We start from the raw sequence: 144,179 nt of genomic DNA on the forward strand, positions 1-144,179 counted from the left end.
TGAAGCCACCTCGCGTCGAACAGAAGAAGCTAGGAAAAGCACATATTTCGGTATTTTAACTCTTTGCTGCTCGTGCAAACCTCCGAGTGGCCTGTATGCTGGGAGTAACATCGTCGATGCAGCACCGGTAACTTGGAGAGCCCTTTTATACCACGTCGTAACATTCGAAAGATAAGTAATCGTGCTCGCTAACTACACGCGTATTTCGCATGCTTCTCGTATGTGCATATAGTGCGCGAACGTAGGAAATACAACTTCCACGACAACAGCGAAACCAATTCTGATGGTTGCTGAGTGCTGGTTGTCAGAATTTAGTTACACAAGTTTATTGCCTCAATGTGAAATTGAAAATCTTGATAGATGGGAAATAATACGTTCGGAAATAATCGTGTTCATCATGTGCGCTTGTGCGCGAGCTTCCACTTTTCTGCTGAAGTTGCATAATCACGGCTGATATGCCTCTTCACTGATTATTACGGCAACGAAATTTCCTCGCTGATAAGTCATTCGATGCTGTAAATAATATCTGCTTACAATGTTCTCGGTTTGCGAACAGTATTATAGAAAAAAAATGTAAGCAATGAAAGCTTTGTGAGACAACATCTGTTGGCATAACTCATATGTAACTAAACATGGCACGAGAAGGTTGCTTACAAGAAGTCATGGAAAAATGAATTGTTATGTAAACAAACATTTCTTTTAATGTGCTGCTGCTGAGTGTCAAAACTTTTGCTGCGATGAAGAGGTCTCTCTGCTGCCACCCTTCACTAGTACAAACATTGTTTTCGTGACTATATTTAGATGCTCCTTGCATTAGTTCACAATATGACAACTTTAATGCGCCACTATTATAGATAAAACAGAATTTATTTTGTAGTGACGAGGCCATGACTCACAATGGTGTCGACATGACGGAGGAGTCACCAGAAGTCAGGGAACCCTTGGATGGCTGCAATAATGCAATGTGTAATCTGGATTGCTTGGTCTGATATTTAAAGTGTACGTGTTTCAAAAAGTTGGGTTTCGGTATCATTCGTGGATAAGTTTATGAACATATTACTCAACGCAACTTACAAATTAGGTTAAATATTTATGCAACTTGCTGCTTATTTGTGTTCATAGTTGTTATGAACACATTATGGTTTTCTACATAAAAGTAGACCTAACATGCCCTACTGTTGGTTATTTTTCTTGCATCAATCGCTTGGCTGCAAGTGAAAAGTTATTTTTGCTTGGTTAACAGTGTGTTTATCCGTTTTTATTATGGTTTTATTCTTTTGAAACTGTTTCCTATGCTATAGCTTCTATTTCCGAATTTTTTTCTGTTTGATGCTTGACGCTCGTGCAGTATCGCCGCATGTGAGAATTCAAAATGTAGATGGCCAAATATGTCGCAAGTCTAACCGCACGGCATGCACACTATTGATTAACATTCCTATTCACAGTTATTCATCTCTTGCTGCCAGAATGACTGCCCCTGTCAAACACACATTTCATGGGCTTGAACTTGAAATGATACATGAGGGCCATTATCCACTGTGCGTCAGTTACTACTATATAGAGGTGTTTTCTACTAAGCTTAATTTTTTCTCTCCCATTTTGTTTATATTCTTCGCAAGCTATTCCCATTCATGCAAGTAGGCATTGTAGGAGTAGGGAGTCTTTGTCCAATTATATTATTTGTCACTTTAAGTCAATAGGCATAGACCACATAGTTAGCTGATAGATAGTTCACTGTATCGATGCTCAACCATAACACAAGAACGCTATTTTGTACATAGTACTAAATTGTTTGCTTGCTCTTGCTATGGTGTTTGTTCGGTGTTGTAATGCTGCTCATCAAACGAATTTGATTTCAACAGCACAGCACAGAACATTCTGATTGGCAGTAGCGTAATTTTAATAGTGATAATCAACCAACAAGCCCTAATTTGAGAACTGTCAAGAAATATTTTTAATACTTTGTGTCCCTTTCCATGCGGTCTGTTTCATCCTACCTATTTGGTCAGCACAGTGGGAAGTCTTCTGTTCGTTCTGCTTGGTTCTGTTCAGATCAGAGAATGTTCAACTAGGAAGTCTAACTTACAATGCTATCAGTAAGACTTAGATTACTGGGCAGATGAGTTGAAAGCATTTTATCTAATTCTAAAAGTATTTTGACAAAACTACGAGTGTCTAGAACAAGCCTCATATGCACTGCAACTCATGGCTTTAAGTTAGGCAGGCAAGTATCTATAGCTAAGTGTACCTGTGCGCATGCTTTCTACATATTAGCGAGTGTTTAGCTACAACAAACAGCCTATGTTGTGACTGCTGAAATCAAATTTATGGTTGATGCACGTGCTTGTTTTTTTTGCGCACTTACACTTTTGCGGTCTCTTAAGCACTGTAATCGTGTGAAATCTGAAGTAGTGCAGCAATGTTTAAGCTAGCTTGCACCTACTAGTGCTACAGTTTGCGAACAATTTCTATCACCAAGCTTGTGCATTTTCTGAAAATCAGCCGTGTTCGCTAGGTGAAATTTGTTGTGGCCTTATAAGTTTGCCAGTCAGTTCATGCAACTATTCAGGACAACTTTACACAATGAGGGAAGGGAGACAACACAACATGACTGCTGCTAACAACTGACTCTTTATCATCATGGAAGGATTTTAAAAACAATAACACTGGATGTTTGCTTATATTGGGCACAAGTTCTTTCTCAGGAAAAACGTAAGTTGTAATATAAAGGCATAAAACCACTATAAAATGTATTTGCTTAAAAAGAAAAGTAAGCATGTGTATACTAATGTCTATCTCTTTTTATCTAGAACAGACGCTTTTTTTTCTTGCAGTAATAATGAGAGCTGGCCCATAGATGTCTTACTTATGTGGTGTGCCTCACTGATGTCTCTTGTCAATTTTTCACTGTGAGTGAAAACAGATGAACGATCTTAATTCAGCCGGAAGCCCTATCCTGGCAATGCACGGCCAAGTTGGACGAGCATACTGTATTTTTTAGTGAAATATAGTGATTTCTTTGGCATATATTTAGTTAGCACATTAAGTTAGTGCCAGTCTGCCCTGTGTACGTTTAAACACATGTGAAAGGAATACAGTAAACCACCTATCGCACACAAACAAAAACACTAGACAAATTTGGTGGTACCGTTAACCAAGAAAATCTCGATTGCCTGCTTGCCTTTCTCAATTCACTTGTGGACTGCTGTGTATATCTTGCGTACTTTACATTTCAACGGATATGTGTATGCATAGTAGTCCACAAGCGAATTGACAAGAGCACCCAGGCAAGGGAGGCTTCATTATTTAAAGATACCACCAAATTTGTTTTGTGTCTGTCAGGGGTAGTGTAGTCTACTCCTTTCATCATGTGCATATTTGGTCAAATTTACGTGTGCAGACTGGCTGGTGCCTCAACATGCACCCAGGAGAGCACTATAATTCACTCCAAGGACAAGTATGATCGTCCCACTAGGCAATGCATTGTCATGACTGGTGCTGCTCGTCACATTTACATTGTTTATATGTTTTGATCACCTACGGCAACCAATCGACCAACAAAAATAGTGAGGAAGACCGCATAAATGAGTGAAACAACGTGCGTCAGTCCGTGCTCCTTATTTTTGCATGACAAAGAAGAACACTCCCTAAATGACATGGAATAGCAATCACTCTGTTCTTTTTTACTTTTTTTTATGCTAGTACTGTTTATCATGTTTTTGTACACATGCGTTGCGACTTTTGCTCTCTTTCTGATTGAACGTTTGTGCAATACAAGTCCACAAGCAGCATAAATGTTTTGTTTATTCCTTCCGTTAAAATTAACATTGAATTGATAGCATTTCGGCCCTGTGGTCTCCCTTCTGCCCCTTATTCTGTAGCACTCAAAAGTTAAGCACGAACATGCACCAACTTTCTCAGTTACTCGTCAGTCATTGTTGATAAACTCGAAATGTTTTGAGCCAGAACGTTCTTATTATTTGTGTCACTTGCAGTCAGTATATTACTACTCTGGCTTTCCATAAAGAATGCTAATATGTGCTTCTGTATTTATGGTTTATGTAGTGATAGCATCATAGCACAACCCAAGAGTTGTAGAGATACAAGCTGTATTTTGGCTATCACTAATTACTCAGAAGATTATTAGGGGGCGGATATTAGAAGAACTGTTCTTCTGGTTGGCTGGCACAACCTGTATCAATTTCTCTTTTTTTGAGGGTCGCAAACTCATTGCCTCTCGTTGCCAATAAGATGGATTAGCGGAGGTTCTTCGCTCTTTTCGTTTTCTGATGAGCACACAACCATAGAGTTTCCTTAGTGCGCTCACCTATGCAATTTAAGTACTCTAATAATAGATTAAGATATTCTAACACAAAAGACTTGTTTCTCAATTTACGGTTGCCCTGAAAAAATTACGGTATCTTTTTAAATAGGTCGCTCTGGATAATTTACGAACACGCAACAAAAATATTTTTGGGTGTCACATTTGCCGAAAGATATCTGACATTTGCCATGAAAGAGTATCTGTCAGTTACACATGTGCCATTAGAAAAGCTCTTGAGTGTGAGCTTGAGCTCAACAACCATTCTTCCGGCATGCAAACATCAACAGAAAACATTTCTCGTAATGGTTACGTTAGATACACCGCATCATTAAACACGGTATGGACAACAGGAACCCTTGGCCAGCGCAAAAGGTTTGAATTATTGAGGTTTTACTGCATCTAGCTGTGTAAATAAAATCTATACCGGCCGTTGAACCTGGTTATATATTGTTAAGTAGGAAGACGCAGACGAAAAGCTATATAGAAGTATACTTACAAAAGAATACGCTGCACTTGGGCAAGAGGCAACACCCCGCTATAGCCTCCAATCGTCATCGTCGTCTTCTCACTGCCCGCCTCTTCGTCATTGGAAGTACTGTACCGCAGCAATATGTTTGTTATGTGTGTTCAGCGTTTAACGGCTCATTCCTTTAAATACAGGCACACATTTCCCAAGGTACGTTGCATGTCTAAAGAAACTAAGTTTTGGAGGGCATGGCAGGTATGTGCCTAGCCCAACTTGAGTGTAGAGAATCACTTTAGAAGGCATTCCAGAATCTATATCTGCTCTTTAATGAGCAGATATACATTAACAGGTTCACGTAAATCTCCTCAATAAAGAGCTCCACAATGACAAAAGTATTAGAGCCCGTCACAAGAGGGCCCCGTGGTGCACGTGCTGCATGAGATATCAAACCTGCAATTAGTTTACATTTGTTGTGCAACACACGAAGCCCAATAGTAGCGTAAGGCTGTGCATGCAAGGGATACAAGGCCATCGCATTGTACTGCAGTGCTTATGTGGGATATCAAGCTCATGTCCCACGTATGGCAGCGCATACGTGGGACATGAGGCCCTCGTATTCATACGTGGGATACGAGGTCCTCGTATGTATAGCAGCGCATACGAAGTGCTCGTATTTATACGTGGGATACGAGGCACATATTCAATAATCTCGTATATATGAGCCACGTATAACACATACATACGAGATTTTTCAATACAGGTGTGAAGAGGGGGCAGAAAAGACAAATGCTGACAGGCTCGCCAATTGTCATGAATTTCAGCACTCCATAAATGACAGAGACACAATGCGAACATGGTAAGAAAATTCATCCCAAGACAAATAGAGCGCAAACAAAAGCAATTTTATTTAGCTAAAAACAAGAAAGTCAACTTTGATTTAGCGCATTCTCTTGGTACATCAAAAATTGAGTTGGTTCGTGCTGTGAAATGTCTTGGCGTGCTCTTTAATGAAAACATGTCCTAGGATTCGCAGTCTGATTCTGTTTGTTCCAGTCTTTATCACTCGGTTGGTATACTATCGCGATCACATTTTCTTTTCCCTGAGAAAGTAAAACTGTTGTATGATTCACTTTTCCTTTCGAAACTGTCCTATTGCTACCTTGTCTGGGGAACCACGACAATTTCCAAGACTCTGAGGCTTTCTAGATTACAGAAAAAACCTGTCCGTTGGATTGCCAGTGCTCCGTAAAACGCACAAACAGGGCCCATCTCTAAAAACTTAAACGTAATACCTGATGTGGACTTGTACGATTCTTTACTAATGACACGCTAAAAACAAGGCATTAAAACAAACAATCTTTGCTTGAAAGAACTTGCTAATTTGACTGAAAGAATGCATGTTTATGACACGCGCGAAATGATTTTTGGTTTACGCCACGGACCCGTACTAACGATGGCCAACAAATGATCGCATATACACTGCCTACTCTTTTAGACAACCAGCATTGTATTCTCTGATTCTGCTGCTGTTAAGTTTTGATATTGTGCTGGAAAGTTTCTCCAACTTTTCATAGGTTTTGATGTCGTGTATATAAGTAAAGTATTTCTGTTTTAATGTTAATTTCAACACTTTTATTCTTATTTTTCAAACGTATAGTATTGTCATTGTAAGCTTGTCGCATACGAACATTTCCTGCTGCCCCTGTGAAAGTGCAACTATCGGGTACAGACCCCGTCAAGCTTCTGGCTTTTAGTCTGTACCCCCAGCATTTTTGTACATGCTGTAATGTACCGTGATGCCGAAATAAAATGAATGAATGAAAACAAAATAACAGGAAAATAAGCTCCACACAGCATAAATCCTCTACACACTAGAACCGTTCACAAAACTAGGTGTATAAATCAGAGAAAGCAACTAGTACTAGCTATACAATGTTCTTAGTCTGACTGGCCAAGTGACAGGTGCCTAAAAATTGAATGTTGTGACCGTCAGAGTAGCGGTGAACGTGGGCACGGCGTGGCGCAAGACGTCAACTTGCCGACGTGGTGTAGGCGTCGACCTCCGTTGCGACCGACGGGATTGTAGCCATTTTACGAGACTTGCTTAGCACAGGATTCAGTCTGGGTTAGTCGGGCGTTGCGTTGCTGACGTGGTCAGGTGATTGCTTCGCTAGACATCAGCTGGTTACAGCTGCGTGGGGTTGAACTAGGGCCGTGGAGTACAGTCACAGTGACGTAGTCGTGGCTCAGGAGCTGTTGCCGGCCAACTCTCGCACGTCCCCTCGGCGGTCCGCTGTCCCCGAAACTACTGCTTCCCACCTTTAGAGCACAGCTGGAGATACGACTGCATTCCTTCTCGTCCATGTCAACAATGCCCACTCCTCCGCCTTCCTCCCTCTCTTCATATTTTTCTCGCAGACTTCGCGGGCTGCACACCACACGCGTCGATTGTCCGTTTCACCGACCGGTGTCGTCATCGCCTCCACATTATTACACATGCTCTGCCGGTGACTGACGACAGTGTGTAAAAGGGAAAGTATGGCAGCGAATGCACAGAGTTGCCAGTCGGCACTGCGCTTGTGCTTTTTGTTTTGTGTAATCTGTTGATACTGTTTCTTGCCAATGTGGTTTGCATTCAGCATGTGATGACAGTGCACTGTAAACTGGCTGCACGCCTGCAGCGTCAACAAGGTGGCCGAGTACGCAAATTTTACGCTGCCGAAAGCGACATTTCGACGTGTTGAACTGAAAGCGAGCATGGCCAAAAAGATGAAGCACGGTGGACAGGGGAGTGAGATGGTTTTCAAAAGCGGTCAAGAAAACGATAACATCGTCCAGGTAGCAAAGGTATATGGGCCGCTTAATGCCCCGAAGAAGAGTCCAGCATGCACTCGAAAGTAGTAGGAGCGTTACATAGGCCAAACGACATTAGTGTAACTTGCCATCAGGAGTCACGCCATTTGCCAGTATCCTAAGCACACGTCCATGGAAGAGAAATGTGGCGCTGTGCAAGCAGTCGAGCGTGTCAGCAATGCGCAGGAGATGATACATATACTCATATACTTCTTGGTAATCTGGTTGAGGTGGCGGTAGTCAACACGGAATCTCCAGCTACGGCCTTTTTTCACAAGTAGGATGAGCGAGGCCCAAGGGGTACACGACGGATCAATTGTGCCTTTGCCAAGCATTGTATCAGCTTCCTGCTGTATGGCAGCACGCTACAGAGCTGACACACGGTAAAGCCATCGGTGAATGAGACTCGCATCGCCGGTAAGAATTCGATGGGTGACGACAGAGGTCAGGCACTGAGAACGGTCACCAAAATAAAAGATATCATGGTAAGAGAACAGCACACGGCGAAGGGCAGCAGCCTGTGCCTGAGCGAGGTCTCCAGACATATTGCGTGTGAAGTGGTCGCAGGACGACCCTGACTGCGCTGACGGCGAAAAAAATCCGATGAAAAATCCGGTGGAGATTCTTCGGTCAGGGCAGAAACCGTGTAATTGGTCAATGGTGTCAGATGCGCGAGGCATATGCCGCAAGAAAGAAGTTGGCATCGGAAAGCCAAAATTGAGGATGGGAAAACAGCTTCGGTTATTTGCAATTGTCACCACCGTGTAGGGAAGCACGAAGTTGCGTGTCATGGTGGTCTCAGAAATGGAGAGAGCAACGTACTCGCCATCGGGTGGTGGTGAAAAGGGTGAAAGCTCGACACATATTGCGGCTTGCGCTGGCAGTCGAAGAAGCCCGGCGGAGCGTAGGCGGGTTTGCCCGGCAATGTCGCTGTCTTACCAACGGAAGTTTTAGCTGGATAATTCCCGCGGAGCACGCCCTCCAGCTCCTTTTTATTCGTCTGATTATTTTAGTCTTGCTATCCAGATCTGCGGTCACAACCTGCCCTAAGTAGATGTATTCCGTTACCACTTCCAGTGCCTCGCTACCTATCGCAAGCTGCTGTTCTCTTCCCGAGACTGTTAAACATTACTTTAGTTTTCTGCAGAAGCCAGGTAAATCACCCAGCTTGGAGAACCTCCGTCCTATCTCCCTTACTTCTTGCATTAGCAAAGTAGCGGAACATGCAGTGCATAACAGGATATCGAGACATATTGAATGCAACGAACTATTCCCGTACAATATGGTTGGTTTCAGGCCCTTGCTTTCAACGCAGGATGTCATGCTCCTGCTCAAAACACAGATAATCGACTCTCAAAGCAAAGATGTAAAAGGCGTCCTCGCACTGGATCTATCCAAGGCATTCGATACAATTGCACATGACTATATCCTTCAGGAGATATCGGCCTTGAACTTAGGAGTTAAATTCTTCTCCTTCGTTGCATCCTTCCTCGAGAGCAGGACGGCGGCCATAAAGTTGAGGCAATCAGTCTCGGAATACTTCACACTCGGAAACAGGGGTACTCCCCAAGGGGCAGTTATCTCACCCCTTCTGTTTAATATAGCAATGCGCAAGTTGTCGGAAAGCCTTGCAGCAATTCCTTACGTAGGTCATGCATTATATGCTGACGATATTACAATCTGGTGTCCTGGAGGATCGGAGGCTACGGTCGAACAAGCTCTACAGGAGGCTCTGGATGTTACAGAGTCTTTCTTGAAAGGTACGGGACTGGCACTCTCGCCTGGAAAGTCGGAACTCCTGCTGTACAGACAGGCTAGACGAGGTGCTAGGGGACTCACCCCACTCGATCAGGTGCCAATTAGCGTTCGTACCAGAGATGGGCACACCATCCCGAGAGTAGACTCCATCAAAATACTAGGGCTTTCAATAAACTCAAAGGGATGCAACGCTAAGACTATAGCCCAACTCACCACGAAAACTGAAAACATTATTAGATTAATCATGAGAGTGTCCAACAAGAAAGGTGGCATAGGCGAGGATATACTCCTTAGGGCTCACCACGCTTTCCTCATCAGCCATGTCATTTACATAGTCGCAGCCCTCAATTGGACGAAAACAGAAACGGATAAATTAGACACGCTTATGCGCAAAAGTATCAAAAAGGTGATCGGCGTGCCAATCACGGCTAGCACAGAGAAACTCATGACATTGGGAGTACACAACACAACTTCGGAATTAATAGAAGCACAAAGATCAGCACAAATTATTAGATTATCAAACTCCAAAGCAGGCAGAAGACTTCTGGATGCGGCCGGCCTCCGTCCTAGCTTCAATCAGGAAAATATCACGCAACTTGATATTCAGACAAGGAACTCCTTTATTGTAGACCCTTTTCCAAGAAATGTCCACCCCCAACACAATAAAGGTCGAAGGTTAGCGAGGGCTAGAGCTTTCTTAAAGAACATATCCGGAACGGAGACCTTTGTTGACGCGGCGCGACACGCCAGTGCCAACAAGTTCTCCGTAGCCGTAGTCAATGACAGGGGAGAACTCCTCTCGGCAGCCTCGCTGAAAACCTCCTCGGTCGATGTGGCGGAACAGGCTGCTATAGCCCTCGCATTACTTGACTCAAAACGCACTACGGTGTACACGGACTCCCGAGCAGCTGTTAGAGCATTCGCATCGGGATCGATAGCCAAAGAAGCAGCCAGGATTCTAAACGGCAAACACCCCTCTGACACTGTTCACCACATAGTCTGGCTCCCAGCTCACATGGGACCAGACGTATTACCGGGTCACCTGAACCCCAATGAGATAGCCCACGACCGTGCGCGAGGTTTCGTATGCCGCGACGGGATGGTGTCTCGGGTGAGTTCGGGAGAGCTCGTCCACAGTGATCCACTGGTTACCTTTCAGGAAATCACCTCTCATTACAGAGGGAATAGGCAGAGTTTTCCTTTCCCCCATCATAAGCTCAACAGGCCACAAGCTAGCACGCTTCGCATGCTCCAGACGGGGTCCTACCCCTCTAGGGGCTTTTTGAACAAGCTCCACCCGGACATCGATCCACTCTGCCCAGATTGCGGCACTGAATTTAGCTCACTAAACCACATGCTCTGGCAGTGCCCTGTGTTACAGGATTTTAATACAGAAGAAGACTGGACGAAGGCCATCACAGACCCGAGACAGGACGTCCAGCTCCTGGCTGTCCAGAGGGCCCGTGAACGAGCGGAGAGGCATGGCCTCTCTGTTCCGACATGGGACTAGCCAGCGGCTGGGTAGGGACCTGCAGGCCCCCGCTTAGCTCCTCAGGACCACAATAAAGTCGTTTGCTGCTGCTGCTGCTGCTGCTGCTGCAGATTAATTATCAGACCCATCCTTCTGCTTTGCCTCTCCAGGTCAATGAGCATGCATTGCAATTGGTCCTCTGAATTACTAAGCAAGGCAATATCATCAGAGAATGGCAGGTTACTAAGGTATTTTCCATTACCTCTTATCCCCAATTCTTCCCAATCCAGGTCTCTGAAGGCCTCCTGTAAACACGCTGTGAATACCATTGGAGAGATCGTATCTCCCTGCCTAACGCCTTTCTTTAGTGGGATTTTGTTGCTTTCTCTATGGAGGACTATGGTGGCTGTGGAGCTGCCATAAATGTCTTTTAGTATTTTTACATACGGCCCGTCTACACCCTGATTCCGTAATGCGTCCATGATTGCTGAGGTTTCAACTTAATCAGACGCTTTCTCGTAATCAATCAAAGCTATATATAAGGGTTGGTTATATTCCGCACATTTCTCTATCACCTGGGTGATAGGCTGAATATGGTCTATTGCTGAGTAGCCTTTACGGAATCCTGCCTGGTCCTTTGGTTGACAAAAGTACAAGGTGTCGATGATTCTATTCGCGATTGCCTGAGTAAATACTTTGTAGGCAACGGGCTGTAAGCTGATCGATCTATAATTTTCAAGTCTTTGGCGTCCCCTCTCTTATGGATTAGGATTATGTTAGCGTTCTTCCAAGACTCCGGTTCGCTCGAGGTCATGACGCATTGCGTATACAGGGTGGCCAGTTTTTCTAAAACAATCTGCGCACCACACTTCAACAAATCTGCTGTTACCTGATCCTCCCCAGCTGCGTTCCACCTTTGCATAGTTCCCAAGGCTTTCTTTACTTCTTCCAGCGTTATTCGTGGGATTTCAAATTCCTCTCTACTATATATACATAGTCCTCATCATACCATCATCGTCACACTGTTGTTCTATCATCGTCAAACTTCCGTAATCTCATCCGATTGTCGTCATGCCTTCATTATCATACCTCAAACCTCATTCTATAGAAGTCAGTCGAGATGAAGAAGAAGAAGCAGAAGGGAGCGGATGCACTTCACGCCGGCTCTGTCTTTAGTAAATGATTTCGCAGTGTTTATGCAAAATATCTCTGTAATTTTGCACCATCATCTCCTGCAAGTTATCCTGACTCTACCGATATTCGTCTTCAAGGTGGGAACTGCATTTTCACCGCTTTATTGGACCATTTCTGCCGAGCCGCTGCACCGCCGAGCTAAGCTTACTGCTAAGCTTAGGGCTCCGGCCGCTACGTGAGCCGCAGTTACGGCTGCGCGTCAAATTTCTTCAAGCCGCCATGGAAATACAAGTTGCAGGAACTGACATCTCACCCACCGAGATTTCCGAAGAAGCAGGATGGTGCACCATTGGCCCGCGTGAACGACTTTCTCCTTGGGGCAAGCGCGCTAACCCTAACATTGCATCAGCCTCCCAAACCGGCGTTGGAGACACGAACAAGGCGCAGCGAGGCCCGCGCGCTCACAAGCAGCAAGTTCTGAAGGCAGGGAAGATGCCCACTCTTCCACGTGATCACCACAAAGTAGTTATCAGGCCACGGGGCGGCTTGAACGTTGCAAAAGTCGGGGTCGTCCGCCTCGCTTCGGCCCTATATAGGGCGGCAAACGTATCTCCACAAGACGCCACGGAAGACATTGTCTGCCCAAATATTCAGCAAAATATCATCGTTGTGAGTACCCCTCACTCTCCTAATGCAGAACGGTACCGCCGACTCGACAGCTTTGAGGTCGACGGACACCAGTTCGAGATACGGGCATATGAAACTGCGCCCGACTATACAGTCAAGGGAGTCGTCCGAGGCATTCCTCTCGAAGAAGACGCGAAAGACATTCACCTCAATATTGTCAACAAGAGGAACCCGAGTGCCTTAGCGGCCAAAAGACTCAGCAAGACCACGTCGGTCATCATCGCCTTCGATGGTGGCCGAGTGCCAACGTGGGTGTACTACGGGGGTGCTATGCTCAGGTGTACCTTGTACAGAAAGCAGATTGACGTGTGCCACCAGTGCGGACGCGTCGGCCATCGCATGGACGTCTGCCCGAACCCCCAAGACCGTGTGTGTACAGGCTGCGGAGCCTCGAACCCAGACCCCAATCACACATGCACGCCAAGGTGTCACCTTTGTGGGGGAGCGCATCCCACTGCGGACAAGGCCTGCAAGGCTCGATTCAAGACCCCCTATCTTGTTAAGAAACGACGCGGAGACCGACAGAGGGCAGCTGCGGAGGCCGCCCTCGAGCTACAGCAACAGACCTACGACCAACATTTCCCACCTGCCTCCCGCTCCCACTCTCGAGGCCGGGCGCGCAGCAAAACTCCCAGGGCGAGCCGTAGCCGTTCGAGCTCTCGGCGTCCGAAGCAAGCCGGTCAGCAAGATTCGGACCTACCTGACAAGGTGAGCTGGGCAGATGCGGTTAAGGGCTCGCTGAGACGCAAGGCTCAGGGAGCTACTGCCTCGACTCCAATACTGCCTACTGCCTCAGAACCCAATAATAAGAGGGACCCCAGGGATGTGTCATTAGAAGAAATGCAGCGCGAAAACGCACAATTACGTACGGTCGTGCTACAATTAACCCAAGAAATTCGAGAGATTAAACAGTCGATGGCGCAGACATCTATACCTAAACCTCCTTTAGTCCCGACTCCCGTCACGAACGGTAACGACAGTGCGGCGCCGCCCACAAAGAAACGCGCGGCGGCCAGTTCCGAGTCTCAACAGCTCGAGAACCTCGAATCAGCAGTAAGTGATTGGCGCAAAGCACATGTCACGATAAATGACTGGCGGAAAGAACAGGAAGAAATGAGGAAGCTGCTTTCAGAAATTCAAACCGGGATCCGCAACATCCGCGTTGCGGTCAATAACCTCACTGCTCGAACAGACAGGGTTAAAGTCCATATAGACAAAATCGAGACTCACATAGGCCTTCGCCCAGGCGTGGAAATGATGCCCACCATGGGCCCTACAGTCATTCACCCTAGCCCTATTTCAGGTAACGCACAAGTACAGCACCACGATGGCCAGCCCCACTAACGAGCTCGTGGTGTGGCAGTGTAACTGTCGGGGCTTCACTAAGAAGCAACCACTGCTGCAAAAATACGTCCGACACGCGCAACCCAAACCCGACATCATAATGATACAAGAAACAGTAGGTACCGTACCAAAGCTTCCAGGTTACACTGCGCATGCCTCGCCGATTCCCGTTGATCGCGGACTTGCAATTTTAATTCGGAAAGGGACAGTAGCGCAAGAACACAGCGTAAGCGGCACACATGCGGAAAACATGCATGTAGAGCTCCTTCCCAATAGAACACGCAACCACAGTGTATTTCTCCTCAACGTATATAGTAATCCGGCTCACTCACGGGCTCGTTTCCTCTCTCTGTTCCGAGGGGCGCTTGCCTTGGCGGGCGCAAACCCGTTTCTGGTCGGGGGAGATTTTAACGCCCCGAACGAGGCCTGGGGCTATGGCTACACTACCGCCAAAGGTCGACGCCTGTGGCAGGACCTACATGATGCCGAGTTAACTCTTATTAGCGATCCCACGGCGCCGACCCGCACGGGCACCTCTACGGCACGGGACACGACACCAGACCTGACGGCAGTCCGTAACATCCCTCAAGCAATGTGGCGCAATACCTTTGAAGATCTCGGTAGTGACCACATGATCATAGAAACACGAATTCCTCAAGCGGGTACACGCCCTTTTCCTAAGCCATTCAAATGGACGGACTGGGACAAATTCCGAAAGCAGCGAGCTGAACAGAGAGGTGAGGAGAACATCGATGACATCGAGGCATGGATGGAGACGCTCAACGACGACATGAACAAGGCGACGCAGACGCTCACACCCGAAGTCCAGGTTGACAAGATCGACAGCCGACTAGCCCACCTCTGGGAAGCCAAGACGTCCCTAAACGCAAGATGGAAAAAGCAAAGGCACAACCGAAAGCCTCGTAAGATCGCACATATCAATCGCCAGCTGGAAGAACATTGCCGGACCTTAAGCCGCCAACAGTGGTATGACATCTGCAACGCGGTCGATGGGCAGCTCCACAATGGCAGTACGTGGCGCCTCCTTCGTCACCTCTTGGGGGAAACGCAAAGCAAGTCTGCTCAGCAAGCAAACCTGCAACGCCTTTTGCACAAGGAACAGGCTACCACGAGTGATCACCAGCTCGTGACACGCCTGCTAGCCAAGTACTTCCCTCAACGGCCCGATGTTCAACACGGAGATTACACTGGAGAGACAAATGTGACACTCGATGAAGAATTTCACGAGTCAGAGATCCGCGCAGCTCTCCACGACTTTAATGGCAAATCAGCACCTGGTCCCGACAAGGTTACGAACAGGACTCTAAGAAACCTCGATGATGCCTCGATAACCGCTCTTGCGGCATACATCAACAAATGCTGGCGAGCAGGTTGCATCCCAGAGGCGTGGAAACGCTCTAAAGCAGTCCTGATACCGAAGCCAGGCAAGCCGTCCAGCCTCGATCACTTGCGGCCCATTTCCCTCACATCCTGCGTTGACAAGGTGATGGAGCACGCGTTCCTCTCCCGCGCCAACCACCACCTCGAGGACACTGGAGCCTACCCACCCAGTATGGTGGGCTTCCGGTCACACCTCTCCACTCAAGACGTCATGCTGCAGCTCTACCACCAGATTATCAATGACCCAACTAGTGGCAACCGGGCCGTCCTCGGTCTAGATTTGGAAAAGGCATTTGACAATGTAGCACATGCAGCAATCCTGAGCCGCATAAACAAGCTCAACTTGGGTGAGCGAAGCTACAACTACGTCAGAGACTTCCTGTCGCGCCGCACAGTCACCCTCGCGGTCGGCAGCATGACATCCGACGAACATACACTAGGCAGCACCGGCGCTCCTCAAGGATCGGTCATATCGCCTCTCCTTTTCAACCTCGTGATGCTGGGTCTCCCGGCCTACCTCGACGAGATCGATGGCCTCCATCACGCCTTGTACGCAGATGACATCACCTTGTGGGTCAACAAGGGCAGTGATGGTCAGATAGAATGCACCTTACAAGCAGTGGTCTCTGCAGTCGAAACCTACCTCCAAGACACAGGTCTCCGACTATCTCCACTGAAATCGGAGCTGCTCGTCTACCGCTCGCGCCGCCGGCCCAAGCCTACAGCCGAATCGCGCCAATGTGACGACATAATCCTCTATACGCAAGACGGCTCCTGCATTCCCCGAGTCCCGAAGATACGCATCCTAGGCATGCATATAACAGCCAACGGGTCAAACATAGAAGCTATTCGCAAAATCGAAGGCGAGGTTACAGCGGCTACCCGCCTGATCAAACGCATTACAAACAAGCACACGGGCATGAAGGAGGACAGTGTCATGCGCCTCATACACTCTTTCGCAATCAGTCACATCACTTATGTGGCTGCCTTCCACAACTAGAATGTCACTGAAAGGGAGAAAATCAACACCCTTATACGCAAGACTTACAAGATCGCCCTTGGCCTACCGGAGTCCACAAGCACTGCTCGTCTGCTACAGCTGGGGGTATACAACACGCTTGAGGAAATTGTGGATGCGCAAAGAACCTCTCAACTCGAACGCATGTCTCTGACAGCCACGGGACGCTACATCCTGCAGAAACTCGGCTTCAACTACCACGTCCAACACGGTCAGAAACAGGTCATTCCACCTGACCTCAGCGACACGCTGATTGTCGCCCCTATACCTCGAAACATGCACCCCGAATTTAATCGGGGCCGACGCCAGGCCCGTGCCAAGGCACTGCTGCACTCCTTGGGTGGAAATAGGACTACGCGCTTTGTAGACGCCGCAGAATACACACGAGAACACCGGTTCACGGCGGTAGTCGTAGACGTTAGCTCCCGGCTTACGCACGCGTGTAGTGTCGCAACAGAATACCCCGAAACAGCAGAAGAGGTAGCAATTGCGCTTGCGCTTAGCGACCCCCTCTGCGAGGTAGTTTTTAGCGACTCACAATCCGCAGTTCGCAACTACGCGCGGGGGCGCATTTCCTCCGAAGCTCTCCAGATTCTAAGGAAAGCTGGTCGACAGCACTTAGATAACACCGCCATCATATGGTTTCCAGCGCACGTCGCCACCCCCACCGCTGAGGGCCTCATTAACTTGAACGAGGTATCACACCGCTCTGCGCGAGAACTGACCCACCGCGCAGAATCGGAGACCGCCTCTTCGAGTTCAGAACTGCTGGGTCAAAACACGCGAGAACGCCTGGTCAGGTACAATGACATCACCAAGCACTACCAGCTAGGCAGGCGGTTGCTGCCCCCACCTCACCCCATGCTGAAACGTCGCCAGGCAGCCATCTGGCGACAATTGCAAACACAAACCTTCCCCAGTCCGGTGCGATTGCAGCACATTTTCCCCGCGCAATACCCGACTGCTCTTTGCAAATTATGTCAGGCAACTAGAGCGACGCTGTCACACATGTTGTGGGAGTGTCAGGTTACATCAGCTACAATGGCAGTAGCTCCGGAGGCTCTTGCGTCGAAGTGGGCCGCCACTCTGCGCAGCCCCAACCTCAAGACACAAGAGTGGGCTGTCCAGCAAGCCCGAGAGGCGGCGACGAGGCAAGGCCTCGAAGTCTCCTCATGGGAGACCTGAGCCCGGGTCGTCAAATTTGCCGGATTCAGAATAAAGTTGTTTCCATCCATCCATAGAAGTCAGTCTTCCATCGCCACTCTATTGCAATTATGATGTCGTCAGTTAATCCTGATTATACCATCTTAGTCATGTCATTGTCGTCAGACACTCGCTATCATGCACCCCTTGCCCTATTGTGGCCATAATACCGTTGTGGTCGTGCAGTCTTATTCAGTTGAACTTCGTCATTCCACTCTTGTAATGCCAACTTCGTCATGCCATCGCTGGGATACAGGCTTCGTGATACAGTAGTCCTCACGCCATCGTCGTAACACAGTCGTCTTCATCGCTTTGCCCTCATACCATTGTCATGTCATTGCCCTCATACAGTCGGCGTCATCTATTCGTTTTCATACCGACGTATTTCCACCATAGTCATTTTAACTTCAACATCTGACGCCGGTCACGCCATTATCGTCAATGCATCGTCGTCACACAGTGGTTGGAATGCCGCTTTCGTCATATCGTCGTCAAGCTGTCGCTTTACCGTCGCCATCAATTTATTAACGTCATCCCATTGTCGTCATTTCTACCCATCGTCTTCATTGCCATACCCCCATCTTTGGTTCATCGACGTCATTCCTTCTTCAGCATTCTGTCGTAATTACACTGTCGCCATGCAATCGTGACCATGACACAGTTGTCCTCCTACCGTCGCCATTGCGCCGTTATCAGACAGTCACGACGATGTAACAGTTGTCATACCTTCGTCATAATGGTCATTGTGGTCATGCGTCCGTCATTACAGCTTCGCAATCCGCATCTCGTCGTACCGCAGTCGGCGCGCTACCGTTGTCATAGACTTATCCAATTTGCCTAACGTTCTCGTTGTAACATTGCCGTCGGTACAACATTGTCATCACTTGAGAATCGCCATCTAATTGTCGTGATGTGGTCGTCGTCCTACCGCCTCGGTCATTCCATCGACATCATGCCTTCTTATTGCATCGTCGTCACCACATCAGCGTCACACAGTCATCATACATACTCATTAACGACTTTGACAAGCGAGCCCCACAGCTAAGTGGGAGGACGCCGAAACAACTCGCATATAACCAAAGCAACGGAAATCTCAGCATGATTACAACAGATGCTAAATAAATGTCACTTGAGAAATAAGGTGTGTAATTAAATTGCTCGGGTATTAATCTCATTACCATCGAGTCATGGGGCAATGATTGGGAAATTAATTATGCCTTAATTTTTTTGTTAGCCTATTTGCAACACTGTTACTTTTTTCCGGTCCAGTTAGAGTATGAACACGCCTCTCCGCCTACCTACCATTACTTTGTTTTCGTTTTCACACTCGCACTTTTGGGCCTTCTAACTTCATTTGCCCTTCAATTTTCTGGATTAAAACGAAACGGCCAAAAAGTGCCATGAGTAGCTCCTAAAATGTAACTATTTCCCACCATGTCTTCGAAAACTCAGCAACAGATATTTTAACGACAGATTGGATGGAACGTTTCAGAACTGTCGGAGTCCTACAAAAGTCATGGCATGTAGGTTTGTAACCTTATTATGAAATAGGGTATCCTCGTAGCGATAATATGGCTTCATTGTCACTATTAAATATGCTTATGATTCTATTAAAGCTAAGCTGCTGTTCTAAATAACCTTGGAGGCATACATAGTGGCATTGTTTTGATGTGAGTAGTCAAATTGGTCAGAAGACAGTTATGATAACTGGTGCCTCAACTATGTAACTGCAAGCGATTGCTGCAATTCTACGAATGGCTGCTCGTGACATCAACTTAGGAGTGTGCGAATAGGAATTTTTGGACCCAATCAAATACGACTGGAAAGTGCGAGGAGCGAATGGAATCGAAAATCGAATCTTTCTGAAGAAGTTCCAAATAGTGAAGAGCCGTCTTCACAATTGTTACAAAACAATGCTCACATCTTATTTCACAACGTTTGGAATTTTTCGTCATTACATTGCGCTTTTTGTAGCGTTCTCCATTAAAAAACACGTAAAAAGCATAACGAACAAATAATGTACTTGATCGCATACACATAAAGGTTTGAAGATTGCGAATAACTGTTTTATACGGCCAGTTAAGTCGAGCTCCCCAAGAGACGTAGTCTCCATGATTATACGTAAGTTCTCAGAAAATAACTTGTTCTTGAGTTTGTTGATTGTTACTTGATGAAGCCATTGTAGCGCAAATAAAAAAAAACGAACACAAAAAACACAAGACCAAACTTTACGGGCGGTACCAGTACTACCCTTAGTGTGCGGTCTTGTGTCGTTTGTGTTCATTTTATTATCGCCACATTGGTTTCACAAAGTAAGTTCTCAGGATTTTTTCTCTGCACTATGCCTGAGGGGACAAAATTGCCCTTCCGATAGAATTTTCTTTTTGACTGCCCGCAGTTGTTTTCAAATATTCGAAAATTATTTGGTGAATATTTGTTCACACATACCGACTATTCAACTGGAAGACGAGATCAAGGGATTTATTGTACGATACAATAAAATATTGGCTTACCCCTACCATCCAATAATACCGCAACAGGAAAGAATGGAACTCACTTAATGGTTGGCGAAGAGTCCATTGCTTGTGCTTACATGGCACTATTTTTTCTACGCGAATAGTTACATATTATTGATAGCCGAAACCTTTATTACCTCTTCTAATGAAAACTTGACATTATATTACATTCGGAATTGTGATAGAGGAACAAGCTTTAATACCATGCTGAATGTGTCAGCCTGAGAATCGTTAGACAAATCTTTGTGCTTAACTCGGGTAGCATTAAACACTTTACGTCACATCCTTATAAAGGAAAGTGAAAACATTGTGGAGCATACACCTGTCCTTTCTAAGAGGCAAGAAATTGCATCACCAATATTTTTACTAAGCTACGACTTTTACTCAAAAATACTCCATTAAAATATCAAAGAAGAAAGTAAACGAATTGTTCTGTTTCCAGTTAAGCCACATTCGACCGGTATAAAGATTGGTTCAAGAGGGACATTCACGAGACATATGCAGAATGTCCCTTCCCAATAATTCTCCTGCACTATTCGTTCCCCACGCTAACTAAATTTCACATTCCGCAATAATTATTTTCTGAGACGCCATAAATAACACCGCACACATGCTGTAGAACAGGATACAGCACAAGGGTACGCATCAGTAGAAATAACAAGCTCTAAGGAGGTGTCAAACTCGCATTATTTTTTCTTTCTTTTTGTAAAGCCTGCCGTTCGCCATTGTTTTCTTCTCCAGATGATAACACATGTTTCTTCACAAGAGAGCCAGGGACATCCTCTGGCTGCCAATGCACAATTCACTTTTCAGACATTGATGTGAATATTTTCAGCAGCTATTGGTTCACAAGGTCGACAGGTATAAGCTCTCTTGGAGTCAACATTTGGGTGTTCGCAAATAAAAAAACAAATCGCTTGTAAGCAGCACAGTTGTTTCGTTCTTATTTTAGCGTTTCTCTCAAGGTTGTAACAAACAATGGGATGCAACCAAGGATTGGTCGAAGGGCTTTGACAAACATGGGCAGAACAGCCTTTCCGCTATGATGTATAAAAGACTGCCAAACAAGGATGCCGATCAGATCGAGTAGTGCATTGGAAGGGCAGCACCATGAGGTCTCTAAGCCACATCGCTCTGTTTGTTGGCCTTCTGGGTAAGCTTCCCGATGTTTTGGAACATTCTTAGCTCGGTATATCAACGCGTCTGATGGCTGCCTAAATACCAGAGGCACGCAATTGCACTAATAGCGCTACCTTTCGTTATTTAATTATTTCAAGCAAAATCACAAAATCAAAAAAGGCTATCTTACGATTAGCAAATTCTTTATGGGCCGTAGTCATCCCCCTCAGAAGATGTTGAAAGATAATTAATACTGCATACGTTACCAATGGCCCTTCCAATCTTCCGCTTAGACTGCTTTAGACAACAAAACGTGATCTCAATATCTTTCTTGTGTTGGTGTTAATCCAAAACTCCCGATTTCGCAAAGCTATCAATTTACTCAGCAACTATGTGCAACGTCTGTAGTATGTACTTGGGGGGGAATACTTCACCTGGCTAAAACCACTGCCGAAATGATTTCGCTCCGTCATTAGTTTCACTGTATAATGTAAGAACAAAAAGCAACAAGCAACAATAGTTTCCGCACACCTAATTAGAATTTCGAAACATCCTAGTATACAAAAAAACCCTGCGATGCTATGGAAACATTTTCTCCAATGGCTATACATAAAGGAGGCTATAGAAGTTTTGTCTGAAGAATATACGCATTCGTTAGAATACAGTTTGTTGCAGAAATGGTCTAATGTGAAATATACACGAAATTGAGCTAAGTGGAATCCATCACTTTTACAGAATGATAAAGTAGATCTTTCTTTCTTCCAGCATGTTATGGAGTTGGGACCTCCCATGCTTTCAGTAAGTATACACTAATACTTATAAAAAAGTTGTAAAGGCATTCAACGTCTAGTTGATGTCTACGAACGATAATCTCTTGCTGATGGAGTTGGAGGCGAGAATATGGCTGAGTCATTGCGCACGCATTCTGTCGTTCCCCCTGTCGCGTGATGCGAGCGGGACTGCCTAAATATTCTGACTGGACTTTCGTCGGACTCGGCCAACAATTTTAGGCTGCACATACAGACACGAGGCATGTTTTCAGACTTTACTACTTGCGGAACTGAACAATATCTTTAGACTGAATATGCCCGCAAGAATGGCCAATATTTTAGGACTTCACGGCTCTCATGATTGCTATACATTTTTAGGCTGTACTGCGCCCGTAATTTGCCAGCGAAATAATCTAAAAACAGATTCCCGATACGGATTAATGGGGGTAACTCACCACCGAAGACACTGTGTTCAAAAACAAAATATACGTGCGCACTTTCTGCTGCAACGACCACAAGTTTCGCAGCGACCATTAAAAGCAAACGCCTCTTTTCACAATTGAACAGCATATATTGATATATAGTGAACCTACTTTATTTAGAGCAGGTTAGCACAGACTAAACAATAAAAATGAGGCATGTTACGATCGCAATATCCTTATGTCAATGACCATCGCAAAAAACGGGCACCCTAAGCCCGCCCTTTAATGCTGTGCTGTCTGTTTTCCGTACGGAGCCCTATAACTTACAGTCAGCAGTGTGTTATAGGCTAGGAGTTCATCCATTCTAATTTGGTTCAGGTTTGAAGAGCACCCGTAATAAAAACAAAATGTATCCTTTTAGGTATATCTGCGACCGAACCAATGCTGGCATGTTTTCAAACCGAGCGTTGTGACCACTACGTTCCACTATTTAGTCATATAATTTAAATTAAAAAGTGGCTTGTACAGTGAAGACCATAATGGGAGCTAACTAATGACATCTGCAGTTACGGGAACAATCACACAGGCACAATGACACGCGTGAAAAGTACAGCATCAAATACTGCGCTAATCCTCTCAGGAATAACTATCATGTTTATACGCTTACAGATGACTGAACGAGAGGGAAAGCTAGGAACCTCCTTATAATGCAGTAACAGTGTGGTTGGAAGTTGGTTTGGTAATATACATCCCTCAGGTGGTGAGGATTTCAGGGATTTCGATTCAAGGATATGAGAAGACGGCATTTGCATTGCTACCATTCAGCATGTGTTTAGCGCCACAGTTTACACCTCGGCTCTTATACAAAGTGATTTTTTGTTAATTTCACCTTACGGTGGCAATATTGCTTTTTCATTGCATTTCCTCTATTAAAATTTTATGTGCAGAGCATCCCACATAACTTTAACCAAGAATTTAAAAGCCAAAGCCGCGTCGGAAGCGAATTGAAACGAACGCATACTATTCGCAATAGCCTATAGTAGTCATTTAGACATTTTTTTTTGTTTTCCCCATAACTCAATAATTAAACAAGTTTAATTACCCAACTTTTAATTAGTGACTGAAGACCCGAAGTATAATATTCAAATTTGTGGAGCACCTTCAGAAACCACCGATCGAGTTGTTTGCTATACTATATGTCTCGCGTAGTCCTTTCTTCCGGGTCGCAAAGAAAGCCCGCGAAATATAAAAAAAGCCACGTGATGGAGCGTTTGCGCGGTGGTATCATGCTGCTCTCAAGCGTGCTTTTAGTGACCAAGGTCGGTTCCCGTCGGACGACGACGAAAATGCATGATGCTGGCCGAGCGCTGCCGATGAGATGAAGAACGCCCTGCCTCTTCGTCACGATGCAGCCGACGTTATTCACCCAACGCACACCTGAGAGCAGCACAATACCACCGCGCGAACGCTCCGTCACGTGGATTTTTCATATTTCACGGGCTTTCTTTGCAACCCGAAAAAAAGGACTACGTCAGACGTATCGTAAAGGAAACAACTCGATTAAAAGTTTGGTTAAAAAACTTAATAAATAGATAGGTCTTTCTTTGCAATCTTTTCTTGCAAATCTTTTCTTCGCAACTTTTCTTTGCAAATTGCTTTGCAATATGCTTGTATTTCTGTGTTCGCAGAAATACAAGCATAATGCACCTGTATATTCCTACCGTCTCATAGATACAACGACGCTAGCCTATTTTCGCTCTCTTATTCGGGAAAAAAACTGGGAATCTGAACTAAGTGAAAGTGACCCAAATAAGGCATACAATTCATTTTTCGATAATTTAATCACTTGCTTCGACATAGCCTTCCCACAACATAGTGCTACAAAACGACCCAAAAAAATTAGAAAGCCGTGGATAGATGTAGTGCTTTTTACAAAAATCAAAAACAAAAATAAAATGTACCATACATTCCTTAGAACTAGAGACATGAATGAATTAGCCAAATTTAAGGAGTACCGTAACCAAGTAAATTCAGAATTAAAAAAGGCAAAAGAAAAAATATTATGAGAAGGTGTTCTCGCGCATATATACGAATCCAAGAAAAGTTTGGCTGGAAATTAAGAAAATATCTGGAGGAAAGGCTAGCCCTCAAGACCTACAAATAGCTTCGGTTAACGGCACTCTTTCGGGTGAAGAAGCCGTCTCTATCCTAAACACTCACTTTGTTCAATGCTGCAGCAACATTTCTGCAGCAGATCCAGAAGAGATAGGGCATACTGTGAAACCGTCTCTGCAAAATTCTTTAATGCTATTTCCGGTGACACCAACCGAAGTAGAGAGCGTGATCAAAAACTTTAAGTCCAACAGTGCTGCAGGTTTCGACGGTATCATGGCATCTCCTATAAAATATTTGTCTGACATCATCTCTAATGTATTAGCTCATATTAATAATAAAATGTTTGAGTCCGGAATTTTTCCTAGCAATTTTAAAGTAGCCAGAGTCTGCCCGGTTGATAAAGGCGGTGCTGATCATAGTGTAAACAACCTTCGACCCATATCTATACTACCTCTTTTTTCAAAACTTTTTGAAACTGTTCTAAACACTCGACTAGAAGGTTTCTTAAGGAAATATTCTACTATTAGTACGGCGCAGTACGGATTTCAAAAAAATAAATCATGTGAGGATGCGCTCCTAAATATAAAACATCAAATACTGCAAAATATAGAAAACCGTTTATATACAGTAGGCTTATTTCTGGACCTACGTAAGGCTTTTGACAGCGTAAATCATGGTATACTTCTGTGAAAACTTTATGACTACGGTATACGTGGTACAGCATTAGAGTTAATGAGAAGCTACTTAACGGATCGTTACGAGTTTGTTTCATATAATCAGGCCACTTCCTCACTTCTCAATATACAGAATGGCGTGCCACAGGGATCCATACTTGGCCCTATATTATTTAATCTATATATCAATGACCTTCCTAACATTTCTTCCTCACCTAATATCATCACGTACGCAGACGATACTAATCTTTTCTTTGCAAATTCTTCCTTGCAATGCATACAAAAAGAAATAAATGATTCTTTAAATTTATTATCTGAGTGGCTGTACATCACAAACTACAATTGAATGTCAATAAAACCAAATATATAATATTTAGACCGATAAACAAGTCATTGTCTGTTAATATAACTGTTCTATTTCAAGCAAAGAGGCTAGAGCAAGTAACAACGCAAACGTTTTTGGGGGTATGGTTCCAAGAAAACCTCTCCTGGGATAATCATGTCAATAAGCTTTGCAATGATCTTAGCAAAGTAGTAGGCTGTATGTATAAAATAGGTGATTTAATACCTTTATGGCTAAAGAAATCAATATACTTCGCCCTTTTTTTCTCGAAGCTAACTTATTGTGTCTTGATCTGGGGAACAACTACAACAAAAAACTATGATAAGTTATTAAGCTTGCAAAAACGAGTAGTCCGAATTTTTGAAAACTACCATGGTAGGCCGCGTGACTTACCCACACATAATCTCTTCGACAAACATTTAATGATCCGAGCAAATCAAGTATTTTATTATAGATTACTCTTACATATAAAAAAACACAGGCTCCATGTTGTCAGCATACCCACTTCTTTTCGATACCCATTACGTTATCAAATCAAGAAAATACCATTCACGCGTACTAACTACGGACGTCAGGATATAAACTATCAAATACCTAGGCTACAAAACATTGTTGAGCAAAAAATTGATTTCTGTGCGCCTAATTTTAAGCAATGTATAAAAAACCTACTCATACAATATCAAATCAATTACACATAAATTGCTCTCGCACTACATTTTTTAATAATGCACTATATATGTATTCCTTAATCTGCGCGGTAATGTGATTGCACAAACAAAAACTGAAGCATAAATGTCTTTTACACATAGTCATTGTATAATGTACACATTATCTTGTTTATTTGTCTTTTGTACATCGTACTTGCTTGTTTTCCTGTTATATTTGCCTGTTTGTTTGTACATCGGATCATCATGTAAGCCGAGCGCACTTAGGAGCAAGAGCCCCTGTCAGGCCGAATGGCCTTTAGGTCTTGTTTTTTCTTTCTGTAATGAAGAAAGGAAATAAACTTCAAACTTCAAACTTCAAAAAAAAAAATCGCGCAGTTACTATAGGCTCTTCGAATAGTATGCGTTCGGTTCAATTCGCTTCTGATGCGTCTTTTATTTTTAAATTCTTGGCTCAAGTTATATGGGGCACCCTGTATACCCATATCTGTGTATTCATATATTTCTATCTGTTTTTTTCAGGAAAGGGTGGTTTTGGAAGCAGTACCTCTGGCTCTGACAGTGGACTGGGAGGTGGATTCTCGGGAGGATTCGGTGGACGAAGCTTGTTGGGTAGCGGAGGTACCTTCGGCAGTGGCTTTGGTGGTAGCTATGGCAGCGGCTATGATGGCGGGTACAGCGGAAGTGGCCTAGGCGGATTTGGTGGCGGCTTCGGCGCAAATGGTTTCAGCGGAGGTTACGGAAGTGGATTAGGCGGATATGGCAGTAGATACGGAGGTAGTGGCTTCGGCGGCGGCGACTACGATGAGGAAGAAGGATATAACCAAGGTATTTTTGGCGGACGCGTACGCCGCCTGTTTGGCGGTAGCTCCAGGAGACGTAGTTCCCGCGGCGGGCTTGGCCTCGGAAGTTACGGCAGCGACGAAGAGGGAGGTCTGTTTAGTGGTGGCCTCGGTGGCCTGGGCAGCTCTCTCGGGGGTATGTATGGCATAGGCAGCGGTGGTAACTCCAACAGTCTACTAAGGCGCTTGTTGCGGCGCCTGCGAAGGCGAGGAAACCGGGGCTCCTATGGCGCTAGCTTTGGCTATGGAGGCTTGGGCAGCGGCTCTTCCTTGAGTTCTGGCTTGGGAGGAGGTCTGGGTCGACTTGGTGGCAGCTACGGAAGCCGATATGGAAGCAGCGGACTCGGCGGAGGACTGGGAAGTGGGCTTTTCGGTGGTGGCGGATTATTCGGACGCTCGGGAAGTCGCTTGTCTGGACGTGGTCGATATGGTCGTGGCTGTGGTAGTAGGCTGTTAGGAGGAGGACTTGGAAGCAGCGGATACGGCGGAGGATTTGGAAGCAGCGGATACGACGGAGGATTTGGAAGCAGCGGATACGGAGGAGGCTACAGCAGCGGCAGTGGGTGGGGCGGTAGTTTCGGCGATGGCTGGCAGCAGCGGTACCAGTAATAAATGTAAACTTTGGACATGTGATTGCGAGTCATTGTCACTTGGCTTAAGCGAGCGTTTGAACATTCTGCCATCTACCAGCTGTCTCGATTGTGCATGCTCTCTTATTTCTCCAAATAATAAACACCCTAGCGTTTTCAAAGACGCAACAGCCACCTTCACATGCTGCGGCATTTTTATTGTTCGCACGTACACCTGCAGCGGGAAAGGACCAGCACAACGGACCCATTAGCGGAAAGGCGAACTCACGACACGCGGCGCTATTGAACCCGAGGACACTACTAATGCGAGTGCTGGGCACCATCCATGTTCTAAAGAGGGGCTGACAGACAGAAAGCACTCAATTCAGGATAGCATGCATAAGATAATAAACATACGGGCATCAGGATAGGCTGTACTTACTGCCGCGAATACCCGACTTTAAAACATGGATCGGGCCAGGCACTCTCGTTACTGGTTATTGGCGTGTTCGGGAAGAAGGGCACCGCGTGTGACACGTCGGAATTCGTGGTCCTTGGTAACTAGTGCTCTTACAAACAATCTGCTTTTACGAACACTTCTTACAGAAGAGCGGTTTTACTAAAGACAAGGTCTTTCTTAGCCATTGAACACCACTTTTTCCGTTTCCGGTAAGTCACTAGCCTCTTATCATGGGGCGATCTCGGCGAAGGAGCACCCTCAAAATGTGGCCTGGTATATGCCCGTGGAACAATATATATATATATATATATATATATATATATATATATATATATATATATATATATATATATATATATATATATATATATATATATATATATATATATAGAGAGAGAGAGAGAGAGAGAGAGAGAGAGAGAGAGAGAGTAGTTCCACGGGCACATACCGGCCCACATCTTTAGGCTGCTCCTCCTCCGATATCGGCCCGTGATAAGAGGCCAGTGACGTATCCGAATATACAAACAAGGTTCTCGACTATGGCAACAATGATGCCTTTACGTAGCATGCGTACATTTACTGACCTAGCTGCCGTTACCCAAAAAAGATCATGTGCACATCACAACTGCGGCAGAAGGGATGTTCCACATCCGCCGGGAAGGTTTGTGAGTGGTGGCGCTGGCTAACACTACTAGAGTTCTCGTAGTAATGCATAAATACCCCGGAAACAAGGAATCGTTCCCCACCTGCGGCACGTTGCATTTCATCCACTTTTAAGTCAATTACTTTATCATTTTTTTAATTTAAATATAAAGTACGAATAATTCCTCTGTGTTGTACTTGGTATCTTTGGACGTTATATATATATATATATATCTTATGAGGTCAACATTGTCCGACTGCAGGATTTGTACAGCGGACCTCCTGCACAGCAACCTGACTAGCTAAAAATTAACCATGGGCTCTAGCTCCAGCAGGTGCAATAGAACGTCCATAAAAATATTTCCAAGCCAGCGCGTTGAGGCGCTTGGCCATTCCTTACCAATATTCATTACATGGAAGCTCTGTCGCTTTCGTCGATAATTACAAAGAAAACTGCCGATTTCCGTAAGTTTTAATACGTTTTCTGAAGAACATGACTCACATTATCTGTAGGTTTCCCCCTTTCATCACAACATGAACATCAGGCGGTGAAATATATCCAGGCGTGTTCATGTTCCAATTGCACAGACTACTTCACAGACGCAGCTGTATTCCAAGACCTTAATTTAGAGAGCTTCGCTTGCTGGAACTAATTGTAACGCAGCTATGCAGGCCCTGCCAGCTTGAGTCATGGTTTTCATATACTTAGTAGCCATCGTAATACCTATCGGTGCAAATTTTTTTTTTTTTTTTTGCAGCGAAGCACGACGTTCCTCACAGCGCTCATATATGACTCTGCATTTTAACTGTCAGAGCGCCAGCCGAGAAGCTCCAGCAAAAACGGTATTCCCACTGAGTCAAGGTGGGCCCGCATACATATCAGCATCACTCCTAAGGTTGCGTGTATCGCACACACTGCCGCTCAACGGCACGGAAGCCCAGACGCGACGCTAAAGAAACAGGAGGTGGAGAGAGATTTACCAAGAACAAGCTTGCGTTGAATGGGAAGGGATAAGGAGCGGCCAACTCACTGGTACCAACAAGGAACTGAGACAGGCCTGCCCTCCATCCTCGCTGTTTTTTGCGATGTATACGGTAAGGATGGAAACGGCGCTAGAGGGAAGCAATATTGCGTGTCATATCTCATACAAAGAGGCGCGTGCAGCAGTAGAGCAGCAGCTTATACGCTTGTTTAATGCTCATATGACATTGTGTTGCTAGGTAACAAGCACACTATTATGCAACGGCTAGCTAGCATCTTTGGAAAGAAGGCGAGAATTTAGATCTGAAACTTAGCGTGAAAAATCAGTTGGCATGGTATTCACTAAAAACACTGAACAGACAGCATCAAATACAACGAATAAACGAATATAAATACCTAGTTATGTGGCTAACGAAGGATATATATATATATATATATATATATATAATGGCACGAGCTAGTTACGCGAGCTGTCGAGGAAGAAGAAGTGTGCGTGGTAGCTGCTGCGAAAACAAACTGTAAACGGCCGTTCGCTTAGAACTGTCTGACTGGCTTTTCCTCTCGTGACAAACTGGTGGAGGTGCTGGGTACGCATCCATCGTATGCCTACGGGTCCTCAACCAGAAGCTACCGACGCCAGTACCTCGGGGACGGCAGAAATCTATCGAAGCAGCCGTCGCCTCCAAGGTCTTCCACCGCAATACAGCCCCCTGGCAAGCTCCGTGAGGAAGATGTCAACAACTACCGCAAGCCAAACCGAGGGGATGCCAAATGCTGCCGTACCATGCATTCTCAACGCGCCTCGCACGCCTAACCCGTTCCATGGCGACGCCTTTGAGGACGTTGAAGACTGGTTGGACCATTTCAACCGGGTCGCCGCCTTTAACCACTGGGACGATCGCCGTAAGTTGAAGAACGTCTACTTTTCCCTTTTAGACGCGGCGAGAGTATGGTACGAGAACCACGAAGCCTCATTTACCAGCTGGCAGGAGTTTTACCGACTGCTTTGCGAAGCCTTCAGCACTCCCGAAAGGAAAGAAAGAGCCGAACAGGCACTGTCTTCGAGGTTCCAAATGCCAAACGAAACCGTCGCCATGTTCGTCGAAGACATGACGCGATTGTTCCGTCGGGCCGATCCACTAATGCCAGAAGACAAGAAGGTGCGTCTGTTAATGCGAGGCGTAAAAGAACAGCTTTTCGCGGGCCTCGTGCGCAATCCTCCTACAACAGTCTCTCAGTTCATTCGTGAGGCAACAGTCATGGAACGTATGCTTCGGCAGCGGCTCTCGCAGTATGAACGCCAGACCACCATGACTGCTGCATGCTCTCTCGTACCTGCAAATGATGACAGGGAGTCCCTTACCGAGCTAATACGACAAATCGTTTGAGAAGAACTGCAGAAGTCCTATGCATCAGCTCCGGCACCTCCCAGTGCCGCGGTTCTTACGGATGTCATTCGGGAAGAAATCGGCAAAGTGTTTCATCCCTCGCCGCCAACACGACCCGAACCTCCCACGTTCTCGTACGCGGATGCTCTTCGGGCTTCCGCGCCGTCGACGGGCCGTTTTTCGCAGCCGCCTGCTGGGATTTCTCGACGCTCCCCAAGTCCGATCCACCGCACGAACCCGCAAGCACCTTTTCATCCTGGTCCGCGCAAATCTACAGTATGGCGCGCCCCCGACAACAGTCCGTTGTGCTATCACTGCGGGGAGGCTGGTCACATGTATCGCGACTGCCAGTACCGACGGATTGGTCTGCGGGGATACCATCCGGACGCCCGTTGCCCGCGCTATGGCGAACGCCCGCACGACATCGAGCAATACCTAGAAAGTAACCGGCTTCCTCCTGCCCAACAGCGAAGACAGTCACGGTCGCCTTCACCTCGTCGGTACGCGTCACCAAACCGTGCTCGACCCGCCTTTGATTCCGCTGGAGTCAACGGTGGAAGCCCGCGCCGGGGAAACTGAAAACGGCGACCTCCGGGGGTGAGGCCGCTGTCATGCGAACCGTCAAATATCCTCCGCCGACGCCATCCCCTCGCGACGTACCGCTGACGCCTTCATTCGAAACTGCAAAAAGAACTTCTGCTGTTATTACTGCTTCAATCGACGGTTATCCGGTAACTGCACTTGTCGATACGGGAGCTGACTACTCGGTTATGAGTGCCTCACTGGCCACTCGGCTACGCAAGGTGCTGACAGCGTGGGACGGCCCACATCTGATTACGGCCGGAGGACACCTCGTGTCACCCATTGGACGATGCACCGCCCGACTTGCAATTTCTACTTCGACTTTCGTAGCGTCTTTCCTTGTGCTGCCCAAGTGTTCTCGACTAGTTATACTGGGCATGGATTTTCTCCAGGAGTATGGGGCGATCATTAACCTTCGTGACTTGTTCGTGACTTTTTCTAACTACGTTTCTTCGGATTCGAGTGTGGAGGATGAACATCACCGCGCGGCTTTACGCGTGGTCGATGACTGCGTGACGTTACCGCCTCGAAGTAGCATCTTCGTCCTCGTTGAATGCCCCCAAGAACAACTAGGAATAGGCATTGCCGAAGGTAACCTCGCCATATTGCTGGATCGCGAAGTCGGCGTCGCACGAGGTCTCGTAGAGCTCCAACATAGGCAAACCACGATTCTAGTTACCAACTTCAGTGGCGAATACAAGCACTTTGCGAGGCATACCACCATGGCCTACTTTGAAACGGTGGCCGATTCCAACGCCTGTGCTTCGGTAACGACAATCTCGATTCCGGAACCCAGCGATGTGGACTTGACCAGTCACATCAACGTCAACCCACAGCTAGACCAAAATGAGAAGCAGAGGCTCCTCACTCTGCTATCGTCATTTAGCGACTGTTTCGCCACCACGTCGAAGGTCAAACAGACTCCTTTAATCAAACACAGAATCATCACTGAACCGACCGTCCAACCTGTTCGCCAACACGCTTATCGCGTGTCGCAAAGAGAACAGGATGCTATTCGTCATCAAGTTAAACAAATGCTCGACGATGATGTCATTCAACCATCGACATGTCCTTGGTCTTCACCTGTTGTATTAGTTAAAAAGAAAGATGGTTCACTACGCTTCTGTGTCGATTACCGCAAACTGAACAAGGTCACGAAAAAAGACGTTTACCCACTTCCTCGAATTGACGACTCCTTGGATCGCCTGCGACATGCCCGTTACTTTTCTTCAATGGATCTGCGTAGTGGGTACTGGCAAATTGAAGTTGACGAACGGGACCAGGAAAAAACGGCGTTTATAACACCCGACGGTCTCTATCAATTTAAGGTCCTCCCTTTTGGATTGTGTTCCGCTCCGGCCACATTTCAACGCATGATGGACACAGTTTTATCTGACCTCAAGTGGAACTCGTGTTTAGTCTACTTAGACGATGTAGTTGTTTTTTCTACCACGTTTGAACAACACATCCAGCGGCTTGAGGCGGTTCTTCAAGCTATCCGCACCGCCGGCCTCTCCCTGAAGCCCGAAAAATGTCACTTTGGCTACGAGGAGCTCAAATTTCTAGGTCATATTGTCAGCAGCACCGGTGTGCGCCCTGACCCTGACAAAGCCATGGCAGTCGCTCTGTTCCCGATACCGAAGACAAAACACGATGTCCGCCGATTTTTAGAGCTTTGCGCGTATTACCGGCGTTTTGTACCCAATTTTTGTGAAATTGCCGAACCTTTGCAACGACTCATCAAGAACGACGTCACATTTGTTTGGGGCCCGGCACACTCCGACGCCTTCCACGACCTTCAGCAACGTCTCCAGACACCACCGATCCTTGGTCACTTTGACACCGAGGCTGACACAGAAGTGCATACTGATGCTAGTAACGTTGGTCTCGGAGCGACACTCGTACAGTTTCAAGCTGGTGTTGAGCGCGTTATTGCGTATGCCAGCCGAACCTTGTCTGCTGCTGAAAAAAACTACTCAGCAACTGAAAAAGAATGTCTGGCAGTCATATGGTCTCTCCAGAAGTTCCGCCCATACCTGTACGGACGCCCCTTCCGTGTCGTCAGCGACCACCACTCTCTCTGCTGGCTGGCGAATCTCAAAGATCCTTCAGGCCGTCTCGCAAGATGGAGCCTTCGGTTGCAGGAATTTGATGTGACCATCGTCTATAAGTCTGGCCAGAAACACACTGACGCCGACTGTCTCTCTCGCGCCCCCGTCGAACCCGCACCACTAGATACTGACGACGATTCGGGTTTTCTTTGTACTCTTCCGTCTTTAAACCTTGCTCAACAGCAACGCCAAGATTCCGAGCTCCAGCCCTTGATTGAATACCTTGAAGGAAGCCGCCCACAACCCCCACGGCAGTTCGCGCGTCACTTGTCATCTTTCTGCCTACGTGGCGACATCCTATACAAGCAGAACTTTCACCCTACGGCAACCGCTTTCCTGCTCGTTGTTCCCGCTACTCTCCGCGACGACGTTATGCGTGCATGCCACGGCGAACCAACGTCTGGGCATCTTGGTTTCACGCGTACTCTCGCGAGGATCAAGCAGAAGTACTATTGGCAAAAACTCACAAAAACCGTGAAGCAGTACGTCAGAAGTTGTCGAGATTGCCAGCGTCGCAAAGTTCCACCTCTGAAACCAGCCGGTCTGCTTCAGCCTGTCCGACCCCCTTGCTCACCTTTTGAACAAGTTGGGATGGATTTACTCGGCCCATTTCCCAAGTCTTCGGCTGATAACCGCTGGATCGTCGTCGCCACCGATTACCTCACTCGATACTGCGAAACACAAGCCGTTCAGCGAGCTACTGCTTCAGATGTTGCTAACTTCTTCATCAAAAATATCGTCCTTCGACATGGTGCTCCCGCTGTCGTCATCACAGACCGTGGTACGGCCTTCACTGCCCAGTTGGTCCGAAATATCCTGCAGCTGAGCGGGACAACGCACCGTACGGCAACTGCGTATCACCCGCAGACTAACGGTTTAACTGAGCGTCTCAACAAAACGATCGCGGATATGCTTTCCATGTATATTGCCACGGACCATAAAAATTGGGACGAACTGCTCCCGTATGTGACATTCGCGTACAACACTGCCCTACAAGAAACCACCGGGTTTCCTCCTTTTCGTCTGGTCTACGGACGCGACGTCACCACTATGCTCGACGTGATGCTCCTACCAACTTCGTCGCAACACACCGCACCAGATACAGACGCCTTTGTTCAGCGTGCCGAAGCAGCGCGGCACCTTGCGCGGGAACGAATTCTATCCCGACAACGTCAAGATGCTCGTCGATACAACCTATGTCATCGAGACGTCACATACAACCCGGGAGATCTTGTATGGGTTTGGACCCCTATACGTCAAAGAGGCCGGTCAGAAAAATTATTGCGCCGATACTTTGGAGCCTATATTGTTTTGCGTCGTCTAAGTCCTGTCAACTACGAAGTTATTCCAGCCGACAGTTCGCACCACTCCCGTAGACCACGTTCCTCTGACATTGTTCACGTTACCAGGATGAAGCCCTACCATTCGCGCTGACTCTCATCCACAAACTTTGTGATTCGGCCCCTGTCGTCTCGTCCGCTGTCTTTCTCATTTCTTTTATTTTTTTCCTTGTGGCATTTCACATCTCCCCAACTTTATTTATTTATTTTTTTGTTTTTTTTTGTTTTTTTTGGAGGGAGGGGTAATGGCACGAGCTAGTTACGCGAGCTGTCGAGGAAGAAGAAGTGTGCGTGGTAGCTGCTGCGAAAACAAACTGTAAACGGCCGTTCGCTTAGAACTGTCTGACTGGCTTTTCCTCTCGTGACAATATATATATATATATATATATATATATATATATATATATATATATATATATATATATATATATATATATATATATATATATATTTGTGTGTGTGTGTGAAAACGCAGGAAAAACAATAACAGCAAAGCGTAAGAGAAAAGAGAAATGCGGCAGCAATGAAACACATAGCGCTATAGGGATAAACAGGTACGAGGTGCTTTGTGGTATCTAGAAAGGTGTAATGGTTCGAGGACTATCATTTCGAAGTGCGGTTGTTTGCTTGAAGTAAGGGTACAATCAGGATTTGATGGCCACCAAAGGTCAGTGAGGCGCCTCGCAGCGGGCGTTTACGGGAAGAATACAAATTAAGCTGTGCAGGGTGATATGGGCTCAACAAGTTTTTAAGGGAGAGAAGCTCAGAGTAACACTGATTATAAAGAAAGACTGAGGCAGATGGAAGAAAGGAAATTGGCTGGGAGAGCTTTCAGGTATCGGTACAGGAAAAAGAATGATTAAAAATGCAGGGAAAGGACCAAGAAGTTTACCAGCAATTGTGCAGCCGGTATGGTGAACATGGAAAATAAGAACGTCAAGCGCAAAGTCAGAGAGGCTGATGTGATCTCATTGGTGGCGGTAATAGAGAAGACACCTACTATGACTAACTACTTAAGAGGAAAAAATAAAACCAGGGAAGAATAATTTATGGTAACTGGAAGGGAAGCTCATTACTTTTTCAAGCGAGATCAGGATGCCTTAGAACATGGACTTGCAAAACGAGATACAAGGAAGAAGAAGCATGTTCCTTCTGCAGTAAAACTAGGGAAACGATGGAGCCCGGATTATTTGAATGGCAAGATATATGCCGAGAGGCCGTGTTAGGCTCAACTTGCTTCCTAAAAGCCGTTAGTTTCAGCAAGAGCGGGGGGAAAGTAAACAGGCCACAGTAGATGTTAGTAAGGGGCGCTTGGAAGATTGGGGGTAGGAAAGTAGGGAAACGACAAATAATGGAGGCGTACACAAACAAGGTTCCCAATTTGGTCTCAGAAATGTTGGTAAAGAGAACTGATCATGTTTTTTTTCCTTCTGTTTTTTTTCTTTTCTTCAACATAGGTATGGCATTAGGCCATATAATAACAAAAGGTTGGAGGCGCAACCCACCAAAGAGGACTTCCGGCATCCATCCATCTATCCAGCTGAGGCTCAGCGACACCTTGAAAAACCCCGAAGTTCAAAAGCGCGAAGTTTACGCACCCATCGTGCCTGCCGTGAGCTTGCCGCAGTACAGCAACGCGAGGCCGACGCAAGGCGACAACGCCGGCAAGACCTTGAAGTTCGAGCGGATGCTGCTCACGGTGACCGTATGTTTCTATCCATGTGTGTCTGCGCCCGTCACCCCATGCGTGTTTACTTAGTCGGCCTATGTTTACTGCAAATCATGCTGCTGCTAAAACTACGAGCCCTACTTCGTGCATCATTCTAACTCATGGCTTTCGCATGTTAAGACGTACCACCAGATTCCTATCGAACCCACCGGCATACTCAAAACCACCATCACAACGCCCTTTGGCTTGTTTGAGTACCTGCAGATGCTTGTTGAACTCCGCAATTTTGGCTTAAAACTTCCAGCGGTTCATCACTGAGATCACGCGGGCCTTCCTACCATGTTCGCTGCCTTCATGATGCCCGCATCGCTAACCCTTTGCTTCAATATCATGAGCACCATATACGAGATTTGTTCTGACGGCTACAGCAGTACGACCTTGTGAACTCCTCCAGGTGTGTTTTCGGCACATCTGAGCTCTAGTTCTTGGGCCATCACATATCATCCCAGGGTATACGCCATCTCCCGACCCACGTCAAGACCACCCAGTATTTCTCCCAGCTTCCAACACTGCGCCAGTTACGCCAATTCTTGGGGCTTGTGAATTTTTCCAGGTGCTTTATACCAGACTATGCAGCGCTGTTTCGCCCACTCACCGACTTCCTTCGTTGAATCGCCGGCCCGTCCTCTGCCATTTCTTGATCAGGAGCCCAGGCCGCCATTACTGCTGCCAAGCAAGCAGTCGCGAACGCCATGCTTTTTTTCCATCCGCGGAGCAACGGTTGATGACGGATGCCTCAAGTGGTACTGTCAGCCTCCTTGGTGCCATCTTACAGCAGTGAAATAACTCCGAGGGGAGACCTTTGTTTTTCCACTCTCGGAAGCTGCCTCCTGCTGGGACCCGCTACAGCTTCTTCGGCCGAGAGCTGCAGCCCATCTACACTGTGCTACAGAACTTCCGGAATTTTCAGGACCGATGCCAGTTTTACATGCTTACCGATCATAAGCCACTGGCGTTTGATTATTGCACCAACTCATTGAAGTACGTGTCACGCGAACTCCACCATCTCCCTTATATTTCGAAATTTACAACCCACATCCGCCACGTGAAAGGTGCCTACAACACTGCCGCTGATGCCCTTTCTCGTGTAGCCGCGGTTGACACTCCATCTCCAACCCTCGACTGGGCCGCATTCTCCTCCGCACAGCAGAATGACCGAGAGCTCACCGCTGTCTCATCGCACCGCCATTCACTCCGACAAAGGCTTCTGCCCCATACATGCTCGCCTGAGCCCTTGTGGTGGTAATCGCACGTACAGCCTCATAACCCAATTCAAGTTTATTACTTCTGCCACAATGCGATGTTTCATGATAGGCGTTGACAAAGCTCAACCCTCTCAGAGGTTATAAAATATAGTGCACAACAACACCTCAAGCGAATACCCCTCCCTGTGTTTTCTGTGTACTACGCAGACAAAGAGCAGTGTGCACGCAAAATAACGTTCACCATCAACTCATCACTCTCGTGTTAGGCTAAACTTTGAAGAAATTAAGCTTTAGCAGTCAACATCATCGCTAATTATCGTCAATCAAAGCATCCAGGACGCAAAGCTTCGCTTACATCGATTTCCACAATGCGTGGAATCTGCATAACGTTTTGCACGAAAACTACTGTATAGACCTACACATATCTACACTGATGGATCGGTCCTGTCAAATAGCTCCGCTGCGGCAATCTTGATACCAGCGAAAGTTACAACCATAAAATTTAGGACGACTCACGCGACATCATCGACGCAAGCAGAGCTTGCAGTGCTCTTTACAGCCTTTTATTACATCTGTGATGAACCGCCACACAAGTAAATGGTCCTCTGCGATTCAAAGGCGGCACTGCAGTCCCTACTGTCACCTTTACGATGTGGACAGCACGATTAGCTAGTACTTCAGATTACAGAGAGAGAGAGAGAGAGAAAGCCAAGAAAAGGACGGGGAGGTTAACCAGAGATCTCCGGTTCACTACCCTGTACTGGGGGAGGGTTAAAGGGATGCACCATGTGAGTGATGCAGGCCAAAAAATACCTTTCCAATAGCCTCCAAGTCACTGCGGGATTATCGGCAATTAACGTGCTGATCAAGCTACCCCTTCAGCCCATACTGAGCCCACCATGTACCAATACCACTTTCTAGAACTGACGCAGCAAGAAAGCGCATGCTGCTTGCTCACCAGTGCACCACGTCTCAATGAGTCCCATTTCAGGAATTCCTGGCTATACTCCCTTAATCCCACATTAAGCCTTCGAGTCCCATCAAAGCTTCGCCGTGGAGACGCCACGCTTTTGCATCGACTGCGATTGGGCGCTGCGTTTACGAATAATAATATAAGAATGTAATAGGGAATATATTGCCCAAGTTCCTTGGTTTTTGTGCCTAAAAAGGGTTTGGTAGCAGAATTGTAGTGCAAATCTATCGAAGATATACTTATCGTGCACAAACGCTTCGAAAATAAACTGACAATATTGTTTATTCCAAGTCACAGCGTTATATGTGCACTTACATAAAACGCATTACAATATAATCTGATTGTTTGCAATATGAGCACCTAATGAGTAACCGCGTCCGGCACCGGAGAGAACAGCTACTTTTAGTGGCCTACTTAATTATCCGTTAACAATTCCCCTGAAAATTGACACGCTCAGAATACAACTAAATTATTGCACGTTAAGTGCGGCGCTCAAAGATCTAGTTTTGTGCTATGGTGTCACCTGTATTTGATAAAACATTTTCCTCACTTCGCATTAAAAAAAACACTGCCAAACTGGATTTCACGATATTGAACAGAACCTGGCAAAACATACGGAGCTTGAGCTGCGGCGTTTCGGTACCACGAGTAACATCTATGGGGAAAAAAAAAGTACTCTGTCTCGACGGTGTCACCTCGCAGTACTGGTAACCTGCAGCGCGTTTGCATAACCTGAAAGGCACGCACATATACGTACTATCCGCCGCTTAAGCCAGCTTGAAAATGTACATCATTTCAAAGGTGATGCGTCAGCAAATCCACAATGTATATAAATTAAACAATAGGACTTAAAATATGAGTTATTTACTTTATTCGCGCGCTCGTGGTGATGTACTACCTAAATCGGAAATTTATGGTTTCCGAAAATTAGTTTCACTTTTGCGTATTTGAATGGCAGCAGCTCTATTAGGTCAGGGTGAAGGGCAGCGAAATGAGCACTTACGCGCCTATAGATATGTAATGCCAGCAGCAGGATGACAGCTGTATGTATTATACAGTAAATAGGTGCAGCTGATATTTCAGTTCCGAATAACAATAAACAGATCATGCAATGCGTAAAACAGGCAACCCCCGGTATATTAGAATTAAAGTGGGTGTCATTGGAACGAAAATGCATTGAATGAAGAACGCATTGGCTACCCGTGCAGCAGTTCTATAAATTAAGCATAGGACACGGAGCATGTGTAAGCTGCACTAGAACTGCATCTTCAAACACTTCAGTAACTGCTGAGAAGCGCCCCGTGCATTGAATACAAGAATGCGCAATATGTGAACATAGCACTGAGCGTGCTCACCTGTCGGAATATGACAGCCCTTGCCAATGAGCATAGCGCGAGCCCTCATGCTTGCAGCGACCGCAGAGATCATAAGCGCTACTGCTAGCAACGGCTGCCCGCCCTGGTACCTTTATAGCTGCTGCAGTTCTAACATCGCCCAAGGTTACATATGCCTGGCTACAGAAGAACGTCCATAATAGGTCCCATCCTCCGTCGGCACTTCCTACTGTGCAAAGTGAGAACGTCAACACCTAGTTATATTAGCAGTTAAGCTGTTGAACTGATAAAGAGTATTTATTTACTGTACATAAACGCTGGACAGCTGTTCTGAAGCAATAGCATCTGCTCTGTGCCTTCGCTCGATAATATTGGCTTCTGCGCGTCAGAGGGGTTTGCTACAATCATGCGAAAAATGGGGTGTTATTATTGTCTTTTTCAAAGCGCAGAGAACGGATGCTGTCGGCTCCAGAACAGGCACAGTCGTTATACATGCTCGCTCTACCTTGTCATTACAAGTGCGGCCTCTACAAGCGACAAAATGCATAGAGCACAATTTGTACTCGAGCATCTGAGGCATTTCAATGCGCTCATGTGGTTCTGGAACCAAGCAATTCTTGAGCAGGGCGCTATTTCGGTTTAACAATAAACGACAATGGAAACTGACTCACAATTGAAACGCTGTATTTTTTATTCCAGTGCACCTGAGCGAATTGTCTTGCCTTTCTCTGGCCTCACTTTTGATAAGGTGCCCCTGAAGAATGAAAACATGTACGTGCATTTCTGAAGTCAGCGAAATTTGGAGCATGTCTTGTCGAGTTGTCCGTTTTCAGTAAGCAAAAAGACAATATCTGTCTTCGCTTTTGAAATGCCCCAACGTTGCAAAAGAGGTATGCGCGTAGTTCTGCTCCTTAACCAAGACAACAGTCGGACTCTGAAACACCGTGTCAAGGCATGGAAAAATTTGTGCCATTCTTTATTCTCTCTGTGAAATTAGTGTATGCGAAACTCGAATATATGACCCAGTAATTTTCGAGCACGCCGACATTAAGCGCTTAGGATAAAAAGAGATTCTCAAATGTGGGATAAGGTTCTTCATTCCTAATAAAGCAATTAGGCCCCCAGTAATGCTCATCCGGCCATGAGGATCCACACCAGCAATCACTCAATTTCTGCGGCACTTCGGAACACCTAGAGGATATATCGTATTGATTGTGGTTTCTCAACAGCATATCTTCAGTTTTATACGAACATCGAAGAAAAAATTGTGGAATTAGGAAACAGGAGAAAAAGCAAGATAAGAAAATACAGTGAGATCAGCCAATGCAAGTATCAGGTAATAGACCATCATTTGAAGGGGACAACATGTACTGGCTAATAGCCTGTGATGGAGTAAGGGTTAAAAAGAATAAAATTTGCTTAAAGGAAAAAAATACATGCAGAAAGAAATCACGCAATAACATCATGCTTTCAAAACATTCAAGGTTGGTCGCGCAATTTACAAGTTCTTAGGTATCTGAGTACCGAATTTAAGGTGCCGAGGATGGTCCAGACCCACGTCTTAGGACTTCTTCCTCAGTCAAGGGAGCGATCATCCGGTTTGTGAAGCATGGTTCCAAGCACTTTTTTGCAAAATTGCAACGGAGACAATCACAGAGGAGGTGCTTGATCGTTTCCTCGCCGCCGCAGTTGTCGCTAGCAGGGCTGTCGCTCTTTCTAATGTTGAAGGAATATGCTTTCATTAGTCTGACCCCAAGCGAGAGGCGGCGCAGAAGTTTTTCTTCCGCTCGTGGTATTCCTGGTGTAAGTGGATATTGCAGACGTGGGTCCAATCTGCAGAGATCTGCGTCAGTAAATTCTCTTATGTTTCGCAGTACCAGTGTAAGCTCAACCGTATTGCCGGCAGTGGCATTGGCATACAGAGCACACCGTCGTGGGTGGATCAGGGAGCGTCATCCACACTGTCGTTAGCAGAAATATTGCAGTGACCCTGTATCCACTGATAGTTGAATAGATTATATTCTGCCCCTTGTACATTGCGTCGTGGTGAAATAACCAGACTTGCTGCTCGTTCTGTCCATGAATGAACGGGGAAAGTAGACATTTTAGAGCTGCCTTCGAGAAACAAACAGCGGCCCATGACTGTGATGATTCGGGACCAATAAACCCCAGAGGACAACGAGCTCTACAGTCGTCGATGATGTGATGTGAAACGCCTTGAATTGGATGATAGATTACGCGACAAGTACCCCTGCTCCCGCTCAGCTTATGGAGGAAGCGGTATATACCCTTCGTTCAAACGTAAACGTTTTCATTTCTGATTTTTACTGCAGGAATAGAAAGATGGTTTGTTTGAGGGCGGAAGTCTTCATTTTCCTTTTCCCGCCGGGAATATCAAGTAGGAATGAAAGCGGGTGCAGGAGCGCAATCAGTGCAGATAGTCGTGCGTCAAGCGTGAAATTCGATGCACAAAGTTCCATGGCTGGCGGAAATAACCATGCCAAGCGCTGAACTAGGTCTAAAAGCAAGGATCGAGACTGGGTGATGCAATGGAAGCTGGCGAAGCTTTTGATGTGCATTTTTGTGTAAGAATTGATGGAGGAGTCAGGCGCAATGGCGAATTTAGCTGCCATGGATGCGCGCCCGGGGAGTCCAAGACATTTTCGCAGACGTTGGGCTTGCACAGACAGGAAGGTACGGACGTTAGTGCTACAGGTGACAACTACAACAGGCAAGCTATAGCGTAGGATACGCAGGGTAAGTGCGTTATAGATGAGAGCACCGCTCTCAAAGACGCACCCCACGACATACTCGCGTGAAATCTGAGGACATGGGTGATTATGGTTAGCTTCTTTCTCAAGTACGGGACATCAGAGCTCCAGAAGAAGTCACAGTTTGTTATCACTCTTAGAAAGCGCTGCGTCTTCTTGGAGCTGAGTGGCTGTAATTAGTCCTGACGACGGATGGTGTCATTGCTTTGCGCGTGAAAGCAACCAAAAAGCACTTTTCGGAGGATACGTCCAGACCTCATCCTTAAAAATAGTCTCTTGCAAATGTTGCTGATTTTGGGGCTCTGAACCCTACTAGAAAATCCTATTTGTTTTCAAACGGGTTTCATCAAATAGGGTTATGGAACGGGACCCCGTTTGATCCTGTTCAGTCCTGACCTGTTTAAATCCCGTTTGTTCCTGTTTAAACCTGACCCGTTTAAATCCTGTTTAAACCTGACCCGTTTAAATCCTGTTTAATCCTGACCCGTTTAAATCCTGTTTAATCCTGACCCGTTTAATCCCGTCCTATCTAACCCAGACCTGTTTGCCCCTGTTCAGACCTATTTTTTGCTACATTCATACCAGGTCCTTTCAGAATGGATTGATGTTGCTTAATATAATTTACTCTTTACACATATTTTGTGCACTGTATTTGCGATCAGCATTGAAGAGAAGTAGATCTGCATTAGGTTCGCAACAAGAAGCCACTTTCATATGTAGGTTTGCCTGGTGCTTGATACGAAGATGAACACAATTTTCGGCATAAATTGATTAGCACTACCAACACTGATGTGATACATTATGAACAAGTTTTGTATGACCCACGAGTACGTTCTCTATGTATGACCTACAAGAAAATGCACGCTGAAGAAGATTGTACCTCCTTTTCATATTTATACTACAAGTATGCAAATGTAATTCTTGCTAGTTTAGTATATGTTCGATTACTTGTACTCTTCTTAATGCAGTGCTTCTTGCTGTAATGGTTTGTACACAAATCCACAGTAAAGTGTAATTTTGGGGTGAAAAATGTCAGGCAAAGTATTGGCATGTACTTGTAAGTGAAAAAGACAAGTATACTTTACGTAGGTATTTCTGTACACCCACTTGAGCTTTCATTAAGCCTGAAGTCCTCCGGCCTAAATAAAAGCATGTCATAAATGTCTCAAGCACTGTTTATTGGACCTTCTAACGGTATTTCGATGCATCCAGTCTGCTGAGAGAAGACCGCTGGAGTGGGTTGCTTGGGTGCGAGCGAGCAGGGCACCTGAAAAAGTAAAGCCAATAATTTATCTTGACTCATGCAACAGGTTAGCACATAGGCAAATTTGCCTATGTTCTCACAAATAAGAAAGGTTCAGCATTCCGGTCATAGAAGATAACGAATACATCTTATTGAAAAATATGTGGTTTCATGCACTGCCTATGTTTCAAGGGAACATGGATTACTGTGGGAGAATAAGCTGTCATAATTAGCAGGAGATTGAAGCAAGTCTTATAGGAAAAAGATGGACACATCGTTTGATTAACAATAATTACTAGTATTGAAGCAACAGAATACAAACATGAAATACCTTTAAAAACAACACCGACAGGTTGAGATAATAAATTATTCAGAAACTAAACCCGTCTGCCAGCAAAATACCGTAGTGTACTGGCTTTGACATTGCGCTGCTCAGGCAGAGGGCATGGGATTGAATCCCAGCCACAATGGCTGCATTTAGATGGCAGAGAAATGCCAAAACCCCTATGTAAGGTCTATTGGGTACATGTTAAAGGAGACTAGGGATCCCGCCAACTTGAAGTTATAAAAACCGGGGTAAATTTCGAGATAAGTAAACTCACAAAAGTAGAAGGCCCTGGCCATGCGAAGACCATATAAAGCCTTTTAAGGTAGGTGCCAGCAGCCGCTAAATATCTTGCAAAAGCGAAATATAGCAGAAGCGGTATTTTTCCGTAGATCACTTTTGCAAGCTATTTTACAATTTGACACCCGACATGTTGGGCATCTACGGGCAACAGCAATTCTGGCACAGATCATAGCAAACACTGTTGCACCTAGGTATACATAGACACATAGGTATAGGTACAGTCGCCGACTGATTTTCCGGACATGATTACTCGGTCTGCTTCACGGCACCGCCATTCTCCCCATGGACCATAATATATAACAACTTCCGAAAATTAGGACGCCTTGCAACCTCTCGTCTGATGTTTCGGACACTCCTTGAGCCAACTTGATCGAGAGCACCATGCACCGACTCTCACCGTGGCATGGTTCTACTTGCTGAACGCCATTTTTGTTTTGAACGAAGCCTCCTTGGTGCCCCACGAAGTGGCGCTACTACAAATCCCTGCGCATCATCATCGTTTCTGCCTGGTTTGTAGCTACAGCAGTTCCGGTCTCAGCTTAGTATGCGATGCCAAGACAATCCAGCAGCTGATTTGTTTGTTTCTTCGTGCACGACGCTGCAAGTAGGCCAGGTTTTTTGTTTGTGCAACTGATGTCGGCGTGACGATGTTTGACGAAGCAAGATGGGCCAATTCATTTCACTAATATTTAGAATAGCTACCTGTAAGCGCCACCTACCTTTCAACAACATTTGCAAAGCAAAAAACCTCATCCTGAAAATCTGCACATGAAGACATCGGTAGCATCATCAGCGTGGGGCCTCAAGATAATTCGGCAAGCCAAGAAATTACTGACAGCACGAGTGCAATCATGCCAACAGGAAATCTGTGGCTGAATAATGCACCTTCTACCACTTGGCAGACAGTGCATTTTCGCAAGGCCCTAACTACGGCAGATCATTGTTAAGGAGTTCCTGAATGCACAACTCTATGCCATTTTCCCGCTGACTCTAGGGAAGCACCTCTGCACAGTTGCAAGAAAAAAAGCTAGATGCCCCAAGAGAAATGAGCCCACTCAAGCCATGGAAGTTATGTTTACCTTGTCTTCCTACAACTACTCTAAACCTAGGACTGCTGTTTTGCACAAGGGAACAAACATCAACATTGGTGCCTCGCCCAACACAAGTGGTCTGCGCCGTAGAAGGTGCCATCAGTCAGCCCACAGATGAGGCCCACACCAGTGCTGTCAGTGTGCTGTACAAATTGCAGAAGCACAGCCTACAAGCTTGTCTGCCTTAGTGTGATCGCAATAATGAACGAAAACCAACGAATCAAGTTTGTTTCGTGCTGAGAACAGTTGCCTCATGCTGGATTTTCCTACAATTCTTTCTAAGCACAGATAATGCTTCGTTTGTTGTGTAGGCATGTAAATAATGAAAAGGCCTGCATCACTATCTCTGAAAAAAATAATGTAAGAAAGCACGTACAGTACACAGGTGCAGTGTCTATCACATACTATTTCGTGCAGTAGAGGCTACATCGGATAAACCGGCAAATGTATAAATGACTGGCAGCGTGACCAAGCAAACTTGATGTGTGGGTCAGTTAGCAGTGGTAGTGCACTACTCTCGGTGCACATGCACCTATGTTTAAAAGCTGCTTGATCGTGACAAAATAAAAAGACAAAAGCGCTGGAGAGATATCTGAAACTTTTCTTATGTGTATGACGAGGAACCTAGCACTAGCTCCCCATGCAGAGAATTACTAGACAGTGAGACTGCTTCTTATCATTGTAAAACAAATGTCACACTCACCATGTGATGCATCCTTTTCGTTTCTGTGCGAACAATATGTATTCAGATCTATTCTCCCCCTTTCACCTTTTGCACAATATTACTGTGCGAGCTATAATACTGAACTGTTAGTAGCACTCTGTCCTGTTGCCTCCTTTCTTTCCTTGTGAATTGTGTGCTAAATACGGCTTTTTTTTGGTGAAAGAGTGCTAGTTTAACGCATAAACTAGCGCCGTGGCACTTTACAATAAAGGACTGTTATAATTCTCTAAAAATATGTCCATGCAGAACAGTGTCAAAAAAACACCTTAAAGAAAGAACATGAGTGTATCTATCATAAAGACCAATCCTTGTCTTTTTCCTTAACATAATTTTCAATACCGATATTGAAGTACAAGCTCACCATATTATATCACCTTGTCAATGAAGCAAGGCACAATGGCGCCCAACTGTCACGGGACCAACTTGGATGTGGAGATCAGCAACATAGCATGGTCTGCTTACACTTCTTCTCCAGGTCCAGCCACGCCTATAGCAGCTATAAAACAAGTGAGCTTAGAATAACAAGCGAAACAATATAAAAAGTGGCAGTGAACAAAGCAACTTTCGGTAGGCATAAATAGGATCGCATTGCTGACATTATGCACATAAGTAACTTCATTTTGAGCAACAAAGCATCCAATTTAAGAAACATTATATGTATGAGCTATCTATGTGAGAAAGATTAATCGAGCGCCCTCTATTTGCTACACCCCTCCCCTTATGCATGGATGTCTCCCTGACTGAGTGAGCTGGGCTGATCCCAGGTATACTGTAAGTAAAGGGTGTCACTTGGTGGGCCAATCTCGATACCATTGCATGACTTGTACAATAATTTTAATGTGTATTGTAATGCTGGCCATCCTGCAGGCACTGCAACATTATAGCACCCATAAGGCTAATGGTATTACCTGATAAGGTTAACTAATAAGTGTCCCCAGAAGCATAACTCGGCATGTATACTCGGAGGCCATTATTATAAGAGAAGCAATAGCAGAGGCGAAGCTTTATCCTGTGCCATATGCAAAATGGCCGAGCACGCCCAGCTTTTGGTTACATTCTCACTTGTGACCACTGCAACAGGCTGACTGACATGCGTAACCAGCAGTTTGTAGGACCATATTTTCATAACCTGCATTTTTTTTTATATCTGAAGAGATCAGCCTCAAGCTCCATGCTGCGCTGCACTCGAGAAGCATTATAAACTGGCAACATTTAAATGCTATGCTGCATGGTTTGTTGCATGCTTTAGGAATTTACTTACTTATTGTACACATAGCTCATAGTCTCCAGTTGGAGTATTGCATGAGGTGGCAAGAAAACAAATTCTGAACTAACAAGGAGAACATTCAACAAAACAAGTCAGACCAAAGAAAAAAAATAACATACTCTCATAATGGGACTATGTATCTGGCAGCTAGCTTATAAAAAAGACAATTAGGAATGTTTTACTACTGGTAGCGCTTTAGGGGATGGAATGTAGAATTCCAAGCATCATACACTTTTGAGCCACCTTTCGTGGTTTTTTGTTTTGAAGTCCTATTCTCTGTACTATTATAGAAATGAATAGCCCCTCCAAAATAAAACAAAGAAAATATGTAATGCACAGTAATGTAACACAATAATGTAATGCACAACAGTGAATACTTAGAAAAATGTAATTAAGAACATGGAGTCTATGTGGGCACAGATGTTAGATGTCTACATGAAAGCATAATAATAAAGGTGGGCAGAGCATTTATGCTATTGTCGGGCAACCTGCTGCAAGACATACAGGTAAAAGGATATGCATGCCTCACAACACAGTCCCTAAAAATATATGTCACAATACAGTGAGTAGGTATATCATGCTTATCTACAATAGCTCCTAATTATATTTATTTCAGAGGGAGCTACCTATGAACCTTGATCAAACTGAAGGTGGGCCAAATTCTAAATATACGATTCAAGTAGACAGAAAAGGGACGTTATGAATATGACATCTACAGCAAAAGTGTTGTACATTATTGTTGTACATTATGTCATACCTGCCAACCTGTGAACATAATATTTTGTAAAAATGCTGCAGACACTAAATTCTTTGTTGGGGACATAACACACATTATTTTAAAGCTTGCTCTCAGCACCCCCATTGTTGCATACACACACACATTATTAATAAAGGGAAAATCGCACATCCACCCACTCGTAGCAATTGCTACAAAAGAAACCCGTACGGATTCCTCGAAAGGAAAGCCTCATAGTTGAAAAAAAGAAACCGTCCAGGTCCGGGACTCAAACCCGGGACCTACGTCTTTCCGGGACAGCCGCTTTACAATCTAAGATAACCAGGCGGCTAGCAGATGGCCGGGCGAATTCGAATTTGTCGACAACATGAAGCAAAGGCAAGGGTGTGACGTAATAGTTCTGCGGAAACGCGCAAGGTGTAGAGAGGTAATTAATAAAGGGGAAAAAATATTACGTCAAACCCTTGCCTTTGCTTCGTGTTGTCAACTAATTCGACTTCGCCCTGCCATGTGCTAGCCACCTGGTTATCTCAGATGGTACAGTGGCTGCCTCGGAAAGGTGGTAGTCCCGGGTTCGAGTCCCGGACCAGGACGAATTTTTCTTCAACTGTGCAGCTTTCCTTTTGAGGAACACATACGGGTTTCCTTTGTAGCAAATGCTACGATGTCTGATTTTCACTTTAATAAAAACTTCTCTCCACCTCGTGTGTTTGCGCAGAACTATTACGTCACACACACATTATCAACCATTATTTACCTTGTCGTGCAGCACAAAAAGCAGCAGTGAACTTGAAACCAGTAACTGACAACTTTGTTTTTTCTTTAGATTACAGAGCTTTTACAGCGTGTATGCTGCTGCCGCTTTACGCTGCTTCATGAATTTATCTGACCAAACTTCCCTAAAGCAAGTGCCCCTCTGATGTTCTCGTTAGAGATATTGCATCGCTAATAATAAACCATTACAAGTACCATTACAATTAATTTTTACGTGCATTTTAACAATGTCATGCCCTTAATCTCTCAACAGCTTTAAAATATCTTAACCAACACAACTTCATTGTCTTTCTAAAGTGACATCCATAAAATTGTAAAATGAGCCCACATTTGTAAACCCACGGAAAATTCAGGAGAGTTTCCAAACATGGATGATACCAACAAAATCTGCAGCTCGTGTACGTGGCAGCAACTGCTTTGCACACACCTTGTCACAGTATGCACATCAGGTACTTTGCCGTGCTGTTGAGGCTGCAGAAGTGCCGCAGGTGCATATCTGGAGGTGCCTCTGGTTCACAAAATCTTGCCATCCCTAAACAATAATAAATGCTTAATTTATTGTAATCTCTGCTGAAACTGCAAACTTGTGATATAAAAAGATCACGTCATATTTTGAAAAAAGTCTCATACAATCAGTTACATGAAGCTGCAACTGGTTGTGCAAATATCTGACCGTAACATCACAGGCGGTTAAATAACACGTAAATCGAACTGTAGCAAACATGAATCTACTATGAAAAGGTTCACACAAACGTACAGCTGTATAACGTGAAATGTGAATTGTACTATCAAAAAATTCCTTAGGACATGAAAAGCGTTCCAAAACCTAATTTGTTTATGCGGAGCAACAAAGCACTGCTCCCAAAGGACGATGCGCTCAAAATTTCAACAGACCACCTCTTTTTCTGGAGAGACAATACAGAAAAGAGAAAGATTTTTCGATTAAAAAGAAACATTGCTTTTGTAATTTCGGCTTCTCTGCAAGATCGGAACCCTTTACAAGTACACGAAAACACACAGGACACTAATACATGTCATCTGACGACACTCTATAAACAGACGAATTTCCATACAAGCTGAAAATCTGGCCATGCGTCGACGAAGAAATCGGGTGCTATCTCGCGCAGCTGTTAGCTGTGAAGACGACACATCGACGTACTACTTCTGGAAATGCCTATACCATTTCTCAATGAAAAATTATGTACACAAGCAGTAACTTTCTTTGCTTGAATTTTTGTGCCCATTTAGATAAAAGAACCACCCGCGCTAGCGTGCTTCATAGGTGAAAGTAAATAAACCACAGATAGAGCTGTTGGTAACATGAATACGTTTTAGGGCAATTTCCATGGAACTTTTTGCTAAATGTGCACTGCGACATGAAGAACAACCATTTGAAAAGCGCATTTATAATTCTTGCTGCTTTACTCATTCGGATTCGGTTGTTGTACGGATCTTGCGATACGTACAAGAACGCACACTTCACGAACCATAGACAGGAAGAATGCGCGCAAGCGCCGCACTTACCTTTCAAGGCGTACTCGGAAAACGCTCCTTTTAGCGTCACAGGTGCCGCGGCATCGACTGCACCAACGGTCCTTCCGGCGCACACACTGTTGAATTGCGGATCAACTACAGGACGTAAGAGCACAATTTTCACCAAATTCTTCCGTACAGTGTGACACGATGCGAGAGTGCCAGAGGAGGAGATCCTTTTCGTGAGCCCGGAACAAAGAAAGTGGCGAAGGCTCATACGTTCGACATCGGCGCACCACACGAAGGATACTGCGGGCTACATTACGCGGTCCCAGGGGTTTTGTGATTCTCAATGAATACAAAATGCACCACAATTACTCTCGGCACAGCGTACATACGATTAAACAGCTGCATCGGACGGCGTCAATGCAGCGCGCACTCACATGTAGCTAAGGCAGAAGACGGCAAAATAATATCACCTGTAACTTTACCGGCGCTACCTGTGCTGCCATCTGTAGGCAGCCACCGAAAGTGCTTTCGGTGATCTCATGGATGGTGACGGCGTTGTATTTCGATGTTATTCGAGTCGTACAGCGTCTTGTACGACGTGTTTCAGCAACGTTGCTTTTAATGAAGAGGACGGCAATGTGCGCATACGCCTTATAGACGTCTCACCCACTTGAATAACACAACAGGAAATTTTCAGTCTGTCGTATTTTGGGACGTTGTGACTGTCGTTCTGTTCTCTGTTGTGTGACGTCTTGTAGTCGAAAATTCTGTAGCTTCTGATCAATATATTTGATTAAAAATTGACAGACACCTCTTTAAGGAGAAGAAAAATTATTAATACAAAAAAATGAAAGTAAAAAAAAAAAGCTTTCGCACGGGATTTCAACTGCGGACCTCACGATTCCGAGACAAGCATCTTACCACCGCACCACGCCGAACACGTCCGCACCTCGACTAGGCCAGCAATATAAATCTTTTTCTGAGTTGCTGTTTACATTTACATTTTAAAAGCCAAGATGCGCTTTCACTTCACCGCGTCAACTGCCGCATCTCTATATGCGCGAAAGTGTTGTTACCATCGACAGGTACATCGTGGAATGCTAGAACATCAATTTTGCTGTACCGAGATCCATATTTAATAAGAAATTCAGAAATAGACAACGGTGACCGGGGACACTGCAGGTTGTTACTGCTAATTTCGACAGTTGTCTCTTGCTCTTTACAGTTTTGAGCTCGCATATAATTCGTCCGTTCAATGCAAAATAGCTACATAAACACTCGTGGGTGAGTCTTGATCCGGACAGTATACTGGCTTCTCACGGCAGCGCTGTACCAGATTAATGAGACCCGAGCGAGAAAGCTTTTCACGCAACTTTGTGGAACAATCCAAAACTTCTTTTCCGCTTCGCATAAGCTTGTGCAATATTTCTGGGAAATTAACTAATGTGTCAGTGTAACCGCAAATGTAAGTCCACAGGACTGTGTGCCCCATCTTACCAAATAAAACAAAGCGGATACGCAGCCATTCCCGCAGATGGTATGATTTTGATCAGCGCCCGATTTTGCGGAGGCCGGTAGCGCGTTGCTGGTGCCGCGTCGTCACGGCACAATTATAACAATTGGCCACGTCGACTTTAATACCGGTGTCGGTGCTATCAGTATTGCCGGCTTCAGAGAAGCACGATTGAATACCGCGCAAGAGAAAAGTACAGTGTACACCACCGATGCGAAGCTGACATTTTAAAGGGCCGCGACGGAAAATGCTTCTGTTGCGACTTCAGAACTCTTGGCCGTCGCGACCGAATGTTTCTGTTGCGACGTCAGAATTGCTGTCGTAACGTCAGAAATGTCTGTCGCAGCTACAGAAACGTTAGGAACTTCTGTCGTACAACAGAAATTTCTGTATTTGCAGCAGGAATTCCTGTTGTCTTTTTCAACTGGGCAGGACCGGGAATCGGTTTGAAATTCGCAGCTAGCATATCGCAGTTTGGTCTGTGAATGTTCCGAGGTGTTCACGCAATTACTGCAGAGCTTGATAATGGCCCAATTTAGCACTAGGGGTTAAATTGTCAGGATGTCGAACAATAAAAAAGCTCCTCCCCAGTTATATTCAAGCATTAAACTGGTATGCATGATGCCATCCAGTATAGTTGCCAGAAACCTTCAGATTAAACCAGCTTTTGTGACAAACAGGCGACCCTATATGGTGCCACTGCGTCCAGTATAAGCTAGTTTAGTTGCAAACAGGGCCCCTGTTAAGACCCATTTCTGCGTGAACTGGTCATGCCTATACCTGCTTGCATGCCAAACGGGACCCCGTTCAGACCTGTTCGTGTGTGAACTGGTCCTGTTTATACCTCTTTGCGTGCCAAACGGGACCCCGTTCAGACCTGTTCGTGTGTAAACTGGTCCAGTTTATACCTGTTTGCATGCCAAACGGGACCCCGTTCAAACCTGTTCATGTGTAAACTGGTCCAGTTTATACCTGTTTGCATGCCAAACGGGACCCCGTTCAAACCTGTTCATGTGTAAACTGGTCCTGTTTATACCTGTTTGTTGCTGAACAGGTCCCTGTTAGAACCAGTTTAAACCTGTATAACCCAGTTTGAATTTAAATAGGATTTTCCAATAGGGAAGGGCACCTGAGGTTGCCCAACGCCTCACGCGAAAATGCATACATCGTCTGTATAGTTCTACTCATGAGGGGATTGCCGAAGCGAATCAACCACGTCGATGAGCACGAAGTTAAATAGCGTGGGGCCCAAGGCTACGCTTTGTGGCACACCATGGTAGGTATTATGTTGTGATGCCGCCCCGTCCTCTGTTAGCTGAAAGAACGACCCGTCCTTCAAGTAGCTGCATATCCATCGAAAGCGAAGGTCATCTATGCCGACATCGCCCAGGGCGGCAAGGATGGCTGTATAGTTATGTTATGGTGAACGCCTTTAACGCCCAGAAACATCGCCCCTGACAATTATTTTAGGCTTTGTTCATGAGAATAGAATTAAAGCTTGCATGCAACGCAGTCAAACTAGTTGCGTTTTCATTGAGGCTCCCTTGTCATGTCCAATAATTTGTATTCCTTGACGCGTTCTGCCAACTGCCATGCACACAATCGTTTTCCGAAAGCACACTGTAAACAGGTTTGACCTTTTTAGGGAGTTTTGGCCTCGTTGCATAACTCAAGCCCTTAAGGGAGGACAAGATCCTCCCTTCGAACGGAGTTTTTTTTCACCTCCTTGTGTTTGGTGGTTTTATGGGGAATTATGGGAGTTTTTGAATTCTCCTTTAAACACCAACCCCTGAGCGGTTGCAGGAGTCTTTATGGGGAACGTTGGGAGTTTTTCATTCCTCTTTTGGACACCAGCACTATGGAACTTTTTATGAGGAGCTTTGGGAGCTTTTACAAGTTGACATGGGTATTTGATTTTGCTGCTTATGGGAATTTATAGGAGAAACGATGGGAGTCCTTACGTACGTTTTCGGAAACGTTTGGCTTCTTAAGGGAGTGTTGAAGGAGACCTTTGGGAAATTATTTTGCCTCCTTGTAGGAGTGCTTAGGTGCAAACATGGGAGCAACGGTTCCCATATTTTGGGAGCTTTGCTTAAGGGAGCAATTATGGTTAATTTTGAGAGTTGAATTTTTGCTTTTTATGGGAATATATAAGAGAATGTTTGGGAGTTAATTTTTACAGCTTTAGGGAGCTGTTTTATTAAGGGAGTTTTAAACAGATGTTTTGGGAGTGCATTTTAGCTCTTTATTAGAGCTTTTACAGGTAGGTCGGGAGTTTATTATGCACCTTTTGGGAATTTTACGAGGTTGAAGGGAGTTTTTTGTGTGTTTAGTAGATTGTGTCTAACGAGGTGCAAAAATTATGACAAAGCAATAAAATGTCTGGAAATTTATTACAGTTCCAGAATCAAATGTGCCAGCATAATATTACAATCAATGACTATTAGCATAATGAAAGTGAAATAATTCAATAAATTGGATACAAACAAGCAAACCAGTTTGGCAGGAAATTCAAGCATATTGCAAGCTTCAGTGATGTTGAAAATCCACAAGTGCAGCCAAGACTGAAATTGAGTGGCTCAAAACATCATGAGCTATTGGGCAGTCCTTGCAGGCATTAGAACAGGCCACATTTGTTTTTGCACGTAAACAAGCATGCTACAAAAAATGATGCAAAGGAGGCCAGACAGCACCAATGACCTAGAACATAATGAAAGTACTTTTGAATACCTATGCTATTTCTAATAGACATCTACATACAACTTATTCTCTCATGTAACACGCAGCTGCAAAGAAAAGCCGAGGTAGTACCACCCACTCTGAGTCAATTTCCTTAGCACTGTGCAGTACCTGAAATTCAAGCTTGCCAGCTAGAGAACATGACAAGTTCACAGCAAAATGGGGCATAATGTGATAACAGTAGTCAAACAGGTGATATCTCAGGCTGAAGTAAATTCAACAAGGGGACTAGTCGTCAGGGAAAGAAAATCCAAGCAAACAATTTCAGCTCATTTACATGCATACACAGATGCCACTACGTAGGTTCTTGTTGTGATGCCCCATGACCTAAGTCAGCATCAAAGAGGTCCATTAAAGAGTGGCACACATGCAGTGGCACACACCCAGTGTACATACACAAGTTTGTGTCAAAAAAGTTCGTTGAAGAGCTGCATCTACCCAGTGGCCCCAAGTGATAACCAATGGCCACAGTGACACACCCATGGTAGCCCCAGGGGGCACGTACTGAATTTCCACAGCTATAAGGAGCTTTTTCAAAGTTTCTTGCCTCAGAAGACGCCTCGCATTATATAACCGACATTGACACAAACAACAAGATCACTCATAGAAATCGGTGTCAGCAACCTCCCAAACTCCCCTACTTCTACACACCTTGCTATCCTAACTAAATCCCCATGTTGAGCATTTAAACTTGCCTCACCCTCCCTATGCACTCAGTCATTTTGCTGGATATCCATGAAGTGGAGAAAAGTGAACTATATAAATAATGCCAAGGAAAACAGTTGTTACCCTAACGAAGAAGTCCCCTGCTCAAAAAAATTTCTCCACCTGATATAACACTTGTTCGACCTCTGCTGACCACCTTCGGCTGAATATTGCATATCACACAAAGCAGCAATTCAACTATAATTTTTAGTTTTATAATGAAACAAAAATTTCCAATACAGGAATTCTGAACAGGAAACTGTAAGTAATAACAATAATACAGGAACCCTTAACAGTATCCATAAGCATGAATTTTTTACACAGGCAAAGAGGCCAACATTTAGCCACTAGGGCACACACAAGGCATTATTACAAACATTTTTTCTGCAAAAAGCCCTAACACCCCGACGCCAGGTGGTGTCTTGCGTGGAGCCATGCACGCATTTAAAAAAATAGGCATTTTGTATTTTCTTCTTCCGCAAGATCAAGGCAGGCAGGCTGTGATGCTGTGCAAGCAGTGGTGGCATTCAAAATGGAAGGAATCCACACAAAAAGCCATGGTACTGTTGAGATGGCAGTGCATGATAGGGAGCATCCTGAGAAACCAAAGTAAATAGATTATGTACTATTGTATTGCAAACTGACACCACATGAATATTTAAACACAGCATCACGAATTATTCAACAGTGCTGGGCCATTCAATGCTATCACGCCAAGTGTATCTTGGCCACCTCAGATTTTAGGAAAAATTACAGCCCATTGTACCTTAGGACAGAAAGCTGATCTAGTTGCTAAGGATTCATTATGCAAAAAAAAGGTGAGGTGTGCAGACACAAGAGCAGAGAAGTCGACAACACGAACGCATTGTACAGTTGCAGACTGGATGAAGTCGAGAGTATGACAAAAGCCCGTCTGGTCGGGATGATGCATACTAAAAGGAAGAGGTCCAGACACCGACCAATATGGCTTAAAATAGTTATTTACATTTTGGCTCCATCACGGGAGCCTTGTGAACAAGACTCCCAGGGGGAGCCAAAATGCAAATAACTATTTTAAACTATTTTGGCCAGTGTTCAGACCTCTTCCTTTTATGTTGCAGAACGCACACACAGAATACTTTGTGAAAATTTCACATCGTGTGAGCATCGTTATCTTGTAGACTAAGGCTGAAACATTACGGCACTGACAAAGCTACAAACAAGTGTTTCTATGAATGACCACAAGGCTTTCCAGAATGTTTCATTAATTGAGATGGACCATTAATGTTATGTATCTGCAAAGAGTATTTTCTTATCTGACTTGATTAAATATAATAGACCTTCGAGCAGTTTCTGAAAAGTATTTTCATCCAGCTAGGGTGGTTTGTAGGTACGAATAACCAATTTAGGAACCACTATTTTGTATTGAAGAAAGAGCTTATCATTAAAAGAACCTATAGCTGCATGATTAAAAGTTTCTAAAATTTTGAATCAACTCTATATCTGCAGAAGCTCTTTAATTAGGTATTAGGATGCCTAGCAGTACTAACAATGAAAGTAAATGACAACACATTAAAAAACTAATAAAATGAATGTGTTCTTGATAATACAATGTGTTGTCTTATTATACACAGATAATACAAAACACCAGCAGTAATGCGCATATCTTCAGAGTGCACACAGTTTACCAACGTAATAAATACAGGTCAACATCATAAAGCGACACAGATACTGGGGTTTTTCTTTCACATTGGCCTGAAAAACCAATCACTTGAGCATTCAGCCATATTACAAACAGCACCTGCGTGCATGAATTCAAGAAACTTTCAGATGTGCAAAATTGTTTAGGAGCTTTTAAGCAATGGGCATTACACTACTATTATGGGTAATTGGTTGCCTGTAAAAGTGGTAAATTAGGTGAACTGGTAGTTGTCCTTCTGGTGAAGGATATTGCAGAAAATGTGAGGACAAAAACATGGGAGCAATTTGGAACCTATGAATGCTAAGAAAGAAGACAATATGCAATGTTACCATGCTGACAGACAGTCAGATAAAAGATGATACAAAGAAAGTTAAATACAGATTACACAGATGCAAGCATTCTGCTTCTTTATTGCTGCAAAACTCGGCAGTTACAGAAGTGCTTCATCCCCTGAAAAATCTTTTAGCAATACGTTCACTATGGAGTTCCATTGAGGATGCATCAGATTTGCATGCTTCAAGTGGTTTGGGCTACTCAGAGACAGACATCTGGCTTCTAAACGCAGGAGCATGACGAAATACTGCAAGTGTTCCAGAAAAATGCTTACATGGTAAGGGAAATGACAAAAACAAGAACGTGGATGAAAAGACCAAACTGCCCCAAAGTCAAATTTTAGCAACGTAAGGTTTTATGAAACATAATTACAGTTCTAAGACAAAACAAAATACCAACATGATGTGCAGAGAATGGATGTGGGAAATGAAATGACCTCACTAAACAATGACTACATAAATAAAAACGACACATTTGCAGGAAATTTCACAATACACGACATATAAACTGTGATTCATGATGCACCCATGTCATACATCATATTGTTCAAGTAACCAACTTCTTTATTCAAGACCCCTGTAGAAGGTTTGTTAATGCAGTTATTGGTTTCTTGGATGGAAAAGGCCTAGTATGCAAATCTGCACTTCCCTGCCTTATATTTGCAAAGTGCATTGTACAGTCAAATTGTGGCACAGTTTGGCATCTTTTGCAATGTTTTGCGAGATATCCACATACTGTTACCATCTACATCTGTGCACGATGCTCCTGCAGTCTGCCATTAACACAAATACTGGTTTATCCTACGTAACACTTTCCGCTGAAGGCAATAAATGCACTCAAAGGTGCCCCAAAGACAGGTTGAGCATTCTGCGCAGGTTAGCAAGGTCTGAAAACTTGCAGGACATTGTAAAAGATGTCAATACATGGCAAAATACAACAGCACAAAATACTCAGAAGATATAAGGCTAAAAGTGTACACTGATATATAAGGGCCTTTCCAGACAAACCGATAAATGCAACAGCACACCTTCTATTGAAATCTCGAATAGAAAAATTGATTACTTGAAAAATATGTATGGTACACGCAAAATAGAATGAGTGATGTATCTTATATGTCACATATAGTCAACTCTTGCTGCAAATGTGAGCCTTTCATGCATGCATATAATCGCACTCATATACTAAAACAAGTTCATGTGCAATGCTCATCTTGTGCATTTCATGTGCTTCATCTTATAGTCAAGTAACTGTTTCCTAATGCCAATAACCAACTCTCCCAGCTTTCAGCAATAGTATGCAAGATTATTTATTCTTAGAAGTATGATAGCATGAAAAAACAAGGAGAAAGACCTATCAACCGGACCAGCACCAACTACAAGCTGATTTTGCTCTTGGATGGAAACGAGTATTACTAACCATAACCATTATCAGTGTTTCAATGAGGGAGTTGGTGAACCCAGAACTTGCATGAAGAATAACTACAGTAGCCATCTGGCTACACATATGAGCCATGGGTGTTTCCCTATCTTCCAGCCAGCACATAAGGTTAGTTGCAAAGAGCCCTGACAGAGCTGAGAAGGATGTGATTGAGGTTTTCCACATTAGCAAACAAAGATCGACATGTGTCAAAAAATAATCACCATCTCTTGTCAGATTCGAGTAAATACGGTAGTCACCTAACGCAATGTGTAATGAATCGAGGGTAAATGCTTTATAAAAAATTACATGTTTTTGACGAGAGAGAGAGAGAGTAAAACATCTTTATTAATAATATTTGAATGGCGAGAGCAGTCCTCCCACACTGCTCTTGCCATTCAAATATTATTAATAAAGATGTTTTACTCTCTCTCTCTCATGAAAAACATGTAATTTTTTGTAGAGCATTTACCCTAGATTCATTACACACATTGCGTTAGGTGACTACCATATTTACTCGAATCTAGGCCGACCCCAATTCTAGCCGACACCCTAAAGTTCGAAGCCAACAAAAAAATATACTACCTCGAATGTAGGCTGAACAAAAAAAGCGAGGACAGCATTCACAAAATGCAAACAGCATTTATTGAATCTGAATGTGCAGAGCTCATTGAACGTTGTCGTCACTGCTAGACTTTTCGCTGTGTCCCTTGTCCCTGTCACCTTCAAACAGTGCACTATCTTCGGTACCGTCAGTGCATTAGATATGCTGCACTTTTTAAAGGCGTGCACGATCAATGTGCCTGGGATGTCATTCCAGGCTGAGCTACCCAGCCCACCAGCTGCGATAGCGATGCACGTTTGATGCGGCCGTTTCCATTAGCATGTGGTCTTCGTCAGTCTACCAGTCCGTGTAATATTTCAGCAGACGATCCTTGAAACGTTTGTTGATGCAGACATCAAGTGGCTGCAACTGGCCCATCATGCTGCCCCGTATGACAGCGAGGTCCGTGTTCGCTTGTGCGAGTGCAGCCTTCACATTGTCGGTCAAGTGCCCACGGTAGGAGTCGACAACAAGGAGCGAGTTCTTTGTCAAAAGGGCTCCTGGACGCCATCGCCACACAATCTTAACCCACTCTTCCACAATCGCACCCGTCATCCATTCTTATTTACCTGCACAATGACATTTCTTGGGAAAGTTTCTTGAGCAGGCATGGTCTTCCTTTTAAATATCATATAAGGAGGGAGTTTATGTCCATCAGCTGTGCAGCACAGCATCACAGTTGCGCACTGCTTGACGTAGCCCGCAGAGCACACCTTCACCTCCTTGGCACCCTTTTCATTCACTGTGTATGCCACTGGCATATCAAAATACACAGCCGCCTGGTGGGCGTTGCCGATTTGCCGAAGGTTGTGGCCTGCCACTTCTCTCTTTCGCAGCACGTAGCACTGGAAAGCTATCAGCTTTTCTTCGAAATCGCTTGGCAGCTTCTGGGTGATTGAAGTGCGACGTCGGAGGCTGAAGCCAAAGCGCTTCATGAATTTCTGAAGCTAGCTCCGGCTAGCTTTGAAATCCTTTGGCATTAGGCCTCGCTCCCTCGAAAGCTCCCTAGCTTTTGCATGGAGCACTTCTGTTGTCACTGGAAGGGCAGCTGCCTCTGCGTCCAGACAAAGTTGGCCAAAACTGTCTCCACTTCGTGGTAATGGCCTTTCTTTGGTCCGCTAAAAGCCATCCTCGTACCGGCGCACACAAAGAGCTGCTGTCGTCCCCTCCAATGACGGACGTTTTTCTCGTCGACGCCGAAGTCCCGCTCGGCTTGAAGGTTTGACGATGCCTCTGCAGCTATCACAACTTTTCGCTTGAAAGCGGCACTGTAGTGTCACCTGCTTGGTGCCATAGCACTAACACCACGCCGCACACTGATACAGCCGACACAACACAGGTCAAAATGGCAACCTCGCTTGTGTACGGCTGGCTACTGGCATGGCTAGTAGCGGCTGCGATACTGACTTTTCTAGATGGCGCTAGCTGTGTACCATATTTAGCAGTTTCAATGAAAAACTGAAGTGTTTTTTTTTTCTCTTTAAATCCTTGAATCTAACCCGACCCTAGAGTTAGGAATATGACTATTTGAAAAAAAAATAACTATCGGCCTAGATTCGAATAAATACGGTAATTTGTTTCGCTACTTTTCTTAGTGCCCCATACAAGATTAACCTTTTCCATGCCAATTTTATTTTCAGAAAACCAGCGAAATTTCCAAACTATTTTTATGAGCTATTCTTTGTGAAGAGTTTCCTTACTGCAATATTCGCAGTTTGTTTACAACTTTCTGCTGTCTTTTATTAGCTGACTTTCAAGTTTTTAGGTTGCAAACAGACAAGGATGCAGAAACAGTCTACATGAAGCACATATTTTGGAAGAAAGTCAAGCGTACTTTTTTTTATCCTCCATGAAACATGTTCTTCCAGGAAGATAGGGGGTTAACCGAGGGCCCCGATTTTTATTAGTCATATCATAAAAAGGCAACAAGCACTAACACCAAGGACAACATAGGAGAAATTACTTGAGCTTAATAAATGAAATAACAAAATGATTAATTAATGGAAATGAAAGTGGATCAAAAAACAACTTGCCGTACGTGGGGAACGATCCCACAACCTTTGCATTTCGCGTGCGATTCTCTACCAATAGAGAAGAAATAAATGAGAAGAAAGGGGGTTAATTGCGGGGCCCAATTTTGTTTAGTCGTATCATAAGCCAACAAACACTGACACCAAGGACAACATAGGGGAAATTACTTGAGCTTAATAAATGAAATAACGATGCGATAAATCAATCGAAATGAAAGTGGATGAAAAAACAAGTTGCCGCAGGTAGGGAACGATCCCATAAGTTGCGGCAAGTTGTTTTTTCATCCACTTTCATTTCCATTAATTTAGCCTTTCGTTATTTCATTTATTAAGCTCAAGTAATTCCCCATATGTTGTCCTTGGTGTCAGTGTTTGTTGGCTTCTTATGATATGATTAATAAAGATTGAGCCCCCAGTTAACCCCCTTTCTCCTCATTTATTACATAACGAGGGTCTCAAATCCGGCAACATCGATGCCATCAAGTAGTATGTGTGGGTTTCTTGACCGGTTGCCTTCACCCAAAAAAGATCACGTTCTCGTGACGTCTGCGGCAGAAAGTGTGTTTCACGTCCACCGCCATGGTCTGTGAGTCGTGGCGCTGGATAACACTCGCAGGGTTCTACAAGAAAACATAAATACCCAAGAAAGTGGACGGGAAACGGCGCCACAGTAGCTCTATTGGTAGAGAATCGCACGCGACATGCGAAGGTTGTGGAATCGTTCCTCACCTGCGGCAAGTTGTCTTTTCATCCACTTTCATTTCTATTAATTTATTGTTTCGTTATTTCATTTAACCTGAAGTAAGCTCCCCTATGTTGTTCTTGGTGCAAGTGTTTGTTGGCTTCTTATATGTTATTGCAGGTGCGGCACGATAAGTAAACTGCAGAGTAGTAAGCAAAAAAAGTGTTTTTTTCTAAACAGGTCGCTAGGGGCCCAAATATTGCTCCCAATCATTAGTATTAAGTTGAAGCTTCAAACATGAGTTTTTAGCTTTCCAGCTTCTATTCTTTACTTCAGATGAACAAATACATGACATTTTGATATGATATGGGATTCTTGCACTGGACAGGCAACCTTTGTCACTGCAGCCACCTCACTTTGCACGGTCATGTTTAAAACCCATAGAAACCAACTTCTGCCCAATTTCTGCTCACTGCACCCTCAGATATCATTTTGTTCAGAAATTGACATCACTCACACCAAGCTGATGAAAACATTGCCGCTTGTACATGGCACTGAGTAGGTAAAATGAAATCACTGGACCAGTCAGACTCATCACTATCCCAAAAAGAGTGAATGTGGCTATAATTGCACTCCCTCCAAGAATAAAATCGGGTGGTACTTGGTGCGAGCACTTTCAATGTGTTTCTTTGTGCCCATTTCTGCGCGCTATATGTCTACTAGTATGTCTGACTTAGTAGCTTAAGCAGAAGCTCTGCCATAATATATGTTGTCCACTGTAATGTTATTAGCCCAAACGATGCTGGTAATACAATGTGAGCTATATAACAGGGACATAAAAGTTCTTTGTATCTTTTATATATTTTATCTTTGTCGCATATAGCACACTTCTGCTGGCTCAGGTGGGTTACTAGAAGCGAAGGAAATAGTTTAGCTGAAAAGATGTGTTCTTTGCTCCAAAACAGCAATACTATAACTGATGAATGCCCGTGTAACTTGGCTTTGACTGTTCTGAAGACCAAAGCAATGAATATTGCACAGTGCCATGCAGCAGTATTTACACCATGTCTTGATTTCCCTACAAGAGCATCTCTTCCGATCACCTGAGGGATGTTTTTAGCACACAAAGTGTCTCCTTGTTGGCTTTTGACTTTTAGCAGTTAGCAGAATGCACATAGAGAACTGGAAAGTGACCAGCCATAACATACCCGCTGTGGGGGCATAGTGGCTATGGTGCGGCGCTACTAAGCCCAAGGGCTTGAACCCCAGCCACAGCGCCGCCACATTTTAATGGGGGCGAAATGCAAAAATACCTGTGTACCGTGCATTGGGTACATGTTAAGGAACCCCAGATGGTCAAAATTAATCTGAAGTCCTACACTACAGCATGTCTTAAGATCAAATTGTAGTTATGGCATACAAAACCCTTGAATTTAATTTTTATTTCTAAGCCATGACGTGAGTAGCTAGGGATTTGCATTTTTTGTTTTGTGAGGTTGACTCCGGGAGTTCCCAATCAGAGCTTCTACAAGATGATGACATCATTTTGAAAAGTTGGCTGCCAGTATAGAAACATACTGCCCTGTGGTATCATCATGCATTAAAAAGAAGTGCGTAGTGGAGCCAACCCTATGAACAGCAAAGCAGAACTTTATGGTTTTACTTCTGATAGACCCAGTGCAGCTTTAGTTGTACAGGCACAAATTTAAATGACAAGCCTTGCTCATCCTCAGTAGGGAAATGGTTAAGTGCATTTCGCTTCCTAGTTTCAAGTTCTGCAACTAAAATATACAATTATGTTCACTTTCCTTTTTTGGGGTGGGAGCAAAAACTGAGCACAATTAACTAATCACTTATCTATCATGCAAGCGATGTTTGCCTTTCTCAGTAGTCTATCTAAAGAGAGAAAACTAGGCTCAAGTGTTTTTATCTCTAAAAGAAGACAAGCTTTTATATAGCAACCTATCAACTTGAAGCCCACAGTAGTAGTTCAGCTTCTATGCCATCTAGCTGTTGAGCACGAGTCAAATAAAAATTAATGCAAAAGTATTAGTGTTCCATGCTTTAATGCACGGTAAAGGGACACTAAAGGAAAATAATGAGTTAAGTTAGATTGAAGGTTAGCCTTTCATAATAATAAATTGATCATTTGTAGCAAGAACAGAGCTTTTCTAAGCAAGAAAATTAGAGAAATGGAAAATCAAAGAGCACCAACTAATAAATTGAACCAAATTCTGTAGTTTTATGTGCCAAAACCACTATATGATTATGAGGCATGAAGTACGAGGGAATCTGGATTAATTTTGACCCCCTTGGTTACTCTACTGTGCATACAATGAATGCACAGCACACATGCATTTAACACCTATCAAAATGCAGTTGACACACCTACAATTTGATCATTCACCCTCAGGCTTAGCAGCGCAACATCAAACAGCACAACTCAGAGCCCATGCTTGCAGGCAACCTTCTGCAGTGAGTGCGTCACTTGGTGCTCATGAGGCAGTACTTCCAGCTGCTTCAGCTGCTTTTAAGTGTGTGCACTGCTGGCTTTTGCTGTTTTAAAGCCCTTAAAGCCCAACTACAACAAAAGTTAGGGCTGCGTAAAAAATGATTCAAACAGTGTAAATACAAAACAGCCTTCTAGCATTCTTGATAGCGAGACTGAAATGAATGCCACAATTACCAGTAACTGGCAGTGAAGCATGACTCAGATTGCAGGGCTCCTTAGTGCGGCCTACGAGATAAGGGACCACCTGCAGCTGCCTGCAATGTGATAAAAAACCTGGAGGCGATGTGGACTCTCAAAGCAAAAAAAAAATTACGGAATTTACATGACAAAACCACTTTCTGATTATGAGGCACGCCGTAGTGGAGGACTCCGGAAATTTCGACCACCAGGGGTTCTTTAACGTGCACCTAAATTAAGTACACGGGTGTTTTCGCATTTCGCCCCCATCGAAATGCGGCCGCCGTGGCCGGGATTCGATCCCGCGACCTTGTGCTCAGCAGCCTAACACCATAGCCACTGAGCAACCACGGCGGGTGATGTGGACTCTCGTCATAGCCACTAACCACCAGGTTCATGCGTCATCTGCTAATACACTATTAAAAGAATACCAAAACGAAAATTAGACAGTTACCAGCCCCGCAGCTTTGCCAAGATCACTACAGTAGTATTTACTACTCATTTATTACCAATTTAGCAAAAGTGAAATTTCTTTGCATTTGGAATTTAAGCTTTTGCAGTAGGGGTATTGAGGTGTGATGATCACAATGCTCCTGTGCTTTGTGACATTACATCACTACATATTTGACAAGGCCATGGTTCTAAGTGTTTTTAGATACATCGATATCTTAATTCTTTTACAACCTAACTCCAATATGACACATGAGAATACAGTAGATTACATTTGAAATCTTTTTAACGAGCATGGAAAAGCACTAACCTTTACACATGAGACACGCATGGCGAAAGCATTGTTAGCAAAGCTCCCACGTGCTTTAGATAATTTTTCACCTTTGTCAGTGTCAGTTCTGTTTTTTCCCTTAACTCTTCCTAACCGGACAAGACTTCGTCAGACTCAACTTCATTAAACCATTGACAATGCACTGCATATCTTAGATAAACATTTGATGGTCACCCTAAAGCATGTTTCCCGAAGTTACCAACCAAGAGCAAAGAATGGTTAGCTACTGTATGAACCAGCCTACACCCATGTTAAACCAACTATTGCCCCAATGTGTCTTGAATAGGCTCTAAAAATGTGTATTCACACAATGCGCAATAGCTTTTGTGCTCAGGTTGGCAGGTTCATAGCAGCTGGCCTCCCTCACTCATCATCGGAATCTCAGAATCCCTACTGCAAAAACTTCAGGAGTTGAAAGCAGGAAAAGACAAAAGCGCGCAGTTTGAAGCAGCCAGAGGCACTGCCTCAGAGCACAGCAGTTGCACTGAATGAAGAAGTTTGATGACAAATATGGGGCACCATTTGTGTCGCTGGTTCCGAAGAAGCCATCTAAGCTTTGTTCCCATGCTTGAGTGTAAAAATACAGCTGTTTTTAACAAAAGGCACGCAACACCGTTCATGAATTGTTCCACTTGAATGGTTTATCAAATAACCTCTTACTTCTGGTAAGCTCTACACAAGCAAAATTGGACGCTGCACTGATGAAAGGGCAAGAGAACATTTGCAGAATATAAAAACAAAGGAAGACCAATGTAGGTGAGCATTGTAACACATGCACTTGTCATCCCTCACTTGAAATATATTTTTGGGAGTAGAAACACGAATGCACAACTGATGTCATAAGCTCTTAATATCAAAGAGTGGGAGTGACTGTGTAATTATTCATTTTCTTATTTTTTTTCTATTTCTCACAAGTATGTGTATGAATGTTTTTTTGCTTTCGGTTTACACAGGTTGCTTCACCTCAATTTGTTTGACCCTGTTCCCTTCTTTGCAATCCTTCATCCCTCCCCCTCTTTTATGAACTTCCAGAGATTATATGAATAGGTCCTGCTTTCTTAGAAAACATGGCACACTGGATTGGCAGTGCCTACCACTGCATGTAAATTCTTTTGTGTTTCTGATTTTTATCTCAACTCCTGAAAGAACCCAACATGAGTAGCCCCTTTCCTCTCCCCTTCTACCACAACTCAAAACCTCGCCTTGTCAATCCCTTCCATTTACAGTCTGCCTTTTTTTTTCCTTATTTGACATCCACTACTCTACACAACAAACTGGCTTATACGGATTTTTGCTCATTTTATGTCGCATCGATTTTTATTTTAAAAGATTTCTGTTCTCATATGTATTGAAGGATGAAGTGGCACAAGCATATCTAGAAATTTTGGACAATGCACCTTCCGCTATTGTCGGAAGCTATGTGTCGTGATCAAGTGACGAGCATACAACACTTTTTTTAAGTGACAACTGTATAATAGGTTACATATGCAACGCATGCAAGGCTACATGCTGGCTTTGCTCGCATGGTCTGGGCCGCTCTCCCAGAGGCATCGTTCCACATCTCACATGATGGTGTACGTAGCGCCATCTTGTTGCGGTGGCGCACACATCTCCCTTGCTTTAGAGTGGCCCCAGCCATAAGTTGAGCAGACATGGAGCTCTTACTTCTCACGTGCTCTTCGAACTCTTAGTCCACTTCTTGTGAATGCTCCAGGTTGCGATGGCTGCAAATGCTTACTTGTGCATCGAGTGAGACCACTAGCTGTGCTCACCGCATATGAACGTTAAGTGTGAGCTGGCCCAACTACTGTCCCTGTTGCAGCACCGGACAGGATATGGACGGCAGTCTGTGGTTGAATAGGGTCTTTTTCCAAAGTCCTGTGTTGCCACTCGTATTACTTGCGCTGCTTGACCGTATATGCTTCATTTCTTTTCTTGAATGTCCTAGTGTTCCCCAGTGGCTTCAGCATTCTTGGTGCCACTGGCACATCGGTTCTGAGGCATTTTCCTATGAGTTAAGCAAGTGTGAGCCCTTCTTTGCCTGGAGGTCATGATGAGCAAGCAGAGCCTTTTGAATGTTGGATGACTTCTTGAGCAACTGCTTAGCCATCTGTACAGTTCTTTCTGCAGCACCGTTGCTCTGGTGTAAGTAGGTGCTACTGGTTACATCGCATAATTCCCATTGCTTGACGAACATGCTGAATTGTGCCAAAGCGAACTAAGGACCGTTGTCCTGTCATATAATAGCTGGTGTCTCAAAGTGAGCGAAGATCTGGCTCAGTGCTTGAGTTATGTTCTGTGTGGTAGTATGCCTCAACTTCATGTGTTCAAAGAAGCGCGAGTAATAGTCCACCACTACGAGGTAATCTCTCCATTCTCAAAGAGATCAATTCCAATCACTTCCCATGGGTGTTCTGAAAGTGGAGTGTGTATCACAGGCTGTGTCTGGTTTACAGTGCTCTTGACAGACAGGACGTTTTGACACATAACTCTGGATGTGTTGGTTAATATCTGGCCACCAGACTGACTGAGTGGCTCAAGCCTTACATCTTCCAAGAACCTGACGACCAGTATGCAAGCGCTAAAGCACATCACTTTGCATATTCAGTGGGATGATAACGTAAAAAATTTCATCCACCAGTGTCAGTTCATGGATAAATTCTGCGTACCTCTGCACTTCTGGCGGCAGCAACTTGTTTGGGCCATGACGTACAGTAGCCCCTGACCCTTGCTAAAACGGGATCATTCATTTGCATGGCCTTTATCCTCTCTAGCAAGTCTTGGGAGGCAGACGGCAGTTCCATTGTAAGAATTTCGTGTTCTAGGATGGCCTCGCTGATGGTCCCTGGGCTGCTACTGCCTGTTTCTTTCTGCAGTTTCCTTGAGAGCACGTCAGCAGGGCATATTTCCTTGCCAAATATGTGGGAAATGGGGTAATCCAGCAGTCTCATTCGGACCCGCTGCAGATGTGGACTCGGTTCACCCAGGCAGTTTGATGACAGCAGAAGCACTAGCGGCTTATGGTCTCTTTCTACATGAAACTGCAGACTTACCAGGTAGCAGCGGAAATGCTTGCAGGCCCATGTAACTGCCAGTGCTTCTTTCTCTATACAAGCATATTATGTCTTATTATTGTCTTATTATGTCTTATTATAATATGCATATTATGCATATTATATTATGTCAGAGAGGGACCTTGAGGCACAGTCAACTACAAGCCTACGATCTTCTGTCTCTTGTAGGACTGCCCCAAGACTGTAGGATGATGCATATGCAGACACAGTGAGAAGACTAACGGTTGTACTGGGTGAGCACCGGTATCGTCGTCAATGGCTTTTGATGGATTAAGCATCACTGTGAAGCAGATCATGTAATGGTTTTGTGAGCTGTGAGAGCGTTGGAAAAAACAGACCAGGTGGCGGGCCATCCCAAGAAGGAACACACTTCTACATCCTTCGTCTGTTGGTTCTGCTACCTGACAGCACATTGACCTTTTCAGGGTCAACAGTGATACCGTTTGCCAATACAATGTGTACAAGGAATTCCACAGACTGCTGGCGAATGAGAAGAAAGGGGGTTAACCAAGGGGCCCGATGTTTAGTAATCATATCATAAGAAGCCAACGAAGACACCAAGGACAACACAGCGGTAATCACTTATACTTACTCAATGAAATAAATTATGAATTAATGGAATTGAAAGTGGACGAAAAAACAGCTTGTCACAGGTGGGGAACGATTCCACAACCTTCGCATTTTGCGTGCGGTGCTCTACCAATTGAGCTACAGCAGCGCCGTCTTCTCATCCACTTCCTGGGGTATTTATGTGTTACTACTACAACTAACCCTAGGAGTGTTAGCCAGCACCACTGCTCACAAACCTTGGCGATGGATGTGGAACATCCTTTCTGCTGCAGGCGTCACAATTACGTGATCTTTTTGGGTGAAGGCAAGTGGTCAGTAAAGCCCTACATGCCAACTGAAGGTTTCAATGTTGCCGGATTCGAGACCCTTGTTATGTTATGAACGAGAAGAAAGCAGGTTAACCAAGGGGCCCGATTTTTATTAATCATATCATAAGACACCTGCAAACAAAGATACCAAGGACAACACAGAGGAAATTACTTGTATTTACTAATTGAAATAAAAAATTATAAATTAATGAAATTGAAAGTGGATGAAGAAACAACTTCCCGCAGTTCGGGAACGATTCCACATCTTCATATTACGCGTGTGATGTTCTACCGATTGAGCTACCATGGCACCGTCTTCCCATCCATTTTCTGGGATATTTATGTTACTACTTGAACTAACCCTGGGATTGTTAGCCAATGCCACGACTCACAAACCTTGGCGGGGGATGTAGAGCATCCTTTCTGCCCCAGGCATCACGAGTATGCGATCTTTTTGGGGGAAGGCAACTGGTCAATAAACCCACACATGCTACCTGAAGGCACCAATGTCGCCAGATTCGAGAACCGCATTATGTAATGAAGAAGGGGGTTAACGAAGGGGCCCGATTTTTTTACTGTTGGTGTAGTATACACTCTCCTGTGTTTAGGGTGATGCCAGCTTCTTGCAGGCGCTGAAGTACTTTGTGCAGTCATGCATCATGTTCTGCCTTCGTGCGGTCAAACACTATTATGTAGTCTTGCAGACAGGCTTGGCCGTGCAGGCCTTCTAGCGGTCTTAGCATTTCCCTGTAGAAAAATTCAGTTGCTGTGGAAATTCCGAAGGGCAATCGGAGGAACTTAAATGGCCAATTGGCGTCAGGAAAGTGTTGTACCTCTAGGACACAGGTAACCAGTAACCAATAACCGGCCCTTGCGTCAATTTTGCTAAACCAGGCAGCTCCAGCGAGTTTGGCCAGGCAATCATCGACGGTGGGCACTAAGACTCGTTCTCACAGAACGTTCTATTTCAACCTTCCAAAGTCACTGCAGATTTGAAGCTTGCCTCCTTTATTTTTCGCAACTACCATAGGTGCACGCCACTCTGTGGTCTCTTTGACCTTTATGATGATACCCAGATTTTCCATTCTCTCCAACTCACATTGGACACTCGGCAACATGGGCAGAAGTACTCGCCTCGAGTACATAATAGCACACTGCTTGGCATCAAGGAGTAGCGATATTTTGTAATCGGTCTGTAGCCAGGTAGAGGTAGCGGCATAAAATGTTGGCTGAGTCACTGACCTTGCCTGCTGACTCTGCTACTTTTAGGAGACTTGGAGGACATTGAAGGACTTGATTGCGGGACGTCAAAAAGTGCGTCATGCAGCTAGTCTATTACATAAATTTCTTCTTGACACAACCAGCCATTTCAGCACAGGGTCGCAGTGAAGTCTAACCGTTGCTATTTTGGTCCAGTTGGGTCCGAGCAGCTGTTCATTTGCTTGCTTCACGTTGCCCATGACTTGTTCGTCGTAGAGGCTTGTTGGCATTACAGTTACATTTGCACCAGTGTTTACCTTGAACTTCACTGGCAAGCCATTGACCATCACATTGATTTTCCATGGCCCAGGATCCTGTTGGTCAGTTAATTGTCCAAGTAAACCTCTTCCAAAACAGCTTGGTATGTGCTTTTTGTTCTGCTTTTTGGAAGCAGAAAAGCATACGGCAGCAGCGTTCCTTTTTACTGCAGGCACTGCATGTTTTGCCATTCGCTGGGCACATAGTGTGTGATGGTTAACCATAGGTGTTCTGTTGAACCGTACGACTTGCATGTCTGTGCACTTTGGTCACACTGGTTTTTTCGATAATTATTTGACTTTCCTTTGCTCTTTGAGAAGCTGTGCATGGTGTCGACAGCTTCAAGTTACTGTAGCTGTGGCCGTAGGTCCTTTTGCTGCTGTTTGATTGTCACCATGTTGTGAGCAGCATTGACAGCGGCTTCCAGAGTAAGCTCGGCGTTATGTTGCAGCTTCTCACTTACCTGTGCGTCTGTAGGACCGACCACGAGTCTATCACAGATCAGTTCCTCTTTCAGGGCACTGTACTCAGAGGCTTCAGCTATTCTGATGAGTTCAGTGATGAACATATCGGCTGTCTCATGCGCGTCTTGCTTCCGGCTGTTGAACTTTGCACACTCGTATAACACGTTCATCCGTGGCAGTAAATTTTTTATGAACACTTGCATTACTGTGTTGTAGTCGAGTTTCTCAGCATCACAGCGCCTGAGCAAGGCTAGGACGTCTTCTGCTTCACGACCCATGGCATAATGAGTGTGTTCACTTGCGTCTCGCCGTATTGCTTCTTTAGTCTGGAGATGGCTCTATAGCACTCCCATCTCATGAACCACTGTTTCCACTCCTCGGGTCGCCAAAAATCAAGTTTTTCCGGCAGTTCGATGATGAACGAGTTGAGCGAAGCTGCGTGCTGGGCTGTGGAAACTGTAGGCGAAGCCATGGGTAGCAAAGTTTCGTATTCACTGCACTGCGCTGCATGTGTAGACTTCTACTTGCTTGGTGCACTTCTCACAGCGTTGTCGAGTATCCCACCGCTGCCTCCATGTCGTGGCCGGATGACGAGCATACATAATTGACAAAACATAAGTGCTAACTGGGGACTGTTTACTAGGTCGCATATGCAAAACACGTACGGCTACATGCCGGCTCTGCTTACACAGTCTGGTCCACTCTCCCCGAGGCATTGTTCTGCATCTTACATGACCGTGTACGAAGCACCATCTCATTGCAGTAGCTCACACGACACAGTGTACCAGGGTAACTCAATGAGCAGCAACTTCAAAAGAAGTATACTTCGGAAGGCTGCTCAAGTTTAAACAACTCTCAGTTAACAGTGTCGAGATGATTTGCCCTCTCATTAACATGCACATTTATGCCACTAGACCGTAACCTCTTTGCTACATTATAGCACAGTCTTGGTCCGAATAAAAACACTGATATAACACAGCAGAAAAGTTACGAATAAGAGCCATAAATACACAGAATATTAGAAAGGCGTGCACTCTCATTCTTGCTAACTGATCATTTGTTGAAATTCTGGCAGTCTTCTGAATTATAATTTTTAAATGGGCTGCCCATTGAGTTACGATAATGCATTGCAGTGAAATTTGATAGATGGCCGCAGAGCGAATTCAACTATTCAGTTTCAACCACAGCTAGTTACCCCTATGCTTTTCTTGGCTTCAGTGCCTTTATTATTTATCCCGCACTGCCCGGGGGCGTGCAAGCAGGGGGGTTACAACTTCGAAAAAAACATATCTTCATTCGCACAGCACACTTGGTCACAAGATAATCGATTCCACTCTGTTGCAGTTTGGGCAAAAAATGACAGCATAAAGGTCCGTTCTAGTTTGGTATTCTCGAATTTTAAAGTCATGATCTGTTCTCTTAGATACATGGTGCGGTGGTTTAAAATAGGTGTCTCTATTATTTCCGGTTTTGTTATTATATATGCTAAATAGCAATTTTAGTCGCAGTTTCCATGGGCGAGACGAGAGCGCTTACCATCCGAGCTCACTTTTCATTGCAGTGCAGCTCTCCTCCCGCTTGTATCACCCACGAACGAACCTTCCTGCTCTGTTTTGTATTCTCTCGATTTGGTCGATCAAGGTTTTCTGATGAGGGTCCCAAACACAACACGCATACTCCAAGATCGGATGAACGAATGAAATACAAGCAGTATTCTTTAGGGCAAAAGTTGAAGATTTCAAATTTCGCTGAATAAAATTTAGCGCTCTGGCAGCATTTGCAACTACATTACTCACATGTGCGTTCCAAGAACAATCACTTGAAAACATCACACCCATATATTGCTGGTCAATAATATCAGTGTTCAAAAAATAACGCGTTTCTATAATTTTCTTTTTTTCGAGAAAAACAGATGAACACATTTTTTTTATTTAGTTGGATTTTCCACTTCTCACACCATAAGAGAATGTCAGTAAGATCAACCTGCACATCGATGAAGTCCTGTTTATTTTTTATTTTTTTATACACTATACAGTCGTCGGCAAACCAGCGTAAACGCCAAGATATCCCGGCAGGAATATTGTTAATAGAAACTAAGAACAAAAGCGGCCCTAAAAAAAAAGACCCCTGAGGAACTCTCGATGTGACCTCGACACAAGGAGAAGTAGCACCGTTCAGTATTATGCATTGCCCATGCTGCGACAAGTAATTGGCAATCCAGTTACACACTCCTTAACATTTGCCTCATGAAGTTTTTGAAGGAGCAATGAGTGACAAACCATGACAATCGCCTTTCGAAAATCTAAGACACAATGACTTTGCCCGTTCTCATCCACCTGAGCGACTGAGTCGTGATAGAATTCAATTAGCTGTGTTGTAGAGGACAGTCCCTTGCGAAAACCATGTTGATTATCAATTAATATTCTATGTTGTAATAAATGTGTAATGAAGAAAGGAGGAGAATGGCATACCGATCATCATCAAGAACAGAGGGCACGAGACCGGCGTTCGAAGACCACCATCTTGCTCTCCGCGCTCACTGTTCCGAGCTACCGCCCGTTTGTTGGACTCGCTCAATAAACATCTTTACATTTGGTGGAGGTGCTGGGTACGCACATCGTCGGCACCCTGGAACTCCGATCCCGCACGTTGCACTCGACCATGCAAGCTGACGCAGCCCAACAGCCGCCACCTCTCCCGGCCGCCGTTTGTCCCGGCCCCGTTCGCCAGCGAGACCCCCCGGTATTTTCGGGTACGGAAGACCAGGACGTCGAGGACTGGCTGTCGTCCTACGAAAAAGTTAGTGGACCCAACAAGTGGGATGACGCTACTAAGTTGAGTACCGCGAACTTTTACTTGGCTGGCGTGGCGAAGCTGTGGTATTCGAACCACGAATCGGAATTTGAAAACTGGTCTGCTTTCAAGGAGGCAATATCTGCCGTTTTCGGTCGCCCTGCCGTGCGGAAGTTACGCGCCGAGCAACGGCTGCGCACACGGGCACAGGAACCGAATGAAACATTTACCGCCTATATTGAGGACGTACTCGATCTCTGCAGGCGCGCCGATGCCTCAATGAGCGAAAGTGCCAAAATACAGCACATCATGAAGGGCGTCGACGACGATGTCTTTCAGATGCTTCTTGCGAAGTCTCCTGGCACAGTGTCTGAAGTGGTAACTCTGTGCCACAGCTACGACGAGTTGAGAAGGCAGCGGGCTCTCACCCGACGTTCATCTCAGACGTACAATCAACCGCTCGCTGCACTGGACATCATGCCTGCCCAGCCATACCTTATCGCACAAATGAAAGAATTTGTGCGTGAGGAGGTGGCCCGTCAGTTGTCTCTCCTGCCGTTTGCTCAGCGTCAGGAGCTCCCACAACAGCAGCAACTGCAGCGACCAATCCCGTTGGCTCCCGTGCTTCGACACGTCATTCAAGAGCAGATTTCCGAGGCCATGCCGGTGCCCATTCAGCAGCAACCTGTCGCCGCGCCTCTTAGTTACGCTGAGGTAGTAAAGCGGCAGCAGCTTCAACAGCCCTCACCACCCCATGGTGTGTCGTATGCTGCAGCCCCGATTCAGCCGTCCGTGACATGGTCTGCTCCGATCCCTGCAAATCCCTGGCGAACGCGCGACAACCGGCCGATCTGTTTTGCGTGCGGTGGCCCTGGTCATATCGCCCGATTCTGCCGCCGTCGCGCGCCAGGATATTCAGACGCCCGTTCACCGAACTACATAGATCGTTCCCGCTCTCGTTATGAAGATCCAGGTCCCCAACCAAGCACGTCTTCACGTGACTATCCGCAACCCACGTCTCGTCGCTCACCTTCACCCCGTCGCCGCTCCTTGTCGCCCATGCGTCGTCGACCAGCCCCTGAAAATGAGGGAAACTAGCCTCCGCAGTTCGTGAGGCAAGAACTGCGCTGTCGAAATGCTCAAGTCCTCGAACTTTGCCGTCGAATATTGTCGAAGTTTTCGTAGAAGGCATCCGTGCATATGCTCTTGTCGATACCGGTGCTGCCGTTTCTGTTATAGACGCCACACTTTGCCGCAAGCTTCGGAAGGTGACCACGCCTCTTGAGATGATGCCCTTACGTACAGCGAATGGAGACCCTGTTCGGCCTATAGCTGCCTGCACTGCTCGACTTATTATAGCTAAAGAACACTACATTGTCGAGCTTACCGTCCTTTCCTCTTGCTCGCACGACATTATACTTGGCTGGGACTTTCTATCGTATAATCACGCCGTTATTGATTGTGCCAGATCTGAACTTGAGCTCTTCCCCTTGTGTGACGAGTCCTACTACCCCGCTCATCAAGCCGCACACAAAATAGTCGTCACAGAAGACACAGAAATTCCGCCGACAGCAGCTGTTTTGCTCCCCGTATTCTGCAACAGCATATGTGATGAAGCTGCATTCTTTGAACCATCATGCCTTCTTCTAAATCGGAAGCCACTTCTTTTGCCTTATTCGACCCTCTCTATTTCGAATGGAACAAGCGCTCTCTGCCTCACAAATCCTCTTCCATATCCCATCAGACTGCTTAAAGGTGAATCCCTTGGATGCGTGCAACCCATTGATGTCGGCCAAATTTTTTCCGTGCAGCAAGATTCAGCTCGACGCGACCTCGACGTCATCAGTGCTCTTACCCCTTCTGATGTTCCAGCTGCTGACCTATTCGATTCGTCCATCGCAGACGTACTGTCCCCATTTGAACGCACTGCTCTTCTCCAGCTGCTCTACCAGTTCCGCGACTCCTTCGATGTTGCCCAACGTGCCCTTGGCCGAACTTCTACCATTGTTCACAACATCGACACCGGCTCCAACTCGCCAGTGCGACAACGCCCTTACCGCGTCTCCACCGCGGAACGTCAAGTTATTACCGACCAGGTTGACGATATGCTTAAACGCGACGTTATTCGCCCTTCACAAAGCCCGTGGGCATCCCCTGTGGTTCTCGTTAAAAAAAAAGGATGGATCGATTCGCTTCTGCGTGGATTACCGGCGCCTAAACAAGGTCACTCGAAAAGACGTGTACCCTTTACCCAGAATTGACGATGCCCTTGATTGCCTACAAGGTGCCGAGTTTTTTTCGTCGTTAGATTTGCGTTCCGGGTATTGGCAGGTACCTTTAGCAGAGGCCGACCGTTCAAAGACAGCCTTCGTCACGCCTGACGGTCTATATGAATTCAATGTCATGCCCTTCGGCCTCTGCAATGCGCCTGCCACCTTCGAACGCATGATGGACTCGGTTCTGCGGGGTTTGAAGTGGCACATGTGTCTCTGCTATCTCGACGACATTGTTGTCTTTGCGCCAGATTTCGCAACCCATCTAGAACGCCTCAACCATGTCCTGACGTGTCTGAAAACCGCTCAGCTGCAACTAAATCTCAAGAAGTGCCGTTTTGCTGCGCGAGAACTTACAATTCTTGGTCACGTTGTATCAAAGGATGGTGTGCTTCCGGACCCAGCTAAATTACGTGCCGTGACTGACTTCCCCAAACCGACGACTCTAAAGCATTTACGAAGCTTCATATTGTTATGTTCCTACTTTCGTCGGTTTGTGCGCAACTTCGCCTCTATAATTGCGCCTTTGACCCAACTACTAAGCAGCGCCTCCAATATCTCGTCATGGTCTTCTGAGTGTGACCAAGCCTTCTCCACCCTTCGCCGTCTCCTGACGTCACCACCTATACTGCGCCACTACGATCCTACGGCCGCAACTGAGGTGCACACAGACGCCAGCGGTGTCGGCCTCGGTGCTGTTCTCGCGCAACGAAAGCCTGGGTTCGCAGAGTATGTCGTCGCATACGCCAGCAGAACGCTCACCAAGGCTGAATCAAACTATAGCGTCACCGAGAAAGAATGCTTGGCAATAGTCTGGGCGCTTGTCAAGTTCCGCCCTTACTTATATGGCCGCACGTTTGATGTAGTTACGGACCATCATGCATTATGTTGGTTGTCTTCGTTGAAGGATCCGTCAGGTCGCCTTGCCCGCTGGGCTCTTCGACTTCAAGAGTTTGACATCCGCGTTATATATCGTTCCGGACGCAAGCATGCCGATGCTGATGCACTGTCGCGGTCACCACTATCCACCGAAACTGCGTCCATATCCACTATAGACCTTCCATTGTCAGCTCTTGACGTCGCCACCGTCTCCTCTGCACAGCGCCACGATCCCTGGATCGCTTCGCTTCTTGACATTTTATCCGGGGCACCCACTCTTTCGACCACTCGAACTCTGCGACGCCAAGCTTCGCACTTCAGCATCCGTGATGGCCTCTTGTACCGGCGCAACTACTCGCCAGATGGTAGGAAGTGGCTCCTAGTTATCCCTCGAACGCTTCGCTCTACAATCTGCGCTTCCTTTCACTCCGACACGCAGTGTGCTCACGGTGGTGTCTTCAAGACCTATGAACGCTTACGGAAAGGGTACTACTGGCGCGGAATGTTTCGCTTTGTCCGCAAGTTCATTCGCGGCTGCCACGAGTGTCAGCGACGAAACAAAACCACCGCATCCTGCCGCAGGTTCATTGCAGCCCCTTCCATGCCCAGAACGCCCATTCGACCGCGTTGGAATTGACCTTTATGGACCTTTACCTTTGACCACGGCCGGAAACCGATGGGCTATCATTGCTGTCGACCACCTTACACGATACGCCGAAACCGCTGCTCTTCCCACGGCGACAGCACAGGACGTCGCCTCTTTCATCCTGAGGCGTTTTGTGCTTCGGCATGGTCCTCCTCGCGAACTCCTCAGTGACCGTGGCCGCGTATTTCTCTCCGATGCAATTCAAGCACTTCTCCACCAGTGCAAAATTGTACATCGGACGTGTACTGCCTACCACCCTCAGACGAACGGTCTCACTGAGCGGTTTAATCGGACTCTGGGCGACATGCTTGCGACACATGTTGCATCTGATCAATCAAACTGGGACCTGGTTCTCCCATTTGCGACATACGCGTATAACACCGCTACGCAAGTCACAACCGGGTTTTCCCCCTTCTTCCTTTTGTACGGTCGCCAGCCGACGCACACTATCGACACGTTGCTGCCATACGCACCAGATACCTCAGAGTGCACGCCCGTGTCAGCAGCGGCCCGTTACGCTGAAGATTGCCGACAACTAGCCAAGCGCTTTACTACAGCCGACCAACAACGCCAGAAAAACGCCCGCGATGATGATCACTCTCCGGCCGCAACATTCGCTCCTGGAGCACTTGTGTGGCTGCTTGTACCACCCTGCGCCCCTGGCTTGTCGTCCAAACTGCTCCCAAATTATCATGGTCCCTACCGCATCGTCGAGCGTACTTCCCCCGTAAACTATGTCATTGAGCCTCTTACGCTGCAAGGCGACCGTCGTCGACGTGGACGTGATGTTGTTCACGTAAACCGCCTCAAGCCGTACTTCGACCCTCTTGTACCCACCTGTTAGATCGCCAGGATGGCTCCACCTTTCTCGACGGGGGCAATTGTAATGAAGAAAGGAGGAGAATGGCATACCGATCATCATCAAGAACAGAGGGCACGAGACCGGCGTTCGAAGACCACCATCTTGCTCTCCGCGCTCACTGTTCCGAGCTACCGCCCGTTTGTTGGACTCGCTCAATAAACATCTTTACAAATGTAACATTATTTCTTTGTGCAAAATATGCTCTAATATTTTACAGGAAATGGATGTTAAAGAGATAGGCCTATAATTGTTTACATATTTTTTTGGACCACCCTTATGAACCGTAACTACATGTGCCATTTCCCAATCATCCGGCAGCACTCCAGTAGAAAGAGATCTAGTGTACATTAGGTAGAGGTAAGATGCGATCGGCCAGGTACAGCACTTCAATATGCGGGGAGAAATACCATCTGGGCTGGGGGCATTAGTTTCATCTATTGGCGGCGAGGAGTTACGGAGTCGCCCTCTATCGGAAGCGCCTCGCTGGCGTAGTATGAGGGATCACGTGGCGCGCTCCTCATAGGTTTTGCTGTCAGCGCTCACTGAAAACACCACGCGTGAGCTCTCCCGGACATTTCTGTGAGTACTTTCGAAACGAGAGAAGTTTCTTACTGTCTAAATAATAATCTTGGGCAAACTGAAAACACACAATCATTTACAGCCGCTGTCTCTTAACCGAATACGTACAGTGAACGCCACTGCGCGCGGTCGCCGCGATGGAGTCTCCCGAACCGGCTTCTTGCGTGAAAGGTAGGTAAACGCTGAGAGCAAACTATGTGAAATATGCTCTTATAGTGTTTGTATAACTAAATGGAGCGTAATAGAATGAAGCCTCAATGCAGCGATCGCGCAGATTCGCAGCGACCGACTGCGCGTCTGCATGCTTGTCCGCGCACTGTTTCGCTTTCTGCGCGCGCGCGTTTTCGCACCGTGCCATGAGCTTAAGGCCGCAGAATATGAGCATTTGACAGTATACAAGCAACCATTGTTGCGTGGGCGCTATCAGAGCTGTTCAAAAATAATTTCATTGTAGAGACTTCGACGCCTACGGGACTGTGATGTGCCGTCGCGACGATTCAATCTTTTTTTCTTCTAAATTCTTTGACCTTTCAATACTATTTCTCTAGTTGCGTCGCACTGTATGTTTATCGGCGTTCTCAGCGTGCAATTTCCCGCTGCTCCTTTTTTTGTAATCCAGCGCATTAATTCATAACACAAACATGGCCATATGCCATGCTTTCTTTAAATGTGCTTCTTACCGCTGCCTTTCCACTCCACTGAACTTGCCAGTATCTATAGTATCGACAAGTTCATAGACTAAACCGTCATGACATTAGTCGGGCAGCGGACTCGGGCGAGCGTCTCAGTGCGCGTTTCCAGAACATCGCAGGCCCGGCGCCGTAGCAGAAATCTTCCTTGCGTCTGTGCTTGCTGCATACCCGAGTTGTAGCCGATGACTGTTTGCCGGTTTTATGTTTCGCGAGCCAAGCTTCACACAGCTTCTTGTCCTGCGGCTACGTGCGAATAAGGCTGACACCGGCCTCCGTTACGTGCGTCCGGCTCTGCGGCACCGAGCAGTAGCCTACCATGTCGCGTGCCTTCAAAGGCAGCCACTACCTATTGTAGTGCTTTCAAGCGTTGTAGAGGAGACACTCGAAGCGTGAAAATTTCGCCACTAAATGAAAACCGCAGCGTACGAGGGAATTTAAGCTCGTTTTCAGCTCGCTTCGGCGCGCCCGAAGCAGACGACGCGGCCGCTATGCCCACGTGATCCCTCCTAGCACGTCACGCCGACGGTGGCGCCAGCTTTTCCAGTGGTGGAGCTCGAGGCCAATACTTTGTAACAATGATTCGATACCACCAACACTGAATTCGACAGGTTGCATCATGGCTCAGCTCTCACATGAAATTTTCCAAAGGTTGTTTTGGGCAAGCAATGCAGAATAAAAAAATCATTAAAGCAAGCTACCTTAGCTGTATCATCGGATAGGACCTTATGATGGTGAACAATTTCATTTACTCCCGTTGAGTCAGATCCGCATCCTCTTACGTATTTCCAAAAAAGCTTTGGATTTGTTTTCATATTATCATTAAGTCGATTGAATACGGACCCTTTCCAATGTGAACTTTAGTTTTATATTCATTAGTTACTTTGACCTGCTTCTTAAACTGATAACTGCTTTGTGTTCTTTTGAATGCGTTATATACTCTTCTTTTCCTTATTAACCTCAGGATACTAGGCTTCACCCATGGTTTCTTAGTTTTTCAGCCCAACTGAATGGACACTCGGTACATACTTTTCCGTCAGTTCTTTAACTTGTTTTAAAAAGAGACTACATTTGTACAACATCAGAATTCTCACAAAGATAATCAAAAACAGATAAATGAGCGAATAATTCCTGTGAAATGGCAGAATAATCACCTTTCTCAAAGAAAAGCCTGTTGGCTTTATATGGACGTGATTTTAAAAAAATGAAACCCATTTTCCTTCTCATTCATTCTTGCGGGGGTCTGAAACCTCATAGCCTTGATGCCTCAAGGTAGCATGCATGGGTTTATTAACCACATGCCTGCTCACTTCAGTTCAGGTGTTACACGACACCATAATGCAAAAAAGGATGTTCCACATCTGCCCACCACGGCTCTAAATGGCGCTGGCTAACACTCCCAGGGCCACGTATACCACACATAAATACCCAAGTCAGCACAATTGGTAGCGCATCACGTGTGTACTGCAAAGGTTCTGGGTTCAGTCACCACCAGAGACAAGGTCTTTTTGTCTGCTTTCATTACTTTTTTTCAATATTTTCTACATTTCAATTTTAACCACAGCTAATTACACCAATGCTTTTCTTGGTTTAATTGCCTGTGACCTTTATATAACCAGCAAAAATAAGGTAACAAGAAAATGAAAAGAAATAAGTGGAGGACAGGGTCATCAGTGTTCAAAGAAGCACCTTCCTTTTTGTATCTTTAACCAACACTTGCGCCCAATAGACAACTCCTCTGCCTGCACATCAAATGACAGTGCAAGAGATGCAGCTGGAACCCACACTCAAATATATGTACAGCATACCAATGCATCTTCTCCGAAGGTAGTGAAGAGCACAGGTGCCTGTGGAGCTGTGTGCCACGGTTCCTCTTGCCAACCCATGGAAAGGAGCATAAGTGATACTGTAGAGCTTGCCGCTTCAAGCATCGTTCAGGTAGCCATTCATTATCCTGCACGTAGTATCCAATGTATTGTAGATATCGAGGCAGCTTCAGTCCTGCAGCAAATAAAGTGATCAGTTCTAACCAAAATGTTGAGATGCAGGCACTTTGGCAGACGGATGCTAACATGTTGAAGTTTCTGGGATGCCAGTCATAATTTCGTTATACATTATATGGGCCACTCATGCAGGGATGGAAGCAGTCAAAAAAGTTTTGGAGCAGCTCTGAGAGCAGCAAATTTGACCCACTGGAGCATGAATTGCCCGTTTTGGAGCAGTAAATATATGTTTACATGAGTAGCTTGGTAAAGGTCAATGAGTGAAATACAGGCATATGAAGAAAAGGTGTTGCTTAGTTTACTTTACAGAGCACTATTTGATTATGGCAGATCAGTTCTGCGGAAGCCTGCAAGGCAAGTAAAATTCATGACAGGAAAAATTTTCACCCACCCTACTTTAGCATGAAGCTAAGAAGGAAACCTGTACATGTTTCTCGAAAACCACCATTAAATTACATACTGGATGTGACAACTAACTGTGGCCAAGAAAAAAATAAATGAGTGCTTTCCATGAACATCGCCCCCTCTATTTTGATAGACTTATGTTAGTGCTACTGAAGTTTCTTTTTTTTTCGTGGTGAACAAGCAGTTAATATGTAATTGTAACGAATGTTTATTTTCTTACTTATCCAACACGGTGCCAATGCAAAGATTGTGGAATACGCCGAGAAATGACCGATAACAGTGTTACAACGACCTAGGTCAAGTGTGGTCTTTCTTTTTTCCGACAAAAAAAATCCAAAACACGCAAATTTTTCTTTAGTAATTCACGTGACAATGCGCCCCGCATCAGTAATGTAAGTGGTCTCAGACGGAAACATTGCCATCAGCATACTGCATATATTACCAATGTGCAAACCTGGGGAACAGTCTTGTAAAGGTTCACAAAGTGAACGGTTACCATGATTACGCTACTTCTTGTTTGGTAGGGACTGTACTTGCACGCCAAAAACTACTGACATGTCGAGAAAAAACTGCAGCTGCTCACTCCCAGTGCCCCTATTTGGCAAAGTTTGCGGAGAGCTTGATGCAATATTTGGTGCGCTGAAGCGTTCTCGTGGTCAGGACAGTTTATTTTCACCTTTTAGTTATTTCACGGGCTTTTTCTCGTTAAAGGAAGTCTTCACAAATCCTAGGCTGTTTTAAATGCTGTTACCGGCCATTTGTAACCACCATACAAAACTTTTTCGCTTCTCATCGATTAGGTAAATTTAAAAATTTAGCTAATGAAACATGTTCGTGCACACTGAACGAGAAATATTTGCAGTGGCTGCTATGAACAACACTCATCAAGGTGTCCATCAACACCATTCGAGTAGTGTCCTCTGGTAATTTTTAATTCTTGGCAACCTGCAGTTGAGATAGCAGAGTATCGCAGAATAAATGTCAAGTGACGCACTGGTCATTGCATGTTTGCCGGTATTTTACGCAACTTTTGACACACTGGTTGGAAAAAAGACATGAACGGGCATGCTGATTGCACTTGAGCTGTGGTATACAAGTTTCCCTTGTCGTGCAAGGCATCTACATTAGACAGACAGGAAGGGGTATCAATGATTGCTTGGGCAAGCATAGTTACAACCTTCATAAAAGTTATTGAAGTAGGTCCCTTGCCATGCATTGCAAGACTTGTGGATGCAAACTAGTTTTTTTTAAGAATGTGTCATCATAGGATGCAGTCGCACTCAAGTGATGCGCGAGATTATTGAGGCTAATGCCATTGCCAAATACATTAGGATGTGCGTGAGTACACCCTCCTATCTTTATCAGACAAGGAACTTTACTTTCTAAGTTGGTCGACACATTTTCAATGAACTGCAGCCATATGCTTCTAGTAAGGTTGTTGTTTCAATCTTTTTCTCATGTGTGCTATGAGTGGCGCATATAATGTGCTGTAGGGTCATGGAATAACACCAGTTGAAATTTAGCACTCATCCTCCTGTCACCTGTACATTTTCTTTCATGCTCAAACTGAGTTATGCTAAAGCAAGACAAGAATCCATTCAGTCAATTTGTGCCTTCGAACCGGTTCAGTGTCCACAGTGCATGATGATGCTATTATAGAGGGATATTGAAAATATCGTTTATTTTCTTTGAATAAATAAAGTTTAGTATTAAGTTTCACACTGCATTTTGCAAGTTTTAATTACCGTAGTATAAATTTGTATTCTAGAATGTGAAGGATGAAAAAAAGCATTTCCAACCTTAGACATCTCCAATGACATCTAATCACTACAACTTAGAGGAAAGGCGCTACGATCTCAAACAGTCGCAGCTTCTATCCGCGGTTGTTGTATATAAATGCATTACGTACCGAGAGAATATGATCAAATCTTAAAGCTAAAACTAAGGTAAAGGCTTGTACCAACACGCTTAAACAAGGGAGACCATATCAAGACACATAGTGCGGATGTAAAAAAAAAATAAATCATGGAGTTTTACCTTTTAAAACCACGATCTGATTATGAGGCACGCCATAGTGGGGGGACTCCGAAATAATTTGGACCACCTGGGGTTCTTTAACGTGCACCTAAATCAAAGTACACGGGTGTTTCCGCATTCCGCCCCCATCAAAATGCGGCCGCCGTGGCCGGGATTCGATCTTACGACCTCGCGCTTAGCAGCCCAGCACCACAGCCACTATAAGCAACCACGGTGGGTATAGTGAAGAGCTGTGAAAATTTTTCCTATACCAGAAATAAGTTTTTGGCCAGGGACTCAATAACCGGGGGAATCGCGCCCTGTCTGGCGTAAGGTCTGGCGCTGCTCACAGTGCCCCCTCAGCAAACCGGGACATTTGCACGCGAGAACGAGAGCACCAAGTCCGGCCATGGCTGGTAAACCATATGACGATACATTAACAAAATATACAGTAACCAAAACAAAAGGACGAGTAAAAACGAGACGTGTCGTTTTTATTTAACTGAAATATCTTCGCGCCTCTTCCCCCCTGTACGACATAGAGGTTACACAGTTCTGCTTATTCCATATCAGTAGTATCGTCTTACATCATGCATGCGCACTGAGCACATGAATACGTTCTGGATATCGCAGAAGGCGTTGTTCACGACGCGAGACTCACGATAGCGAAGTCAAATGCGATCCTTTTAGAAATAAAGAAAAAAATTGTTTGCCTACGACAAACTTTGCAAAAAAGAAATAAAATATAAGCTTACCAAAATGCTTCGTCCAGGTTGGTGGTGGAGTTCGTTGGCGTTCACCGTTGCGCATTACGCTGTGTTGTTAATCACGCCGCCTTCGCTTGTAGGCGTGAGAAGAGCATCGAAGTATTATTATTTTCTGTCAAATACTGCTGCCTCGTAAGTACACACAGAAAATTTTGAGCTGTCTAGCCTACCCCGGCATACCGGCACACAGCAGCTTCCCGCGCTCAAATCTCGCTGTGGATTCGAATTCGCGCCGGGTGCATTTCGATGAGCTGTTGTGGCGCCACCTAGAAGAGCTTAAATATGGACGGAACGAAACAAAGTTCTAACATATGTCCGTCTAGATTTCTTTATATTTATTTATTTCAGTCTAGATTTCTTTATATTTATTTATTTATTTAAGATATAAGGCACATGCTGTTTAGAAAATACTCACGGCAAACAATGTTTTAGTCTAGTTTCTTTGGCCCCTCCGATTTATGTCCATTGTCAGCTGGCCTGCGGCCTTTAAACGATATTCCTTACATATTGTGGCTCAATATTGAGGGCACTGAACCTGGTTGAATGGGGTTTAAATAGAGGGACAATATTTCGTTCTCTAGAGTATTGTTGCTGGGGATGGAGCGAGTATTAGGCTGCTTCTCGTCGGCAAAAGGAGCCGGACGAGTCACGAAATGCAAGAAAACGAACGGCTTGCATGATTACTAGTACAGTCTCGCTTGGGTGACCAGTGAGAAACAGCATAATTAACAACCTAACAATTACAATGGACAGCCGCCAAATCCTTGGTCAATTAGACATGTCAATAATGAGTCAGATTGGTGATTCTTTCGTGTTTGTCCGTTTGTAAACGTGTTGTGAAAAGCTTCGTTTATTCGATGTTGTGCCCCATTTTCACCAGAAAAAGAAAAGCGGCGTGTTTCTGTTGACGCCGCACGCGCACGGATTTACGGGCAAGCCGCGCGTGTCACGTTCACACATATCGCTCAATAAAGCACTTCAGCGGTATCGACATAACGGCCGCACCACTGGTGGTAACGGCTAGTGGTACCGGTAGTAAGAGGAGCCGAAAGGACCCAGAACCACAGGGCACTACAAGAATATATTTCATGGTTTCACACCTGCTTACTGCAAAAGTGTACAAAATACATGCATGGTAGCGCACTGTACTCGCAATGCAAAAATAAACGAATTAAAATTAATTTGTAAACTAAGAAACGAAGGTGAACCTTCAATAATTCACGAACAGGTAGGTTCACACTCAACTGACTCATGAAACAGTATGCTAGCTGTGTCAAGAATCTTAATTAGTCGAGCAATTAAGGGTGGTGATGTGCAATGCCTTGGGGAAATGCATGCAGAAGTAGGACAATATAGCTGTTACCCTGTTTTTGCTCATTCCCTGTCAGCCGATTAATCACTTATTCATTTATTTATTTTTATTTTCACATACTGCAGCCCAATTGGGCTATCACAGGAGTGGGTTTGTACACTGCATATAACAAAATATTCTTCTGCACAAATCAACTTCAGCAACTTAAGAAACATGATACCTTCAAAATAAAAGATACAATCAATATAAAAAAACACAGCATGAATCAAGTTAACTTAACAAAAATTTCTCTAAAGGCACTGACCAAGTTTCACCTGGGAGTAATGAAGTTCCATTTTTCAATTGTATGAGGAAAGAAGCTATACTTAAATAGGTTAATATGCGGTTGAAATGGTGAAAGGCTAAGTTTGTGGCTATTCCTAGTAGGTTTCAATTTATCAGGACACAGATAGTTGTTCTTTAATGAGTAGCGTGGGGTGTTAATTAGATTATGCAACAATTTAAGGCATTCATGATCACACTGCTCACACAGAGGTTGTAAACCGAGTTGTTATTTATTTAAGTCATTATTCCAAAAATAGGAGAATTGGAATTTCCCCTCAGAAGGCACTACTGGAAATAAAATCACTTTTAGTGCTTGTCGAATAGTTGCCGCAGTGTTACAGTTGACCTGTAAAGGCGGGGCCGAGCCGTTGCTCAGAAAGTGGAAGAGAGGACGGACTCTCTCCAGGCCCGGGTAACTTTGAGCACTGACTGTGTTGATCGGTATACTATGTATTGTACTACCGCACAGTACAACGACATATATTAATGGTTAATACAGTAATAATATGTATATATAATTATGATAATGATTCAGATCTGCATCTCCTTCCTTCATGCCACAGAGAATGTCTATGGAATTCTTGCTGTCAAATCAATAAATATACTTCAGAGCATTGTCGCGTTGTCGTGACAGTGTAGAATAACACACTGGCAACATCACTTCAAAGCATTAACTCTTTATTGGTCAAACCTGTGCCCAAAAAAACATGTGCCACTTAAAGCACAACCTAGCGGTGAGCATGGTTTGTCAAGCGCGTCACATGACTTGTCAAAGGTCGTAACATAATCACTGGTGCTATATATATATATATATATATATATATATATATATATATATATATATATATATATATATATATATATATATACACCTTCCGCAAAGTACAACACTATTTTCATCTCGCGTTGACTGATATCTTTCAGTTGTTAGTAGGTGAAATGCAATCCACAGAAAAAGGACAAACAATTGTATGCATATGTGTCAGTATAATCACGCAGTATCAGGCTGGGCATCAACTGAACTAATTCTTAATATCTGTAACTGTGATGAGGAAAGCATATGCCGTCTTGAAGAAGACAAGCCCACTTGTTGAAATGTTGGCTCCTGCTTTCACCATGTTCTCGTTTTGCTCATCCTCTTGAATTTCCATCTCCTGCCTTCCCAATGTTTTCCCTTGGTTTGTATACATGGTATTTTAACACACAGCCTAAAAGATTGCAGATTCTTCTTCTATATGCATAGCTGGTATATAATTGTGAATCAGCAACACACTAAAAAAAAACGTTTTCTTCTAGCATAACACTGAAGCATACAGAGCTGAAAATTTATTGTGCCTACCTAGGCGTCATTTCACATATTTAAGAGGTGAATCATTTTCCTTTGTGTACATGTGGATTGGGCCAGCTCCCACATCGAACTATATGTCATCAATCTGCACAGTTGGCACAGTAGGAATTCACAAGACAAATTTTAGCACGGTGCCTTGTTTACACATTTCTACATTTCTGTATGCAAGATATAACACTACAATTTCCACTTAAGATACTGTGCTTGTTGTGCAGGCCATGTTTTAATGCTAATGGATGGCACCTGTAAAATCATGTAAGACTTTTGTGAATATATTGGCACAGCAGCACCTTCTGTTATTTTGTAGGTATATATCTGACCAGCAACACAACCAAGCAGAGGTATTTTGTATTGTAGGCGAAACAGGTGGCCACTTAGGTTTGGCAGCTCTAGATGGGCACATCGCACCTAGTCGTTCCTCACCCCACTTTAACATCTACATTTCACCAATGGTCAAATGATAATGTTGGATTCCGTAAAATATCCAATTTCAAATGCACTATGGATGACTGACTTTTGAAATAACAATGACGTGATGCCTGGAAACCCATGCACCAACTTTCTTCCCATACTAGTTACCAATGCCTTACAATGTGCCTTAAAATTATTTGTATGATGCGCCTGAATTTGGTTCTAGAGTGGAGAGGAGTGCAGTAGTTAACTTTACCTGGGGTGGCAAAATGCCTCACAACACTGCTACATCAAAGTAGCAATGCTGCAGTGCTCAATGGTGCCCTTAAAGGCATTCAGTTGAGCGCATTACATAACAAGGGAGGGAGGAGTACAAACATAAATGAGATTACAAAGTAATAGTTGCAATAAATAATAGGACAAAGTACAGAACAAAAGTATGCTAACATTGCTTAGCTATTAAGAAACAGAGTGTAAGAAATCATAAGAATTGCAAAACGAAAGTTATGCACACAGCACAATCAAATGTTGAAAATATGCATGCCCACATGAACTACGGTATTAATACAGGTATTTATTAGTAACTCACAAAAATAACTAAACAAGAATGTAATAAAAAAGGCAACTAATTAACAGTGCATAGCACGTCGTAAAATTTTAGTGTCAGATTCTGTGGCAATATCAGAGGGAAAGCAGTTCCATTCAGTGATGATACAGGGTGTAAAAGAGCATGCATATTGTAACGTGTGACATGATGTGCACTTGAATTTGAGGTGGTGATCCCGGCATGAAAAGACGACAGGTGGTGACCGAAAGAAATGATTGTCAAGGGAAGTATGATTATAAAGTTTGTCAAGCAGGCAAAGACGCACTGATTTGTGGCGAAGGGATAGTGCTTGTAAATCGGTACGTGCTTTTAATGATGACACTCAAGTGTAAGATGAATAGTTCGAAAATATGATGGTGAGCAGCCCAGTTTCGAACAAATGCAATCTCGTCAACAATGTATACCTGCCAGAGTACTATATTAGTGATGAGTATTCGAGCTTTGTGTGGATTAGTGTAGTGTAAGCAAGTTTATGTATGTTGACAAGAGCATGCTTTAGGTTTCATTTGATGATGCCAAGAGAGTGACCAACTGCTGCAAAGATGGAGTAAATGTGGTGGTTTGATGTTAAGTCGTAATGTAAATGAAAACCTGTGCTGGTAGTTGAATGTTCAACTGGGATCTTCGAAATAGTCGATGACTTGTGAAATAATAATGTGTTCCATAAGTTTGCAAATTGTGCTGGTTGATCTTCGTTGGTAGTTAAGGGGTGAGAAACACTCGCCGGATTTATAGAATGGGATGACTTTAGCCACTCACTAGTCTTAGGAATGGACCCAGGGGGGTATGTCGAGACACTGTGACACATTCTTGAGTAGCTTGTTATTAAATTTGCTGTGACCTGATGTAAATGAATTTTTTAATCTGTTTAGTAAGGTAAAAATGCCCGACTCATTAATAACAATTTCAGACATGTCAGATTGCATGGGGAAGTCAGGGCATGCAGTGATCTCTTCACAGGTGGACACTCAACAAAACATGTCATTTAATGACTGCACACACTATAACTCGGGAACTACGTCACCACCAGAATTAGGATTATGTCAGGCTGTGAATAGGGGTTTACTACGTGCCATAATCACTGTTATTCATAATAAATCATAGCTGTAAACTTGCTGACGTGTGGATTTTAGTAGCAGCTGGCATTCTTTGTCACATAATATGCATCTTTGCCATGCCATGCTTTCTTTTTTGTTAAAGATAAGTCAAGCAGACCTACTATAACTGCATGATCAGACGGCCTGTCCAGGTGAGTAATGCCGGAACAGATTAGAGGATCGCTCGTCGAGATTAGGAGGAGGAATAAACATTTATTTTTGAAACAGTATCCGGGTTAAATCCCAGTTCTACTCTCGGTGGGAGGTCTCCTCATTCCAGGAACCCTCTGGCCTTTGCTGACTCCTTGGCCCTGGCGACGAGGTGTCATTGTTGTTCCAGGCCCTCGGAGACGAGCTTGGCCTCCCACCTTTCAATGAGGTCTTCGCTTTCTTGTCTGGCATTATATTCTTTCGGTGAAGGCGATGCATCTGTATTTAGATGCCATGGACACTCGAGAATCAGGTGCGCCAAGGAGTCTGGTAAGTCGCACATTGGGCAGTGGTATCCTTGTAGCATTGGGTATAGTCTGTGCATGAGTATTCCGTGGGTGTAAGTGTTACTCTGTAGTCTTCCGAGTGTGGTACTTTTTTCTTTGGTGAGGTTTGGGTGAGGTGGTGGCTACACCCTGCATTCCACCCTGTGATGTTGAAGGATCTCTGAGTAGGTGACGGGTACGGTCTCTGCTCCTGCTGACGCAGACCGGGCATCTTGAGAGTAGGAAGGGTTGGGCCGGCAGGTGTGGCCTCGGGCCGCGGCATGTGCTGCTTCGTTCCCCTCCAGCCCGTCATGCCCAGGAACCCAGGTCACGCAGGTGTAGGGGATCAGAGTGCTGTTGTGCTTCAATATCTTTAGTGCTTCTGTCGACACGTGACCCTTAGCGTAGTTCGTGGAAGCTGCTTCAGAATAAGAAAAAAAACGATAGCTGCGTCCTTGCACATGGTAGTTGCTACGGTGATTGCAGTCTCTTCTGCAGTCTCAGGGTTTTGTGCATGGACCCGGCAGACGCTAGCTCTCTACCCTGAGAATCTACGACGTTCAGGGTGTAAGCATTTTATTGCGGGTATTTGGCTGCGTCGATGTATCTGGCGTCCGGATCTTGCTTGTGTCTTCGCCGTAGGGCATCCACTCGGGTTTGTCTTCTTGTCTTGTTGTACGTGAGGTGCATGTTGCGTGTGATTGGTGCTTTGCACAGGGATTTGCGGATGTTTGGAGGAATTCTTCCTTTTCGGTCCATGGTGGCTTATAAAGGTTTCACCGCAGCTCGGCCGTTGCAGCACTGATCTCCCGGTGGGCGTGAGGTTAAGTCATTCTAACTGACTGGCTTTATGAGCTTGCTAATTCTTGCCAAGGGTTGTGTACGCCCATCTTGAGAAGTCTCGTAGTTGAAGCCATAGATGGTAGGCCCAGGGCGATTTTGATGGCTTTGCATATTTGAATGTTAATTTGTCTACCTCTGATGAGATCTAGAATATTGGCCAATGTACATGATGAACAGGTTGGGAGAGTAATGAGTTGAGGTAATGGGAAGTGTAGACAGGAATGAAGGAAAACGTGCTATTGAGCATGAGCAGCTGCGGCAGATTCTGTTGTCCAGTTAATAACGGAGAAATTAAAATTGCCATAAATGATCAGAGTAGAATGCCAAAATAGCATATGCACTTCATTTAGAATGTTTTGAAACTCGCTTGAAAATGCTTAATTTACATCTGGAGGGCAGTAGTATGTGCTTATGATAACATTCTGCTTGAGCATTGAAGTGAAATGAAAATGTGCTCTACGAATGAACGAACGCCAGTGAACTGCAAGAAATTATTTTTTTAAAGCTATGAGCATGCCACCTTCTATGCAGTTGCATCATTCACAACAAAAAGTATTGTATGCAGATGTGGAAAGAAAAATTTTATTGGAGATGGTATCGTTTAGCCAAGTCTTGATTAGTACAAGAGATGTCGCGCATGAATCAATGAGTGATGAAAGTGACATATATTTTGACATCACACTTCAACCATTTGTGTATAAGATTGACAGGTTTGTAGAAGTGTTATGGGTGTGTGGTTGCATAAACTGTTAGTTTCCACACTTGCAGAAGATGAAGGTTTGGCTTGTCATTCCAAAGAATGCCGAGACAGATGCACTGCACAGTTTACTTCAGAGTCCCAAACATACGTGTCGTCGTTGACCAAGAGCTTGTTATAAAGCAAGCAAGCTAAGTGTGATCTGTCTCATAATGAATACAAATTTTAAAAATAATAAGAAAATTAGTATATCTGTCCTGATTGCTGATGGGCTGTTGCTAAGTGATGGAGTAGTGCAAAAGTGACATAAATATTTTGTTTGTACATTGTACTCAACCCACCACAACAGTAAAAGAAAAGGAAAGAAAGGAAGGAAAATGTAATTATGTGAAATTATACAGATGTAGCATATTTTTTTTTCATGCTGAAGTAAACAATCAACATATGCACATGTGAATACGATTTATGTGCATGCATAATTACAATAACTTTCACGAGTCACATTATGTCAGCAAGACTGCAAGGCGGGCGAATTGCTTAGGATTTATCTTAGTTTTGGTAACAGCTAGCGCAAAGGTCCGATGAGTAGAAAATGTTATTAAATACACGAGCAGGGCTGTTAATGCTTTGTGAACACCTTTCTGTAACGCTATGTGTCATATCCGCGACCGCAGCGACTAGGCCGGTATGGATAAGCGTAGGTTATGATCGAGCTATTCCTTGTCATTTCACGCGCTGATAACCACGACTTATTACAATACGGCAGTTTCTCGCCGTTTGCTAATCCGGCTTGGGCAAAGCTTCCGTCGTTGTGTGCCGCCTCACGTCCGCCGTGCGCGATGCCGGCCGGGCAATAATAGATTGACTTTTGGATGGTATGCTCGCTGCGTGAGGGAAGCCCGCAGGTGAAGGGCATGGGAAAATAGCCCATTATTATGACGCGGGGTTCGATATATGACCTGTGATTAGCCCGAGGGTTCTTAGATTAATTGCGTAGCTGTTGCGAGGCCCAATGCTTCGCGCTGCCCGATTGTAGACGGTGGACATTGTAAATATGTAGTCGCAATGAACATATTTGAATTTTGCTTGCGTTCCGCTCGCGCAAGAACTTTCAGCGACTCGCTGACTTCCCGGCTAGACGCTCCTAGGTCCAAGCCCGGCCCGGGCCCGAGTAATTGCTTGCCCGCCCCGAGCGTCTTCGGACCGAGTTTGGCATATGCGGCTGACAACGCTTGCTGTGTGGCCAGCGCTAGTCGTAAAATCATGTTTTGTCAACAATTAAGTTAGCGTGTTGACGCTACGTGAAACGTCGGCCGCTTCCGTATCGCAGCTCTGTTAATTGGCATTCGCTTTGTTTTCCTTATTGTGTTACACAGTAGGTGCGATTGCGATCACTTTATTCCGACGGTTTTATGCTTAAAGCCAATATATATATATATATTTTTTTTTTACTGCGACGTCGTCGGCGATAGAGCAGGCAGGCCGGATCGAGGTGCCGTCCTTACGGTGCTGCGCGTACGCTATCACCGATAGGTCGTTTATATGGACGGTAGGTAATAATAACAATGGTAACCCCGAGAGAGGAATCCATGTGATATACTGGCCCTGAATATAGGTTCGTGTATGCCGAATCGCGCCGTATGTATGTATGACTCGGTCGAATTGGCACGTACAGTTGAGAGGCTCTCATGAGATATATATTGCTCGCCGACGACATGCCGATGAAATGATGTTTAGTATTTTTCTCGCACACAACTATAAACGAACTTCCTATTAGCGCGTAGACGAATGATGAGCGCGGCATATATGTACAGTACCGTGAATAAGGGACAGGAGTTGGCTCTGTCTGAAACCCACTGATGTCTCCATTATAAACGTAAGCAGCAGTGCTTGTGTTATGCCCTGCTGCTTAATTTCAAAGAGACAAAGAGATAAATGAAAGGCATAGATAGAAACATTGAGATGAGCATTATTTATGTTCTTTTGCAATATCATGCTGCACTTACCACGAATTATAAACACTGCATTAAACACTGCAATAGTTGTCTCTAGCTTGCTCATTTTAATAACAGTTCCATTCACAATCTCAAGTGAACAGCGTTACACAACATATTAACTTAATTATTTTACTAAAGTCTGAAAGTGTCTTGGTTAGGCATGCATTTACGTATACTGGATGAGTGAGAGGCATATCAACACACTCAGTGCTGCTCTCCAACTGAGATTATTCGATCCATTGAGCAACCTGACTTTAGGCCTTCGCAGGTGAATGTTCAAGTCAATTAATGCATATGCATTTGCCCACATCTACTGTTTGTTCTATATTGATTTCTCTCTTACGAGTAATCGCGATGGATTATATGGGATATTACAGTTTTGAACATTGAAGGCCACAATAATGAAAATAATATAGCCTTTGAAAACAAGAAGCATAGACAGGCCATCAAAATGACAGCAAAAATAAAGAATAAATTCATTGTTTGTTAAAAAAAAAGCCTAATAAACTCGTTACCCAGCATGGAGGAGATACTACCTGTGGTGTCCACAATTTAGCTAGTGGGGAGGCCTGAATGGTCGGCTCAACAAAGAACGCCACTGGTCAGGCATTTTGGAGGTTATACTACACAAAACTACCACCTTTTCACAACTGTACTGACGATGAAATGCTTGTACACCGTTTTAATGTGACAATTCCATCTGACTGAGAAAATGCATGATTTAATCACCCATGACATGCCTCTTGGCTCTTGAAAGTTGAGCTCCAAGACTGGTATGCTCTGTATATCACCGACCGTAAGCACCAGACCAGCAATAGCAGAGTAACAGGGAAATCACCCACTGCAATCGCCTCTGAAAATTTAGTCAATGGAGTTAGAGAGCTCTTCTGAATCACCTTTCTAACAGCAGAGTAACACTGTACCATGTTGGAACAATACATTTGTGTTTCGTGACATGACCCAAATACCTCAAATGGATCCCGGCACATAAGGGAGAAGTAACCATGAATAGCCCTCCCATTCTCACGAGAAGGCCCATCGAGCCGCGCGAGAACTAACTCACTGCAGCTCAGACAGTGACAGCCCAACACCCCGCAGCCCCCAGGGAAAGAGGAAGGACTGCGGGGAGGAGACGACAACAAAGTAGCAATACGAGACAACAGGGACAGACTGGTCAGGTACCACGACATACTAACACACTGTACGAAACAAAGAGAAACATACCCACAACACCGCAAACAACTCGACAGGTCTCAAGAAACAGATTGGAGAAGGTTGCAAATCAGAACATTACAAAACCCAGTACATTTAAACAGATTAAATTCAACACAATACTCAGACACGAGCTGCAAGCTCTGCAAGCACGAACACGCAGACATGGCACACATCTTATGGAAGTGTACACAGATCAGATCAGTATATGTAGAGGACAAGATAGAACCAGGCCTTCTCGAGGAGCAATGGCTAAGTGCTCTGACTAGCTCGGAACTACACAACCAACTATGGGCTATCCAGTGGGCCCGGGCAGCGATGGAAAGGCTATGCCTCACCGCACATAATGCCCGGGTGGCCCGAGTCCAGGCTGGCAACCTTGCAGATGCTTGTCTCACTAAAGTTTTTTCCGCATGTCCCTCCCTGGTAAAAAAAATTTACCTTCCTAAACGCCAAGTGCATCTTTAGAGGCATGACTTATAGAGATACACTAGCAATTTAATCTCTCCACCATGGATGCTAAAAAGTCTCAAAAGGCAAAATTCTACTTGGTGATAGATGCTCCATTTCAAAGAACATTTCCCCTTTTTACACACAATGCTTTGTTTAAGGTCACATTCAGAGCAAGTGAAAAGCACAATTAGGCCTATAATTCCCTGCCTGTAATGATCCTTTGTACAAACTTGCTGTGAAACAGCATTGCATGAAGCTACACTGACTTTCTACAACTGCAGAAGATTACTCTCTTCATTCAGGCAGCAGTGACATTTCTTTCCATTCATAATAAGTCGGTCAAAATGCCTGCTCTCACATTATTAAAATTACGTATTTCCTGATGATAAATTGCAGTTAAGAATACTGTGTCCTTGACAGTGCTGGCAAAATTGATGCAGCAAAGGCTGTCAAATTTGAGTGTAAAAGCATGTGTCACATCAGAGCAAACTTTCCGGGGTAGAAAGACGGTAAGTGAGCCTGGCACAAGAGCTGCAGGTAGATACATGTCGTTGATGTTGTCGTGTGCTTTGTTATCTGCCATGGCATTGAAAAGGCCAGAGATGTGTCCCTGTACCTAGTGTAAGCAAGCATTAAAAGTGAGTAGTTGTGAAGCTTGTGTATCCTCTGACAAAGCTATGTGGCTTTACTGTCTTGCTTCAGCTGTTAAATGACACTCAAGGAATTGGTGTGTGTCTGTATTTGGGTGATGTTTGATAAAAATGAGGCTGCCTCATTGGTGTCATGTGTGACTATCGCATACCAGCCCTACTCTGCAGACTCTTATCATGTATGGTATGAAGCTCAAGTAGAGTTGCAGACATCCATTGTATATTCCTTATTTTTATAAAGACGGTAGTACTCATACTATGCTTCCATCTCCTGTAATAGCAGCGTCTGTACAAAATACATTGGTCCAAAGGAACATCAGTGTACAGCCGTGCCATAGCCTTTAGTCTGTTCTTGCACCCATGCAATCAGAAGTGACTGCAACATGCAACCTCTTTAATTCACATGCTCATTCCCATTGAATCAGCAACGCTGCCATGGTGTTCACCTGGGCATGTTCTTGAGTGAACAGAGGGAGAGCAGCTATTGCCCTCATCCCATTCTGAATAATGATCTCAATCTGGTCCTTCTGCTTCGGTGAGAGCCAGTAAAACTGAGCCTGATAAATAATACGTGGCTGGAGTGCAGACCAAACAGCATTACTGGCTACTTCGGTACATGCCCCTCCATATTTTGAAGCAATCCTTCATATCAGCTGGAAGGTTGACATTGGTGTCTTCTTTACTTTGCCTAGCCAATTTTATCGTGTTCCAGATTGGCGAACATCGAGAGCAAGGATCTGTAGGTACTTCTATTTCTTGTAACAAGTACCAGTGCCGTAGCCAGGAATATTTTTGTACATGTGTAGGGGGGGTGAGGACGGCAGGGGGCAGGTGAGGATTGTCTGCACATCATCTTATGCCAGGTAAACAGAAATTTTGGGTTTGGGGGCAAGAAGTTACGTTCCCTGTGTCAAGCATGCTGCAAGGCAATGCCGGTCTAGTCTGGTGTGGTTGGAATTGCCTCTCTCAAACTAATTGCTAAGAATTGTTAGAAAGCTATACTGTGGCTCTTTTTCCTTGCAGCAAGGTGTGTATTGTCCAAAATGAGTGATGCACGAATGATGGATGTCGCTGCACCTATTGCTGCCTGCAAACGTGAGCCACCATTCAGGAGCACAGCAGTACTGGGTGGTAATGCTAGTAAATTGACATAAGTAGCAAGGCTTCATTATGCATGCACTGGAGTTAAATGTATTTTTGATTAAAATGGCTGTGACATATGAGTAGGCTTTGTTTTTTGTGGCTATTATCTGGCTTTCATGCACCCCCTGCATGGGCTGTATTATTCTTGCATCCCTCTGACAATAAACATTTGCATGTGAGTACTTCTTGCTACCTTCATTATCGATTTTTCTTTCTTGATACTCAGATCCCCGTCTTTGCAATGTGGCCTCTGGCTGTTTAAGTTCTTAGGAATGCAGACTTGTATGATGTTAACATACCTGAAAAGAAGCAGTATACACACTGAATACTAGAATTATAGAAAGCCACTGCTGTAAAATTAATGGTTAGTCTTGAAAAGGGTCAGCTGAATTTGCCACAATGAATAATTTACTGAAGCTATAAAAGCTGCTTGCCTGAATAAATTTTCCAAGACAAATACAGCAATATGTGTGTCATGTTTGAATAGAATTCACAATTAAATGAAACATATTTGCTTTGAGAATTTGTCCCAGGTGCCAGAAGCACACTTATTGCAGAAGCTTAAAAGCAATACAATGACAGCCACACACCTCTACCACGTGGAATAAAAAAAACCCAGACGGTAGCACACTACTCAGCGAGATAAAAAAACAAACTCATGTTGTCATTTATTGAAACTGCTCTTTATTTTTAAAAGTTCAATTCAGAACAAGTTGCTGCAGAGTGTATTAATGATTACGTCGGTTTCCATATTACATGCCCTTCTGTGGCAAAAAAATGTTGCACATAAACAATCAATCATGCATGCCCTCCAACAAAGAGTGCATTTTCTGGATGGAAACTAAAAGAATCAAGTGACATGTGGCTCATATGTAATTGCACGTAAACTTGATGGCTGATAGCACTAAGGGCAAGTAGTAGTAGTATAAACTTTATTTCTCTTAGTGGTTTGGGCGGTCGGTGCGTCCCTCAGTCCAGGGCTCCACCGGTTTCTGTGGTTTGCTGGGCTTGATCAAGAAGAGCTCTCTGGCTCTCTGCATCTTCACTAGCAAGCCAAACATTCCATTGTCTGTTACTTGGCACTTTCGTCGTAAGGGGCGAATTGGAATTTGGAGACTGTAGTTTATACATTCATGTTACGTGGGCAAGAGTTGGCAGCTCCCCGCACCAAGAACACATACTTTCATAGAATGCAGAGTGTATCTTACTGAGTATTTGTAGGCGTAGATATGTGTTAGTCTCCAGAAGAGGGTTACAGCACCGAAAAAACACAACACACAGCAGCGTCTCGCTTGCTGTGTGTTGTGTTTTTTCGGCACTGTAACCCTCTTCTGGAAACATGCACCAACTAGCCCCCCAACAAGTATGTGTTAGTCTGTACACAGCACTAATCCCTGGCCTGTTCTCCCATAAGGTTGGGGTGCGGACGCCTGTATTTTTGTCTCTCTTTTTCCTGGTTTTCGAAGGTGTCACGTGGGTCAATGGGGGGTTCCTTGAAAGGACCGACTAGTGCTTGGATGCTTATTGCCCGAGCAGTCGGTCTGCCCTCTCATTTCCCTCGAGTCCAGAATGCGCCGGGCACCAAATTACCACCTGGTTCAATTCTGTGAGTTGTGCGTGGGAGGGTACCCGTCATTAACGAACAGCATGCTGCCTTAGAGGTACACCATAGCCAATGCAGATTGTTTCTTTTGGGAGCTCTGCCATCCGGAGCTCAGAATATGCACGTCAAACTTAGGCTACCCACTATATGGTCTGCCCAGCTCCACTTATTTTACTTAATAACAATTAGAATATCGGCTGTCCTTGTTTTCTCTCTAATCCATACCGCTATCTTCCTGTCTCTTAACGTTCAGAATATGCACGTCAAACTTAGGCTGTCCAGAGAGCCCACGATGCGGCAGTTAGGCTCGGCCTAACAGTCCTCACGTGGGAGCAGCCCGCAGCTCTGCCCTAGGGCAAAGCTTCTCAGGACCTTGTCATTAAAGTTCTTTGTCTGTCTGTCTGTCTGTCTGTCTGTCTGTCTGTCTGCACCTCGAAAGGCCAGTGCTATGGCTGCTGCATCCATGGTACAGGTTGAAGGGTTACGAATGGAGGTTGTTATCACTGTGAACCGATTGAAGGCCACTATTGTGAATTTGTCTGCTGCCACTCTACATGCATTTGTGTAGTATATGTCTGGATTTCTTTCATACTTCTTTAGTAAAGCCTTTGATTGCGCTTTCCTGCTTTGGTGGTGTTCCGTGCTCATATTCTTTGGGATTGGTGAAACTATAATTTTCTCTCTTGTTTGTCTGGGTAGCGAAACTGTTTTTTCCCAGCCATACTGCGCTCTCAGGGGATATCCCACCTTTTGCAATAGGGCCTTTCCTTGTTTTGTCGAATTCAGACGTTCTGTCTGAGGCGTGACCACTGCTGTGGCATGTTCTTCATATGTGTTGTGAATACCAAGAGCCTCCAGATTTTTGGCACTTGTGTTTTTGGGAGCCCTAACTGCCCTGATGATGGAGCTCACTTTAGACATGTTCTGCAGACTTTAGTTCTGCTGAACTACTACGTCAAACACTTGTCTTTGCTTCGTGTGTTGTCGATAAATTCGACTTCGCCCTGCCATCTGCTAGCCGCCTGGTTAGCTCAGATGGTAGAGCGGCTGCCCCGGAAAGGTGGTGGTCCCGGGTTCGAGTCCCGGACCAGGACGAATTTTTCTTCAACTCTGAGGCTTTTCTTTCGAGGAACCCGTATGGGCTTCCTTTGTAGCAATTGCTATGAACGGGTGGATGTCTGATTTTCCCTTTATTAATTAAGAAAAAGAAATTGTATGCTGTAACTGCCTGAAATTTATTTCTAATGCACAGACTTCTGTGCATAGACAATTTGGTACAAGAAAGTGCTGGTACAGATTTCCCAGTGAAAATGCATGCATGCAGTTTTAGGCTTATTTCAGAAAACTGATAAAATGAACATAATTGTGTGCACACACTGCATGCCTCCATTTAACACAGAAACAGGCTGGCTGTTTGCATTGTTCATGCTGCATAACAGTAATTTGCCGCCTTAGAAATAATGTTGCTGTGACACAAATCGCTGTCACAACCTATATCGACACTTAAGGAATGGTTATCAAACACACCTCATGACGAAAATACAACACTCTTTGACCCGCCGTGGTTGCTATCTGTCCTTGGCGTTGTGCTTAGTATTAAGCACGAGGTCGCAGGATCATATCCTGGCCACGGCGGCCGCACTTCGATGCGGTGGCGTGCAAGAACGCCCGCGTGCCGTGGCTGAGCACGGTAAAGAACCCCAGGAGATCAATATTAATCCGAAGTCCCCAACTGCATGCGGTGTGCCTCGTAATCAGATCGTGGTTCCGGCACGTAAAACGGGAGAAATTGAAAGAAACAAAACAATGTCTCTTTTTCGTGCGGCACTAGCTCCTTGAGTTTTCTTCAGCGGACCGACGGGTCTCAACACCGCAGCATAAAAGGTGTGAGCATTATGTGCATTACGCAATGGGTCCGCGCCGTACTCGCCACCGCAGCTGAATATATAAGGCCGCGTGAAACATGAGGCAACTGGGCAAGCGGTAATCCGAAACGCGCCGTTTCCAAAGCAGTCCACACCGTACGCGCTCCGATTTTGTGAGGACTGTGGGCGAGGTTTCACTAGCCGCTTTCATATCGTGGCGCAGTAATGCCCGAGCACGGCCGCGCGAACCACAAAAGTGTATTGTAGTACACAGATCACAAGGCGATGGCTACGCGGTGGCCGATCACCGCCGTGCTGCGCAGGGGGCAGGTATTCTTGTGAGGTTCCACATATTACACGCAACACTCTCCGACGGTCGTAAGAACGCAGATAGACACACGCGCAGAACTACGAAGAGCAAAACAGGTGCCGTCACCGGCGCCGACGACAGTGGCGCTTCGAGGGCTTTGCCTTCAGTTTCACTTTTAGTTGATGGGAAAACAAACAGAAGCGAGGACATTCTACGGCCGAAGCCGTCGAAGTTTTGCATGGTCGCGCTTCCGAAGTCAGGTCGTCAGGTGCCGACCGGTGGTTCTGGCAGCGCGACAGGACATTGTGATCAACGAGACGAACAAATCGTCTTTTATATCGCCCTAAATAAGCTGGCTTGCACTCTGGAAATGTATAAATTTGCAGAATTAAAAGAAAGAAAAGCAACCACTTGGACAATATATCTCTCCTTTCTCGTCTCCTTCTCGCAGATGTGTATACTAAAATAAAATAACGCATAAAATAAGAAACAGAGAACTCCGTTTACGCGAAAGGGAGGCCTCTATCTTCGAAACTCCCTCTTAATAAGGATGTAGAATTGAGGTTCTTTCTCCTTCTTTCATCCCCATTTTGCGAGGGAGCGAAATGGAGGACGCTGAACATTTCTGCACCACTGTAAGGGAGCACGGTTTTCAGGCACGTAGTCTCAAGGGATGTGACATCCCTTAATATGCCCTTTTCGGCTCATTTGCGTTTACAGTGCAGCGTATCCTGCACCAGGCCACAATCGAAAGAGAATGGGTGCGTAATTTTCGCCGAAGGATACTGTTACTTTGCAGAAGTCACATATTGACATGCATTTACAATATTTAGACGAGAGACAACGATCCATAAACAAAATGGCTGTCGAGACCAATTCCACCTCTACACGTCAAATCGTCTTCTAACTAGCGCCACTCTTGGTTGCGCCGTAATATGCAACATCAGTTGTGTCAGTTAACTTTCATTAGCGAACGCTGACTGCACTTGCATGACTGCACTTGCACTTGCTGATTTGCATGAATCCTTTACGCAGTCAGTGCGAAGGTATTACAATACCTCTCCTATAAATTGAACATATTAGCATGTCGATATTGCGCAAACGTAGAAACGATATGTAATGCACCCAATGGGCAAATACACTAGTTCAGTTTCAAAAGAGCATCTCACGGTTTGCCATCAATATGGTTCAACCGAATGGGCAGTTCTTTCGGTCATTTTATGTTGTTGTTGTTGTGTGGTATAGTTGCATAGGGCAAAGCATTCGCTAGAGATATTGTCAGCTGCAGGCGAAATAGTAAAGACGCCGCTCCAGCACAAGTCTTGACTTAACCGAACTGCACATCAAGCACATTCTAGCTAAAAAGCAATTGGGCTGCAATGGGCGCTGCAGCTGGTTTCAGGGCGAATCAGCATGGCTTTCTATACCTTGGAAAGTCTATGCGGTCGCCGCCTCTGCATTTCTATGTGTGTTGAGATGTCGTCCATACTTACTGTGCCCGTCACTCAAGCGCAGCACTTTTTTGTTCTTGTGGTGGTGACATGGCAGTTGCATATTCAGCACACATGTACTCACTGAGTCAAAAAGATCTGCAATCGTAAGTAGCCTAGTCTGATGTTTGTTCCTTTTCTCGAGCGTCGGATTAAAGGTATTAACATTGCAACGCTGCACCGAGCATCATGCGTGCTGCAGTGTCAGGTGTTGCTCTAAAGGCAGCTGGGCATTCACCGAATGCATCTCGGGCTGTATTGTCTAAGTTGCTTCAAACGCAGCTGCACTGCTACCGAAGGTCCAAAGATGATTTTATTTGCGGCTCCTAGGCATATGCCGCTTTCTCCTATGCGTCGGCGCGCTCCCCTCCAATTCTCCTGTGAAGAGATTGAGAAGCACACTCATGGGCACATAAAATGCAGTCACAAGACTATAAACGCGTCTTCAATAAGCCAGGATAAGGGGGGCACATAACAAATCAGCTGTCGGGGCACTCGGGAGCTTGCCAGGTAAATATCTGACCGATTCAAAAAAGAAGGAAGTGCTCTAGAATACGTCAGTAACACCCATAAGTCATAGCCCCGACGGCTGTTTACGGAGCCGAAAACTCTCTAGGCATGCTTCCAGTCCTTGATAGTGCGACGCAACAGGTTTAAAGCAATACCTTCGAAGAATTAAAAGCGAAGGGAAGCTCGGCATCATAATAACTCCGGAACATCTTGCTAGATTTTATACGTGCGTGTTTCTTGACAGCCTGGACTTAAGAGCTTAATTTTTTGCTATGGCTTCCTGCAAGAATGATGTTTGGGCAGTCAAAGTTTGGCTGGCTTCAAAAGAAAAAAAAAAGAAACACCCTTTGCAGACCCTTGTTCCTTCTCAATTCTTTTTTTCTTTTGAAGCCAGAAATGTTAGAGTGTATATATTTTATGAGTGTGTAGAAGGATATAGAAGATATCTTTTTTCATCATGAGTATAGTATACCAGTAACCTGAAATACCGATTGAGCATCGTCAATAGACTTCTCCCTTATTTTCGTTTCAAGACCTACGAGAACGACACTAAAAACACGCTCTGAACATATCTGATCATGTTTAACCATAGCATATGGCCATAGATCAGTCGCTTGCTTGCGCTTTCCATATAGCAATGGTTGTCAATTTCTACATTTCTATCCCCAATTGACAAATGCATCGGGCGTTTGCCCTTTAGCGACTTCACCGCCAGGACAGGGGACTAAGTTAACCCAAATCAAGGAAAATAAAAGCATAATGTTGTGATTTGTTCGATTCATTTTTTCTTTAATCGCCCGGTGACTCGATAGCTGCGCAGTATTAGTGCTGAGCCCCTGAGATCGCTGGTGCAATATCCGCCCACGATCAATATCAGCGGAATCGAGAATAGGCCGTATAATGATGCCATGAGCACTCTTAGGATCTATCAATGCATTTGACTGGTCATTTTAGATTGCTCAACAGCGCTCTGGCGGCGCACATCACCTTCGACTGGTCGAAATCGAGTGATCTGAGCTTATATGACACGTCCTTCCCAAGACCCGCGCTCTAGCTTAGATTGTTTAGATACGCTCTCACCTTGGAACTGAGAATGCAGCCAAGATCTAGTCGAGTTCCTGTCACGTGGTTGCTGCACGTTTCGTTGTTGGCATCACGTCAGACTCGGCGGCATGCCGCGACGCCTGCGTGCCTTGTTTATTACAACAGATGTGCTGGACGTGTTTCCTCTTCCGGAGTCCAATCACACTGGTTAGTGTCTGCAGGTTCGTGCCACTGGGTATGTGCCGCTCTTGAATGAAAAAAAAGGAAAGAAACGCAGCGTCTATCGCCTCTCGGAGGTCACTCGCGGATTTCGCAGGGATCAACCAGTTCTCTAGTTGATCAACTTGAGCGATCCGCGAATGTGGATCACTTAAGTTGATCACTCAAGTTGAAAAATACCCGCGAATGCACTGAGTATGTGCCGCCTCTTTAATGAAATATATAAAAACGAAAACATAGCGGTTATCGCATCCTGGGGGCGACGCGCGTCTTTCGCGGTAGCGCGGATAGGTGATGCAGCGTGTCGAGATGGAAGGATTAACTGGATTAACAATGCATATATAGAGGTTTTCGGGAAGACAGAAAGCGTTAATGAGAGATATACAAAATGCTAGACAGATATCCATGTAATTATTGGTCGATTGCCTCAAGCAGGCTAGGTCACTGTTTGTAAACACCCTATTAAAAAGAATACCCATAATTCGTCACCAACGTCATCATCATCATCACCATCACAAGGCGAGAAAAAAACCAGGCGGCAGTACATGCCTCACACGTGAAGCGTTTGGCAGCGTTCACACGCACCGGCTATCGCATCTCGGAGACCACGCGTCACCCACGCGCTTCCTCTCGCAATCTCCCTATAAGCGAGGCAGTCGCGCAACGCTTCACTCATGTCGCTGATTTAAGAGACAAATCTAAGATTTTGCGTGATTGCTCTATGCTTAAGCGTACGAATATAAGCGTCAGTGAGGATTATTCAAAAAGGATTGTTGAGGTACGTAAATGTCTATGGGTTTCTACACAGGAGGGAAGCTCGAAGGGAGCAACGGTTAAACTTCTATATGACAAAATCAAAGTCAATAATGTCCTTTATGCGTGGAATGAAATCATTAAAGAGCGCTATGAGTGTCAAGCACGCCATCAGGTTGACCCCGCTTGAATTTTGGAAAGCGATTCCTTCAGGACTTTGAATGTGAATGCAAGAAGCATACTAAATAAGGTCCAGGATCCCGAAGCTATGATCTTAGAGCATGATCCGAATATTACACTGATTACTGAGACATGGCTTCATAAAGATATATTATATAGCGAGGTAACTCCCAAGTTTGATGTAATGGTAAGGAAGGATCGGGATGGTAGAGATGAGGGGAGTTGCGTTAATGATTTGCTATAATGTTGACTTTATTATACTCCCTGTCTCCGTTGATATTGTGGCAGTTTGTATTAAGATATCTTTAAGAATCGTTCCGTCCACATAGGCGCTATATATAGTCCACCTAATTCACCATTCCAGGTTCTTTCTTGTCTCCGGCACTTTATGGAGTGCAATATGCAACAAGGAGATAATAATACACTTATGGATGATTTCAACCTACCTGGAATAAACTGGAATGCTTACACTCCTGGAGACGCAGAAATTTCGAATTGAAATGATCTTCTAGATCTTGTTTTTTCTTTTGGTTTAAACCAATGGTGACCGACTATACTAGAATCAGTGCTCGTTCTTCGTCTATCCTTGCCCTAGTTTTCGTGTACAATAACCTGTTGCCTTTACTAATCTACTGTGAGACCAGTGATGGTATCTCGGACCCTAAACTTGTAGTGCTGTCTTTGAGCCTTTCCGCCAACACTGTCAACCATCTCCGCAAAAATATCGTGTTAAACTTCACTAGAGCTGATGATGTTGGGGTTCTAGAATTGCTAGAGGACTTTTATGGGAGATTCTATGAACTTTATATGCATAATCAGAGTCTTCATTGTGTCTGGGAGTACTTTGCGAATTTGGTCATGTCTTCTATAAAGCTGTATGTACCTAAGCGTATAAAGAAAACTAGCAATAGAAGCCCTTGGATAACTACAGAAATAATACACCTAAAGCGACAATTAAAACGAAAACGTAATAATTATAAAAAGAATGCCAGCGGTCAGACTTGTTCCACTATTCGATATCTTGGAAGGAATCTTAAGATATTTGGGAAAGAAGCCAAACTAAGGTTCTTCGGCATCACGGTCCCAAAATTTCTAAAAGAAGTACCGAGTAAATTATGGAGATATATTAATCCATCATCGAATGTTCGCTCAGCGACACAATCTCAGGAACATCCTTCTTCTGAGAGTTTCAATGAATATTTTGCATCTGTGTTCAAAGAAGATAACAGTATTATGCCGAGTATTGAAACTGGATATGACAGGCCGCCTATTGCTGACGTTGACATTTCTGAGCAAGGTGTGCTCAACCTTTTGCTTCATTTGAACATAAAAAAAGCCGTGCACCCGATGGCATCCTCAACGAGTTTCTTTATGGATACGCCGCATGGAATTCTAAATATCTTGCATTAATTTTTCGATCTTCACTTCATTGCGGTTTTTTTACCAAAGGTATGGAAGCAAGCTAAAGTGATTCCTATCCTCAAAAGCGGTGGTGCTGACAATTTAGCAAATTATTGCCCTTTATCAATTACTTGTACCTGTTCAAAGATGTTCGAACCTATTTTCTCGAAACAACTGTTAAATTACATTAATGAATATAACTTATCTATCCACCAACATGACTTTCGTCAAAGTCTATATCTACAACATCTCAGCTCATCTAATTAGCCCATGATCTTTCAGAAACTATTAACTCTCGGGGACCGACGGATATGACCTTCATGGACTTTGCGAAGGCATTTGATAATGTGTCTCACCGTAAACTACTAGGAAAAATTGATGTTATGTTCAAAAATGCTTGTATTACACAATGGTTCTCATCCTATTTCCTTTCTCGCTTGCAATATGTCGAAATTAGTGGTACAAGGTCTAAGATTTCATGTGTTAGGTCGGGAGTTCCCCAAGGCAGTGTTTTCGGCCCCCTTTTATTCCTCTTACTTATAGATGACCTCCCGAATGAAGTAGACGTTTCCATCAGGCTCTTTGCAGATGACTGCATTAGAGAAAATAAAATTGATACAGTAGGAGACCAGGATAAATTACACGCAAATTCACAGAAGATGAAGAAATGGCGTGATGAATGGAAAATGGTGCTAGGCCAGTTGAAAACTGTACTTCTGAGAGTCTCTAGAAAGTTCAGTTACTCAAACTACTCTTATTTTATTAATAATCATGAACTTATAAGAGTTGAGCAGCATAAGTATCTTGGCATGATTTTCACAAGTGATCTTCGCTGGAACCACCATATAGATTACGTATGTGCCAAGGCCAACAAGTCACTCTGGCGTCTGAGGCGTAATTTACCATTCGCAACACAAGAAACAAAACGTCTAGTTTATAAAACATTAATTAGACCTATAATTGAATATGCTAAGGTTGTCTGGGACCCTTACACTGCTATCAATATATCAAAAATCGAAAGAATACAGCGTCTGGCAGTCAGATTCATGTTGAATAAATATCGGCGGAGGAACTCTCCTCAACTTCGTGTGCACGCAGACCTACCGACATTACAGGCTAGAACTAAATATGAAAGTCTTAAATGTATTTACCTAATAATTTATCATCCTATTCATATCACATATACACACTTTTCTGAAATTCTTTCCGGTGAAACCACTAGACACCGTCATTCAATCCTTATTCGTCCCCCTATTATTCATACCGATTGTTTCAAGTATAGCTTTTTTCCAAGAGCTGTCAAAGAATGGAACTCCCTGTCGGAAGAAGCCATTTCATCCTCAATAACTGATTTCTTCGTAAAACACATTGGAGATATCCTTGTTTGTAAGTAATGTACATTACTTTGTATCTATGTTAGCTTCAGCGGTTAATGCTATTATCTCTCAGTGCTATTAATATTAATTTATTGTCCCTTCTTGTGTTTCAATGTAAAATTTTCCATGTACAAAATATTTGATTCGTAAATGTTCGTATTCCACTCCTCCTTTAGCCTTGTGTAAGGGCTGGCAGTATCTGTAAAAAAAATATTAAATAAACAAATAAATAAATAAATTTCGCAATAGGCCGCACTAGGCAGATTGTCCGCTCTATTCAATATATGTTGAAATGAAAACACGCATACAGTGGTGCTCAAATTTCGCATGAAGGAGTACCGTAATCGTCGCAGATTTCTTTTTTTTTTACACGCGTTTTTAGTCCATGCAGTCTCTCGCCTGCTTCCTAACTATGCCTCGGTAAGGCCAAATCAAAACGCGCCGAGTCTCAATGCTCTCGCTTGTCCGCGAGGACTCCATAACTCGAAGGGCCGTTAACCCCCGTCAATTGGACGTAATTGCTTTTATTGCGACGGCAATCATATGGACGCACCAAGCGCAATTGTGTCGTCGGAGTCGCCGTGAGGTTCCATATAAAGCTAAAGCGCGATAAATCGATGCCACGCGCCGTACGCTGTATGTGCGAGTGAAAGCGTGCGTGGGTGAGACGGCAATGGCGGCTCAATCTTGTGCAAGAAAGAGAGGAAGCGCGCCTTCTTCCGTCGCCTGCAAGGCTCCGAGGCCGAGGGGGAGGGGCATTCCTCTCCAGTTGGCCCGTGCAACCGCCCGGTCCGCTATATCTTGAAGGCCATCTGCGATGGAGCCAAGTTCCGCCGGGGGTAGGGAGCGGGAGTAGCGTTCTACTCTGGCCGGCGCGATCGGCCGCACGCGCCTACCCACGTCGCGGTATGTTGAAAGCCATCTGCGACGCCTACAGAGTCCGCCGTGCGCTGTGTTTTCGCTTAGTTCGCGTTAATGCGGATTGCAGCCCGATGGTCAATTCGCTCGCTGCTTCCGAAACGCTTACTCACTCCAGCGTGTTGACTGCGATCTTCCTCTGCTATCGAGTGAGGTGTGTTCATGTTTGCTTAGGCACGCCTAACACCATGGTTGTTAATTTGGGTAGCAGGGCTATGCTTAGAACTTTGTACAGAAAATAAAGCTACTAGTAATTAGTATAGCTGACTACTAACTTGCTTCGCAATCGATTGTTCGCCGTTCGGCTGAAACTCCATGTTTTTTTTTATGCAATGATATTATGCAGTCATGACATGCCTCCACCTCCTCCCCATTGGCTGCACCATCACGTGTGCAATGAAGCACGCGCACTAGGCACACCTTCTGTCAACGACAGCCGTGGAGCCACCGTGGCATCTGGGAAGCGTGCTCGTCTTGCACTCCGGAGGCCCTTGTTAAATTTTCACCGAGACCGAAAATTACCCAATTTCCTTTTCAAAGCCATCAATTTACATTGTGTACAGGAACCTAGAAGACCCCTTAAAGCTTCATTCATGGGTTTTCATTTGCTTCTACTACGTTGTTTACTTCATGCTAAAATAAAATTTATTTTACATTTGGCAAAGGTTGAAGAACTCAGGGAGGTCTGTGACGTCTTGCAATACGTTGTGCCTAGTATACCGACTAAGCAACTTTGGCACGCAGCATCTCATCAGTTTATTTGATTCTCTTATGTTACAGCAAAAAGCTGTTATCAGCTTACAAGTAGCCCGATCTTTGTTAGTTTACTTTCCCTGGTTTGGAACGGTCACACCAACGAAAATAACCTGCGCGTGTATTCCCTGATTTAGTTGTTAGAAGAAGCGATTATGAGCTCGATCCGGCCTCTTGAATACGTTTGGGAAATGCCAGCAATTTTGAAAAAAAAACGACCTCAGAATTTTAAGAGACGGCTAGTACTGCAGTGTGACCGGAGAACATCCGACGACTTCTCTACAGGGCTGAAATGCTACCCCGCAGTGAGAAATAGCTTGCGCCTTTTATTGAGCAGCAGAGGCGTGCTAAGCGCAGCGTCATAGAGGAGACACAGCACACATGCGGTTCGTGAACACAATGCCTGGTGGCTTTTGCTAAATGCGTATTCGCCCCTGGAGCATTTTTTTCTGCATCTGCTTCTAGGACCTGCGAATTTTCCACTCAGCACGCAGCACGTTCCGTACAATGCTAACGCTTGGCAGATCGATGAGCGCGCTGCCGAGCACACGCAGCAACGTCGCAGGCAGCGCCTATAAAACAGCGCTCTGCACACCTGCCTTCCGAGTTATAGCGCACGAAATGAACATCATGGTAAAGCATCGCATCCAATGCACGTAATAACTGCACTTACGTAAGGCGGCCGTGGCGCAGTAAAGTAAATTATATCTCACCCACCTTGCGCAAGCTTACTTAGGCTAATTGATGGTTCCACCTTGACGTAACCGGCACCAATCGGACTGTATAAACATAGTCATGCAGTGAGCGGTTGTTTCCCACCAGCTGAACCTAAAAAAGTGGCACCGTTTCTTAGTGGCACAGTGGTACCACTAAGAAAGCAGAGATATGTGCACGTACAGCACCGCAATGACGAAATAACCGAATAACAAAAGCGAAGCGCACGTTAGCTGAAATTAACTATAGGCTTGCCATGCAATCAAGCACGTGTGCATATTGAAACACTAGTGTGATGCTAACAGGACGAGGTTACCAAACACATGAACACACAAAGGCGGCGCCCTCACTGTGTGTTAAAAATGGGTTAATGTGGTTTCGTTGTGTTGATTTCGCTGCGTCAGTTTTCCAACACGCAAATTATAACGTCGCACGCCCTCCGTCCCACGCATGTCCGGAAGTATTAGTAAATGTAGCCCTGACTCCTTTTTAGGAAGGTTTCTATTTAGCAATGCTTAAAAATTATAATATAAACCTAACTACATCTAAACATTGACCTCTTTTTGGCTTTGTCGAGTCAAACATACATACAACAAAAACATAGTTTACTTTGCTACCTTTGCTATCTCTAAACGCTATTACTACTGCTGCCTGCAACCACTACAACAGAATTTTTATCCTGAAAACACCTAAATGCTAGTGTGCAAATCCGGAGCAATTGCGCATCTTGGTTAACATGTGCAGGCGCCATATTAGTCATATTTTAGAATACATTCACCAATAAAATATTGCAGAGCTACTTGGTTTTTTTCGTAACAGGAAATCAATAACTTTTCTAGGATATCACATTAATATCACATAGATTGCGCAAACATATACACAGTTAAACGGCAAATTTCCCCTGAATAATATCGCAGGAGAATCGAAGACTAGCGATTGCGCCTTAAAGATCTTGCTGCTGTCGGACATGGCATGCCACCGTCTGACAAAACAAGAAACAAAGAAAAAAGACAGGTGAAGCCTTGCGGTGGCCAGTTTTTATAAGTTCCTCACTTTAACTCCAGGTAACGTGGAACGAAGTTTCTCGTTGGCATAGCAAATTATTCGATGCGACTGCGAGAATCGAAAAATCGACGAATAGATAAAGTGACGATGAAATTATGGCCTGTACTCCATCTGACAGTACACTAAATCTGTACTTAACAGAATGCAAGCGGCATAGTTCGCTTGAACAGAAACAGCATTTGCTGACTGCAGTCGGAGCAGTATCTTTTTGCCTATAGATTTTGCAGCTTGAAGGCTAGAGCGCACAATAGCACATGCAGAACACAACGCTCGAAATAATAGCTTCGTATAAAGTACGAGACACAGGTACGCGGGACTCCACGTGTGATAAATCGGTATAAGAAGCATATGAAACCGGAGACCCGGTCCGACCAGGTTGTGCAGCTATAAAGCAGCCCAATGAAGTCGCTCAGCCTTGCAGCTCTACTGGTCGGCTTTATAGGTAAGCTTAGATGGACTTTTTCAAATTTTACAGCTTGTATATACCCTGCTGCCATTCTGCGCAGCCATGAACACATAACAATTACTAACTTATACAATTTGTTATGTGCACGCTTTCTGCTTATTGGCAAGAAGACATACCGTGCTCAATGGCCTCGGAAGCAATCGAAAGTTGAAACGACCTATTAGCTCAATAAAATTTGAAAATGGAAAGCCAGCAGGTACTTTTTGGAGCGAGGTACTACAACCATTCTCAGTGATAAAGGGTTAACGAAAGATATGAGCAACAATTCCACCAAGGCTAAAAACTGAGTTTTACTGAGTTAAAATCACATTGTATCTAACTTGTAATTACATTGCCATAAGACCCACGAAAAGCTTGGCAATCATTTTTCTTTAAATTCGGGAGAGCTGAAACTGATGCCAGGCGTAATTTAATCAGCCAACGTTTGCATTTTGTCCCAGTGATTACACATTGTTATTTCCTCTTTTGCAGCATTCGATAACCTTAAGACCTGTCAAGCCAGTAGTAAGTCCGCCACACTCATATTTATTATGTGCATGCTAGAAGATGAGACGTGTCAATTTTTCGCCAGCAACAAACGTTACAAATTGAGCCCCTGATGCATAAATGCCTACACTATGGAAAGCTGCTGTCCACGTCATCATTAAGATGGAGTGCACAAGCGGCGAACGCAAAACCGAAAACGATGGCTTCCAGAGTAACTATCAACCACAATTTCCCTGTGAGAAGTTTCTTCGTGGAGTATTAACTATTTTATAAACTGCACTCTGTTCCGCTTCCAATAGCACATAAATCCGCGAAACTTTCCTTGCTTTTCATTATCACCTGGCGGTCTGTTCGGCTTCATTAGGCTGACAAAGATGGCGGTCATAGTCGTCATCAACCTGCCATCATCAGGATTTCTCCTCATCATCAGCTCGATCCACACCATAGGACGAAGAAAACGAAATCTTAGGCCTCCAATGCCACTGCATTGCTATAGATGCAAGCAATGCATGCTCCGGAAAAGCGGCATTTTGAGCTCCAAAGCAGCGCCTGCTCTGCGTCATGGAACAATAAATAATGACAAAATACTGCTACTCTGAGTCAAGCTATCAAAGGAACAAACTACGACATACCCGGCCGAGACCAACGATGTCTTGTCAGCCCGCCAAAATGTGTTGTGTCATTTGAGAAGATCTCATCTACCAGTTTCCAGCCCAAGATATCGTTATTTCTTTGCAGTTTGCTGTTCAAAAAGAAATTGCGGAAATAGTGCAGATTGAGCAATGGCATATCAAAGAAATGAAGATGCAATCTAAGTTGAAGTTAAATTTTCTTTCAAGCAACCAGAAAAAAAAAGTGCAGGTGCGTAACCTAAGTATAATGACCGGCCCACCACTGGTTGTTTCGTCTGGGCCATCTTTCAGGCCAAGTTTTCATCTCGCAGGGGTTCCAAGTGATAGTATGGACTGACCATGCAGCATTCATTAGAGGAATTTCGGTATATGGATACCGATAAATGACTGTGCATGCCATATGTGCTCTAATCCATTTTTGTTTCTTCTGCTTACGCTCTTTTCATGATCCAATTCCCTATAATCTAATTGACCACAAGCTAATTCCCTATATAATTGACCACAAGCTAATTTCCTGTCACCTGGCCATTCAGTCATTTTTATGATACATCAATCTTCTTACCTTGCATAAAACTTCGCTGCTTCATGTTCTCAATAATTTTACTGAATAACAACCTCCACCGTTGATGAGCATCATCATGCCATCTTCATTGCAGTCCGGTTTACGTTCAGGGATGCTTCGTTATTTTTACATTTGCCAGTTATTTCTTGTTCACCCTGTACTTGATCCTACATAGAAGCTTTCAGGTAAACACAAATATGTGCCATTTATTTAACATCAAAGGCAGCAGAATCATGTAGGAATCATCAATGGCTAAATGCTCCTAACATGTTAGTCCTCATCTGTGCACAATCCCAGCCTTGTAATGTGTAAAATTCGGCATAATTATGTATTTGAACGAACAGAGCTTTCCAATACAAAACTAAGAATATTCATTGTGCGAGATTACTTTGCCATATTTTGCCTCATATTTTTGTCGCAACAGCCAATATTGCTTTATGGGCTCGAGAACTTTGTGAAACGCTCGTTGGAATTGCTTTACTGTCTCAGACCACACAGTTATGTATAAAAACTGAAATACTGGTTCAACTGACTCACTGGCGCATTCCTTCCCAATTTAGATTCTGGCACACTTGCAGGAATGCCTTGCCTAATGGCGGCCACACTATTCCTGTATGCATGACTCCATACTTGAGCGCTATTTGAAGTTAACAGCTTTCTTCGGGAGCCGAATGCGGTTTTCCGTACTTGGCCAAGTAGGCGCGTTCCTCTGGAATTCCCATTCTTGAATGGAGGGCTGCATTTTCATGAATTTTGAACATTGGTTCTTCGGCTGTTTGTTCAACTCCGCCACAGCGCACTAGCGTACCTCAATAGACGTTATTTTCAAAAAATGATATTTGAGAAGGCCGCTCGAACTTCAACAAGCTACCAGCGTCGAGATTGTACATCCTATTAATAAAATGCGTATTTACGGCACTTAGTCCTTCCGTCTTTGCTGCATTACAGCAGTAGTTTGTATGTGGTTAGTATATTGTTACAAATACCGTGAAAGTGACGAATGAGTGTCATAAATATCCGCGTTATTAGGAGGACGCATCCTCTGATAGTTGTTAACTGAAAGTTGTGGAAAATAATGGTTAACTTAGGGATAAATAGGACGCGGGGTAATCTTCCCGAGAGAGAGAGAATAACTTTATTGAATTGGGGAAAGGGGGATAGGAGATTAGGAGCTTGATGAGTGGCGCCCCAAGTCCAGGGCTCTACTTGCTTCTGCCGCTAGCCGAAGGTGACCAAGAAGGGCCTTCTGCACCTTCGGATCTGAGCTGGCGAGTTGTGCCTCCCATTGCTCCAGTGTGTTGGTTAAATTATACCTAACTAAGTAGGCATTTAAATTCGGCGGTCTATTTTGGCATCCCTATGAGATGTGGTACAAAGACGGTGGCGAGTCGCTACACCACGGGCAGGCACGCCTGTACATTGTTGGGAAAATTTTGCTCAGTCTTGATAAATTTATATAGACCCCCGTTTGAATCCTGCGGAGATCTATTGCGCCTTCCCCTTGCAAAGATGTGCGGGGGGCGCCCTATCTTTGCCCCATGCAGCGCTGGTGGGCAAGAATATCGCGTGGTGCCATACGTGCCAGATCCTCCTCGCGACGGCTTTCCTGTGAAGTGGCGGGTTGTGAACGGGAAGGCGATGGTTGCTCCGCTCGGTTCGTGAGCTCTCGAGCTAGAGCGTCAGCCCTCTCATTCCCCTCCAGGCCTGCGTGTTGATGACACCAGACCAGTCTGTATGTATTATTGCGTTCCTTTCCCAGGAGGGGGCTAACCTTGAAAAGAAGACGGCCGTTCATAAAGAAACGGCACGCCTCCTGAGAGTCTGAGAGAGATGGGGATGTACGACGGCCCCGTGCGCTCCCCGTCTTTGATTGCAAAGGCAATGGCGAAGCATTCTGCCTTGGAAATAGAGGACGTGACCAGGGAGGCGTTTGAGATTAGACTAGTCTTCTCGTTGCCTATCACAGTGACTATCGCACGCTTCTATTTGTACTGAGAGGCGTCAACATAAACGGTATTCTCATTATTTCTGACTAGTTTGCCTTGCCATTTCACCCTCTCTTCTCTTCGCTTTTTGTTTCTGTCTTTGTGCATATTTCTCAGGACAGGAGCGACTGAGAACTTGCTTCGGACGGGACCGGGAATATGCACCACTACCTCGTCCGATTTTTGGGGGTGTGGTGGAATATCCGCCCTCACTAGGATATCTCTGCCCGATCTCGTCTGGCTAAGTCGGTTTCTTTGTGAAATTAAAGTCGCCGCTTTGAGCTCGGCGTATGTGTTGTATACACCAAGGCCAAGGAGCTTGTCTGTCGGGGTGCCTACCGGTAAGCGCAAAGCCATCTTGTTGGCGCCTCTGATAATAGTGTCAACCAGCTCCTTCTCACTCTTGTTGAGTGTGTGAAAAGGGAGGCTTTATGTTAGTTTACTGATACCGAGCGCCTGTACTAAACGTGTCGCTTTCCTTCATGCCTTAGTTGTGGAAGCTGATTCTTTGAATCATCCTTGCCACTTGTTTTGTTGCGGACCTTAGTAAATTTATGGTGTGGCTGGCCCTGCCGTTGCTCTGAACCCAGAATCCAAAGATCCGAGCCACAGTGACCTCTTTGATTTGCCGATTTTCGATTGAAATTTCTATGTCCCCATTACTTTGATTTCGTTTCCCGTGGATGCGTATTATCTCCGATTTTTCGAGAGCACAGCTGAGACCGCTGGCCCTCGCAACGTTTTCAACTACAGTGGCCGCCTCTTGGATGGTCTCCTCCTTCTATGCTAGGGACCTGCGTGTGGCCCAAAGGGTGATGTCGTCCGTGTAAATAGTATAATTCAGCAGCGGGACACCTTCTAGGGTACGCGCAAGTCTACACATGGTAATGTTAAAAAGTAGGGGAGAGATGATCGCACCTTGAGGCGTACCTTTGCTGGGCATTTGAAACGGATCGGATTTGACATGCGATATTCCTATCGTAGCCTTCCTCCCCGTGAGGAATGCTCTAAAGTAATTAAGGGCATTTTCTCCGCAGCCAATTATATTAAGCTCGCAAAGTATCGATTCATGTGATATATTGTCAAAGGCACCCTTCAGGTCAAGAGGTAACAATAAGTGCTCCCCACCCTTGGGTACGCCTTGAGTACTTCCTCTTCCTGCAACAGGAGGCAGTTGCGGAAGCCCAACATGGTGGCCGGGAACAAGCCACTGTCTTCAATGAAATTTTGAAGCCTCCTCTGTATGACCCGTTCAAAGAGCTTTCGCATGCAAGACGTCAGTGAAATGGGCCTTAGCGCCTGCAGGGGTGGCTTCTTTACGGGTTTTGGTATTGTAATAATTTTTGCAGTTTTTCACTCTTCGGGGATCTCTCCCTTAAGCCAATAGTTTTCATTAAGTTGCCTTCTGATAGCTTCTATGATTTTATCGTTAAGGTTTCTAATCATAGCGTTGGTAATCGGATCGGCGCCAGGCGCTTTATTCTTCTTGGCTGCCTGGGCTGCCGCAAAAACCTCTTCCGTGGATATTGGGGCATCTAGCTTTGCATTTTCGATGCCCGTATAGTTAATTTGGCCCGTTAATTGTATCGCACTCCCTCCGACATATATTTCCTTGAGAGCATCTATTGATGCCTCATTCGTGCCTGGAAATTCCTCCGCGATCCTTTGCAATGTTCTGCTGGTCGCGGATTTGGACTTTTCCGGGCCTAGGATATTCCTTAGGATGGCCCAGGTTTTTGCAGTGCTCAGTGTGTCTTGTAGCGAACTGCAAAACTAGATCCAGTCCTCAGTTGCCAATTTACCGGCATATTGATTCGCTTCCTCTGCCAGAGCAGCGATCCTGCGCAAAAGGTATCTGTTCAGACGTTGTTTTCGCCACCTTTTTAGCAGCTTACGCCTGCTTTCCCAAAGGCTTATGAGGTGGCTGTCCACCGCCGGTGTTTCCACCGTCCACGTAATCTTTTTAGATGTCCGCCCGTGTACTGCTTTAATGAAATTGGACCATTCCCCAATGGAATCCGGTTCGGCATTGGGTGGAGGGTTGTGTAGCCGGAATTTTGTCCAGATTGTCAGCGTCGTTTCGCCCGCCACCCGGCGTAGTTTGGGAGCCGATAAGGAAATGCTGATGAGGAAGTGATCACTTCCTAGATTTTCATCTAGTTTGGTCCAGGTGGTGTCACTAATGTTGCGTGTGAAAGTGAGGTCCGGGAACGTGTCTCTACTCACGCGGTTGCCTAGCCTGGTGGGCATGGTCGGGAGCGTGATCAGACTCAGCAACAGCCTGGATGCAGCGTGTTCGAGACGCGTTCCCTTGGGTGTGTATTTTGGGTAGCCCCATGCGGTGTTTATACACCAGTACACTACGCCAACTGATCCATAAATAGCCGGGCGCCCATGCTGATATCTTCATTGAGATCAAGGGAGCCGACGGTGTCTGAAACGTCAAGTTCTTTATTTTTCTTTTGTTCTTGGGGAGTGCATGTTTTTTTTTGGCACCTACATCATGCTTCATACTTGAAAACGTCCTTACAATAGTAGGTATGCCAAATTCATAGACTTGCTCTTTAATCAAGTGTTCTTCAGTCATCCACAAACTACCACGGATACTTCATTGGAGGTAGCAAGCTATTCGATTATTTGGAGAATAATTTAAAAATGACAAAAGAAGAACCTCGCTCACACAAATTCTTCTCAGGCGGAGTTCGTTGACGTGCACCAAAAGTACAGTATACCAACTTTCTTACATTCCACCGTCATCGAGATGCGGCCTATGCGGCGGTAATTTAACCCACTATCTCGTGCTCACCAGCGCGATGCCGTAGTAATTGAGCTGCCTTCGCAAGTTACTCTGATAATCAGCTTCAATGATTAAGCGCAAGTACTCGCGCCGTACTTGAGCTGACTCTAAAGACTGTCGCTCTAAGGTGACTTCTAACTTCTCGCATCGCGTTAGCTAAGCAGGGTGATGTTGGCCATGAACAAACTTCACTCTTTGTGATCCGTTTGAATACTGATTTATTGAGCAGTAAACAGCTATAGCGGGGAAAGGAAAGTGGTAAGAGAGAAGAACAAATAGCAGAGTGAAGATACCTGGCATAGTGAGCGAGGCACAAAAAGCGCCTCCAAAAGGGTGCAGTGACCACTGTCGGGTCAGTAACACGGACGCGCTGTGGCGGTTCCTTATCCGGAAGGGGCGGCTTGGTGTCCCCCTCGGTTCTCACAGCGACAAGTGGCACGTCATTCCTCTCTCCTCATTAGTAGCGCCACAGTAGTGTCTTCATGGCGTACTGCATGCGCAACTGTATACGAAAGTGTTAACAGATGTTTAACGTGGCCATGAGGAATCGGCCGGACGACGATACACTCACGTTGTTCCTGACAGCAGCCAGCAGCCGTGTTCATCGTAACAAACCAGACGCAAAGGCAAAACAAAATAACTAATGGTACTTTCGGCTGATCCCTATAGCGATCGGTTTCGCATTGCAACGATATGGAGACCGCTCTCACCGGAGTCAGAGAAAGCCTGACCAACATGAACACATTGCCCCTCCCCACAGCAATCGAAGGCCGGAACAGGAAACACGGCAGCTTGTCTTGTGTTGTAAACAAACACGGCGTGCATGCGCCGCGACATGCCGGCGAGGCCGGCGTCATGGCAACAACAAAAGCTGCAGAAACCACATAACGTGAACTCCATCATGTTGAGGTTGCACTCTCAGCTTGAAAGTGAGGGCCCCTCGGGACGCTTTGAGCAGGAGCCGAATTCTGTCTGAGCAGGAGCTCTGATGCAATTTGGCGGGTTCTGTGGGAGCAGGAGCTTAGACACGACGCGCCAAATGGGCTCAGAGCACTCAGTTTCGACCAGCCGAGTGCACCTTTTATTTCGAGCCCTTAATTGCTCTTTTAGTAAAACCGCGTAGCCTTTCACATTTCGGCGCACAATGTCAGAGGGTGCATGTCGGTTTGAATGCGCCCGCATTTAGCTCAATGTGCCATGCCATCTGACCAGTGCCTTCTTTCTGGGTTTTAATAATCCTATTTTTAATAATCACATCATAAAAACCAACAAAACACCAACGACAACACAGGGGAAGTTACTTGTACTTAAATTTGAAATAAAGAAATAATAAATTAATGGCAATTGAAAGTGGATGAAAAACAACTTGCCGCTGGTGGGGAACGGCCCCACGTCTTCGCATTACACATGCGATGCCCTAACCAATTCAGCTACCGCAGCGCTGTTTCCCCAACCACTTCCGGGGTATTTATGTGTTGCTACTAGAACTAACCCTTGGACTCTTAGCCAGCTCCACCTCTCACAAACCTTGGCGGCGGATGTGAAACATCCTTTCTGCCGCAGGCGTCACGAGTACGTGATCTTTCTGGGTGAAAGCAACTAGCCAATAAACCCACCTACTACCTGAATGCTTCAATGCTGCCGGATTCGAGACCCTCAAAATACCCCAGAAAGCAGAAGGAAAAATGGCGCGGCGTAGGCCAATTGCTAAGAGCACCGCACGCGTATTGCGGAGACGTGGGTTCGTATCACGCCTGCGGCCAGTTTTTTATTCAATTACTTTCATTCCATTTGTTTGTACATTCTTAATCCATTTAATAAGTAGAAGTCATTTCCTCTAAGTTGCTCTTGGTGTCCTTGTCTGTTGGATACTAATGATACCATTCATAAAAATGGAGCCCCTCGGCTCCCGTTCTTCTCTTTCATTACATTGCGAGGGTCTCGAATCCGGTAACTCTGATGCCGTCAGATAGAATGTGTGGGTTTATTGACCAGTTGCCGTCCCCCAAATAGATCCCTTACTCATGACACCTGCGGGAGAAAGGATGCTCCACATGCACCACCAAGGTGTGTGAGTTGTGGACCTGGCTAACAATTCCAGGGTTAGCCCTAGTAGTGAAACATAAATACCCCAGACGGCGCCAAGGTAGCTCAATTAGTAAGAGCATCGCACGTGTAATGCAAATACATGGGTTCAAATCCCACCTGCGGCCAGCTATTTTTGCTTTCAGTTTCATTTCCATTAAAGCATCATGTTTTTCAATAATTTAATAAGAAATAATTTCCCCCTGTTTACCTTAATATCTTTGTTTGTTGGCTACTTATGGTTAATAAAGATCGGGCCCCTCGGTTCCCTTCCTTTCCGTGTGTGTGTATATATATACACCAGAAAAAGAAAAGCAGTTCTGGGTCCGGGTAAATATTCGCCGTGAAGTAGACGCACGTATGAAGCGGTTTATGGACGTTTCGGCCGGGGTCCGGCCTTCATCAGAACACATCTGATGATGGCCGGACCCCGGTCGAAACATAAATAAACCGCTTCATACGCGCGTCTACTTCACTGTATATATATAATATATATATATATATATATATACATATATATATATATACATATATATATGATTAAGCACATGCAATTTCCCCTATGTTGTACTTGCTGTCAGTGTTTGTTGGCTTGTCATTATATGACTAATAAATATCGGGTCCCTCGGTTAACCCCCTTTCTTCTCGTTTATTACATACGAGGGTCTCGAATCCGGCAACATTGATGCCTTCAGGTCGCATATGTGGGTTTATTGACCAGTTGCCTTCACCCGAAAAAGATCACGTTCTGGTGACGCCTGCGGCAAAAAAGACGTCCACGTCCGCCGCCAAGGTCTGTGTGTGGGGGCGCTGGCTAACACTCCCAGGGTTCTACTAGTACACATAAATACCCAAGAAAGTGGATGGGGAAACGCCGCCGCGGTAGCTCAATTGGTAGAGCATCGCACGCGACATGCGAAGGTTGTGGGTTCGGTTCCCACCTGCGGCAAGTTGTTTTTTCATCCACTTTAATTTCCATTCATTTATCATTACTTTATTTCATTTATTAAGCACATGCAATTTCCCCTATGTTGTACTTGGTGTCAGTGTTTGTTGGCTTCTCATTATATGACTAATATATATATATATATATATATATATATATATATATATATATATATATATATATATATATATATATATATATAATTTTATAATAATAATATATAATATTATTATAATTATAATATATATAATTTTTAAGCTTTATGGCAGACTGAAGAAGAATCCGGTATGGCAGATAACTATAGTCCTTGAGCTAAATTATTCAGAGAGGCGGACATTACTTGGATGGCAAAGCAAACCACATATTTAACTAATAACTAGAGATCCACAATGACTGCTTGAGTATTTACTTTACGGCACATATTGCAATTTACGGATTGCAACCGGTGAGTTTTCAAGGCGTATCTATTTGAATGGAACTTCCAGAATGACGTTAGTTTCAAGGTATGCGACATCAACCCATACCGTCAAAATTCACTATTTTTCCGCTTACCTTTTCATCAGAAAGTTATTTTATGCAAGTTGCATTGTTTGTCTATTGAAACGAATCTTGCATAGGTTTTTCTATATTTTAGCACCGTGTGTGTCCTAGTGTGTCGTCTTTTGTCCTGCCTTTTGATCGCGCTACAGGAATACCTATTCATGTTGTTTTATTCATTGAATGCCACTCTAACAGGAACGCCCATGTAAACCATCCCACACATTGGGAAATTATGCATTGAAACTGGTATCATCCCGGAGGTTCATTTCAAGTGGATAAATCTTGAAATATCACCGGATACAATTTGTAAATTGCAACATTAGCAGTAAAGTTATTATTATTATTATTATTATTATTATTATTATTATTATTATTATTATTATTATTATTATTATTATTATTATTATTATTATTATTATTATTATTATTATTATTATTATTATTATTATTAAATCACTATTATTACTATTTGTTTGCACACATATATACAATTAACAGGAAAGGGAACGCGAGAAGCAGGCCGGCAACTGCCACCGGAAGGGGCACAACGCCTTCCTACTCTTCAGAAGGGAGGTGACAGCAACCCAGAAATGGAAGATAGGAAGAAAGGGAGGAAAGGCAAAATGAAGAGCAACAGGTCAACTCCAAAGAATAACACACAGTACGGATCAGACACAGTAGGGCCAGTCACTTAAGGGCACGCTACTACAGAATGTTGACTAGAATAGTTTCGACGCTACAAACGTGAATCTAAGTTAGCTAACTCTAGAAAAGTAAGTAGAGCACGATGAGCCCGATCACGTTTAGACGAACAACCTCTGCGATACAAACATTCGTCGAGTGTCGTACACAGCAGGCCATGGAGATGATATTCTCTCACTAGCGTCATGCGCTGCGCACTGAAAGCGGGACACTCAAATATAAGATGCTGAAGTGCCTCGCAAGTTATGAATGAAGAAATTAAAGAGTAATTTTTGGTAATTAGTTCGCAATGTGTTCTTTTTCTTGTGCTAGTGAAGTCCGCCTCTTTAAGTCATGCAGCTCAACGACAAGAATTAGGCTATCTGCCGAAATGAATCTAAAGAATCCAGTAAAACTTAAAAATTATCACCCTGTGCATGTTGGTACTGACGGTGGTCTGCTCCGGCGCACCAACAGTTGCATTTTTCTCCTTGAAGGGGCATGAAGTGTGTCGAGTGAGCTCCTGACGACTACTTTGCAATGTGATGAACATGGTATAATCATGGATCTGGTACCTCAAAGAGGGGGACGAAGTGCTAACGCATTTGACGTAAAATCGCCAGATATTTTTCTCCTATCCTGTAAAACAGCATTACTATAGTTATTTACAATTTGTCTTCAGTCGTCTTTTACAATCCTATAAATAGCTATATTTTTCTCTTTCAGGACAGTTTACCGAAAGGAGAAGTAGAATCTCCGAATTTGGAGATCAGGGTGAATATACAGGTGTACCTGTGCAATATCTCTTCCGCAGTGGATACGCACTTGACACTGACAGTGGCGGCAGCACATCATACCGCGAAAGCGGCTACGGCGCTGCATCTCGTGAATTTCAAGGCGGAGATACAGGCATACAAGATGATGGCGAAATCTACGGAAGAACTGATGCTGACCAGTATGGTGGTATCAAACGCATTCTTCGCCGCAGAGTCATATTAATCCTTATTGGCAGACGTCCACGGTCACAACATGGTGGTGGATCAGGAGAAGATCGAGAAATATGGGGAAGGCAAGGCGGTGACTATTTTTCAGGTGATGATTCCATAAACCAGCGGCGAAGGCTAAAACATTTGCTGCTCAGAATCCTACTTAAGAAAATTCTGCTTGCAGCGGCAAGACAGAGGTCAGTGGGCGAAGGAAATGAAGAGGGGCAAGGTGGTGATCTTGGTACAGAGTCGCAGTGGGGGCGCAGTGAACCAGGTTGGCAGTCAGGACGGCGTTTAGGCGAAGGAAGTGACTCTGGCTCCACAGATGCATTTTATGGCCGTGGAGGCCGGTGGGGACAAGATGGCTTTGGTGTAGTAAACGGACCTCTTTTGGTGAGGCTCGGGGAGCAAAATACGGAAGATAGTAGTGACTTGTACAGATCAGGTAATGAACAGGGTACTCAAAACGGCCCCTACTGGATACCTAGCAAAACCTCAAGTGATGTCACAGGTGGCATTCCCGGAACAAGCGGTGAAGGAGGTGGTGGATACTTCAGCGACGCCGCAAATAGTGGTACCGGCTACGGCAGTCTCATTCACATGACAAATTTTGGTGCTGGAAGACAACGAATTCTATTTAACGAAATGCACGGTTCTGCGAGCGGAGGATTAACCGACTTAAGAGGTTTCCAAAGTTCCAGTGATAGTTTATCAGCCCAACCAGCCACGTGGCAAGGAACTGGTAGCAGCTTTCCACAGGACCAGAATCAACTTGTACGAAGCAATGAAGGCAGCTCATATGGTAGAATCTCAGCAGACCTGCAGTCTGCGAACCCACGACGCAACTTTTACGCAGCTTTAACACCATATCAAGTATTTAGGAGAGTGCCAGGCACTTCCATTGAGAGTGGCCAGGCAGGCAGCCTTGGCGAAAGCTACGAAACCGGGCTTAGAGAAACACCTTTCAATGCATTCAGCGTCGCCTCAAATACCGGATACAGTGGAGTATTCGGAGGATCACCAGGTCAATACCCTGCAGGATCAAGAGGATTCAATGAAGCTTACAATGGCAACAGTTTACCTGACGTGAAGACGGCTAGTGTGAACACGGAATGACCACAGCAAAGATCCTAAAAGGCTTGTTTTCTCAAACGACCCTAAATCGGATCTGCCTCATGCAAGCACACCTCACAGCCCGCGCAACGTATTTTGGTTCATTTGCTCATTTTTTTTTGTTCTTCAAAATAAAAACCTGACATCCTTGGTTATACATTGCCTTAAACGTATTTAGCAGCGGTCGACAGCTAACTTACTCAGGCACGGCACTGTCCGACATTTTAACTACAAAATATGGAGACCACGGAAGTGCAGAATCAGTCCTCGCTTAAACAAAATGTATCAGGCAGGGCGGCATTCACAAAGTAAATGCGCCACAAATAGTAATTCAAGTCTGCATGAAAAAGATAATCAAGCGGGAACTCAGGAATACTCGGTCTTCTATTAAAAAATAATTGGTATCAATTATTTCCCTATCAAAACTATCAAACTAATCGAAACTAATCTATCAAAAAACTATCAGAGCTAATCAACAAGAAAAAAGGGATATTCGAAATTATAACGTGAGAAACACTATCGATGCAGTCAAAAATTGACGCAACCTGAAATAAGTGAGAAGGGAACTTAGTTTCGGACAAACCAAGACGTATGCACTCAAAGATAAGCGGGGTAATAATATCAGCAATCTCGAACATGTAGTAAAAGCAGCGGAAGAATTCTATGCTGAATTGTACACTACCCAAAGCAGCCACGATACCTCCATTAGAAGGAGTAATGAACAGGTTAAAGAGGCTACTTCTTTAACTAGCGATGAAGTTAGAAGGGCCTTGCAAGACAGGAAACGGGAAAAAGTGGCAGAAGCAGGTGGACTACCAGTCAATTTAATCAAAGATGGAGGGGCTATAATGCTTGTAAAACTTGCGGCTTTTTATACAATCTGTCCATCGAATTCACTGGCAGCAGATAACTGGAAGAATGTCAATATTATACTAATCCACACAATGGGAGATGCTAAAGAATTGAAAACTTATAGGCGCATTAGTTTACTTCCAGTATTATATAAAATATTCACCAAGGTATTCTCTAATCGGATAAGGGCAGCACTGGACTTTAGTCAACCAAGGCAACAGGCAGGTTTTAGGAACTGATACTATATAATGGATCACGTCCACGTCATCGATTACGTAATCGAGAAATCCGCCGAGTATAATCAACCTCTCTATATGGTTCTCATATATTACGAAAAGGCATTTGATTCGGAGATACCAGCGGTGATAGAGGCATGGCGTAATCAAGGAGTACAGGACGCTGATGGAAATATCTTGGAAAGTATGCACAGAGATTCTACGGCAAGCTTAATTCACCACAAGTAGGAAGATACCTATAAAGAATTGGGTCATACAAAAAGACACAATCTCTCTAATGCTATTCACTGCATGCTTTGAAGAAGTGTTCAAGCTACAAAACTAGGAAGGCTTAGGAGTAAGGATCAACGGCGAATATCACAGCAACCTTCGATTTGCAGATGGCAATGTCCTGTTCAGCAACACTGGGGACGAGTTACAACAAATGATTGAGGACCTTAACACAAAGAGTACAAGAGTGCGGTTGAAGATTAATATGCAGAAGACAAAGATAATCATCAATAGCGGGGCAAGGGAACAAGAGTTCAGAATCACCAGTGACCCTCGAGAGTCTGTGAAAGAGTGCACTTACCTAGGTCAATTACTCATAGGGTCATGAGAAGGAAATTTAGAGATGAATAAAAACGGATTGGAGCACATATGCGGATGTGGTAGACATTGTCATGGTAGACATTGTCAGACCCTGACAGGAAGCTTACCATTATCATTAAAAAGAAAAATGCACAATCAATGCATTCCACACGTGCTGACGTATGGGGCAGATACTGGTAGACTGACAAAGAAGCTCGAAAAGAAGTTAAAGACCGCGCAAAGAGCGATGGAACGAATGTTAGGCGTAACGTTTAGACAGAAAGAAAGTGGTGGTGGATCAGAGAGCAAACAGGGATAGCTGATATTCTAATTGACATTAAGAGAAAGAAATGGAGCTGGGCAGGTAATGTAATGCGTAGGCTAGATAAGCGGTGGACCATTAGGCTTACACAATGGGTGCCAAGAGAAGGGAAGCCCAGTCGAGGACGGCAGAAGACTAGGTGGGGTGATGAAATTAATAAATTCGCAGGCGCTATCTGAAATCGATTGGCGCAGGACAGAGGAAATTTGAGATCGCAGGGAGAGGCCTTCGTCCTGCAGTGTACATAACATAGGCTGATAATGACCCATCCAATTCGTAACAATATTTTGTGCATGCCATGGAGGTTTTTATAAAAATTCTAAAGTGGAAGCCCTCGCAGATTCTTAACAGCTGAGGTGAACCCACCGCTTGCGCACCCTTCTCCACTGAAAGCGTGCTAGAGGGAGAACAGCCGCAGTTCAACTGCTCTTTCTCTTTTAATAAAGAGTTTAGACTAATTGGAAAGTAACAGCTTCTTGAATCGGGCTAAAATATGGCCATTGACGGAGTAGTGACATCGTGATGTCGCATACAATTGCTAAGACCTTCAAGCTTCATCGAGCTTCAACAGAGACATCGGTAAGCACGTGTACGGCAAAACAGCCCTTGCGAAAGCCGTTGAAAACCAGAAGAAAATGCTTCTTTTTCTCCCCAAATGCTTACGTTAAGCGACTCCCCTTCCAAGATGGCGGCGGCCGTATTCACCTTTCACCTTAACCTTGGATCATCTCCATTTCAGAATTTTAAGTACGTAAGTATTTCTATGCCTAGCCAACGCGGAAGCCTGTCCATCCATCCATCCGTCAGGTAAGACGGATCGCCATAAAGAAATCAATGTTAGAAATGGAACTGATCACTGACCAAGGTAAAAATACCATCTGACTTTTACCTGACCAGACGGCATTCCGTCAAACTCTTAAGTAAAGAAGTGAGTTAATTAAAAAATTATTAAAGAAAAAATAAAGGTAACCAAGTGAATTCGAATGGTAACACTTTGGCGGTGGCTAGTTTCGAGTCTACGTACTCACGCCCAGAAGCCGAGTTTCTTCACCGCTTAGCTAAAGACTTTTTTCTTTACTGGAAGCTTTGTAATATTACACGAAACAACTAGTACACAATGACATCTGTCACTGTTTGTGTGTATGGCCAACTCTTAAAAAAACAGGCAGTAGTTGGGAAAACAAAATAAAGCAGTGAGATTTCAGAACAATGTGCCAGCCTTACCGGAATGACTATTTTAGAAATCTGTGAGCCCTGTCAGAGGTTCCACACTCGAGATCGACGCAGGTGCACCCTCTTGTGTTCTCTGAATTTCTACAAATCAGGCATGCATTTTCGAAAATACATTAGTGCGGGCCGAGGATCCGGGTCGCAATGAAACCTCACCATACAAGAGCACCGAAGACAATGCAGGCCAAATAGCACAGCAAAATCAATTGGAAGTCCATGTTTGTTTTCTATAGGTAAGTATACAATACCCTATGGATCAAACGGAAAATCATTCTTGGCGGTCCTCTGAAGCATATCTCACAAGTACACCGCCCTTCCCAACAATGAAGAAATACATTATCTAAAGTTTGTGAATTCTTACAGACCACGCAATGTGATCACGATGGTCTATTGGCGCAAGGGGCCAATAGACCATCCAGTTTTCGCAAGGGGACAATAGACCAGTTTTTTTAAACTATCGCTCAATGGAATTTCCTGCACTTGCTCGGCGATGACAGCTCTTTGGCGTAACGTCGCAATGCTATGCAGATGGGGCGCGTGGTGAGCTTTAGGGATCGAACGTTCCAGAAACGAGTTCCGTGTTGTCCCTTTCTTCAAGTCTCGTGTTTTGTTTCTCACGGCTGTAGTGCGTGTGTGGCGTGACGTCATCTGAAGGACGTACGCTCAGCTGCTCTGTCCCCATGTCCCATAAGCTCACCTATTCTGTCAACGTGGACAGGAAGCATTGGGAGTGTTAGATTATGCTAACATTTTATAATAGAGCAGCACCTGAATGGTCGGCTACAAGCACACTTATTGAGGTAAGTCTCAGTCGCTTTGTAGCCTACCTCCAATGGCGTGCATCTCGGGCGGCACGTTTCGGAAGATGCGGACAAAGTGTGTCGTCTTTTGTAGCTGGGGAAGTGTGAGGGGCATCCTGAAGAAGAAGTTATACTTTAATAATTTTTTAGTCCGCGCTGCATGTTTTCAACCACACTCTGTACATGTTAACTTCGTCACAGTGTACTAGCGTTGACAGGCGGTGAAGAGCAACCTCTTCAGCGCACGCGCTTTTAGCTACGGAGATTCGGTACCGCAATAAAGGGCCCTAGACACACCGACATAGTCTACAATCTTCGCTGCATGCCTAAAGGATCTAGCACTTATATGAATGGTACTGATTCATGGCGCCTACCCGGCAACAGGTGTGTTTTTTATTCATCCTTCTGTTGCGATGTGGCAGGCACGTTGACGCATGACTTTTGCGGTAAACACACAAATTCAGCGCAAGCTGTCAACTGCGCTGTACTCAAATAGAAAGAAGAACCGGTAGCTGCTATCGGCAGCTGCGGTTTACTTGCATAAGCAAAAAAATAACAAGAAACAAACATAAATGCAATAAAGATCAGATCTGATGTGCGTTAAACTTGAACTAAAGCAATATAAAGTTAACAAATCGCTACGAAGGCGAGAAACAGACACTCATGGTTTGCTGATGCAGGCCTCTGCACCATCTGCAACCATGTGAACGGTTTCCCATATATTTCTTCTCACGTTATTCTTGCTTGTGAGAAGACCTTCAGCACTGCCAAAAGACGGTATACCGACCATATTTTGTCCAATGCGTAGCCAAGTTGCCCGGTGCATTAACTAGGCTGACAGCATGTCTATGCTTCCTGAGCCTCTCGTTTAGGCACCGAGATTTATGCAGTGGTATCTCACAGACGACTCCCTATATACACGCAATGAACTTGTGTAGGCGTTCAACCCCACAGGACCTATCATCTCTGATTTCATTTTTTTTTACTTTTTTTCGCAATGACGTACCCTGTAACTTTTGCGTTGCCTGTGTTTATCGGTATTTTTCGAATGGCTCTCGCTTACCTTTCTGGTCACTTCGCCGTAGCTTCGCTGGTGCTATAACGAAACACGGCAAGTTTTAGTCAACATTGGTAACCCGTTGGCGGTGCGATTCAGAGCACGCGAGCTCACCGGCGTGCTAGCAAACGTCGCACGCAGCCGCGTTGACTGTCGCAGCTCCTATATCTCCTATATGTCTAGGAGGTGTTGCCCAAGCCTAGCGGCATGTCATGGTTTATGTGCTGGGCGCCAGAGGCGCTTCGTTGCGAAAGGTGTCTATTGTTTTATCATGCGTTGCGTTCTTCTTTCGCCTCCGACGTTATGTACGAGATTATCTGTCCGTTCTTTGCTAACCACGCAAAAACATGAAATATATTAGATGAGCCTCGTTGAGCTTCATGAGCCTCGTTGAGCGTCGATGAGCCTCATGAGGAGCTCGAAACTGGGCTGGCTCTGTCTGTCTGTTTCATTCCTTTAGACCTGCCACCATACCACCTAAAGGTGAGAGCCCATGAGGATCATGTAGCCGACGCACTCTGCTCAGTAATTTACTAAATATGGCGATCATGCTATCCCTCACTTGTATTAGTCCATTGTAACAATAACAATAAAGCAGCGGGGCATGGCCGATAGCTAGATTAGATTATAAGGATTTAGAGACGTTATATGGTGTTAAGAAATCTGTCGACAAGAAGTTTCGTTTTAATACATAAGCATTGCTTGGCAAGTACCCCAGCAAAATCTGTCCATCCCGTGAAGCCATATGTCTAGAAAATAAATGCATTCTTGGTCCAGTTAACACATGTAATCATTATAATGGTGTAATAGTAGATCATTAGCCACGTTAAAAAAATAAAAAATAAAATGCTGGTTACGTCGCCATCGCGGCGTCACGCTCCCAACAGAAAAGAAAAATAAGTAAGCGAACACATGCAATCCTTATAATAATGCAACGTAAAAGTAATAGTAGAATATTGGCAGCGTTAGACAAAGAAAAAGAAAAACTGGTGACGTCATGGTCCCCGCGTCAAGGTTATAGTCAAATCAAAAAATAAACAAACTACAAATTCTTTTTTTTTAAACTATCGCTCAATGGAATCGACTGACGTCTTAGCAAGTGCGCAGTGTGAATAAAGGTGTTTCCTGTTTTGTTCAAGCTTGTAACCCCTCTGCTGAAGCGCCTTCAGGCAAAGCTGAGAAATATACGAATAAATAAAAAGAATAAAGAATAGCACATGTATTCGTTGTAATAGTGTAATGCTAGATTACTAGTAGCGTTGTAAAAAGAAAACTGGTGACGTCACCCTTGCCGCGCCAAGGTCGTAATAAAAAGGAGAATAAGAAAAGGAAAACTTTAGAAAAAGCTGTGGAGTGGCAAACAAAAGCAGTTGTGATGGTGTTTCGGCTCAGTTGACATGATATATCTGCAAAATAAAAACATGATTGGTCAAGTGAACACATGTAATTGTTATGAGACACCGTCGTTGGGCTCCTGCCCCCTTGTGGACTTCATCACGTGAAAAATTATACGGGTGCCTAAATAAGATTAGCAAAATTTCACATTTAGCTATAGTAAACGTAATCACTGTTTGTACTTACGTTATTCAGCACATATACGGCACGGTGATTCATGAATGTGGCATCACTGTTCCCTAATCAACAGGATGTGTTCGCACTCTGCAAGGCTAATAAGGCCTGAAAGTTGCACCATCTCAATTTGTTTTTTCTAGTGCTTCAAGACAAGACCAATTATCCAAACTTCTGCACTTTCCGGGTGCAAATGAGGTCTAACGGCGAAGTGTGCTGGTGTTGACGCACACGGTATACTAGACGTCGGCGAGGGCCTAACAACGTGCTACCAACCATACCTATTACTGCTGTATTAATCTCATACTGCAGGTGCGAAAATATGGATCAACACATGACGTCATTGGCCTTTTTTATTTATTTATTTCAAATACTGCATGCCACTGTGGCCCAAGCAGAAGTGAAATTACAATACAATAGGAGAGAAAAAACGCAACCTGCGCACATGTGGCGAAATCTGAGAAACGTAGAGAAATAATCGGCAACGTTACTCGTATGGCAAATGGTACAGAAGTTATTGCAGCAAAACTTTTGCAGGACAAGTGCAATTCAAGGGCTCGAGCAAAATCAGCAGCGTTGCACACAAATTGAGGAAGATAGTTCCAGTATGATAATGTGTGTGTAATAAAATATGTGTTTGTATGCTTTTGTTTTCGCGAAAATTGGTTGTAGAGAGTGCTTGTAAGTTTGGGCATGTTATTCATCTGCTGCTTAACTTTAGATATGGGGGCGCAGTTATATTAGGTTTTCAAGACAATGTTCCTCAAGAATTTGTCACAGTTTATTTTCCTCTGTAGACCTAATGTAGGGATACTGTTTCCACTGATGCATGCTGTAGGAGAATTTGGTATGTTACATTCATTAGATATAAACCAAACCACCTCCCCTTGAAGCCTTTTTAAGCGCTGAATGTGTTTTCTAATGTTTGGATCCCATACACTCCACCTCCACCTGCGTACACCACCTTTGGCCGAATAAAGGCATTGTATGCACGAGTCTTATATCTCCCAGCCGTCTTTCCTGCAACCTTTTTAAAGGAGGTAGCAGTTTCTGCCGAAAGGCGAAGCAGCGATTGCGAGAGAAAATTACTGGACAGCTACATGAAGTAATGATAGTAGCTTTACCGAGTGTATAAACTTGTAAACATATACATGTTAACTAAATTAATAAGCATGGTGTCATGCGCACACAAGCAAACGTGAACACATTTCACTCGATGTCCGCGGAAACTCGCTGTCAAAGCACTCGATTCAGGAAGCCTGGCAGCAGTAGCAAGCGAATTGACCTTCGCGCTGCGTTTTGCATTAACGTGAACTAAGCCGTGAGAACAGCGCGCCACGGACTTTGTCTTCGTCGCATATGGCTTTCAAGATACAACGGCCCGGGTGGGCGCGCATGTCCGCCCGGTTTAGAAGGCGCCCCCTTCCCAACCCTCCCTCCGGAGCCTTCCCGCGCGGCAAAAAACGTTGCACTTCCTCCCGACTTTCTTCCCTTCCCTGCGCGAGATTGAGCTGTCATCGCCGGCTCACCCTCGCAAGCTTTCAATCGCGCACAGTATACGGCACGCCGCGACGATTTTATCGCCCTTAGACATTATAAGGAACCTCACGGCGACACCAGAAATGCGCCTAGAGTGTCCATATAATTGATTGCACAATAGAAGCTCAGCTTCTGACAAGCTGACAAAAAATTTGTTGAGATGTGTGCCACCCGAGTCATGTCACCGCAGCCAATGTTTCGACAAGTGGGCATGTCCTCGTGAGAACAGTAACTCCTTTTCGTAGCAGCGTTATTATGTACGCGTAGCTGACTCTTTCTCGCATTCAGTGGGAGAAGAGGAGGAGGAGAATAAGTCAGCACATGGTGTGCTGCAGCTAATGTCAAAGCCAAGAAATAGAGAAACCAAAACAGAAAACACGTCAGACAGGAAATAGAAGGGTTTGCGCCAAGGGTGGCTTGGAGTTGCGAGAAAAAACAGGAGCAATACTGGTTATGGGTTACTTCGAGAACTAGGAATAGAAACTGGAAGCCGGTAAAAAAATTTGCCTGGATAAGTAGGCGCTGTCAATCCAATGTGGCTTTCTAGGGAAGCAGTGACTATTCGTGTACCCGTTCCGTAATTTGACTACAAAATGAGCAATAAAAAGGGAGAAGATATGTGAGAAAGGAATCGCATCAAAGAAGCTTAGTTCTAGCAGCCCGTGTTTGACCTGAGTTTACATGGAAAGTGGAACCGAAGACAAGGTAATCACATCCCATCGGGAGGTAGGAAAAGGAAAAGACACTATCAAAATGCTACTGAAGTTAAAAAGTAAGAGCGTTAAACTGAGTTTCAAAGTAAATTAGTAAAAAACCACTAGTGTGACAGTAGAGATATACACACCTAAATAAAAGATCGCACAGTGTTAAGGCTATGAGCCGCTGTCATCTAAAAACGTATAAGACCACAGAAAAAAATTATATAAACTGTTTTATAGGAGAGTAGAAACACCGCCTCGAACCAGCGCTTTGCACCGCTCTGCTCCTCGCACTGGTATGTGCGGATCGCCGTTGCTCCCAGCGGTGCCTTGGAACGGTTCGGTATCACTGCGAATTAGTGCGATTCTAACGTGTTTCGTTGCTGATTCCTGTGATGTTGAATGACTCAAGTTAGCGTGCTACCATTATTCTCTATTCAGCTGCAAAAATAACTTCTGGAAGCGAATGTGAGGTGAATCTCTAGCCGCGGCGACTTCGCGGACTCCTGCGCTGCGGTTGGAAACAAGCGTCCGCTTTAGATTACCCGGGTAAACAGAAAGTACTTGACGTAATCAGTTTCCTCGTGTGTATCTTCAAAAGATTTTGTTACCAATCGCTGCACCGACGAACACAGAACCCCAGATAAAATCGCTATATGAACGAAAGGTGCGTAATCGGGTTCGTCAACTTTGTCGAATAGACCAAGTCGTGCACGCACATTAAAGTTGTTCTGTTCAAATGTGTTCTAAGATTATCATGTTTGGCAACCAGCGTTCTGATAGAAGGTGACTGGGGCTTATCATGAAAGTAGTACGTGCCGACTAAAAAGATGAAGGTGTGTTATTTATCGTTCTGTGATAAAAGCTATGCCAACCATAAACCGACCACCCCTAGTTTGTGTGGGCTCTCCCATTCTTCCTAATTACGACGGCAAGCAGTTTGGTCACGGCCGTGCATGCCCCGCTGTATTAATTCACAAAATAAAGTTAGTGTTGAAGTAGTCGTTCGTTCTTCAGCTCTCGCGCGAATCAGTGAGGTGCCCTTGCACAAGCACTATTCAAGACCCAAGAGTGTCCATATTCATTCAACCCTCCACGTGCGTTTGTCTTACCTTGGCATATTAGCCGCCACCCTCATCAGGTCGTTTTATCCATGTTAACAGATCTTCTGGTGGAGTTGTATACAGTTATTTATTTTTCAAAGTTTGATGTGCGGATTCAAATTAAATAATGCTTAAAAAATCCTATCTCGAAAGTTTTAGGAGCTCAAAAGGTAGCAAAACGTGTTTTGTCGGAGCTCCACAGTTACCTGTGTTGTCGTTGTTACACGCATGCACATCTGATTGCTGTCTTTTCAGTGATACCTTAATAGAGTTCAAGGCTAGACACACAATAATAACGCGTTTCACGCATTTTACGTATCGAAAATGTTGAGACTTTGCCCGTCTCCTATTTATATTGCGAATAGCTACAGCTGTGCTTCTACCTCCATACCCATCGCCGTGCCATACTGCGGCTATATCGAAGCTAAAAACTTAGTACCGACTCCCTAAGAAGCTTCCCAATCGCAAAACCTTGTTCAGACTTCTCAGGAAAGCGCAAAAACATGCCAGTTGTCGTCAAGAGCTAGTTCGCTTTGCACCCGCTATCGCGATGGCACATCTCAGCATGGCGCCGAACGATAGACGGCGCCGTGATCAAAGAATAGCGGTGCCCTCAATAAAACAGTCTTAATATAAGCAATGAAGGCCTACTGGTTATATTTGCCTTATTAGATGGTGAATGGGTACAACACTGAATGACTGGGGATGCCACCCCTGCTCATCGCTTTAGGCCTCCATCTTCCTTTAACTTCCCTCTCGGTTGGACAGACTTCACTACCGACAAACTTCCCATGTCGAAGCAGCTGAAATAATTTTTTGTAGCAAATATATTGCCTTAGGGCAATATATCTTTCTCGCAACTCTGTGGCCGAAGGGTTATGCTCATGTTTTTGTTTGATGTGGTTCAACATTTTGCTATGTAAACATATTTGATCTCGACAAATGCTGTGCGTGATGTTTATTGGGTTTCTTTTGCCTTGTCATGGTGAGGTTCCGTTTTGGGAAACATCTGTTGTCAAATTTTCTGTTTGCATCAATCAGTATAGACGACCTCCGAGCAATTACCTAAACGACGTGCCTACCGCATGGTCTTTAGATGACCCATATATTTTAGGTTTCCTTACACCATTTTTGAAATACATTGTTCGTGCAAGTCAACATTTAGGCCGAAAATCATGAGGAAGTTGATCTGGTAAAGGCCTCTTGTTTTTAAGGCTTACTGAGTTATGTAGGTCCAGGCTGGGGATTGGTGAACCTTGAGGCCAAAATTTCTTCTACAGCTAGCATCCTGATTGAAATGGTTCAGTGCCACCAACGATATTTAAGCGAAGGTCACTCTTTTAAAGTGAAGCTTTCTTTGCGGAAACTTTCCTGACTATGACTACTTGGTGGCTGCTACTGCTGCTGCTATCTTGCTGAATCTTGCTATCTTGCTACTGCTATTGCTGTCTTGCTACCAAGCAGGACAGCGATGTAGTCTTTACTACACGTACAGGTATCCAAGTTACTGGCCTTGTTTCTACTAAGTTACGCAGTTATAAAACAAATAATTCCTGAATATCCTCATTGGAACAAATATACAACAAAAGCACAACTGCTTAGATAAAGCAAATCTTCCTAACTTCTCTATGCTTGCTACTTTCCTAACCATTAGACCACCCTCGGATGTATATTTTAATCATGCAATCGTGAACTGCCTTTTTGCGATGGTCACCGCGTGCGGATGATGATGATTTCCATGTTATGACACCTACCCACAACGGGGGATAGGCCAAAACGCGGACGTTGTACTTAAACTAGAAGAAATGCAAAAATACAAGGAAACACGAATTATAGGTTGACTCAGGCGTTTCTCAGGGCTCGCGGTTCGCCCTCTTTTAGTTCTTATGTCTATAAAAAATACTGCAGAGGACACACCTATAAAAATCAAGTTGTACGCTGACGACTGTGCAATTTGTTCAAAAGTAAAAAAATAATCCGCCCACCAAGCGCCGTTAAATCAAACATTCCGAAATGTTGTTTTCTGATGTAAAGCCTACCACATTTCTATCAACTTTGAAAACGAAAACTGGCTTTATGTCTATTACACGCAAGAAGCATCCTCTCGACTTCTTGTATTGTTCCTGCGATATGCCACTTTCAAAGATCACGCAATATAAATATTTAGGTACTATCATGAGCAATATGAGCGGGAACACAGGAGCGCGTGTCAGCCTGGAATCCTGCTATGGGCGATACGTGGCAGCCACCGTAAGAAACAAAGTGGATAGGAGGACGCTGTTCTAATTACTGCCGGCACTCCCACCGTACGTCTACATATACAAAGCGCGGGACTTCGCATAGCCGACGCACATTGATAATGCTGTTTGATATTGTGGTTACGAATAACTTTGTGCGCCGAAGCGTGACCAGCACCAATACTGTTTTGAAGCTTAAACTTTCCAGACGTATTTCCCTGGGAAATTTGTCCGTTTTTCTGAAATGCGTGACACGATGGGCTCCATAAGACATAAATTAGGTCCTAGGGGGTCTGTCAGAAAATACCTTACGCTAAACGCATTATCGGGCGGCTAAGAGCGTGCGCTGTAAACAAAAAAAAGCATGACTGAAAAAAAATAACTCGCTGTAAGATACTGTGCACGTCACCGTCTTATCGGCTATCAGCGGGCACTGAAATGCCGTAAGCTGCCGTTTTCGACAAACGCAAGCGCGGTGGGAGTGCCAACAGTTAGCCGAAGAGCCCTTTCCCCTCTGTTTTCGACAGCGCCATCCGCGTATCGCTCTAATGCGGTTTCGGGGCTATTTGCCACGCGTTCACGTGTTCCCGCTCATATTGCTCCCGATAGTACCTGGATGACTAAGGATTTCAGATAGACTAAACACAGTGAGATCAATTGCTAGTCGTAAAATATTTGTCCCTCGAAAAGCCCCTAAACATTCTACTCCCTTTGTTCGAGTTCTAGCCTAATGTGTGAGCATTATTTTACCCCTTCATCTTCTTCATGTGTATATATTCATCATCATGGCCAGCGTCATCGTCTTTAGCGCGCGACCTGCGCAATAAACCGTTGCGGCGTAACAGTTGTCTCGCAATATGTGTAATTATTCCCATGTTAGACGACACTTCTATACCTCTAACCCTAGCACTAAAACTAACATAAACTTGAACAACTGCAAGAAATTTATCTTGGCTTTATTTGTGATTATTATGGATGTTCCTCATTAAAAGATTTATTAGAAAAATGTAAACTTCAACCCCTGGCGCTAGGAAATCGCAAGTTTCTTCTAAAAGTCCTATATCGATCATTTAAAGGAAACTAATGAAACTGACCTCACAAAAATTATCTCATTTTGTTCCTGATGCCCTACAAGGCAAGGAAGCGAGCTCACTATAACACCTTTTCAAACTATGATCTTCTGTTTGAAGTATTCTAATATTCTGCGAACTATTACCACGGAGGTGATATGTAGGCTAATGATGTATTTACAGAAAATTTACGACGAAAGTAGGGCAAGAAAACGGCTGATCCACCCCACGCGCAAGCGTCTTCATCGTCGTCTTCATCACTCTGTTAAGCATCGCGTTCATTCATGTACGGATTACTCCGTAACATCACCCTCCGCCGGCAAAAGCGCCGTCCTCGCACTTTCTAAGAAAGCGGGAAGCTCGCAGAGCAGTATGGCTTCAGCCGGGAAACATGAACGTCAGTTGGTAGAAAGGAGGTCGAACAAGTAGAGCCCAAAGGTACAGTTTTGCGATTCACGTCATCGAGTTGACGCAGCACATTGTACATGCGGTGTAAGGTAAGTGAAGCTTCTCTGATAGGTCAACGCGGCGGCATGGTGACCACAGGAGTACCAAAGACCCTGGCGTAAAGTGCACGCTTTTGGGTCGGCTGTTCTAACGGGATTTTGGGTATTCTTAAGAAGCAGTCATTTGGTCGAGGGGCAAATTAACGAGCTGCACGGGCTCGAGCAACGACGTAGCTTGCGTATTTGGTAGGCGAGTGAGGAGCCGGAGGAAGGACAGTTTTGAGTGGCAATGCAAGGTGTCGGCAAAACACTAAATAAAACTGAATATCCAGCGGCGTCATGACGTGATGACTTGAACACAAAGGTAACCAATGGTATCGTGCTCTCGCAGTCACTGTAATCAGGTGAAACATAATTGCCCAGCATCTCAAATAGCAGCCGTTCAGGTACTCGGGCATTCCGTTCGTCTGCGGACCATATGCGGCGGTGAGCAGTGGAGCAGGCACGAACGATGTCGTCCAGCGCTCTTGAAAAGAACCACTTACGGGATCGGTGGGAAGCTGCCAAATGGAATGATGTAGAATCGCCTGGTGGAGGAGGAAGACAACGGTGTCTGTAGAACAGGTTATAAGCAATCCCCGGGCGATTGTGAAACGCGTGGCGTAATGCGTTGCGACCTCAACCCATTCATCTCGCGAGATGGACATAGGGAAAGGGCATGGAAGGTCAAGGCCGATGTGGAAAAATGTCTGTAGAGATATCAATAAGTTCTAGCTCCTGCAGGCAGCGCTGAAGGGCTCTTGTTGTGTTGGCATCATTCACAAGCACCGACGTAGCGGCGCACAAAGCGGTACATGCCATGCCAGGAAAACCGATGCTCGATGCGGGCCGAAGTAGGCGGAACCCCTAGGTGACCGGCAGTCGGTACGTCGTGCAGCTTGTGAAGAAAACTGAAGCGTAGATGACAAGGTAAGAAAAGCGGAAGCTCTGGGCCCTCCTAACTGACATTACGGCGATAGAGAAAGTTCTGTAGCTCAAACAGGCGAACAGAAGCGTCTGGTGATGGAGAGGTTAAACGGTCGATGATGAGCTGTAAAGACGCGTCTCGTCGCTGTTCTTTGGGCACATCATCCAACGCAAGGATGCAGAGTACGCAGGCGTCTGAGTCAGAATCAACGAGGCTGGGAGCACCGACAGAGTCACGTGACAAGTAATCTGCAACTTGACACAGTCGTCTAGGCTCGTTGTGTTGAAGAAACGACTATTCTTCGTGCCCTAGTGGCCAGAGACCGAGAAGTTCACATGTATCATTGAGTGACGAGAACTGTACCTGAGAAAAAATTGTACCAAAAAAGTAAGAACCTGAATTTGGTGACAGCCCACACTAAAGCCAGGCACTCACGTTCAGTGGTGGAAAATTTCCGTTCGGACGATTAAAGAAGGCTACTGGCTTAGGCGAGAACACGTTCTTTTCTGTGCTGTTTTTGGCCAAGCACAACTCCAATCCCGTGACCACTGCCATAGGTGCGAAGTTCTGTAGTTGATGAGGAGTAGAACTCGGCCAGTATTGGTGGTGTGGGGAGTAGATGGTTGAGGGCAGAAAACGAAGCTGCTTGCTCAGGACCCCACACAAAAGGAACGCCCTTCACCAAGAGTTCAATAACTGCGCGGCCGATGTCATTGAAGTCCCAGACAAACGCATGGAAGTAGGAACATAATCCTACGAAATTCCAGGCGTCCTTGACTCAGCACGGCACGGGAAATTGTTGCACTATTCTTAGCTTGTCGGGGTCTGGTGAACATAGGCAGCACTGACAATGTGATATTTGTCTGGCGTCTCTCGAAACGCCACTCAACAGTTCAGATTAAGAGTGCATTTACGGAAAACGGTAAGAGCAGCCGATAAACGTGTGAGGTGGCTGTCAAAAGTTGGTGAGTAGACAATGACATCGCCTACATAGCAAAGACAGATACACCCCTTTTATCCCCACAGAAGAGAGTCCATCATACGTTCGAATAGTGATAGGGCATTACACAATCCAACTGACCTGATTTTGAATTCGTACACACGATCTGGCGTAAAAAAATAGTTTTTTCGCTTTCCAAAGTGTCGACTGAAATCTCCCAATAGCCGGACCGAAGTTCGATGGACGAAAAATATAAGGCTCCATGAAGACAATCGAGGGCGTCATTACTGCAAGGCAGTGAGGCAAAGGGTAGGCCTCTATTGATTTACTTTCGTCAACTTCCCATAATAAACGCAGAAACGCCAGCTGTCACCCTTTGTTTTTTGTTTTTTTCACGTGAATGGCGCAGGAAGCCTGCGGGCTGTACGAAGGCTCGATGCCAGTTTTTGATCATTTTGTCAACCTCGTTCTGCGATATGGATGTCGGCGTATAGGATTGGCGTCACCAATATTGATTGGATGAGTCACGGCTAATGTTTTCAGAACGCAGAATGTGCCGCAGATCGTGCCAGGACCCAGAGGTTGCACAATCACTAGCGCTGGAGAAGCTGGCGATGGTGTAGACGCCGTGTCTTTCGCCATTGCAGACAGACTTCCTAAACGGCGGCCGCTGCGGAGTTCTTTTGCGAGGTGAAACGTACCTCACACCTCCACCAAAGTGCGACGAAGGCGAGATGTAGGCGAAGTTTAATGTTACGGAATATTTGCAAACAAAGGTAGCGCATGAGAAGATCGCTTAACTGACCCGTGTGCAAGCGTCTTCATCGCCGGCTCCATCGCTCTACTATGCATCGCGTTTATGCATGCACGAATCGCTTCCTAAGGCTGTCATTGATAGGAACGGTGTAACAAACATTCAAGTCCTAAACTACAAAACAATATTTGTGCAGCGTTCAAAGTAAGAATTGTTCTTTTTTCTTTTTGTACTTGACACTGAGGTGTCTCGTTTGTGCTACTCACTCTTTCTTTCACTTTTGACCTTTAATCTGCTGTAAGCTGCACATAAATTGTAAGGTTCTTTATGTGTTTTATTGTAACCAATGTAGTTATTTCACACCTTGCTAAAATTGCCAATTGGAATCGCACTATATATTTATAAACAAACAACAAAATAAATAATATATTAAACGAATATTAAAAGAGTTCTATTGCGTAGCAAGAGCACATGCGAACGCGCCAGTGTCATTTACGCAAAAGACGCAGGAATAAAATGGACATATTTACAGCATTTATTAACTGCTGCTCCAAAGTTTCGCTTCACATAGATTATAAATGAGCGTTCGATAGGAGTAATTTTTTTGTTTTTAATATAGGAAGCTTGGCTGCTTTACAACAGTGAGCTACCATATGTGGCGTAATCGTTGTAACGTGGTTGTTTGTAGGGCCGCCTGTAGAGCCGTGTTTCGAATATGTACGGTCAGAGCATTGGGCTGCCGCTTCTCTAGATAAATGGTGTTGCTACTGTGTCGACATTCGGAACCTAACTTTCTACATGGTAGGGGAAGTGGCGAGTTTGCTTCGTCCACCGAACGCGCAGCAGAATCGTCAACGAGCAACAGGTATCCACTTCGAAGTGGCTAGGCATTCTTTAGGGTGACCTGACGCGTTCAACTTCAACAGCATTACGTCCTGGCCAACATGCGAAACCAGTTACGAAGGTTGCGTAGCCGTTTCTGTAGTTTTCCATGGTTCTGCGGAAGAGCAAGTTCACTCACCGTTACATTGCATAGGCCTTAAACTCATGCCCTGCTCGAAACCTTCTCAATTTTCATGAACACACTGTTGTTCTACGAGGCTTTTCTAAATCGTTTCACCCAGTTCTTTTTCCTTCCAGCCAACGAAGTTATGCATTTTTTCGGCTTAACAAGCCCACTTAGGAAGCGGGTGATGGCATTGATGCCTATTATTTTGAAAAATGCAGGCTGGTCGAGAATTGCGACTACCCGCCTCCCTAAGTCGAAAACCGTCTCGTGCGAGATCTGTTAGTCGTTCGTCTAAGAGCTGCACGCCTCTCGGGACAGTTGTACGGCAACTCCAAAGTGACGCTAAAGGAAGGTTGGACTCAAGCGCTTCGATTCGGGACGCCGAGAATGAAATAATTCAGCTTCAATTCATACACGCGGCGAAGGTGGTTGGCCTGCGAAGCTGTGCTATCACCTGATCCGATAGGCTAATTTGACGTGGCCTTAAACTTGGTCCTCGCGAGCCTAAGCATGACACCATTCTGCATAATGACATTGCTGTTCATTTCGCCGCTC

General features: G+C 44.7%; 2 protein-coding genes and 2 long non-coding RNA genes across 4 annotated transcripts; 2 read left to right on the forward strand and 2 right to left on the reverse strand.

Annotated features, from left to right (window-relative positions):
* The first annotated feature begins 21,231 nt into the window (after window positions 1–21,231).
* On the forward strand, window positions 21,232–27,758 carry LOC139055965 (uncharacterized). Its single transcript, XM_070533680.1, has 3 exons — window positions 21,232–21,328; window positions 22,060–22,092; window positions 26,806–27,758. The coding sequence occupies exons 1-3, from the start codon at window positions 21,286–21,288 to the stop codon at window positions 27,732–27,734; spliced, it is 1,005 nt and encodes a 334-aa protein (XP_070389781.1). The 5' UTR covers window positions 21,232–21,285; the 3' UTR covers window positions 27,735–27,758.
* A 16,428-nt stretch (window positions 27,759–44,186) lies between these two features.
* On the reverse strand, window positions 44,187–51,610 carry LOC139055450 (uncharacterized). Its single transcript, XR_011511768.1, has 4 exons — window positions 51,199–51,610; window positions 50,102–50,206; window positions 47,259–47,393; window positions 44,187–44,478 (listed from the first exon to the last, which is right to left on the reverse strand). It is a non-coding gene; the product is annotated as an uncharacterized lncRNA (long non-coding RNA).
* A 4,914-nt stretch (window positions 51,611–56,524) lies between these two features.
* Window positions 56,525–86,240, reverse strand: LOC139055451 (uncharacterized). Its single transcript, XR_011511769.1, has 3 exons — window positions 86,164–86,240; window positions 82,793–82,985; window positions 56,525–56,709 (listed from the first exon to the last, which is right to left on the reverse strand). It is a non-coding gene; the product is annotated as an uncharacterized lncRNA (long non-coding RNA).
* Window positions 86,241–113,207: 26,967 nt separating this feature from the next.
* On the forward strand, window positions 113,208–126,382 carry LOC139055452 (ATP-dependent RNA helicase glh-2-like). The gene is made up of 3 exons (XM_070532937.1): window positions 113,208–113,388; window positions 113,884–113,916; window positions 124,853–126,382. The coding sequence occupies exons 1-3, from the start codon at window positions 113,346–113,348 to the stop codon at window positions 126,226–126,228; spliced, it is 1,452 nt and encodes a 483-aa protein (XP_070389038.1). The 5' UTR covers window positions 113,208–113,345; the 3' UTR covers window positions 126,229–126,382.
* The last annotated feature ends 17,797 nt before the right edge of the window (window positions 126,383–144,179 follow it).

Source organism: Dermacentor albipictus, chromosome 2 (assembly GCF_038994185.2).
Source record: "Dermacentor albipictus isolate Rhodes 1998 colony chromosome 2, USDA_Dalb.pri_finalv2, whole genome shotgun sequence".
In the NCBI taxonomy this organism is placed as follows: domain Eukaryota; kingdom Metazoa; phylum Arthropoda; class Arachnida; order Ixodida; family Ixodidae; genus Dermacentor; species Dermacentor albipictus.

What these genes read in the sequence shown, in the direction of transcription:
- LOC139055965 (XM_070533680.1), top strand. Translation starts at nt 21,286, where the DNA reads ATGAGGTCTCTAAGCCACATCGCTCTGTTTGTTGGCCTTCTGG. An exon ending in TCTGTTTGTTGGCCTTCTGG is followed by an intron (nt 21,329 to 22,059) that starts GTAAGCTTCCCG and finishes TCTTTCTTCCAG; the next exon opens with CATGTTATGGAGTTGGGACC. An exon ending in TGGGACCTCCCATGCTTTCA is followed by an intron (nt 22,093 to 26,805) that starts GTAAGTATACAC and finishes TGTTTTTTTCAG; the next exon opens with GAAAGGGTGGTTTTGGAAGC.
- LOC139055452 (XM_070532937.1), top strand. Translation starts at nt 113,346, where the DNA reads ATGAAGTCGCTCAGCCTTGCAGCTCTACTGGTCGGCTTTATAG. An exon ending in TCTACTGGTCGGCTTTATAG is followed by an intron (nt 113,389 to 113,883) that starts GTAAGCTTAGAT and finishes CCTCTTTTGCAG; the next exon opens with CATTCGATAACCTTAAGACC. An exon ending in TAAGACCTGTCAAGCCAGTA is followed by an intron (nt 113,917 to 124,852) that starts GTAAGTCCGCCA and finishes TTTCTCTTTCAG; the next exon opens with GACAGTTTACCGAAAGGAGA.